Genomic DNA, 144,179 nt, shown 5'->3' with positions numbered 1-144,179 from the left:
GTTTTCATTCCACATGGAATATTAACGTATATATGGATGAATAATGTTCGGCCTATTGGGGCCATATTAAATATTTTTAGATGAGGATTAATATGTTAATATGATTTAAGCTTAATATATATATATATATATATATATATATATATATATATATATATATATATATATATATATATATATATATATATATATATATATATATATATATATATGACGCTGCACTTGTGCTGTGCTCAATGTTTGTGACGTTAAAATTAAAATCATTACTTTAACCCTTGACCTCCCCGTCATGTTATTGTGTTATGAATGCCATAGCTTATAAGAAAAATATACATGGCATGTCGATATTGTTTAATTTAACATTGAGTCAGTATTCATGTTCTCCAGCATTTCTTAAATGATGCTTGAACATCATTGTGGTGCAGAGTCGGCCAGCATAGTTTAATTTAACACGTTATAACTGGATCCTCTTTAACCATATTTTTGGTGGAACAGGTACCTAGAATGAAGGTAGATAGTAGTAGCTAGGACCCGATTTCTGTGAAATTATTTACCTTTTCTGCGTGCTTTTCATCCCAAATCCCACTTTGAAAAAGAATTAGCATCACGCCTGTGGAAACATGGTCTCGCTGAGTGAGCAAGGTTTTCACCTTTTCCAGGCACATCAGCACAAATGAAAGGGTAGCTTCAACAATAAGTCTCATCAAAAAGAAACTAGGTTGTCACATGTCGCTAAAAAAATTTAAGCAAATATTGTAAATTGAATTTAAATTTCGACAATATTGGCATTGCAGAATTAAATTGTGACATTTGGAAAGGAAACTAATGAATATGTCGCGGAAAATGTGTCATATAATACGATTTACCTGTTTTTCGGTTGAATCGAGTTGAAGGTAGCAATACCGTATCCGATTGCCAAATTTACAACAATTGTTGTCATTTTTTTGCCGAATTCTATACTTTTGTATATTTTTTTCATTTATTTCAGCATATTTTGCAAGACATTGTCTTAAATACGTTTTTAAATCAATCATTTCTAACACTATAAAAACAGATTTCCTTGAATAATATCATGACAATTTAATGCCGTGATCAATATTTCGACACCTTCATCACATATTTCAGTGACTTTATAATTTTTTTCATGCTTTATGTCTTAAATGAAGGTATAACAAATAACCAGTAAAACAGCAATGGCAAAAATGTAAAATTTAATACCGTGCATATAGATATTCAGTATATTTGCCTCATTGATAATCGACAGACTTGTTAGTGTGTGCTACATCTATATTTTAATTAATTTTTGACATTCGTTTCCTTGATACCAGTTTTCCGTCCCAAAGAAAAGGATAACAAGTTAAGAAAGATCACTCAGATTTACGAACCGAATATTTAAACATTTTCAATTTTCATATTTACAAATGTATTTCATTACTCATATCAACGCACAGCCATTGCAGTATAATGAATATATGTTCTCAGCAAGATCGCTTTTGATACGTTTCATCATAAAAATATTCATCATTAAGATCTGTGAATTCACCAATTGTTATACTTTATGTGTGAAACCAGTATCTACACGATGATTTTTTTTTACCATAGAAAAGTGGTGGCTTCACCATTTTTTTAATGTCAAGTCTGAAAGAGAAATAAAAATAATCTTCATTTCTGAAACTGTGTTGCTTTTGTTTTTCAATTTGCATTGAAAACGAGGACATGAGTTAAAATTCATTTAAGTTGTAAGAAATCTCTAAATAAGAATTTTATACAATCAGTTGTACTAGAATAAGTATTAACTGCAATTTGAGTTTCAGCACATGATTGTTTGCTTTTTATAACATTTTCTTAAAGCGATACTGATGTTGATAAGATCAATGGCTATTCTTAATTAGACCTACCTAGTTCAAGTCATTTATGTTTATTCAATCACGTGGTAATTTCTGTCGACCTATAACATTACGTGACGAATTCTGACATTCTTTTTACAATATTCTAGTACAACAATGCCATACTGCGAACTCTCTTTATGGAAAAAGTGAAATAGACATTAAAAAAAAAACAGGTTTATAAGGCCAAATGTCTACACTATCCGTAACTAAAATATTAATATTTTAGGTAAAACTGTTTTTGACCATTCATGGGGTTAGTTCCGTGAATCTATACTTCGCGGAAATGCTTCTGTATAAATACATTTTCTGTTCTTGAGAAAACTATTTTTTTTTTATTTTTTCCTTTTTCTTCATATGTGTTACTTTGATCCCTATTATAAAAGCTGTGGCTCGGCTCTACCCTTTAGGATCATGATTGAACAGTCTTGAATCTAAGGAAGCTTCTATTCTAAAAATGACTTTTTTATGATTTGGCTTTTTTTGAGAAGTTTTTAAATAATGTTTCTCAAATTTTGCTATGTATAACTTTGATCCAATGTTGTGTATTCGTCCTACCTACTGAGGATGCTTCTATATTACATGCTATGTGACTAATCATGAATTTCCCATTCTGGGAAAAAGTTTTTTTAGGCATTTTCTACACATTTCCTTGTAAAACTTTGACCCTCTGCTGTGGCCCCACCCTATTCCCAGGATTCTTGATCTGAATAATATTGAATTTACACTATCTGAAGATGCTTCTATATTAATATGACTTAAAATGGCTTTGCTGTTCTTGATAAGAAGACTATTAATGATATTTGACATATTCTTAAATGCATAATTTTGATCTCCAATTGTGGCCCCAACCTACCCCCGGGGATCATGATTTGAAAAATCATTAATTTACACTACCTGAGGATGCTTTTGTATCTGTATGATTTATCATTGATTTGATGTCAACAAAGGAATTGACGCGGTTTACATAATTAATATTTCTAATCACAAAAGAGTTCAGCCTTGTATTCCCCCATAATTCAAGTTGAAGACTACACCTTGTAATTCCTTCAAATATACATCGACTATTGCTTCCAAACTTTTAAATTACAAGAAAATTCTACAGAACCTGGATATCGAATAACTGAAACATAATCCTCCCTCGTGTTCATGTTCTTCACCCTACAACTATGGTCCTTTTGGACACGTTATGAGGACCTTAAATCACGTATTTTAAAAGGGCCAAAATATAGGGAACACCGATCTTTCAACGGACGTCATAATTTCATAAATATTATGAATTTTGTGGAAGATTACGCCAGGCGATGGTACAGATATGAAAAAGAAGACCTTGTCAGTTTGTAAGAATGGACTACTAGTAAATGTATCAGATGTATCTTAATACCTCAAAAAAGAACGATTGAGGGGCAATATGAAAATCTTCTATCTTTCTGTGTTTAATAATTCAGAAGTGAAAAAAGAATTAGAGAGATTTCACGGTTAGTATTTACTGGTCCCTGCTGACAAAGCAGGAAACAACATAGTCTTTGTTTGTAAGGTTCATTATTTTAATTGCATTCTAAAGGAACTTGGATTAAATTCTACAAGTGGTAATCCAACTTATACCCTTAGCTCCCTTTCAAAGGGGGAAATTCTTTAAAATCAAGTCACTTTTTGAATATTTTTAATATTCCCAATAACCAAAATGAATTTGAAAAACGATGTTTATATTAAATTCCGTAACTTTTTAAAAATCCTTACAAACAAAGATACATAGCGGGTTTCAGTAATTTTCTACCAAGCCTCTTTCTTTAATCCTAACTAAAATATTTACAGGAGTGAAGGATAAACTTCCGGAGTACTGTGCCACAATATATTCAAGAAATTGTGTAAATCAGAAGTGAATACTCAAAGAATTCCAAGAAACTTTTGGAAAATTTGAAATCACAAAATTTTAATAACGTCAAGAACATAAAAACTTGCGACTCTTCAACTGTATATGCAATCATTCCCAAGTTAAATTAAAGTCCAGGCTTTTTTACATCATAGACAGCTGCTTCTTCAATAAAAATGGAACTCGTAAATTGACCTCCCTTGTCATTGGTCATAGGCAAAATTATTCTGTTAAAAACCTGATTGTACACATCTGTACTCTGACTCTGAAGTTGATATTGAAAAGATGCTTGAGTTTCTGATTGACAATATCTATGTGGTTTCTGGAATAAATAGATTATGCAATCAGGATAATGTTCTTTATATTAAGAAAACATACATTTAATTATACGTATTGTATTATTCTCGTGTCCCGTTATTAAGTGTGAAAATCGGTACATGCTTGTCGTAGTGATAAAAGTAGTGATAAAACACGTGTTTTAATGATGTGAATCTTTAAGTGTTTTATTTTAGACTAAAAATTAACGGTTCTAATTTTATGTATTTTGATTTTTACATCATGTATTATCAAACGGTAAAATAAATGAAGAGAATGATTGAATAATGACTATATACGTGCATTTAAAGTTATTATTGAAAAATGTATACATTAAGGAATGAAAAATAGGGGGGAAAAACTTCATATAATTTTTATTTCGTTTTGTTTATAATTGTCTGTAATTAAACCTATACCTATCGTTTATCTTCTCAGGATTTGCTTTTATCGTGTTTTGAGGTTACATGTATCAGGTTTTGCATTTATCGGGTTTTGCGTTTATCGTGAAAACCATTTATTCTAATGTTCCGTGCGTGTATTCTGTCGTAATGGTATATCTAAATAAATGTATCTTGTGTCCTTGAAACATAAAAAAAGTCATCGCTTTAAATAGCAGGCCCGAGGAATTTACATATTTTTGAAAATGTCCGTTTCACTTGTTCTCTGTTAAACTCGATTACATTTGTCAATTTATCTCAAGCTTTTATTGCATTAATATGGCAAGTATATACAAATTGCATGCTGCTTTAAATCATCATTTTGACTTCACAGTTCTGAAATATTTTAAAGTTCAATTTGATAATTCTATGTCTCTTCGATGTTAAAAGCAATGCATGCTATCCTATTTTTTTCTCTTCTTTCGTTAAAAAAAGTTCATTATCTGAAATATATGTAGGAGCTCCTAATTTCATGTACATATAAATAATTAATTATACTTAATATTTGGAATAAAATAAACTAAACACCTATAAATACATTCAATAGGGAAAATCCTCCATTTTCACTTTCTCTGCAAAGCTTTTATTCTTTATTAAGTATAAAGTTCGTCTTCGTTATTTTCCAAATCTTCCTATACAATTTTGTTGACACTCTTTCCATAACATGTATTACATAGCTCTTGTAGGTATGTCACGTGATCCAAAGCCTATTAAATACTATAAACTAAAAAATATTTGCCATATTAGGCATTTTTTCTGCATGACTGTTTATTCAGCGTACATGTATTAAGATATCCACAGTGATTGACTTCCTCAATTCATCTAGAATTGTGGAAGCACCTTTGAGATCAGGAAAAATGGATGATGAGGACGTTGCTGCTTTAGTTATATGCAATGGATCTGGAATGCCCCAAGAGCTGTGTTCCCGTCCATTATTGTGCGCCCTCGACATCAGGTACTATTAGGATCATATAATAACAAAAATGATAATTGGGTTCACTGTATATGCTGCCTATGTAACAAGAAAATATATATAATAATTAATCAGTTACATGGTTCATGTTTTATTTTACCTTTTACACTGGGTTTGATAAAAAGATTGTGGCATGCTAGATATATAGTACAAGAAGAAAAAAAAAAAACAAAGATAAAATTTAAATTCCTTGATGATTTGAAAGGAAGAGGTATAATGCACGGGGTGTATGTAGTTCAAAATGTATAAGGTAAATTTCATCGACGATTTAAAGTTGAGTGTTAGTTAAATAGTTTAAGGGTGTAAGGTGAGCCACATGCTCTACATCATTTATCCGAGTCACTTGTGCACTACGCCTGTTTTTTTTTTTTTTTTTTTTTTTTTTTTTTTTCCGAAAAGAAATCACCATTTTATTCGCAATTTTTACAGCAATTGTTGCTCAAAGGGGTTATGACATGAACCTTTGGTGAGCTTAAAATCGTTTTTCCTCAAATATAGCAAAGCCATATGATAAGTCAAATTAAAGTGTAAGCATTCTCAAATAGTGTACATTCAAGTTTATTCAATGACAACGCTCTCACCTTGGAGTCTTGGAGTAAGAGTAAGAGCGGATTCAAAATAAGAGATCAAAATATAATAGATCAGGACAATTCTTTGAAAATCAAAAATATATAGAAAAAATGTTTTAAAAAACTCTTCTCAAAATCAGCAGTGCAGCAACTATTCATGTCAATATGAAAGCATACGAATATCGTGCAGAGTTATAATTGTTAAGATCATGACCTGTACATGTTGGGCTCTTGTTGTGCTGAAATTGACGCATTCAGAGGAATATACAAGAAATTTGAAAAATATAGAGAGTAGTAAGGATTTGCAAACTTTATCAGTTACTAATGTTAGCTCAGATCTATTTCTATTGGTGTTTGTATTGCTTTCTTTCATTTTTGTTTAAGATGATACATGTATATAAATACGAATAAAGAAGGTTTTAAGATCACCTATTTGCTTCTAAAAGTTTATTAACACTAGGGGTGCAGAACATGACCAGTTACAAGATATATCTTCCTCTTTTGTGGCCAGTTATTCTTTATTTCGACGTCTTAATATAGCGTGCTTACAAATATGCTAACGGTATCTCAGATGTTAGCTGAAAATAAAATTTGAGTAATGTAAGGGTGAGGGTTGCTTAAACAGAGTTTAAAATTAATTTTAAGATTGCTTAAAGATTATGCAAAAGTAACTTGAAGGTTGCTGAAAGAAGATTTGAAGATAATATAATTATGATATTTTGGTGATAAAGTACTTATAACCAGCCACATAAGGTAGGCTCGGGCTTTTAAAAAAACAATTTTTCATTTGGATACCTAAAAACTCAAAAACTAACTAAAAAGCCCCTAATAGACATTCCTTTGCACGGTTATTTTCATACATGCGTGTATCAGAGTTCATCCCTCTTAAAACTGGGACGATATGAAAAATATCTGGCATAATACATTTTATAATGAACCATGCATAGCACCAGAGAGGAACATCCAGAATTTTTAGCGTAGTCTCCGCTCAAATCCAAAACCAACAGAGAAAATATGACACAGATTATCTTTAAAATCTTCAATTCTCTCGCCATGTACGTATAGCCATCCAGGCCGTTCTCTCATTGTATTCCTCTGGTCGTACAACTGGAATTGTTCCCGATTCTGGAGACGGTGTCACCCACATAGCACCCATTTATGAGGGATACGCCCTTTCCTTGCGCAATCTTGGGATTAGATTTTGCTGGACGTGATCTGACCGATTACTTTCTGAAAAATCTCACAGAACGTGGATACTCCTTCACACCACAGCCGATAAAGAAAATGTCAAAGACATTAGATAGAAATTATGCTACGTAGCCCTGGATTTTGAATAGAAAATGACCACCTTGCCTCTATATCCACCTTCCAACATATGTGGATCACTAAGCAAGAATATCATGAATCCGGTCCCTCCCTTCTTCATAAAAAGTGCTGCTAAGTACTCATAAATTTCCATCAAAATTATTGGAAAATTCATAAACTCCTCTTATTTAATTTGCTGATGACGATGATTAAAACGTAAATAAAACTTTGTTGGAACTAGAAATGATTTCTTTCTGGTTCTATAGCCCGGAGGACAGAAAGCCACCATTAAGTAATTTGAAAACTCTCCGCGTGGTGACTTTTTTGTGAAACTGAAATTAATATCAGCTGTGAACTTTATTTTCTCTCTTCTTAACTTACACGTGTATTTTTTTATAATATAACTTTTGAATCCAATTTGTGAACTTTCATTTGAATCATGATGAGTTATGTGGATGCATGATAAAGGAAGGATATGAAATTAATATATTATTATATATACATACAATTTAAAGCACGCAAAGGCTTCATACGTTGCACAATGATGTTTATTCAAATACGGTATCTTTGACCTTATCAAAGGACACAGAAACGAGGTAAATGTAAGATAAATTAAACGTGTGAATTTCAGCATAGTCTATATCTTTGTTTAGTATAATTCTAGAAGGATACACTTGACACGAAAGTGAGTTTTGATGTAATACGACCTTGAATCGAGTTATCCTTTTTTAAGAGCCCTCTATACACTGCACACTAGAGAGTTCTGATTTTATGGTATTTTTATGCAGATAGAGTGATCTACCCTTTGACCAAGAATAAAATAAATTGAAATGTACAGTTTATTACTTAATTTGTGATCAAATCAAGCATTCATAATGCTTTAATTGGCCAAGATGAATAGACAGAACACTTCATTTGCAGATATTTTGCCCACTTAAGTAAACAACAGTGATTTATGTTCATCAGTACTTCATTGTCTTTGAACATTTTTCCCGGGGGTAAATGCAAGGCACCCTATGTTGAAAATGTGATAGATAAGCACAATACTTACACCTTTACACACAATAATTTTCTCAATATCCAAAAAATATTTTCCTCTAGTGTATAGAGCGTCCTTAAGTTTTGAATTCTCAAAAATATGTCCAATCTATTTTGTGCAATTTCAAAAGCAGAATATAAAGTTTGGCTCCAAATACCAAAATCAAAAATTTATGCAATGCCATATATTTGACGTTAACAACTTATTCAAACCTTTATTTGAGAGAAATCACATATAAAATTGAAACGGGCTTCTGGTAAAAGAGTCCGTAATTTTGCTGTATTGTGTATTATTGTGTATTATGTACATGCATTTATAAAACTTTAAAACATATGATGATGCTCCTTTTCAAATAATTGCTTTTGAGGAAGAGGGTTGAAGCTATAAAATAGTACCCCTCTCTAGGAAATGTTGCATTTAAGGATATGTATACAATAAGATTGATGTTCGTAAAAATTTTGATAATATGAAGAATTCAAATTGGATTGTGTCAATTATTGGTTTGGAATTTACACAAAATTCACACGTTAAATGTTATTTACATAATCTCGCCTATATATAGACACTATCAGCTCATTCAAGTGACAAATACAGATTTATGACAGAAGCTATTGGTTTTCAAACGTATCAATGTGATGTAGCTGATCATTAAATTTTTCATATAATACTTTATTTCAGCGGCTGTTTTTGCTTATTTTAACGTCTTCGAGAATGGTAAAGAGATATTGTAGAGAAAGTGTTAAAAATTTTGAAATTCTCTTACAACTTTTTCCGGGCCATAGCAATTGTTGGCGTGCAGCACTTCCGGTGAGAATTAAAAAGTTTGTCACATCTGGATATATTGCCCTAATATCGCAGAAAATTTCAAGTTTCTATCTTGAGCCGTTTTTGAGAAAACTCGCGGTCAAACTAACCCTCTAAAATTTAGTAAAATGCGAAATATCGGAACCAGAAGTGACCTCATCAAAACCAAAAAATATATGTCTAGATTTTTTTTTCTAGCCGAACTGAACGTTACATGAAAATAGAGCAAACCGTTTCCGAGAACTCCCGTGCACAAAATCGGTTAGAAAAAAATAATAAAAACTGTGGAAAAGAAACCTAAGAATAACAAGAAGTTCTTCCGCTGAAGACCTTAATAATAATAATAAAAAGAAACGATACCATTACTATAGATCTCCCGTTGTGAAAGGAAGACCTTATAAAGACTATTGGATAAATCACTTTAGGGGGGGGGGGGGGGGGCTGGGGGGTTGATAATGTTAATATCACCATGGTAGTATTAACAATTAACCTTAAAAAAAAATTACATTTGGGTAAAGAATTCACTCAGGATTTAAGCAAAGTGCAAATGTCAGTACCGGTAAACATTTAAGGTTAGTGGGCAGCTGGGCTGCCCTCAGTAGGACCCCTCCTGCTTACCCCCCCCCCCTGTCAACGCGGGGCGTTTCACCCCCAAATGAACTGCCCAAGTTGTTAGAGTTAATACCAAAATCACCTTGCATAGTCTTGAGTGGGCCTTGTGCCTATAATGAAAAAGGCGAAGATAACGAAGGGTGATCGAATACAAAATCTATAAACAGTAACAAATTTGTAAATTGGGCTTAAAACACAGACCCCTGGAAATTCCAGAAGCGTGATCAGGTACCCGCTAAAACTAAGCATACTCTGTTGACCGGTCACACCCACCGTAATCCCTATGTATAGATCAGGTAGACAGAACATTCCGTAATCAAATTCAATATAAAAACAAATGCTTAACAATTGCTATGAAACACGTCAGCCAACATTTGACCCAATGACAGGTTATATTTGCTAACAAGGTCATTATAACGACCATAGAATTTACGAAATGCTGACTTTAAATGAGGTTGTTGAAATCTTTATTACATGTGTAAAATCATTTATCTGTCAGTAGCTTGCCTCGATTTAAAGATTGATCGTATTTAGAACATGCAAGAATATGAAATACATGTACAGTGTATATGAAGATAACGAACAGTTTTCAAACTCAAAAGTCCATTCAAACAACACAGATCAGGAGCAGAGTAAACACTGACCTCTAAAACATCAGAGGTGGTATCAGGTGCCATGGAGGAGTGAGCAACCCCTGCCGACCGGTTACACCTGCCGTGTGCTCCTTGTAAATAATGGCCTAACAATTATAATGAAAAACGCCAGTCAACATTTGACGTAATGATAGATTGTATCAAGATTCGCTGACAAGGTCATAAGATGGGAGATGTAAACACCAAATGAAGATAACAGTGGGATATAACTATATAAATAAAGAGATTTGACGATGAAGAAGGTGAAGTATATGGTTTTCACTTAATTCATCATTTATACGATTCAGATGATTTTCCTTGACCTGGATATAAATACAGTTAAGTGAAGTAAAACAAATGAAGCTGTTTTGATGATTAAGCTATTGGGACAGGGTACCTTAAGAGGGCATTTATTTGTTACTCATCTACTCCCCCCCCCCTTCCTTTTTTAGGCATTAACTGCTATGACAAATCCCATTTTGACAAACATTTGTCATTTGGTCCCATATGTAATATGTCCCATAAGTGATTCAGATTGATCGCCATATCATTTGTTAGAATTGGGTAAAATGACGTTTCTGGATTTTGATATTTATATTTAGTGTGGGGTACCAACAGAAAGTTACTCCATATTGACAAGCAATCGGTCTGCGCGTGCAAAAAGTCAATTCTGCTTAAGTCAAGCTATTGCTTAGAAAAATGGAACTTATTATCCCCTATTTCAAGCAGAATTCCTTATTACTATATCAAATTAAACTGCAGATCCTATTTGGGGCCTCTAGTCATCAAGCATATCCATCATGGACACACAAAGTATTTCAATAATTTCAGCTATTTGTTTAACTTACCGTGAACTTGGCCAGCTTCTTTAAATCAAATAGTCATGTTACAATTTATATAATATAGCAGAGCAGAGTTAAGCCCTTGAAGCTATTATAACTCCTATATCGGTTTCTGTAACATAAACAAGTGTCGTTTTAGATCACACTCATTTCAGCAGCAGGGGCATTCCTGATTAAGTAATCAAACAATTTGGTAGATGAAAGCCATGTCTCATACATGTGTGTGGGATTTGTGTAAATGCAATATTACATCTCAATTTCAATTTTTGAGATTCATCTTTTCATACATCTATGCATATAAAAATTTCAAGTATTCTAGGTTTAAGTAATGTAGTCTGGGTTATGTCATTTATATGATTCTGAGCTACAAATAGTGATACATGTACCACTTGTTCTTGAGGGAAAAGCCCTCACTGATAAAAAGATAGGTAAGGTAAAAAAAATAGATATATACATATTTGGGTGGGGATTCAGGGAATTCGATTGAAGGAGTTTTACTCTTTGTTAAAAATCAAAGTCCAACTTCTAAAATTATCAATTTTAATTTCAATTCAAATGCACTTGGATGGTAAACATAGGTTTCAATGACCTGGGCATCTCGACAGAAACAGTACTGTTTCAAAGTACAAAATATTTATTCTTATGTTGCAAGTTATTGGTCCAAAGTATGTCTATTATTTGGTTTGATATAAGTATAATCCCGGATGGCATGGAATAGTTCTCTCACAAGTGTATACTATATATGTACATTTATAAACTTTTAAATTGACAGAAGGTCAGGTGGGTAACTGGAACGAATTAAAAACTTACAGGTATACACATAACGCGTTTGTGGCGGATGGACTTGTAAAGACAAGTTCATTTGGGGAATTCTCATGTCTGGATCAAAACCCTGGGCAATCCATCCTCAGTACTATGAGGGTTACCTCAGTGGTACCTGAGGGACCAACTTTATCCTTGCAGGTACCAAGGGCAAGCTTTGGGGCCCACCTCTGGGGGTATTTTCTCCATGTAGTTGTTGAATACCAGGGGAGGCAGGATAGAGTTAGGACCCGAGTCAGAACTTTTATTTTCTATCTAACTTGTAACACGAGATTTGATTGGTTAGCAAACCGGGTGTAAATTTCCGTACACACGACTTCAGCCGGGGGTAAAAAACGTGTCGTCACAATGCATAGTTTCACTATGATAAAAAGCAAATAACATGACGTCACGATGCATTGTAGGATGTAGTAAATCTTATCGATAGCTTGAAACACAGTTGATTGGACTTCTTTACAAAGAATTTATTTGGGTACATAGGAAATAAATTCGTTATCCAGGTTCAATCAAGGGTGTACAGGGATTTACCCCCGATTTTATTCCATACACCCTTCGGCCTCAGTTTGGCCAAATGGTGTATAGAATAAAACCCGGGGTAAATCCCCGTACACCCTTGATTGAACCTGAGATTACTGAAATATTTATTCATTTGGTGAGGCGCTCAATCTTGTTGGGGCACCCAGAGGTCTGTTCCCACCACAGCCTGTGGGGGCGCTATCGCGCAAGGTTCTTATGGAAATCATCCCGGTAGGCAGGTAGCGTTTCCCTGGGATCCGTCGGGGTATTTGCATCTATGTATATACATAGATTGTGACAAATACTCGCCTTCTAATGTAATTAATTGTTTTTAAAATTCATTGCATCTGGGATTAAAATGGGATAAAACAGTTATCAAACATTATGCTTTGATATCCCCATTATATGTCTAGATTTATATCCCGATTCGTCCCTGATCGTAATGTCTGTGGCTCTTATAGAATGATAAGTGAATATTGTGGCACGTTTTGCCTTTCTGCTGATTATCTGCATAAATTTCTCAAGTGTATTCTTGCCCACCACCATATTGTCATACCACAAGTCAAGGTTATCAGGGTCGAATGAAGTTGGCAGGAATTTTGGTCTTTGCTACAATGACTTGCATTTTGGATTCACTTCTTGCTTGTATATTTTAAAGCTTGCCACTGGACAGCTGTGGTTTCCTAAAATGGTTTTCAAAAGAAAATAATTTTTATATGGTTTTATTCCAATATTTTTTAAATATTTTTAATTATAACAAGAATAATCTACATGCCGTGTTTGCTCATACATGCAAGCAGCATCATCAGTCTCCACTGTCGTTCTTTGTGAGTCGGGATACATTACTGACAATAAAACCCCTTCCATCCGCATCCACATTAATGACATCATCCTTTCCCATGTTTCTGAGGTTTTCACGCATTTTGTTACAAAAATGTAACATTATTTCGAAAAAACAACCTTCCACTACAAAGTGTTGGGATTATCTACACTAAACACACTACAATCGTACAGTTTTCCATGTCTCCATCACTAATGATATTTTTATGTTTTACTTCTCCACTCCCTTCCCTCTTTATTTAAGCTCGACTAAATTATTCATTGTTTTACACTGTCAGTGTTATTTGATTTCATGAATGACTTTTGAAGACCAAACCTCAAGAATATCATCAAAGACTTTGCGTACATCGATCCATCTTGTAGTAGAATTTCCTCAGTACATCCTCAGTACATTTCGACATTCGATTTTAAGCTTAATTCCGAGAGAGAAGAACCACGTGTACACATTAAAAATTCATTCAAAATGTTTTCAGTTGATCGTATGACGACTTTAGTGTTTTTACTGTCTCTTTCGTTAAGTATATATTCAATTTCACTTTCGTCTATAGTGGGAAACATCTTTCAGTGACGCCATCTTAAATCTTTCAGGCAAATGATAACTCTTGCAGCACTGAACTTCGGTTATTTCCGTGTCGCCGAAATTGAACGACAATTACCTGTGACGTAGGGACATTGCGGTCTAATAATTCTTATGTTAGACTGAAAGACCGATCAACAATGACATTGTTAGACTGATGCAAAAACATATATTTTGTTGAACTTTTTATTGGTAATAAATATAAAGAAAGATATTTATAAGGGTATAACAATAACGTAATATTCTATTCAAATACTGCTTGTTAAATATTGTTTGTAAAATATAACCTCTGAATTTACAATGACAGAAAAAAGCATGCAAGATTCTTTTCTGTTACTCCATAGCACCTTTTCTTGTCAGAATATCCTCAGTTAAGCTAGTGAAATCTTTATGAAATCTTTTGAGTAATGTCTTTCATATCGAATATAGGAAAAAAAGAAAATGGAGAATAAATGAAATGTAAGTTAACTTATAAAGATAAAGATTCAACTCTATTGACTAATGTGACAGGGCACATTTACATGGTTGTTGGTTGTTGCACTTTCCAGCAACTTCATGACTTGATATTTTGATTTTTGTGATATTAAAAAGATGCGCTGTAAAAAGTCAGCTGATTTCATAGAACTGCATTCATACAAAATGTGCATTTCATATATGACACACAAAATCCTTGCGTGTTAGGTTTCATGTTAAAATATACAATATTTTCATTTTGTAACAATTCTTTTGCAATATAAGGCAATTTTATGTGCTGGACTTAAAAATAATCATAAGGACTGGTTTTCTCGGGTTTCCAAGAAATCCTCTTCTTACTCTGACATATGAGCAGTAAATTTTAAACATCTGAAAAATGGGTGACGAAAACGTTCCAGCTTTAGTTATAGATAATGGATCTGGAATGTGTAAGGCTGGATTCGCTGGGGACGATACCCCCGGAGCTGTGTTCCCTTCCATTGTTGGGCGCCCTAGACAGGTAATGAAAAAGCTCAATTTATCAAAAATAAAAATTGTTTTTTTCACATTCAATATCTGATGATAATTTTTTTATGTTGCCGAGTTTAAGATTGCTTTGTACAGCTGCAACATAACATTTACGTCCTTTCACATTGATATATTCATTAAAGTCAAAAGTACAAAAATGGGCGTGGGAAGAGTATCTATATATATATATATATATATATATATATATATATATATATATATATATATATATATATATATATATATATATATATATATATATATATATATATATATATATATATGTATATATAAATATATTTAATGAATTTTTAGTTGTAAATGTATACTCTTGATTTTATCATTTACCTTTAAAATATCTCAAGGTCATATTGTATATATCGAATTCCACGCTGCTTTTCATAAAAGTTAAGAATTAAATGTAAAGGAACTATTACTAGCAACTTGTATAAAATTGAGAAACACTTTCAAATACGAGTCCTCTAAGAACTACGTATGCTACGAAAAACGTAAATACAAAAAAGCACACATCGGGTTTCAAGCAGATCAAGGCACTTCTAAATTGTTTTAAATTCTAAAGTGCAAAAGATTTTGACTACAGTGTTGTTGTTTTTCAATTAAGATGAAGCGATTATCTAGTAAACATTGTTTATCGATGTTTACAAGATCTTTTCTTTTCTCAGACCGCTATAGTTGGCATAGCTCCGAAAGACTGTTATGTTGGGGACGAGGCCCAGAGCAAGAGAGGTATTCTAACTCTTAAATACCCTATTGAACACGGCATCGTAACTAATTGGGACGACATGGAGAAGATCTGGCATCATATTTTCTATAGTGAACTCCGTGTCTCCCCAGAGGAATATTCTGTTTTACTGACAGAGGCCCCACTCAACCCCAAGGCCAACAGAGAAAATATGACACAGATAATGTTTGAAACCTTTAATTCTCCCGCTATGTACGTAGCTATTCAAGCTGTTCTCTCTTTGTATGCCTCTGGTCGTACAACTGGAATCGTACTGGACTCTGGAGACGGTGTCACACACACAGTTCCCATTTATGAGGGTTACGCCCTTCCACATGCCATCTTGAGATTGGATCTTGCTGGACGTGATCTTACCGATTATCTCATGAAAATTCTCACTGAACGTGGTTACTCTTTCACAACCACAGCTGAAAGAGAAATCGTCAGAGATATTAAAGAAAAACTATGCTATGTTGCTCTCGATTTTGAAAAGGAAATGGGAACAGCTGCTTCAACATCATCCCTTGAAAAAAATTACGAGCTTCCTGATGGTCAGGTCATAACTATTGGAAATGAGCGATTCAGATGCCCAGAAACCATATTTCAACCATCCTTTCTTGGAATGGAATTTTCTGGTGTTCATGAAACAATACATTACAGCATTATGAAATGCGATGTTGATATCAGAAATGACTTGTATGCAAATACAATATTGTCTGGCGGTTCATCTATGTACCCAGGTATTGTAGACCGTATGCAAAGAGAAATCGTAGCTTTAGCTCCCCAATCAGTGAAGGTTAAGATAATTGCTCCACCTGAGAGAAAATACTCCGTCTGGATTGGTGGTTCTATCCTTGCCTCCCTCTCCACTTTCCAACAGATGTGGATGAGCAAACAGGAATATGACGAATTCGGCCCTTCTATTGTGCATAGAAAATGCTTTTAGATCTTTGTTACCTTTAATATGATTAATTGATTGTATGTTGTTTTACGTCCCGTTTGAGAATTTCTAACTCATATAGGGACGTCACCATATACCGGCGAAGGGCTCCAAATTTAGACCTTTGCTCGGCACTCAGGATCTCTGAGCAGTGAGGGTTCTTTATCGTGCCAACGCCTACTGTGAAACGGGGCCTCAGTTTTTAAGGTGTCATCCTAAAGACCCGCATGTTTCAATTCAAAGTGCAACGCGCTTGGCGAAGGAACAGTTGCTACCTACTTCTTATCGATTTAGGTCAATCGCGGCTGTGATTCGAACACACGACCTTCCGATCACGGAGCGAACGCTTTACCGACTGAGCTACCGTGACGGCTTGTTACCTTTAATATAATTCCTGGAGTTTTCACAATTAGTATTTTTTACAAATCATGAAGTTCGTATAATTCAGTTTTGAATTCATTTTTGTCTTTGTTTTTTTTTTTATATATATATCATTACATGTATGTTACTGCAACTCAAAGTCAAAAAGGGACGTGTATTATATTAGATCAATTGTGATAAGGAAATGTTGCAAGAACACAATTGATCTTGGTAACCAGAGAACAAATTACCAGTCAAATAAATCTGCCATGTCTTGTGTATTTATTCCAGCTTTTCCGTATGCACAGCAAAGTCAAAGAAGCCCCATGTTTACATTTGCTATGCCTAGAGCGTGAAAAAACTTCAAAAGAAATTATCGAATCAGCGTGTTAGTAGATGTGCAGGTAAAAAGTCAATGCATCATTGGCAATTGTAAAAAAGGAATCGACATAGATCAGTTTTTTCTTCTAGTTGTTTTGCACATCCCTACAATGTCAGTAAAATGACCAAGTAATGCATTTCTTTTTAGATATTATATCCAAATTATTGTTCATACTTTTTCTTTCTTGTGTGTCTGTTGTTACAATTTGTATACGTACACATGTTTATTTCTTGTTATATTGTATCCTTTCTGTTTCCTTTGAATATTCATTGTGACGACGTTTTATTTTTGTACCACATGCACGTGTACACCGACGATAGTGTTAAAAGTGAACAGGAGCTTGAGTGACATAACTTGAAGAACAAAAATATCTAAAGGCTTGAGGTTGTCTGTTGGACTTGTTCAGTAACATTTATTTCATAATACACTGTACTCATTCTCTTGCCATTTGTTATGCCGAGGGTATGTGCTTCCGTAGAATAAACAGAATTTTAACAGAATAGAACGATCAAAGTAAAAAGTAACCTTATATATATATATATATAGAGAGAGAGAGAGAGAGAGATAGAGAGAGAGAGAGAAGATGCACCCGAAGCTGTGCCATCTTCATTGTACATTCTACAACAAACTAGAAATCAGAAAACCGGTTATTTATTTTTAGCATTATTGAATAAACGTAAAAAGTGATTGTGTTCGTTTATTAACAGTTCTTACTGTCTTACCACTATCATTGTGATAGTAATTCTTCAGTGATATATTTTATCATTTTTAATGAGATGAATTTTAAGTCTCACGTTTGGATTAACAGTAAAACGACATTTTATAGATAGCCAAAACAAACAAAACAAGCTTAAAAAACTTTGAAAATGCTGAGAAACATTATATTGTACAAGACAAGCGTATTTAAAATGTTTTGAAACGAATGTATAAGCTAGATTTTATCGATTTTTTTTACAATTTTTTTTTTAAATAGTGAAACATATAAAAAAAAAGCATCAAAGGATCAAGGGAAAAAATGAACATGCTATTGAAATAAGGTTCTTTTCTAAAATTTACTTTGAATTGCTATTCAGTTCTATGCTATTCAGTTGATACATAAAAAACAATTCTTTAGTCTGGATGAGGAGGATGGGATTTACCATGCGAAAAAAAATGTGTACACACTTTCTTACATGTAATGATACAAATGGAAATTTACTTGTATCCATATTGTATTATTTTCTATAGTTCATTATATGTTTATTTATTTTAATTTTATGCGATCATTTTCCACTTTTTATTAATGAGCAACAGATAATATAATACCTTCATTCCATGAAGTAAGAAAATGCAGGCCCGTAGAACAAGCTTGCTTGTCATTTTGTTTTTAGGCTGATCTTCCCCTTTTCCCCTTTTGAAAAAAAGTTACCTTGGGCTTTGATGCCAGTGCACTAGAAAGCATTTGGTGTCAACGAATAAAATAATATGCTCAAGAAACATAAATAATACAAGCGTATCTCTCTCTCCCCTTCTTTGTGTGTGTGTGTACTTTATGTCAGTGCAGTGGAGAGCATTTGGTGTCAACAAATAAAATAATATGCTCAAGAAACATAAATAATACAAGCGTATCTCTCTCTTTCTTTGTGTTTGTTTATGTGTGTGTGTGTGGGTGGGTTGATGCAGATGAAGGGAGGGTGGAGGTGTGTGCGGCTGAGTTTGTGTGTGTATATGTGCGTGTCTGTCAGCCCCTCTCTCTCTCTCTCTCTCTCTCTCTCTTCTAGACTCAATTTACTATATTTCTTCAAAGCAATACATTGGCGACTAAATGTTCACAGTAAATACATCATCGCCGACGACAATATATACCTATGTGTGACTGTGCATTTAGTCGTCCATTATACAGAGGAAAAATGTTTTTTTCGGCTCATTTTCCCGCAGATAACCACAGCATTTGACTTCAAAAGATCAGAAAAAAATATCTAAATCCTTGCAATCGCTTTCGAGATCTGCGAAATGGGTGACGAAGACGTTGCATAAGTTATAAAAAATAGACGATGTGTCACTTTTCATCGTTCGACTAACTAGAAATCAGAAAACCAGTAATTTTTTTAGCATTATTGAAAAAACATTAAAAAAAATTATTGCGTCCGTTTGTTTACAGTTCTTAATGTCCTGACCACTATCATTGTGATCGTAATTCTTCACTGATATGTTTTATCATTTTTAAAGAGATGTTGAACTTTTAAGTTTAACATTTGGTTTAACAGTAAAGCGAGATTTTATAGATAGCCAAAACAAACGAAACAAGCCTAAAGAATAAACGTTAAAAATGTTGAGAAACATGATAATGTACAAGTATATTCAAAATGTTTTGAAACGAATGTATAGGTTAGTTTTTATCGATACGTAACACAAATATTTTTTTTTCCTTTAAATAATTAAATATATTAAAAAAAACATCAAAAGATCAAGAACAAAAATGAACATGCTATTGAAATAATGTTCTTTTTAGTTATTACTTTGAATAGCTATTCAATTCCATGCCTATTCAATTGGTACATTTAAAACAATTCTTTAGTAACGAAGAGGAGGTTGGGATTTACCGTGCGGAAAATGTGTACACAGTTTCCTGCATGTATATAAATGAATACTTATATATATATATATATATATATATATATATATATATATATATATATATATATATATATATATATATATATATATATATATATATATATACATATATATATATACATATATATACATATATATATATATATATATATATATATATATATATATATATATATATATATATATATATATATATATATATATATATATATATATATATATATATATATATATATATATATATATATATATATATATATCCGTATTGTATTATTTTCTATAGCTCATTATATGTTTTTGTTTTTTATTTCATGCAATCATTTTCCACTTTTTATCAATGAGCAATAGATAATAGAGAGGTTGAGATTTCATACGTGTACGGGTACGTCTAGTAGGGGAATTCCCTAAATTTCTTGCGTATTACGTCATCAATTTTGGTGTTGATAAGTTTTCTACACGTTCCTACAACTTGTAAAAAGGCATCTACACGTAGGTGTAAACTTATAGACTTTTCAATATAAACTAGTCAATTTATGTGTGAAACTGTTACTGTTGTTAATCATTGAGGATGTTAAGTTTCATTAAAACTTATTTTAACCATGTTTTGTTTACTAACTAAAGTTAAACTAATGTCACAAAACTGCTAAACAGTTGAAAAAAAGAGATACTGATTACAGTCTACACGTTCATGGTACACGTCATTAAATCTCAACAGACAAATTACAAAAAACGTGTACGTGTACGTCAAAGTTTGTGCACTCGTACACGTACAAGTTTAAAATCTCAACCTATCTAATATTATAATAACTCCATCCCCTGAAGAAAAACAATGCAGGCCCAAAGAACAAGCTTGCCTGTCATTTTGTCTTTAGGGCGCCCCTTCTTTTGAAAAATGTTGCTTTGGGCTTCGACGCCAGTGCAGTGGAGAGAATTTGGTGTCAACGAAGAAAATAAAGAGCTCAAGGAACATAAATAATACAAGCGTATCTCTCTCTCTCTCTCTCTCTCTCTCTCTCTCTCTCTCTCTCTCTTCAAGACCCCATAAACTATGCCAACTTTCTTCAAAGCAATACATTGGCGACTAAATGTTCACAGTAAATACATCATCGCCGACGATACCTATGTGTGACTGTACATTTAGTCGTCCATTATACAGAGGAAAAATGTTCTGATTGGGACCACAGCATTTGCCTTCATAAGATCAGAAAAAAAAAATCATCTTAACACTTGCAATCACTTTCGCGATCAGCAAAATGGGTGACGAAGACGCTGCAGCATAAGTTTGAAACAAGAGACGATGCACCCGAAGCTGTGCCACCTTCCATTGTACGACAAACTAGAAATCAGAAAACCGGTATTTTTTTAGCATTATTGAATAAACAAAAAATGATTGTGTCCGTTTGTTAATATTTCTTACTGTCCTGCCCACTATCATTGTGAAAGTATTTCTTTACTGACATATTTTACCATTTTTAAAGTTTTAAGTCTCACGTTTGTTTTAAAAGTAAAGTTTTATAGATAGCAAAAACAAACAACACAAGCCTAATAATAAATTTTGAAAAAGTGGAGATACATGATAATGTACAAGATAAGTGTATTTAAAATGTTTTGAAACGAATGTATAAGCTAGATTTTATCGACAAATCGTTTTTAAAAGTTTCAATGACCAATTTTATATCCCGTCGACAAATTCTTTATTGTAAGTTTGCTTGAAAAACAGTATTGTACATGTAATTAAAAAAAAAGCAGTTACATGTATATCTGTCTTAAAATATGTAATAAAATTTGCATCCCATTGTAAAAATACATACCTGTACGTTTGCAACATTGTAACCTAAATATTGCAATAGTGCATATACATGTAGAATTCTGATATTAATTTATCTTACGTTTTCCCAGCTTTTATAAGATTGGGTGGTAAAGTTGTTTGAAATTTGTTATTTGTGGATTTATTTCGGCGTAATAATACAATATATTATGAATCATTTGCGCTTTAGAATTTCTTACATTTTAAAAATTTCATAACCATGAAAAATTAAAAAATTCAGCATAAATGGTCTAGTGTATACCTTTACATTTTTTTAGGTTTATCGGGGTTATGATTATCGTTTTAGCGACTTTCTTTACATTCTCTGACGCTATGCAGCTTCATAAGGTCTTTATAAATTAATTATATACACAATTGTTTTTGAGAAATGTTTTGTTTTAGTCTTTATAATTAGATTTAAAAATTTCCGATGATTTTGTAGTTAATAAAGCATTTTTTGTAATTTTTAAACCTCTAGATCACGTGTACTGCGTCTAGTCAAGACAAATGACGTCACGTATGACACAAGAAATGTTTCTAAATACTCGTCAGTATTGTTATTAAATACATGTAGTGAGATTTGGCATTCCTTAATAAATAATAGATATAAGACAAATGTATGCAACCTTTTATTCACGCATCATCCATCGTCGGAAACCGACGGTCGGTCTCGCTAAAAAAGAAAAGAAGCGAGACCGACCGTGGGTTTCCGACGATGCGCATCATCATGCGATATATAAAATATTTTTGTTACATGTTGAATTTTTAACAACGTCACAATGATACACGGTGCCTCACAAATATGAACCCAAACATGTTAAATTTTTAACGACGTCACAATGATACATGGTGCCTCACAAATATGAACTCAAACATTCCTTAACGTAGCTGAGTAAACAAATAAAATCAGGAGGTTCGAATATCATGTATATTGTCTATAAAGAAGACATTATGTATTTGAAAAAAGAAATGAGATAAATAAAACACGGGAATATTATTTCAGGGTGACACCAACATGGACGTCGGAATTTATTTTTTAACTGATACCCAAAATCCACATATAGCCGATAGGAACCATTGGAAGGTTAATAAAGTATGGGGAAAAGGAGTAAAATATATGGTTAATAATCGAATACAATTAAAGCAGAGAAAACATAAAATAAAGAAATGATGTCCGAAGCGAGCGACAAAAAAGCATAAAATCAAAGGTTTTTACAACGCTTAGATCTGTAGCTCTCTGCTTTATCTGTCCGAATTTTCTCACAGCTCTGCAGCTACTTCAATCATAGATCTTTTCTCATGTTAAAATAATCAGGAAGCAGTAACTCGTCTTTCTCTGTCATCACATATTACATTCTAAAAATCAGACTCTCTCTCTCTCTCTCTCTCTCTCTCTCTCTCTCTCTCTCTCTCTCTTTAAACGATTCTTTTGAAAAAAATAATGAGTGTGTTGTTGCTATCTCAATGTAAATTTAATTAGAAGAAATAAAATATTTGTTCAATACTTTCTGATTTTATTTATTTTTGTTGTCTGTCATACGTATATGCCATTTTCATCAAAGGGTGTTTATTAGAAAGAAAAATAAACACAATGTCTCAATAATTCCTTAACAGCCCTCGTATATGGCTTGAATTAGCTTTACAGCTTAATTTTACTATAAAGCGTAATTAACTTAATAAAATAATTCGATTAAGCTATTTTTTTTATATCATACTTTTTAAATGTATTATGTTTCAGCATATTAAAAAAAACTGCATTTTAGAGAAACGGTTAAGATTCTAAACAATGAACTATTCTGAAAACAATGCATGGAAAAATGTGTCACCTCTCGTGCATTTCAATAATTGCAGTAAAGTCGGTAATGTCTTCGTGCTATATAGAACGGTTGATTTGCGACCAAAAAAGCATGCCTATTTGGCTCAACATGAAATATTGATTGTTTATAATTCAGCGCAGTGTGAAATATATTTAATTCTTTCACATCACATAGAGTATATAGACTAAATACCCAAACAATGCTTTAATTATGTGGCTCTGAACTGACGTTGTCTACAATGCAATGTCGACGATGTCGACATGCAGTGTTGAAATAATAACAATGTAGACGATGTAAACGCGATATCCCATCAGCATTGTCTACATTGTCGACGATATCGTCATACAATGTACAAATAATAACAAAGTAGACGATGTAAAGACGATATCGCATCATCATTGTCTACATTGCATTGTTGACGATGTCTTTATAATGAATAAAAGCAATATAGACTATGTAATCTCGATATCGTGTCAACATTGTCGACATTGTGATGCCGACGATGTCAACGATGTAAACAATGAAAAAGAAGGCAATGTTAATACAGTATCCACTTGATATGGAAATAATAACAAGGTAGATGGCGTAAACACGATATCATGTCAACATTGTCTACATTGCGATGTCGAAAATATCGAATTGATAAAGTGAAATGGACATGAATGTCTGAACTGTTTAAAAATGGCGTCATAATAACATATGAGTCATGTTACTGCAAACTTGAGCTAGCATGATGTGGAGAGTGTCATAACTTTTATATTCCTATAACGTGACGTACACATTTTTTACGTTAATGTTAAATTCAGATACCCTGATTGTTGTTTTAAGCTCATTGTACAATCTGATGGTGGATATTTGTAATAATATCGAGGATACTAAAATCCCCAAACCTTATTGCACATCTACATCACATTACTAATCATATTCCAAAAGATGATATGCGTACTACGTTAAAATCTACGAGAAGTTCTGGTAACAAGGTTATTGTGGAAAAACGTCCTTGTTCGACAGACCCCTAGATAGCCTCTAGAATATATCATTATCTGCAAGTATTGCATTAAAAATAACTTGAAGGTATAAGAAAGGTGATTTGACTACTGAATAAAATGAAAGAGAGGTTCTGGGAACAGTTTTATTCCCCAGCATGAAAATAAAAATTGCGAAACCTTATTGCTTCATATCTACTTCATACCACCAAAAGATGATTTGGCTTCTGTGTAAATAGAAGAAGAAATCTGTGAACCAGATTTTTGTAGAAAAAAGTCTTTTTTGACACTTTCCCTCCATTTTTTTAGAAAATGTAGGCATACAAATTAAGGAATGCATGTTTTTATGTTTTTATTTATTTTTTTTTCATTAATTTTAAACTCGGTTAAGTAGCTTAATAATAAACAAAATGTATCGGTGAACGAATAAAGTAAACGTGGATCAAAAAGGTTTTTAGACTTCTAAGACGATGTTATGTTGTTATTATTGCTGTTTTACATGGAAAGTAACATTTTTAGTAATGTCTGGTAAGGTATTGAAGAATATAAGTATGATGTGGTATGATATACATGAACATAGACAATTGCGAACTTACCTCGTGTACAACACCAAAAAATATGTATTAAAGTCTGATGTCCCAAACTTTATTTTCCAACAAATACATCTGATTTGGATTACAATGAGTTATGATCACACCTGGCTTCAAAGGATAAACATTGAAAAATATTCCGGATTCCATAAACTCGAGTTATCTTTCGCTGGACGAGTTAATGTTTTATTAGAACAGCCAGGTATGACCCGTCCAATTTTGCTCTGTAATTTTCAACAATAGTGTATCATTGGCTTTGAGTGAGTGTTTTGATGTTTAGTCGGGGACAACGGGCAAAGTTTCCTATGCAATTAAAGGATGCCCAAATACTATAGGCAGATCGAAAAAACAGTTCCTGAGAAGTGCGTAACTCTGGGCAATAATTGAGTGAAAATAATATTTATGTCTGCTCTGATCATTTTTGGACATGCAAGCATTAAGTCCTAATAGTATTCCTGACAGGAAAGAGGGAAAATGACGACAAACAACGAACGACAAAGAACAGCATAGTAAGTGATAGTGAAGCTCCAAGTCCCTTGAACTTACGCTGCTATCTCGAAGTAGATAGTACCAAAAGTGCACCATTATATAAATATTGCATGCTAGCTAGGGTAACATTGGAAATTGTCACCCCAAGAAAACCATTGTTGACCGAGGCGTCGCCTCGGTCAACAATGGTTTTCTTGGGGTGACAATTTCCAATGTCGCCTCGGTCAACAATGGTTTTCTTGAGGTGACAATTTCCAATGTTACCCTAGCTAGCATGCAATATTTATTACATTATACTGAATGTCATATATAAAATGTTTCACTGTATATGTATCAAAATGAAAAAACTTTACTTTTTTAAAAATGTCTTTCTTTAATCATAAGTCAACTGAATTCAATCAATATCACAGAACACTGTGTTGAAAGAAATAAATATCACATAACACCATGTTTTTAATTAAATAAACATCATATAACATATAACATTAACTGAACAAATGGATATCTCAGAACAAATGGATATCTCAGAACAAATGGATATCACAGTTTGAATGGAACATAATATTAAGGATCAGTTCAAAGAAGTTCACTATTTACTTTGGGGGTACAAAGTTGAAATGAACCACACAGTTATTGAGAGATGGGTATACATTAATTCCCATTGAACTGACATTGGTGGGTACTGAATTTAAGTTTAACAAATTTAGTGGCTGTGGAGATTCCACCGATTTCTCCTGGTTTGTGGGAACTTCTGAAAATGTACTGTCATTAAATATAGCATCGAGTTCCTCCATAGTTATATCTTCTAAAGCAACGTTTTCATTCTCTTTCTGATCATCTCGTGATCCTAGAACTCCACTTAAACAGTCTGACATTTCCCGTTTCTTTGGATCACTGAGTCGACAAGCATAACTTCTAATTGAAGCTTCACTTTTATGGCCTGATGCTCTCATAATATGCCGTGCTTCTATCCCCGCATCATCAAGAGCTGTTACGGCAGTAGCTCTGATGGAATGGTTGGTGTACATGTTGGAAAGATTTCCAAGTTTGGAGATCGCTGACATCATGGTTCCCAGAGTGTTCTTTCCTATAGCTGCACGACAATACCACACCCTGTTTGACTCGAGATATGAATCCAAAGGACGCTGCCATAGAGCATCAAGCTTGAGGTGCAGTTTATCTAAATATTTCTTGAAAGATGCTACAGGACACATCACATTTCCTGGCTGTGCGTACATTCTACCCTCACCAATAGTGTCATCAGGGGTTCCATCAACACTACAATATTTCAAGAAAATATAAATTTATTTTCTAAAGCAAAATTTCAAATGTAATATATATGTATATAAATATAAATATAATTGGTTCATAAGTGTTACCTGTGATTTTTATCAGCCTCGTCAACAGCTTGGAATACAAACTGTCGCCCACAGGAATCTGTGTTGACTCCAAATGTTGATTTTGTCATGTATCTTAAATTTTCTCGCCCCCCACGACACATATAAAACATAACATCAAACCAGACTTTCATCTGCAGGCCACATGGTGTATTTATGTTAAATACTACACTGTCTGAGTTGTAAAGTTTTCTCAGGTCCTCTTGAGTAATCGGAGGTTTGTGGACGATGGAGCCATATCCCTTTTTTTTCATGTCCGTAACTTTTGCCTTGAATACTTTTTTGCAGTCGCTAAATTCTGGATCATTGATATCAATCTTGCAAGTTTCTTTCAAGTATTTGGAAAGTCCATACTTAATACTCTGAAGGGAAGTTACCTTCAAATTATCCCCGGATTTTGATCTGATCGACACGAAAAAAAGTCTCAAATTTTCATTTAGTTGATCCTTCAAGAAACTCTCAAACTCTTGGTTGATGTTTTTCTGGGTCAGGAATGACCGGAATAAATTTACCGACCTTTTTATGGTCCTCTGTGTACTCTTCGAATCTTTTTCTTCGATTAAACATTTAATATGGTCTTCATCAACGCTTGCGAACATTATGATTTTCGATTCAGACGATTTTCGTTTGGTTTACCAATCTATGTTGATTTAATTAGTTGAAGACGCTTTATGACAACGCTCGTTTCAAACGCTTAAATGATACCTGTCGAAAAGTATGGTGAACCGTACGCGCAGAAATTCTGCGCAGTCACTATTTTTTTGGAATATTACCCGTCGTCAAGCAATGTTAACTGTTGCTAAGTTCTGTCACGCAGGAGGGCGTGGTTTTATCATTCAGAGGGTAATAGTATTTTTTAGCAAATGTTTCTCGACCAATCAGATTCAACTAATTTACATGAAAGTATAATATTAACCATTGCTACATGATTATATATAACACATAATAATAAATACAAGAAACAAATATTATTAATGAAAACAATATACAGCATGAATACTTAAACAAAAGTCTTCTTTTTTACTTTTAACTCAAAACTGTTATTTTACATGAAAATATACATCTCATTACAGAGTTGGTTTATCTCCTTTCATCATTTTATCTTCTTTTTTCTTTCAACAACAGTCCCACTGGTGAGTTAAAAATGAAGAACTGAAAGCAATAATCTAAAACGGTCCTAAATAACAGGAGCACGGATCTTTCAATTGGCAACAGAACTTCATTTCTATTATGAATTCTGTCGATGATATTGCAGAAGTTGGGATAAATATGAAGGAAAACCTGAATACTTCGTCAGAGTTATTAAGTGTATTAAGTTTTTTTTAAACCTATATTAAAGAATCATGTTCAAAAATTAAAAGGCAATATGCGCACCATCTATCCTTTCGTTTTTACTTAATCAGAGGTGATCAAACAACAAGAACGACAACATGAACAATGTGTTATGGTTCTAGCAGACAGGGCTCGTAACATATCGTCTTCGTTGTATTCATTGATTGATTGTATGTTGTTTTACGCGTTCGAGAATTTGTTACTCATATAGAGATGTACCATATACCGGTAAAGGGTTTCAAATTCAGATCTTAATTCGGCACTCAGAGCCGTTGATCAGTGAGGGTTTTTTATTGTGCCAACGCCTACAGTGACACGGGGTCTCGGTTTTTAAGGTCTCATCCGAAAGACTCGCAAACATTCACTACAATATGCCGAGCGCTTGGCGAAGGAACAGTTACTATCTATTTATTTTTTTTTCGACTTGGGTCAGTCGAAGCCATGATTCGAACACACGACCTTCCAATCACGGAGCGAGCGCTCTATCGTCTGAGCTATCATGACGGTCTTTTCATTGTAACCTCATTATTTTAACTGTATGTTAGAAGAGCTTGGTTTTAATTTTACATGTAGAAATCCAAATTATACTCACAAATCACTTTCTAACAAAGAAATTCTTCAAAATCACATTTCATTCTTTTATATTTTTAATATTCTAGTCAACAAAGGTGAGTTTGATTATCCATACATATACATGATTCTTATACTTCATGAAAATCCTTACAAAGATACATTACAGTGTCCAGCAAATGCTCTATCAAGCCCCTGTCTTCACTCTTAACAAAAATATCAACTACTGTAATGGAAAAATATCGGACGTACTGCGTGCTACATATTCTGGAAAGTCTTGTAAATCGGATGTGAATTCTCAAAAACTCCAAATAACTCTTTTAAAGAACAAGTCTCAAAAAGGCTTACCTGTGATCCCCGATTACTCCTCAAATTTCGAACATTTATTAAATTTTTCAGAAATTAAATTTTATTATTTACTAATGTCTTTATTATTTGAATCATCATCTAAAAATGTCAAACAATAGATATAGGTAGCAAACGAAGCTGCGTGTTGAAGATAGGGTCCTTTGATTTTCTTAAATATCAAAAGAAATCAGTGACAGGTACACACTTCAAAGCTTTCGTAAACACCGAGCACAGGTTTGTTCAGAGTCGAGTTTGAAATATAATGTGTATATTATACGTGTTAATGTTCAGTGAAAATATCTTTGTTGAACAACCTTGTGCTTTATGTTTTCTAATTAAAAGTATTGTGATGTTGAATCTCTTCGTTGACTTCATTTACATGCGATTAACCTCTTTATGACCTGTTTAGAATCATAACAAGCCACGTGGATTTGCATCGTTACTGCTAAATGCCCCCAGTATACGTGCTAGTTCTCAGTTGAAACGTACTCAGTTTTATATCGGTCACCATGGACTTGTTTGGTTCATCTTGTTATAGCTTTTATTGACAAAGTTTTGTAAATAGAAAATTGTACTTGTAGTTGATTGTGAATCTTGAACATATAATTCGTCTTTGAAAGAAAAATATCATACTAAGATCTTCTTTTTTTATAGTATCTAATCTAAATGTCTCCGCCCATTTCATGTAATAGAGAAACCGTAGTCTGATTGGGGGGGAATGTTCCGGCATTTTTTAGTGCAGTAGGTGTTAAAAAATGGCTTGTATTTTTTATATGTTTATTTATTCATTATATATACACAACGTTTTAATTAGAAATACTTCGTCATACACAATGAAAACAAACAAAATACCCTAGGCTTATATTTAACCGGTAAACCATGGGTGTAAAAAGGGACGACACTATTATACTTAAGTAGAATACTCCTTTAAAATCAACAATTTTTGCAAGAGTCAGTAACATCAAAACTTTCAACCTTTGCTCACTTTAGACAACGTTAACTTCCTCACGATAAATTAAAAAAAAAAACCTAGGCTTTTGACATCATAGACAATATTTCTTCAATAAATATAGATTGGTCATCAACAAAATCACTTTGTTAAAAATCAAGGAATCTGAATCTACACAATGTTACTCTGAAGTTGATATTCAAAAGAAGTGCTGGAATTCCTCATTGACATTATTCATATAGTCTTTGGAGACCAGGTCTTACAGCAAGTTGTTGAAATTAATTGTGCTCCTTTATTACCATCCTTTTTATATTTCTATGAAGCAGAATTTATTCAAAATCTTCTATATTAGGATAAGAAAACATTTGCTGTGACATTCAGATGTATCGACGACATGTTATTGATTAACATTAGTTTCGGCCATTCATATGACGACTCCATATATCCCAAAAAACTCAAAATAAAAGACACCACAGAGTCTGCCATATCTGTTTAATATTTGGATGTTTTACTGACTAATTGATTGATGATTAGGGGCAACTAACGACTAAATTGTATGATAAACGAAATGACTTCAGTTTTTCCATCGTCAACTGTCCTTATTTATTATATAGTAATAGTTAGCAAATTATGTTTACGTCTTCCAACTTTTTCGATTCTCTAGCACATGCTCTGTGTACGTTAATTTTATTTAATGAAGCAAGCTATTGACAGATAAGGTGATGTTACAGGAATTTCAACAACCTCGTTTTAAGTCATAATTTCTTTTTATGTTTCTATATTGTTTAACGTCCCTGTCGAGAATTTTTCACTCATATGGAGACGCCAACACTTGCAGTGGAAAACTGCAAATTTTAACCTCTATTCGGCACTCAGGGCCATTGAGCAGTGACGGATCATTTTCGTGCCAACACCTACTGCAACAGGGGACCTCGGTTTACTAGTATACCTTCTCATTCGAAGGACCGGTCTCCAAATCCCGCATTGGATTCGAACCCGCGACGTAAGCATCAACTCCTTACTCTGCGACTCTAGAACAGACGCTCTAACCATTCCACCACGCGGACGATCAGAATTTCGTAAATTCTATGGTCATTATTATGCATACATGTCCTATCATTGGGTCGTACATGTAAATATGCTGACGCCTTTCATATCAATGAATTCTTTGTTTCATACTAAATTTGACACGGAAAATTCCGTTTACCTGGTACATAGGGCTCAGGGCAGAGTGACTGGTGGATAGAGGAAGCTTTCGTTTTGACACCTGATCCCACCTCTGGAATTTTTTTTTCTGGGGGGGGGGGGGGGAGGGTCCTTAAATTATACCCTGTTCACAGATTTTTATTCTTTGTAGATTTTTTTTTAGATCGACCAATGTTCGTTACCTTTTTTCCTTTATAATACTGAATCCGTAAATGCCTACTCCTTACTCTCCTGATAAACTCCAGACAGACACCAATCGGTTTCCATAAGAGATACAGGGGAATATATTCTTTTGAAGTAAACACTACCATTTGAAACGAAGAAATGATTCTGTTCTTCAAAACGTGCAATTTTTTTTTTTTTTTTCAGATAATATTTCCTGCCCCAAAAATATCTTTATATAATGTTTTCCGCTTCACATATCTTTAAAGACATTCTTGCACATAAGCATGCAAATGGTTTTTTAACATGTTTACAATGTTTTCAAAGAAGGACGAATATTGAAACATGAACTTTGTATCGAAGGTGAGAACCTCGGTTTCTCGGAACACCAAATAAGCACGTATTATCTTAACTTTATACTGACCTCAGCTACTTATATTACGTGTACTTATACACAAAAGTATATTTAGAAAACATTTGTCCCAAATTTTGTCGTTTCTTCGTAGATATGTACAAAAATTAGTTCCCCCAAAATAATAAGAAAATATTCTGCAGAATTGCCAGAATCTAATCAGGCACCCTTTAATCTGATACATGAACTTATTTCTTTAGTAATTTTTTTTTTAATTTTTTTTATCTTTTTTATTATTTTTATTGTCTTATTTTGTAGGCGATATTATGGTGACCAATCATAGGTCGCTTAATTGTATGAAGTTCATCTTTTGATAGTATATTGAAAATTGGAAAGAAACCATAAGGACTTTGCCTTTTGAATTTAAAGGTTGTATGTCTTGAAACTATTATTTGTATGTTGCCAGTAATTTCGATTAATGAAATATGAGGAAAAAAATCTGAAATAACGCAGAAATCACGAAGCTTTCGGATGTGTTTAAAACATTTGATTAAATCAAACGTCGAAATAAGTTTTGATCTGAAGGCCTCGTGCAACAAACTTTCCAATATTAACAATATTAAATGATATAGGTACCAAACCTTTGTTTATATCACTTCAATTAATAAATTAAGTCATATAGTTTTTTATCAATGTTTCACAATATTTTCGTATAAGGTGGCGAAAATTATTTACAGATTTATGAGTACATTTATAAAAATGAGAATTGTGAACACCATTGAAAAACTGCAATCCTAAATATTGTAGAAATCTGGTATATATATATATATATATATATATATATATATATATATATATATATATATATATATATATATATATATATATATATATATATATATATATATATATATATATATATATATATATATATTCAAGGTGTTTAATTAAATAATATATTTTTTGATGAAAATTAAAAGGTAAGCTTTATCCTAGAGCAGCAAAAAATATATCACTTTAACCACTGGCATTGTTGTTTCCATAGTTATACACTACAATGTACATGTAGCAAGTAATCCCAGTTTTTGAATTTGTTTTGAATTTTTGAATTAACACCATTGATATGTTGTTTCTGAATGCAAATGACATTACAGCCTTATGGTATTTGGTAAAAATGACGAAAATATCATTTCCCAATAATGTGCCAGAAATAAATATTTTTTGTCAGGTAGTATATGAGATATTGAAAAGGTTCGCATTTTTCTGGGACAACCGTCGTACATTTGCTCAAGCTCTTGTTTGGGACTGATTTTTTCCCATATTCGAATCCTTAGGAATATTCTTCCAAATATGGACTTAAATCAAGGTTTATTTTTAAAATATAGGAATTATGAAAAATTATTTATTTGTTTATGTACAGTCCATTTCAAAGCTCGTTGGAAGGGGGGGGGGGATGAAAGAAGAAATTATTTGCTAGCTTAATATTGTATTGTAGAATTTAATGTTTTATGTCTGTGGTGTAAACAGTGATAGACATTTGGTTTATCATGATCAGGCTGTGAATGTTACCCATCAAGAGTTCCAATCAATTATCATTAAAGAAATTGAAAACTTAAAAGCATTAATATGACCATACCAAATCTTTCTCAATGTTTTAAAGGAAAAAACTAATTTTCAGAAAGGGCATGTTAATAATTTAAAAAATATTTCCATACTGTATTTTTTTAATATTGCACATAAGAACGTGCTTGAAAATTTACTCGCTATTAATTTTCTTTCAATCAAATATAAATCATATTAAAAATTTTTATATGTAGCAGTTTTTTTGTTTTTGTTTTTTTACCTGTTGCGTTGCCAATACAATGACAAACATATTTTCCATGATGATCTTTACAAGTCCCTCCGTTTTGGCATAGATTACTTCAAATCTTTTTGCTGTTGCGAAAATAACACATACGATTATTAGCTTTTATCTCTTCTTGAGAAAATTACAACAAGTTTATATCATTCATATCAAAGTTTTCTTTTCTTTATCTCTTTTATTAACACAATAAGTTTTATGCATAAGAACTACCATGGCATTTTTTGTTTGAAAGCACGTAGCGAGAGAGAGAGAAAGAGAGAGTTATAGACCGGGTGCTTTTTAACAGCAATATGATGATATACAGCCTTTTTTTTTTGTTTTGTTTAAACACAAACACATGTGACAAAAGTCAATTCAAATAGCATCATACTCAAATTACCTAACCACACCGAACCAAGGTATGCGATGCATTATAATGTTAATAATAGGTTGACGTTAAGTAGGAATGTTTTTAACAAGACCATGTTTCTACCAAAGTATGGAGATATCTGGTTTTAAGGTATTCGAAATCATTTGCGGCATTTTTTTTTTTTTCATTTCAGCACTGTATCGCCTTGCAGCTAATTTAAAAAGCACATGCCTCTTATTAACTGCTCAACGATTCCATTGTTCACACTTACACAAAATACCTGGGCCGTTCAAAAATTATTTCTGACGTAAGCAAGTAATAACAGAAATATTGGGATTCCTCTCAGATGCGATCCCTATGAAAACAACTGCACGTCTCATGATCTGACAGAGCAGCGAACTTTTCTCAAATTGTGTGTAAGCTCGAGAAAAACACCAACATTGACCCAGATATGCTTGTTGAAGAATCCTGAAGTGAAACCAGCGATATTCCCGAAATATGTCTACAAATAGCATAAGATAATTTTAGACGGTTAAGGACCTTAGTAAATGGTTATTCGGGAGGGGACAAAAGAAGATCATCGACGAAAACTTGATCCGGATTGTTAAGAACGAGATTGAGAGTGACCTCACACAAAACTTCAGAAATATCAGCAGTATTGGGGTTTTCTCTTGTCTGATATGTACGTATTCAAACAATAACAAAGAAAAATTAATGTCAAATGTTCCTTCTTGCATGTCCGTACACAGAGGTAGAATTCATAAACCTTGTTTATATAAGACTGGCACAATTTTTCTTGTTACAAGGTCAAAACGATGTATATTTGCAAGTCTTGAATTTTCATGCCTTTTTTTAAGATATGAGCGTTAACCAAAGCTTTGCAACAAATTTTGTGTGGCTACACCGTCACGGTGGTGTAAGAGTTCTAATTTAGAATAACATTGCCAATACCTTTTTACAGAAGGTCAATATTATCATTTTCCTTGTGTTATTGATTGAGTTTGATCAATCAAAACCTATCATCAATGTATTTACTGTTTTTATCATTTTAAATTAAATGTATTCCAAGTTTTCCTTTGGTTACCTCTTACTCAGAGATATATTTTAAATAATTTCTTTATAGCATTAGTGACAACAAGGTGAAATGCTTTTGTGAGAGTAGTTTGTTTGATTTTCATAGTCTTTATGCATGTTATGAAGGCTCAATAAAAATTATTTTTCCGGCCAGGGTTATTAATACATGCTTTAAATAGACTCTCATCCTATCAAGATTGAGGCTTAATTTTCAGACTTTTCCGGCTGTTACCATGGCAACTAAGAAATAGAGTTACTTAATTCCATTTGATATATGTTTCTGGTCCCAAGTTGTAATAAAAGGCAAAGTTCATAAAAATCTGTAACCATGGGTGTCAAAAAAGTTTAAGTGGTTACAGAGAATAGCTCTTGAATGGTCATTGTCCTTTAAGGAGGGATTCTTGTTTGGTTTCTGACTAGATGAAATATTCAAAGCATATGTGTTTATATATCTTATATACATGTTTTTTTTTTTTTTTTCAGATGTAAGGAATCTAAAAGTTAAATTTTTCTTTCCTCATCGTTATTGTACAACTTTAAATAGAAATGGTAAACTGAGTTTGAAATGTAGGAAATTCTGTTCAGCCAGTATCTATTTTAAATAAATTATGTCAATTTGGTACTTTGGTAGTATCGTCTGATAAACCCTTTACGGTAATATCTTTTTATGCAAAAAGAAAAACATTAATTTTTTTGAAGTAGAAGTATGCATCGCATGATTGACAACAGTAATTTTTATTCTTAATGCCAAAGAAAGAGATAATGACCTTGACATATCCTTCCTTCAAAAATAAAACAGTCAATTTTAATCTACTTGATGTCATCACTTAGTGATAATGTCTTCTTGAATCTATAAAATTTCAGTAATTTTTAGATATGAGAAGAATCCCTCCTTAATGATAGTCGAATGTGGAAAAGAAATTAGGTTTTTTTTTTATCAATTGTACAGAAACATATTTAGATATGCTGGGATAATATAAAAGAAAACCAATTGCAAAGTATATAGATCTTGCTTCAGTAAGTGTGTTTCTAGTCTGTTTCAATGACAGGAATCTTAAACTCGCACTGGATAAATTTCAGAAATTCTTTTAAGCTGGTCCATTTTTGCTTTTCTTTTCATAATGTCCCAATTAAGTGCAGGTGTGAATCTTCTTTTGTTGAATCATTTTGATGCGCTATAATACTTTCCATATAAAATTTCGTAAAAATCTGTTCATTTTTTAAAACTTCTTTTGAACAAAGAAATAGAGATATAAACATAAGGGGATAAAGGATTATCCTAATTTTGACTTAGTTTTGGGATGTGATAGAACAATGATTTTTTTTTTTTAAATTTGCTGTTATACATTTGAGTCCTTTCAAGCCAATGCATGGTGTGAGATTAATGTGTCATGTCTTTTAAACAGGTAAGTTAATACATCCTTACCTAACTGCATTCGAGATGGGCACTTCGTACCTCACTTACAGATTTCTTTTGTGAATGATTAAATAATTTCAAGATATTAACAATGATGCTTTTTCCATATAAGGCAATATTTTGTACTTTACTTTATTGGACTGCATTTTTCTAAGAACGCCTTACCTTCCTTTATAAGCAATGCACACTTAAGAAAATCCAAAATGGACAACAAAGACGCAACGGCTTTAGTTATTGACAATGGATCTGGAATGTGCAAAGCTGGATTCGCCGGGGACAATGCCCCTAGAACTGTGTTTCCCTTCATTAGGGAACGCCCAAGACACCAGGTAAAGAAAATTTTGATAGGAATGAAATTTTTTTTCTTATTCACTCGCTATAATTTTCAGACATGATGGCAATTTCTTAAATTACTCGGATAACATTGTCTTGCATTTATACTAGGTCTTCAAATTTATAACAACTAAATACTTTTACATTTATTCGATTAAATTCAGGCCAAAATACGAGAAATATTTAAGTACAAGAATTAGGATGTGTCCTAATGTAGAGAAAAATACAGCCCGAAATAAAATAAATGCAATAAAACCAATGCAAATATCATCCACAATAATAATTATTCGAATTGTACGAATGCACCCTAAGCAATTTAATATGTACTAAAAATTCAAGGATGTACAAGTACCGATCATTTATTGTTCAAGTCATTTGCATGAATTAGATTGGAGGAAATTATGGACCCATTTTATACACATTCTTCTTAATGTTGCTTTTTTCAACTACTGTGTAATAAAATGTTAACTCTATCAGTTTAAAGACACACAACACATTTGAGTAGATAACTCTTGCGAAGTAAATCAAAAGTTTAACATGGCGTCGAATTTGACGTAAATTACGAGGGTTGTCCCAGAAAAACGCGAATTTTGTAGATATTTCATAAACTACCTGACCAAAATTATTCATTTTTTGCATAATGCTGGGAAATGATATTTTTGTCGTTTTGGCTAAATAAAATAAAGGTCCTATGCCATTTGCATTTATAAACAACATTGAAAGGGTGTTCACTATCAATGGTTGGCACACGGCAATTTCTTGACATTCACAAATAGCATTGACAGCAATGTTTTCTTTACGAGGGTCGTTCAATAAATAATGCAATAGGTCATCTAAAAGTAAGAGAAGTACATAATACATATTCTAAACATTTTTCAATCCCTCAAAGCGTTCCCTATTACCCTTTACACATGTCTTAAGTCTTTGTACCTATGACCAGAAAACCTCAGCATACTCATCTAAAGGGATGCCCCAGAGACACTGATGAATATCACTTCCCATGACATATCTAATATTGTACAATCTTCTTTTGAATGTTTTCATGTGTTTTTGGGATAAGAAGATCTCACAATGGCTTAGATCTAGCGAATATAGGGGATGGCAAAGCTCTTCAAAATTTCTTTTCTTCAGAATCTCATTTATTTCTCTGTGCTTTTTTTGCAGCACCATTGCCAGGTGGAAGAAAATTACCGTTGGGGCGGTATTTGGACTTCCTTTGCAGGAAATTTGTTTACCTTTCCTCAGTGCAATTTGAACATTAAAATACCCATTGATGGTCCTTCCCTTGGGTGCATGTACATGTTTTACTGGACCTCTTAAAAAAATGAAAATTAATCAAACATGCTTGGAGCCCTTGCTTCTCTTTACAATAACAAGGACGATGGCCTTTTTTCTTTGATTCCACATTTTATTATTGATCTTCCTTTCTGGCTATACAAAGTGCACCAATGTTTCGTCATCCATCATGCAAATTTAGCAAATCTTCTATTTCGTTAAAATATTTGTTTTTAAATAGACCGTTGGTACATTTAATGCGTGTTTTCTCTTAGGCAATTTTAAGAAATATTAGAAATATTATTATATTCATTTCCGTTGTCAATATTCTATAAAATGTTGTGATGATGAAATGCTTAGTGTCTTGGCAATGTCTTTCGATGTTATTCTGACATTTTCAGATATCATGTTGCACAAAGCATCGATAATTTTTGGTGTCCTTACAAATTTTAATCGACCAATTTGACTGTTATATTTTAACTCTCCTTTTTTAATTTTGAATTTTTGATTCAAAATGAAAACTATACAGCATTAAAGACTATTCTTTCCACATATAAAAACATGTCATTGATATGAGTTCTTTGGCGATTTATGTAAAGAGGCACAGTTTTCACATACTCTCTCATTTTCATCTTCTTGGCTGAGATCATTTTTAACAATTTTCGGCTCAGTGTAGTGACCATTCTTTGCGAGGACAATAGGAAAAATCATGGGGTTTTCTGTGATTAGAAGCACTTTAATTGAACGTTTCAAATGTGAAAAAATAAAATTAGACAGATCTACATTTACTATGATATGTTTTTTGTTGCATTATTTATTGAACGACCCTTGTATTACCAGGCTATACGGAAATATGACGTTACAAATATTATATCCTTAAAAACTTTATAATCTAAAGTACTCGTGTGTAAAAAAAAAAAATCAATACTCTGACATCATAAAGAACAAAAACATGACGTTGTATGCACAAAACTATTAATTATAATTAATAGTTAATAATTAGTTAATTAGTTAATAATTAATAATAATTGATTATTTGCTTGTAAATTGCAATTTTTTTTTTTTAGATTATAGATTATTTCGTCTTAAGAAGAAGCAAATTATAATTAATAGTTAGTGAATAGTTTATTAGTTAGTAATTAATAATAATTGATTATTTGCTTGTAAATTGTTTGTTTTCTTTTTTTTTAGATTATAGATCATTTCGTCTTAAGAAGAAGCAAATATCAAACACATGTTGTCGACAAATGGATCCAAGAATTGATAATTTACAATAGTTTTTAATTTGGAATTTTCAGGGTGTTATGGTTGATAATTATCTGCATAGCTATGTCGGGGACGAGGCCCAACGCAAGAGGGGTATTCTCACTCTTAATTACCCCATTGAACTCGGCGTTGTCACCAATTGGGACGACATGGAGAAGATCTGGCATCATACCTTCTATAATGAACTCCGTGTGGCTCCAGAAGAGCATCCTGTCTTTTTAACCGAGGCACCACTCAACCCCAAAGCCAACAGAGAAAAGATGACACAGATTATGTTCGAAACTTTTAATTTTCCAGCCATGTACATAGCTCTTCAGACTGTTCTCTCTTTGTATGCTTCTGGTCGTACAACTGGAATTGTACTCGACTCTGGAGATGGCGTCACCCACACAGTACCAATTTATGAGGGCTACGCCTTTCCACACGCCATCATGAGATTGGATCTTGCTGGACGAGATCTGACTAATTACCTTATGAAAATCCTCAAAGAACGCGGTTACTATTTTACAACCACAGATGAAAGAGAAATCGTAAGAGACATTAAAGAGAAATTGTGTTACGTTGCTCTGGACTTTGAACAAGAAATGGCAACAGCTGCGACCTCATCATCCCTCGAGAAGAGGTACGAACTTCCTGATGGTCAGGTCATCACAATTGGTAACGAGAGATTTCGATGTCCAGAAGTCGTGTTCCAACCTTCTTTCCTTGGAATGGAATCTTCTGGTATACATGAAGCAGCATATAGCAGTATCATGAAATGCAACGTTGATATTCGTAAGGACTTGTACGCAAATACAGTACTGTCTGGCGGTTCAACCATGTACCCAGGTATTGCTGACCGTATGCAAAAGGAAATCACCGCTTTGGCTCCTTCCACAATGAAGATCAAGATAATCGCTCCAACTGAGAGGAAATACTCCGTCTGGATTGGTGGTTCTATCCTAGCTTCACTTTCTACCTTCCAGCAGAAGTGGATCAGCAAGCAAGAATATGATGAATGCGGTCCTTCCATTGTGCACAGAAAATGCTTCTAAGAGCTAGTGAACTTGAGCTAAAATCATAGCATATCTCATATACTTCGTTCACTTTGATTAATTATGATTGAAAAATCATAAAAAAAAAATTATTATAATTAAAAATTGTATTCTTTTGTTTCTATAAGCAGAACATTAGAGAGAAAAATAATGGCACACTTTGAACATTGAAATAATAAAATGTTGCACTATTCTCTAGAATAAAGAAAAACAGTTGTAATTATTTTGAAATCTCATAATCAGGGAAATCCCTTTTAAAGATGATATAAGTATCTGCTACTTTTTAATTCTTTTCTGTTTTCAAGGTAAACTTCTGCACCTACCTTATGAAATTTGATTGAATTCATTTAGATGTATGTTTTGTTTGATTGATAAACTAATAAATCGAGGTCGAATCAAATCATTCAACACAGTCACAACAATGGAAGCGACAAGTCTGTTTTGAACGTGGATTTTTTTTTTTTTTTTAATTTTAATTTTTTTTTTAATCTTTTTTTTTTTTGGGGGGGGGGGGGGTAAAATTAAGTTTGAGCACATATTTATTGGCTTATCTCCTTGTAATATGGCATTTATTTTGTTGAATGTAAGACAACAGTTTTCACCCTGGTTATGGATATTCAAGCAACCTTCGGGTTCCAAGCCTTCGATATTTCTTTGGTTTTCCTTAAAAAAGAGTATTTTATACTCATTGATGATCAAAAATACACAGTTAAAATATTCTATTAAAACATTCTATTATACGGAAGCGTATTAGTGCCATTTTGACACTCTTTATTTTTTAATTTCTACACTTTAATCTGTAAATTTTATACTTTAATCTGTAAATTTAACACATTAATCCGTAAATTTTACACTCTTAACTGTAAATTTTACACATTAAAGTGTAAAATTTACACTTTAGTCTGAAAAACTTAATATACTGTAATCTGTTATAATCGAACAATCGTTTATTATGGTGTTATACCTATGACATTTGAAAAATAGTATAAATGAAATATATGGAGATAACGAACAGTATTCAAGCTCAAACGTCCATTAATCAATACAAAACAGGAGCAGAGCAAACACGGACCTCCAAACATCAGAGGTGGGATCAGGTACCATGGAGGAGTAAGCATCCCCTGCCGACCGGTCACACCCGCCGTGTGCTCCTTGTCATGATCGGGAAATAACGGAAAAATCCGTCGACAATTCAGTGTGTAAATAATGGCCTAGCAATTAGTGTGAAAAACGTCAGTCAGCATTTGACTCAATGATAAATTGTATTTGCTGACAAGGTCATTGTATCGACCATAGAACTTACGAAATGATGACTTTAAACGAGACAGCTGATATTCTTGTTTCATCAACTTATTTGTCAATAATTTACCTCGTTTTAGAAATTGTACATACGTAGAGCATGCTCTTGCGTATCGATATCGAATCAGCTGAGAGATATATACCCCGTATGCAGGTGATGAAGGTATATTGCTGCATAAGTAAGGGAAGTTGACGATTGAAAAGTTAAAGCCATCACGTTTATCATAAAGCTTGGTTGTTAGATTACCATTAACGTCTTTTTCAAGTAAAATATCCAAATATGAAACAGATGTGTCAGACTCTGTGGTATCTTTTATCTCAAGTTCACAAGGATATATCGTATCGACATAAGAATGGAAATAGCCATTGTTAATTGACAATACGTCGTCGATATATCTAAATGTCGAGTTGAAGGCCACAGAAAGTGTTTTCTTCTTTTCGCGTACAAGATTTTGGACAAATTCTGCTTCATATGAATACAAAAAAGGTCTGCTAATAACGGGGCGCAATTGGTACCCATGGGAATTCCAAAAGATTGTTGGAAGACCTGGTCTCCAAAAACCACATAGATATTGTCAATCAGAAACTCAAGCATCTTTTTAATGTCAACTTCAGAGGACTTGTGTGAACAATCAGAATGTTTTTAACAAAATAATTTTGCAAATGACCAATGACAAGGTAAGTATATTTACGAGTTCCATTTTTATTGAAAAAGCAGCTGTCAATGATATCAAAAAGCCTGGACTTTCATTTATCGTGTGGAATGGTTGTGTACAAAGTTGAAAAGTCGTAAGTTTTTAAGCTGTTGATTTTGGTAAAATCTTGTGATTTCAAATTTTCCAAAAGTTCCTTGGAATTTTTAAGTATCCACATCTGATTTACACCACTTCTCGAATATATTGTTGCACAGTACTCTTGAAGTTTCTCCTTCACCACTGTTAATATCTTAGTGAGGAGTAAAGATAGAGGCTTGGTTGAACATTTACTGGAACCCGCTATGTATCTTTGTTTGTAAGGATTTTTATGAAGTTTCGGAATCCAATATAAATATGGTAATTCAAATTCATTTTGGTTGTTTGGAATATTAAAAATATTCAAAACTGACATATGATTTTGAAGAATTTCTTCCTTAGAAAGGGAACTATGAATATAAGTTGGATTACCACTTGTAGAATTAAATCCAAGTTCCTCTAAAATACATTTAATATAATGAGCCTTACAAACAAAGACAATGTTGTTACCTGCTTTGTCAGCAGGGACCAGTACGTACTGATCATGTAATCTATCTTATTCTTTTTTCACTTCTGGATTATTGAATACAGAAGGATAGATGGTTTTCATATTGCCTCTCAATCTTTTAATGCGCGATTTTAACATACATCTGATACATTTAATCCATTCTGACAAAGTGTCAAGGTCTTCTTTTTCATGTCTGGTCCATCGCCTGGCGTAGTCCTCTACAGAATCCATAATATTTATGAAATTCCGACGCCAGTTGAAGGATCGGGGTTCCCTAAATTTAGGACCTTTTAAAATTAGTGATCTAAAGTTCTCATTATTAACTATATTTACGTCACCAGTAATAACGTGTCCAGCAGGACTGTAGTTAAAGAGCGAAGAAGAACATGAACACGATGGAGGATTATGCTTCAGATATTCGATATCCAGGCCCTATAAAGTTTTCTTGTAATTAAAAAGTTTGGAGGCAATAGTCGATGTATATTTGTAGGAAATACAAGGTGTAGTCTTTAACTTGAAATATGGTGGAATACAAGACTGGACCCTTTTGTGATTAAGAATATTACTTATATTAACCGCGTCAATTCCTTTGTTGGCATATTGAAGTTTAAGGAAAAAACGGATTGTTTTAGCTGCATTTTCTTCAGTAAAACGCGGGGGTTTAAAAAGCCTATGATTGGCAATATCCATAATTACAGATCCGAGCCTATATTCTGGTGTCGAGGAATCAAAAAATGGACTTTCCTTGACCTTTTCAAGAAGACTATTTAAAAGTTTCAAAGGGACAGAGTAAAGTTTGGTGCGAATATGATGTAGACCTAACTGTTGATTTACGTAAGGTAGTAATGAATCAAAAGAGACATCGTGTATTAAAGGTTTATTGTAAGACCGATGCCCATGACTACGCTTACGTCTCTGCGTATGGTTAAAAAGTCCCATCACATTTACATTGTTACACTGTGGACTGGAAAGATTTCCAACACTATCGACATTGTCATTACATCCATAGGGAAAGGCTGTCCTTAGCTTTCTTATCCAAAATTCTTCTCGTTGTCTACGGAAAGGTGTACTCAGTGATGGACTGTTTGTGTGGTGGTAAATCTTTTCCAGAATTCTAACTTTCATTGACAAAATAGAATGATCAGGTAAATTAACATGTTTGTATAAAAGTTGCTGACCCCAATTATTTATCTGAAATCTATGACCTGATGTTCTTTTATTAAGTGATCCCTTGGTTTCACCAACATAAACAAGTCCACAAAGATTACATTCTATTCCGTAGACAACATTAGAAGATTTGCAGTTTAGATTTTCCCAGGTTTTGGTACAGAAGCTCTGTCCAGTAAGATTACTGGTGAAAGAAGTGTTAGTTATCAAAATATCACAGGTTTTACAGTTTTTCGCAGAACATTTTGAAATAGAAGACATGGGATCGGAAAAGGAGTCTTCGAATATATCTCTAATAGAAACTTTACATTCTTTCAATTTTTTGTATGAACTGTTGGTTTTATACCAAAAATGGGAATCTGAAGACTGTACATATGACATATGTTTAATATCCCTCAGGATTATCCGAGGGGCACCGAATGAACTCCTTGAGTCTGTGTCCCTTATAGACTCAAAAGAGTGACGCCTTTTTATACTGGGCGACGCGTCTGCCAGTATCATTTCGTTATTCTGTATACTCATGAATGAATAGGTACCGAACGACAAGTATCCTCTGGGACAGACTGTCCACCAGCAGAGATACATGTTCGGTGGTTAAAATGAAATATATGGAGATAACGAACAGTATTCAAGCTCAAACGTCCATTAATCAATACAAAACAGGAGCAGAGCAAACACGGACCTCCAAACATCAGAGGTGGGATCAGGTACCATGGAGGAGTGAGCATCCCCTGCCGACCGATCACCCGCCGTGTGCTCCTTGTCATGATCGGGAAATAACGGAAAAATCCGTCGACAATTCAGTGTGTAAATAATGGCCTAGCAATTAGTGTGAAAAACGTCAGTCAGCATTTGACTCAATGATAAATTGTATTTGCTGACAAGGTCATTGTATCGACCATAGAACTTACGAAATGATGACTTTAAACGAGACAGCTGATATTCTTGTTTCATCAACTTGTTTGTCAATAATTTACCTCGTTTTAGAATTTGTACATACGTAGAGCATGCTCTTGCGTATCGAATCAACTGAGTAAATCTGAGATGTTCACAAGTGTTTGCATCAAAAGTTTACACATGTATATATGATAAGTAAGGATGGGCGATTCGCTCATTGGCCTCGTAATTGTCTCCAGCAAAATATCGGGAATCTGCTTTCAATCCAGTATATTTCTTTAGTACTATTATAAAGACTGACGAACAGTAAAAAATATATATCTTCAATATTTTTGTCTTCTCATTTGCAGTTCAGATTGCTATTGCAAGTTTATGGGTCTATGATCATGATGTAAAATATACCATTTAAAATTACGGTGATTTTAGAAAGTAACAATAAAGAAACATCATTGAATCAAAGGATATTAATTTCTATGCTATTCAAAATTTATATAAAATCGTATAGTTTAATTATTTACATGCATATACTTGAATAATCAATATATTAATTGGTTATTCAAAAATTTTCAATTCAGTAAGTAATTCAATTGGTGCCTGTAATAAATGTTGAATGTAATTCAATAAATGCTATCAATAATTGAACTGCCGAGCGCATCAAATGAATTTGCGTATAGTGATGTCAGTATCATATTCATTGAGATACGTGTGTTTGCTTTGCCCTTCACTTCCATTGAATTCATAATTCTTTCAAATATTCTATGAAAGACTCACTAACATCAATGATACATGTACTAGATTGCTTATTATTTGTATTATATCAATATATATAACATCTGATAAGTAATTATTTCCCACGTTTATTGTTAAATAAGAAATCAAAATTAAATTTTATCACGCAGGATTCATGGTCTGTTGGCTTTAAGGGGTTTTACTTTAAAAGATGTACGAGGTTGCCAAATTGATTATGTGAATTAAATAAATAAAAGTGTAAATCATACAGATTAAAGTGTAAAATTTACAGATTAAAGTGTAAATTTTACAGTTTAAAGGGTAAAATGTACAGATTAAAGTGTAAACTTTACAGATTAAAGTGTAAAATTTACAGATTAAAGTGTGAAAAATGAAAAATAAAAAAGTGTCCACGTGGCACTAATACGCTTCCGTACTATTAAACTTAAATTAACCGCTTTTTTCACTAATCTGAGGTCCACTTATTCTTTGAGCTAAAACTATAGTTCTGTGAATTTTTCTTTAAAATCACAGGGACTTTTATCAATCGATATCTGTTCCAATCTCCTGTTATTGTATGCTGATTTTTTTTTTTCTAGGAAAAGCTGACGGTACAATTATTTTAAGGTAAGAATATTTTGGTAAAATGACAGTGGAAAAAACACATGTAAAGTACATGTACGTTTCGTATGAACTTAACAAAAACCTTGCTACAGAGTAGAAAGCATAGCGAGAATCCCATTTTCAATATGCTGCAAGAATTGAAAAAATTACCTTTATTTCTTCGTCTATTAATTTTGAATCTGAATTATATATGTAGATTCCTGTTTCTAAATTTCAAGTTTTAAAGAAATAATTATAGAGATTTCAATAAATTAACTCGTATTTGAAGAAACCCTGCAATGATTTAGAGGTTTTTGGAAGCATTTTGGTTCCAGAAACTCCGAAATTATTTTATTTGAGAGAATATTTATTGTATTAGAAAATCCTTTCGAACCAATTTGAAAATGCAAAAGATTGTGGTTGGTCTACTCAAACGCAATGATATACGTTATAGATAGGGCTCGAGTGTTTAGCTCATGGAAAAAATTCTTTCTGCAGAGTTTTAGGGAAACTCAAAAAGTGTACCATATATATTTTAACAATGATTTGAGACAACTGGTAGCAGATGCTTTTGGAAGTGGATCTAAGTTCTTCAGCATTCTTTATGAAATCTTAAATATTTGAACGAAGTGTCGTCAAAACATAAAAGTGTTTGTGAAGGAACTCTTAACCTTTGATTATGAAATATTACTTACGTCAAAGGTTGAGGTCATTGTAAATTTAAAAAAAAAATCGATGAAGGCAAAGAAACAACTATATGAATGTTTAAAAAACAGATATAAACAGATATTCAAAAAAGGGTTGTCCAAGAAAAAAGAGAACATTTACAATATTTTTTGTTTCACTTATGTTATATATGTACAGTTGGAAATTAGTATGCACCATAATCAGCATTTTTTTAATGCCACATATAAATTTAATAAAATATCTCTATGAATAATATTTTTCTTCCAGTTAAACTGACTTTACATAGTGACTGTCGGTGCAACACCGACAACGTCAAAACGTAGTTCCTGCGTTTGTGAAATTGCTCAGAAATTGTACTTCTTTTCTATAGAATTTTAAAATTTCGTTAAGGCAGAAACTGCACAGTACATTTTCAGATTTTCAGTAAGTAACCGAGTGTATCTATCTCACACATTCTAGATTCATCGAAAGAACGCATAATTGATTCTTTGAATAGACTATTTCCCAACTTCCAGAGAAGATAAAACGGTGGTCTCCAGTCTCCACAGATATCGTCCATTTCCTGACTTTTAAGTTTGTCGCCATTTTATTGGTATACCAAGCGACTCCCCCATTGGACAATTAGTCCAGCAATCATTGAATCTTTTTAACAGGTATAAAAAAGTGTCCAAAACACGTGTTTGTATCGTTCAAGTGTTTACATCTCTTTTCTGGTATGGACAGGATTCTTACCCCGCTCAACACAGTAGTGAATAATTATTAGGTGCTCCACATTATCACCCGACATCGTGATTTTTGGCAATATCTACAACAAACCGTTTGTACACATATCGTCATATAATTTTTTTGCCATTTATGAAGTCAAACTAATCCATTTTCACACATTAGTACCAAGGATTATAGAGTGTTTGTCGGTGTTACTTTTATTACATCATATTTTCATTAAATCCTGATACAAATATTGATTGATTGATCGATTATGAATTGTTTACACCGAGTCGGCAATATTTCAGCCATATTTCGACGACTTATAAAAAGAAAACATCGCTAATAATGCTCTTCCTAAAAGGTTAAAAAATTGCGTTGCACCGACTACCTATTTTTTAAATGCCGTTTTCATATTATGTAAATGAAATTACATCCTCATAGTATTGTCAGAACGACAAAAAATATTATTTCCCAACATTGTGAAAAAAATGAATAATTCTGTTGAGGTACCTTATGAGATAATTAAAAGGTTTTTCTGGAACAACCCTCGTACAGTATCTCAAATGATATCATTTGAAGCTTCTATGAATGTTTTTCGAAATGGGAGTCCTTCTTGGCCAAATTTCGTTTTTATGAGCTTTCTGCTACATGTATTAGAAAAACAGCTGGACAGTATCAGTTAAACATTTTGGAAATGTGTGAAAATTGTCAAATGTACAAGTATTTTTTCTATACGTGTATATATATATATATATATATATATACTGTTTTTTTTTTTTAAGAAAAAATGGCATTTTTTTTCTGGCAACTACTGATCTTTGTATGTGTGCAAAGTGTCAATCAAAAGTTGATAAAGGATAATATTTAATATTTTATTTTTCAATAATGCATGTGAGAAGAAATACCCAGAAAATCTTGCTCAAAATTTTCGATTCTCAAAAGGGATCATGAAGCATTAGATAGGTTCTTGATCCTTTGTTCAGTCATATAAAATATGTTTCCAACAGATATGTATGTTAAAGGTAAAAACAAACAAGTTTAGCAAAGTTTGCGGTAGAAAGTTGGATAAGAATGAAATTTCAACTTGAACAAATTTATAAAGGAATAATAGATATTAATACCTTTAAGAGTTATCTATTTTTTTCAGTGAACCATAAGTTTGTTTGCTTTCACCCTTCATTTTATGAAATCCTTATGAAATATTTTAGTAAGATAATATGAATATGAATAGATATTTAATAAATATATTTGAATATATAACATATAATGCATAAATATACATTTGAGCATAACGTGAATGAACCCAATGTGCATAAACTTCCAATAATCTAAATCATTTTTATTTGTGTATATTTTCCCATTAGAACAGCTGTATAACAAATGGGCCGATTACATCGTTAACTTCCACATTGATGTAGTCTTTCGAATTAGTTGATAGTAGAATTTTCTGCATTTGATATATTTGTAAACCTATGCAGGTTTCTAACAAATAAGCTGACGTTGAAGCGCTTTCAAAATTCACGTTGTGTCAGCATTTCGCAAATTCTATGATCGTTATAATGACATTGCAATTGCAACCAAATGATGGGTCGTATTTTAAAGACAAGTTTTTATTTTAAAGGGACGTGATTTTTTAGAATTGTTATACTTAGAAATGACATTCTCTTTTTATATTGCGCACTATCTAGTTACAAGCAAAAAAAAAAGGGGGGGGGGAATAACAGAGTCTAATTATTGAGGGAGTGCATCTATAAAGATTTTTTTCTCAAGTATAGTTTATATATGTTTCCGGTATGTTTGTTCATGAGGTTCATTTTCTAAACTGGCAATTTATATAGAAATTACGATTAATGATTTGAAAATAAATTGCATGCTAAAAGTTCAGAAGAACTCTAACAAAAAAATACTATAGTAAACTATAGTTAACTATAGTTTACTATAGTTAACTATAGTAAATCAAAGTTCCAAAGTTTTTACTATAGTAAATCAAAGTTCCAAAGTTTTTACTATAGTAAATCAAAGTTCCAAAGTTTTCACTATAGTAACTCAAAGTTCCAAAGTTTTTACTACAGAAAATCAAAGTTCCAAAGTTTTCACTATAGTAAATCAAAGTTCCAAAGTTTTTACTATAGTAAATCAAAGTTCCAAAGTTTTCACTATAGTAAATCAAAGTTTCAAAGTTTTTACTATAGTAAATCAAAGTTTCAAAGTTTTTACTATAGTTAATTAAAGTATCAAAGTTCTCCCTATGCTTAATCAAAGTTTCAAAGTTTTTTCATTAGATTAACAACTTATGTATTTTTATTCATTTTTTTATTATTTAGCCGTTTTAGGGGAGGGGATGGATATGAGGTTGGTTGGGGCTGGTTTTTGTTGTACATCTTTATTTAAATATACAAAGTAGTTAATTCAAATGCAATATTTACATTTATAAATTCAAAAAAAAAAAAAAATACATGTTGACTGAAGTTGATGAAGCAAATATTTTGATTCTAAATGATACATTTTTTTTTTTTTTATAATATATTATTTTTTCTCCATAAATAAGACTTGCGTTACATCTGCATAACAATAAAATTAAATACATTGAAATAAATATTGCTTATTTATCGGCGCAAGCGACAACCTTTACATTAAAATTCATATCTTGTACATTATTCTTTTAGGAGAGGGGTCGGGTTTTTAAAATGTTCTCTAAAGCTTTTATGAATCTTATACTTGAAATATCATAAAATGTAAAGAATGGGAATCAAAAACATAATTCCACGGGATTTTTCGTACTTAATCAAAGTTTTTACTATAGTAAATCAAAGTTCCAAAGTTTTCACTGTAATAAATCAAAGTTCCAAAGTTTTTACTATAGTAAATCAAAGTTCCAAAGTTTTCACTATAATAAATCAAAGTTCCAAAGTTTTTACTATAGTAAATCAAAGTTCCAAAGTTTTCACTATAGTAAATCAAAGTTCCAAAGTTTTTACTTTGGAACTATAGTTAACTATAGCAAACTATAGTTAACTATAGTTTACTATAGTATTTTTTTGTTAGGGAATAAAGAGAATTCAAATATCAGTCGGAATAATACGACTATTTTTATACTTATCCTCGGTCAGTATTGATTATTGATCCCAAGAGAGGGAGAGAGAAGTAAAACTTTGCACTGCTTATCGTTTGGACCAGTGATTAAAAAAATTGAACTAAGACAAACATTATAACAAATACGTTTGTTCCAAGTGGTCAAAGAAATATTTATTATATAAACTGACACATCAAATGGAATCCCTTTGATGTATACAAGATATGTGGGGGGGGTTTTATGTAACTCAGGAAAATTCTGTTAATATTTTAAGCGTTAAAAGGTTTTCTTATATGTAATATTTTAAAGCCAAATTAAAAATACGCAGTTGTTTGATATTTAGAAATTTACCACATTATTTTCATTAATCAGTAAGGAAGTTCAATAAGGAACTTGCTTATCATGAATTATTGATACCAGGGGGTGGGTGGGATGGGGGTTGCCACATCATCCACATCAACTTTAACAAACGTCAGACTCCGATTTTTTGACAATTCTCTTTAAATATATGATTATTCCTACCAATTTCATAGGGTCCCCTCGACACCTCCCCCCTCCCTAGATCTGTCTATGGATACTGGCTTCAGGGCCACCAGCATATAAAAATCTCAGCTCAAATCTCAACCTCAAATCTTAGATTTCTGCCTCAGCTGAGATTTTCCTAAAACACCGTGCCACCAACATTTCTGAGATTCGTCTCACGTAAGCTGAGATTTGAGAAAAATCTAAGATTTATTCTCGTTGTTATATGCGACCTTTTTTCTTATAACGCACGAAATTGTTGAATCAATGATAGAATTTACCTTTCAGTTAGTTGTTTATGCCATATTTTGGTGTATATAATCACGAAAATACACATTCTCCACTTTCTTCGTCTTTTATTTGCCATTCACGCAAAGGATTCCATTACGATCTTTTAGACAATAAATATTCACCGAGTCCCCGTAAAAATATCCCTACAGAAGAATAACACAGAAAATATCCAAACTTTATAGTCTTGGCTCGTCTGTCGACATAAACACACAAAAATATACACCGAGGCGTCACTTCCGCCATTGTGACGATTACAGAAAGTAGATAGGCGGATCACACATTTTTCTTTCTTTAATTCTATTTTGTAAAATGTCAGATATGTATCTATTACATTTTATTCTCCATAGCAAAAATATTTTAGGTAAAGGGACTTTTTGTCCCTATTTAGACTTTTTATTTTAAATCATTTTAAGCGATCAAAGGAAATAAATTTTACAGCCGAAATAATAATTTCTAACTGGCAATTCGGCGTTAAGAAATAAACACTGATTTTTTTTCTAGCCGATCAAATGCTCGATATAAAGCTGATTTTCTTACATCGTAATTTTTTTGGGAGTGTTTCGTAAAATTGTGCATATAAGTTGCGAGAGAAAACGTTTCGTGAGGAGGGTAGCATACAAGTATGCTTAGTTTTACATGATCCCAATTTATCAAGAAAATTTCGATACGAGTGTTTAATACTGTAAGATAATTTCAGGTCCACCCCCTTCCCCCAAAGAAAGAAAAAACTGAACTATTCGGACATGTTTATGGACGAGGTTAAATAAAATATCGCATGCATTTTCCACGATCCCTTAAGAAAATGTCTGAGAAAAATATTCTTCTTTTTAGATAAATTACACTAGAAAACAAAATCAATCTCACATACGCTTATCAAGTGATGATTAACTGATTAATTCCTATCGTCATATTGTAAATAAAAAGTCTCATGGCATGTTCATGTAATATTTGAAACAAAGGACTATGCTTTTTTTTTAAATTTCAAACTGAAATTAGTCGGGGTTTTTTGTATTTTGTTTTTATTTTAAAAAAAAAAAAAAAAAAAAAAAAAAAGAAAAAAGAAAAAGAAAAAAAAGAATATATTTGTAGTGATTAATACATGTACTTTCGAATGGTCATAAGTCAGGCTTATTCTTATAAATAATATGAACGGTCAAGGATTTTTGTGTGCGATGTATTGTGAGTATAAAGTAGATTCCAATTAATTCTCAATTAAGAATTTTATAGATTTAAATAAGAACCAAATTAGAAAGACTGTTATCATCAGTGATTAATAAATGGTGATTTATATAAATTATTTCGAAAGCATAGATATATTTGTACATATTTGTACATGAAATTCTTTTAATATTTTCGTATAATTTACTAATAGATATTTTGTACAAATATTACCAAAAAAAAAATGAACAAAGAAGGGGCCGGGGAGGTTTAATATTTTATCCAGTCATATGTCCTTTTCTGATACAGGCCTACATATGAAAATTGTGATTTAGTATTTACCATGCCAAAAATAGCAAATAAATGAATTTTATTAATTGAATAAATTAATTCCTGTATGAATGAAGATATTATACATTTTATGACGTATAATGTGCGACTAGAATATTTCAATTAATCTTTCTTTTTCGTTTTTTCTGATTTTCTTTCTTTTTACTTGTAAGGTTTCCAGTGCATTGTTTCAAGGCATGAACAATATCATAAGATTTTTTACATGTGTGTAAGACCCCCCCCCCCTTTCGTAAATACGGCATATCACAGGATGATCTAGTTTTAGAAGAAATTGACATGTTTTTCGTGCTTGCACGTTAATTTCGTGTATACATCGATTAAAGTGTGCACTGTCACAACATTTGCGACCATTTTTTCATAAAACAATTCTGTGAGATTTTGTTTGAGACTGCCATGTACCAATCTCAAGATTTTCTGAGAGATCTCAATTTTTTTTCTCAGCTGAGTCGGAAAAAACTTTGGTGGCACGCACGTTTGAGAAAAATCTCAGATTTGAGAAAAACTCAAAAGATAAGTCTGAGTTTGAGAAAATATTTATTTGGTGGCACAGTTTGGTGAGAAAAACTCAGATTTTCTGAGAAATCTCAGATTTGAGAAAATCTCAGCGTTGGTGGCCCCGAAGCCAGAAATCATTAACAGCGGTATGAGAGATGAGCAGGGACATGTTAAAATACAATTACTCCTTTTTTTAAATCAAGCCTTGCTATATTTAGAAATGCGTATATTAAGAAAAATTAAGATTAGTTTGCCTTGTTGATAGACGTTCATAAACATATTTTTCTAATCAATGTTAAAAGGAAATGAGGCAAGCTACATGTATACGGATATAGGTACCCATTGTTTTAAAAGAATAAACTAATGATTAATTGTTGAATATATAATTGTGTAATGGTTAAGGGGTATTTATATAAACGCACTGAAGACCTCAGATAATGGAATGACCTGACTTCCCTTGGCATAGACCAGCCCAAGGGTATATAAAGCGAAGCTTTGGGGATCTCATTCAGAAGTTAGCTGAAGAAGACGTCAGCAGAATCAGAAGCCGGCAAAAGAATAGTCGAATAAAGAAGTAGTAAGGGTAAGAATGGAAGCCATAGAATAGAAGCACCAGTGGTAAGTAATCCTAGGGAATTGATGTTAAATTCTGGGTGTAGTAGTTCTGAAGAAGATTGATACACCCAGTTCTTTCCTATGAAGAGGAACCTAGGAGGAGAAACACGGTGCAAGAATCATACCAAGTCCCCGTCTCTAGATAAGAGGAATTTTTTTTTAATACTGTGTGATTTACCCTCAGACAGAGCGGTCTTATTAATCATTGCAATTATAAACTCAGACAGAGTAAGAGGAAAACTTAGTATATATCCCTTGTAAGAACCCAATCATACACGTTACAATTGCTTTAATTAAGATTGAACTTGGAAAGATATAAAGGGCAACGATTCCATACACTCACTTAAACTTGATTCGCAATACTTACCTTGCATGGAATTAGTAGGGAATTATTTTACGAATTTTAATAATAAAATTATTTTATATCTTAGAACTCGTTTTAAAAATAAATACTATTAAGAGTGTCAGCACTTTTATTTAGTTCAATACCGACAGTCAAAGGTCATTTATAATCAAATTATTGCAGTAAAGACGGTACATTTTCAATATTTCTCTCAGTTTGTCAGGGGAAAAAATGGGAATGTTAGTACATATACGCTTCTGGTGTATACGAGTCGATCTTGAACAATATAATCTAGAATGTTTGGCGGAGATTAAGGATTGATAAATTCAAGTTGTTTTCATAATGAATATAAAGAGAAAAATATCGGTGGATGTAATATAAGATAATTAAGTTAATCAGAAATCAAATTAGCTTGCCTTGTTGATAAATGCAAGTTGTTTTCATAATGAATATAAAGAGAAAAATAACGGTGGGTGTACATATTAGATAATCAACGCAAAATGAAAAAAAATCGAATTGGTTTTTAATCAGAAATCTAATTATGATTAATAGCATCGGCCAATGCTTTAATCAGTTTCTCCGTGTACACAAATATGTAGAACTGAAAACATGCAATAAAAAAGTTTAAAACTCTTAAATTGGTTTAAAATGACTGTTCGTTTACTTATCTATCAGATGTTAAAGGCAGAGATTTTCAGTACCGCCTTCAAAAATACCTGGTCTGTGTACCCCTGTCAATCAAGTGCATTAAGGTACATCATTGGGTGCTAGAACTTGATTGACATTTACTTACTAGTCCCTGTGTATACTCTGCTCACCTTGTTTGGCACTTGTAGTGACCTTCAAATTAACTTTTGATCCTTTGATATTTACCACAAATGGTATAAACAATAGAGAAGCTGTATTACTATGGAATTTTTAGCTTGATAATATATATACATACATACCTTTCGTATTTGAAATAATTATAATATTCTTTATGATAATATAACTTTTTAATAAACTGGTAAAACTTTTTTTTCAAAGCACAACAAATACTTTGAATAATAATATTTTTAATCGGTGGGGATGCTTTGACACACATTCTATTTCAAATTAAAACAATTATTGAGATTAAACTTAATTATCAACCTTTTATTTTTAATTTAAACTTATCTCAAAATCTCAACACAGGTAAAGTTTGACTTCTTAGGTAGTCTACTGTGTATTAAATCACTTCCTGTGTATAGGGATTAAGAGAAAACGACCACTGGTTGACTGCTAGCCCTCAATGCATTCACACCTGTACGAAAAAAGGCTCTCCCTCACCTGGACTTTACCACCCGGTAAAAAAATTTCTGCCTTTAAGTGGAAACTTATTAAAAATACTTGCACAAAAATAAACAAACAAAAAAACAAAACAAAACAAAAACACACACAAAGAAAATTTAATACAGCATTTTCAGTTAAATTTAAAATCAAGGTCGTTCTCTATTCATTTTGAAAAATTCATCTTTCATCAGATATATTCAAAAGCAAGCACGAAATAAAATGAGATTTTTTAAATTAGATAAATTTTCTAGGATACAAAGCTTTTTCAGGAAAGGACAGGGTAAAACTGTATCAATGTGTTCAAAAGAGTATATACTGTCGAATGTTCTGATGTACTGCGATGTACAGTATGAGGGTTCAGGAAATAATAGCAATGTATTGTGAAGTACATTAATCTGTACAGCTAAAATCTGTGACGTACAGTGGAAAGCATTGATTGCGTACTGAGAAGTATTGTGGAGTACAGTAATGTACAAAGGAAGCGTATTGTGAAGTTCAGGGAGCTGCTGTGAAATGCTGTGCTTATGTACGGTGATGTACTGTGTTGTACAGAGGCAAGCACAGTAATAAACAGTGAAGTACAAAGGTTGTCAGAGATTTTCAGAAAAAAAATCAGAATGTCAGGGGATCTTAAGTCCAGCAGTGTAAGAAAGATGATTTGACTACTGAATGAAATGTAAGAGAGGTTCTGGGAGTTTTATTCCCCAGGATAAAAACGAAAATTGGGAAACCTTATTGCTTTATATCTACTTCATACCACAAAAAGATGATTTGGCTTCTGTGTAAATATAAGAAGAGTTCTGGGAACCAGGTTTTTGTAGCAAAATATCGGGGGGGGGGGGTTCGTTTTTTTTAACCCCCCATTTTTTTTTTTTTTTTTAGAAAGTGTTGGTATAAAAAATTAAGGAATTCCCATTGAAACTGAGTATATTATAAACCCCAAAACACACAAATTTAGATCATCTGCAAGAATTCCATTTAAAAAATATTTTAAACGCATAAAAAATCCTATTTGCCATGGATTGAAACAATGGAGGTGTTGAAGAATTGTGTATGATGTGACATTATATACAAGAACATAGACAATTGCGAACTTATCTCGTGTACAGAACCAAAAGAAGTATAAAATGTCTTATGTCCCTAACTTTATTTTCCAACAAATACATCTGATCTGGATTACAATCATGTTCTCACCTGGCTTCCGAAGACATTCAAAGATATTCTGAATTCCATAAAATCTACCTATCGTTCGTTGCACTATTAAATCAATTAAATTTTATATTAGAACAGGTAAAGGACGTTCGTTTGCTCTGTAATTTTCAACAATGGTATGATCATTGGTCTTTATGGAAGTGTTTTGATGTTAAATCGGGGACAATGGGCAAAGTTTCCTGTGCGATTAAAAGATGTCATAATACCATAGACAGATGACAGATAGAAAAAAGCAATTCCTGACATGTGCGTAGCTCCGAGCAATAATTAAGTCAAGCTACAAAAGGGAGCATAATACTTATATGTCTGCTCTGACCATTTAACAAAGGGGAATGCTGGAAGTTAAAGCATTACCTCCTAAAAGTATTCCTTACACGAAAGAGGGAAAAGGTCGGCAAACAACGAACGACAAAGAATAGCATAGAAACTGAAAAAAAGCTCCAACTCCCTCGGACTTACGATGCTATTTCGAAATGGGAACATGTGGTACCACAAGAGTATTAACATCATTGTTACATGATTATATATAACAAATAATTATAATACAAGAAATAGATATTGTAATCAGTGTTCCAGCTAGGATCTGAAAATGGAGGGGTGCAAGAGGAGGGCACTTTTTTGCCACGTATATCGTTTATCACGAGCTTTTGTTACATAGGCGTATCTCATTACTTCACCTTTATGATAATGAACTCCTTCAAATATTAATTTTTTTAACCTTATTGATTTGAAAGATATATAAACAAACATTAGGCCTAATCTATAGATAGTATATAAATTAACATATAAAAGGGAATTTAAAAAATCATCCTAGAATAAATATAATTTTTTTCTTCTTTTTTAATCATTTTCTATTCTTATTTCCTATTTTCAAAAACAGAACCATAATTCTTATAAACTAGCTGGTGTCTCACATTATTCAGTGCAGTACATGTGCTACATGTGATTGGGTCTGTTTTTGGCAAATGTATAAAATATGGATACAGTATTTGTAGGTTATAAGTAACATATTAGTACTAGTATTAAACTTACAAATGAAAGCCAATATCTCTTTTGCTTGTTTTATCATATAGTAAATTTTACTAATAAAAATATATAGCTTAAATACTCATATAAAATTATTCATTCTTTTTTACTTTTAACTCAAAACTGCTTATTTTTTTATGAAAATATACATCTCATTACAGAGTTTGTGTATCTCTTTTCGTCCTTTTTTAAACGAATAACCTATGTTGCAGCTCTGTTGAAATATCTCATCAGATCTAGACTTCATGTTTCTGCAATATAACAACTTTTTTAAAAAACTATTTTTCTATTTTTTTTTTCTGCTCGATTGTTTGTTTTATACACCCAAATAAGCAACAGGAATTGATTAACTCAGTTGTTCAGACAAACATCCAGAGAAATTATGGAAAGTGGATAAAGAATACGATGCAGATTACGTTGTAGATGAGTAAGCCCAGATTCGCATATATGCCCACAGAACTGTGTTCCTTACGATTGTGGAACGAACTACCTCATGAAAGAAAACCTTCAATTCAAAAGGATTGTTAAATAGAGTTTATCTATGATTAGAATCTATTATTAGTTGCCATTCCATTTTTTTAAAGAAATAACACGGTATATTATTAGCAACAAACCTGAGTGCATTTGAAGGTCGTCTTTTTAAACTGTTTAATTGAAAATCTATTAGTTGACCCTGCTGAAGATTTTTACTTAATATTGTCATTTTAGGAATATGATTAACCTTTCCTATGAAGAATTTCAAATTTTTATGTGAAACTCTTCAAATCGCTGTATTGTAACATTTAAATATATATGTTTCATTAACCAATAAAAGGTCTTCTTTGTTGATATGGAGATAAACGGTTGCAATGTTTCAGAAAAAATTCTATTCCCCTTTAGCTTGTTGTGTATTTTTTTCTTCAAATTACTGCAACTGCTTATTTTTTATAGGAAAACAGAGTTAGGGATTCGGTATTTATAACTGTATATGAATTGTTCATATAAAATGGGAGAAAATACAGTGTATGTGAAAAATTGCATAATCGACCCAAACGTACATTGATGCAAGTCATGAAACAGTTGACCAGTGTCATTTCTTCAGAAAACTTTCATACTGATGGCTTTTAAAAATCAGATTAACCCTACATTTTCTTAAGATATTCTCAAACCTTACAGTGCCTAGATATTAAACATCTAAATCAAAATCCTCTTTAGTATTCTTGCTCTTCTTTTTCTTTCAACTGCAGTCCCGCCGGTGATGTTAATTTAGTTGAAATTGAAGAACTAAAAGCAATTATCTTAAAAGGTCCTAAATATAGGGAGCACGGATCTTTCAATTGGCGACAGAACTTCATTTCTATTATGAATTCTGTCGAAATTATGCAGAAGAAGGGATAAATGTAAAGGAAGACCTGATTACTTTGTCAAAATGAATTAAGTCTTTTTTAAAAATATATTAAAGAATCGTGTTAGAAAATTAAAAGGCAATATGCGCACCATCTACCCTTCCGTTTTTACTAAATCCGAGATGAAAAAAGAACAAGAAAGACTACATAAACAAGATGAATTTGGTTTTATTTCTACATCTAGAAATCTAAATTGTATTCACAAATCACTTCTAACAAAGATATTCTTCAAAATCACAATTCAATCTTTGATACTTTTAACACTCCAGTCAACAAGGTTGAGTTTGTTTAACCCTACCTATACAGGATTCTTAAAACTTCATAAAAATCCAACAAAGATAAATTACCGTGTCCGGCAAATGCTCTACCAAGCCCCTATCTTTACTACTCACAAAAACATTACCTAATGTAATGGAGAAACAACGGAAGTACTACTTGTTACAGCATATTCTGGAAGTGGTTTTAAATCGGAAGCAGATTCTCAAAAAGTCAAAATAACTCTTTTGAATTTCAATTCACCATATTTTTTTTTAAAGTAAATAACATCAAAACAAGTTTTGTTCAATTTAGATAACTTCATCGAGATTAATTAAAAACTAGGCTTGTGACTTTAATTATTGAAAATAATTGTAATTAATTACGTAATAATTGGTAAAGTAATCCATAAAATTATTAATTTGCTACTATTCTGTATCTCAAAAAATCACAATTAAATGAAGCGAATTATGATTAAGATTGATAAGTAAACATTGATTACATAATATGTGGCGTAAATGATTACATAACATATATAAAAATATTCTTCTTGTGCTCTGAAATCGCAAACTACCTAAAACATTCAAACGAAGAAAAGAAAATACAGACAAAATTGGACTACAACAAAAAAGGCAAAGGTGGAGGAGTGGAGGCGGCTTAAAATAATTTGAAGCTATCCAACACACATGTACTTTTCACGGCGTCCTGAAAGAAACTGAAAAGCGACGCTATCTGAACAACCGTGTCCAGATTTTTCCCGCGCACGATTTCCAATGGGCATTTACCGAATGTTTTCATTTCCAAGAATCACTTGCATTTGCTTCTACTAATTTGGCAACGCCAAAAAACTTCCAAGGATAATGCAAGTGAGATAACTCTTTCTATATACGCAGTGCATTCCAATGTACATAAAATATTTTAAGTAAAATTTAAAATTCATTTGAAACATGCAATTGCTCTTCTTTGTTTTTTTTTTTTTTTTTTTTTTTTTTTTTTTTTTTTTTTTTTTTTTGTTTGTTTGTTTTTTTTTTTCCCAGATATTTCCTGTCCCAAATATATCTTTATATAATGTTTTCCATTTCACAAATATTAAATATTTCTTTTTATTCTTAAAGATATTCTTGCACATGAGCACGCAAACGGTTTTATAATATGTTTACAATGTTTTCAAAGGAGGAATATTAAAACATGAACTTTGTTTCGTAAGTGCGTACTTCGGTTTCTCGGAACGCCGAAAAACACGTTTTATCTTTCCTGTTTACCGACCTCAGTTGCTTATATTACGTGTCGTTATATATAAAGTATATTTGGAAACCATTTGTTCCAGTTTTTGTTGTTTCTTTGTAGATATGTATAATAATTAGTTCCCATAAAATAAGAAGAAGATATGGTCCAGAATTGCCAAAAACCTATTCAAATACCCTTTAATCTAAAACATGAAATAATTTCTTTCATTATTTTTTTTATTGTTATTATAATTTTTGTCTTATTTTGTAGGCGATATTATGTTGACCAGTCATAGGTCGCTTAATTGTATGTCGTTCATATTTTGATAGTATATTTAAAAAAAATGAGAAAAAAAACTTAAGGACATTGCCTTTCAATTTTTAAGTTTGCATTTGTCTTGAAACCATTATTTGTATGTTGCCAGTTGTTTCGATTAATGAACTCTGAAGGGGAAAAAATCAGCTATATAAAATTTCACAGAGCTTTCGAAAGTATTTAAAATATTTGATTAAATTAAACGTCGACTTAAGTTTTTTGAAGGCCTTGTGCAACAAATTTTCTAAAATTAAAATGGAAGAGTTACCAAATCTTTGTTTATATAACTACATTGAATAAGTTTAGTCATATTATATTTTATTATATTATATCATATTTTATACTATATTATATTATAAAAGTCAAAGTATTCTCATTGGTTCACAATAGTTTCATATAAGGTGGAGAAAATGATTTACAAATTTATAAGGACATTTATAAAAATGAGAATTTTGAACACCATTGAAAAACTACAATCCCTATAATGCAGAAATCAGATATTTGCATCATTTACAATATATATATATATATATATATATATATATATATATATATATATATATATATATATATATATATATATATATATATATATATATATATATATATATATATATATATATATACTTTAACCTATTCTCTTCCTACAAACCGCAAAATACTAGTACATGGAATTTTGATGAAGAAAAAAGATAAAACTATAAGGTACTCATATTTCATGACACAAAAGTATTTATGATCTGAGGGCGTAAGAGGATTGACCGAGAAAAATAAAATAAAGACCATAACATTGAAATTTTATATGCTGTGCGTGCTTACCACTGTAGAAAACACGAAAATAATACGGAGAAAAGACCCTTTAATTAATACTTAAGCAGCGAATTTCACACACATCTCTGTGTACATATTAATCCCTGGCTCTTGCAGGAATTTGTGGGACCTCAACCTTCAAAGTTATAAATGGGATGTGTTTCTTTTTATTACTGCTACGGATTCAATTTTTTTAAATACTTTTTTTCTGAAAAGTCTGAAAAAAGAAATCTGAATAGCATTCTCGATAAAGAATAGTCTGAAATAGATTTAGGAGAAAAATATGGGTAAAAAATTTACTCTTATTAAAAAAATATTTTTCATTCAACAAACAACAACTTGACAAAAAAATATACACAAATGTAAAGACAATTGTTGAAAATCTATCTTATTCTATGGTTTAGGCTTTGTTAGTTAAGACAAAATTGATTGAGGGCATGTACATAATGCTGGGCACCCTGAGTTCAGATTAGAATTAACTAGAATTGTCTAGTAGAGTTATCAGCTATTACAGCATAATAAAAAAGTGTTCATTGTTTTGGTTCTGTTCATTTTTTCGTTGCCTAGATCTTAATGACCAATAATTACTCTCCTAGCAATTTTTGCACTGTTTCATTTCGAATTAAACTTAAAACCAGTATTGCATACGGTTTGATACTAAGAAAATGTCATAAAATTATCTAATCCATACCAATATTCTACACATAAATTTGAAGTCCCGTGTGTACATTTAAAAAGAAAATGTAAAGAAAATGTACAATGAATAACATTTATGTAGTAAGACTGTTTCGAAATGAATGTTTACGCTAGATTTTACTAGCAAATAAGTGTCAAGAATTTTAATATTACAATACACTGCTCTTTTACATACAAATCAATCTATTTAGATATTGATTATAAAGAAAATCATTTTGAAGAATAGCACACGGAATAGTAAAAAATTAAAGCATTATAAGTTGATTTCAGAGCAAATACAGACTTCTGAAAGCTTCAGAGATGCAATCAGGTGCAATAAAGTAGTAAGCAGCGCTAGATACTTACTCACATCCACACTGAGCCCATGTCTTCACCTGGTTAATCGATTTATCAATTAACAAGTCATTGTAAAAATAATTATCTAACTAAAATTTTGCAAACCAGTCATTATAAAGACCGTAGAAATTTGCAAAATGTTGCCTTTTTTCTGATACCCTGGTAACTTCATCTTATTTGTCATTTGGCTTAAATCTGTTTAGAAATTGGAAACATAAATACGATATTTAGGTAAAAGGATACATGTATAAGGGTATATATATATTGCTACATAAATCATGAAGGTACCTAATAACGTATCGTCACATGGCTTATATCACATGACGGACTCTTAATGTTTTCCTAAATGGTGCACCAAAATTGCAACGGATCAAGTGATAAACACAATTATTGTGTATTTAATTTTACAAATCAATTAATCTTGTCCTAACGTATCTGGAAAGTGAAACCACTGCATTTCAAATTGCAAAGGTTCAGCATTCAAACAGCGCATTATTCTCAAGACAATAATCCAGACACCTGGGGGTCGTAACATAAAGCTTGCTAAGTTTTTGACTTAAGTAGGGTCATAAGTATGTTTTAGGTGCAATCTTAAGACCTGCCTAAGTACTACTTAAGTATGTCTTAAACCGTAACATAAAACGGACTTAGGTAGGTCTTAGCTAAGTCAAACTTATGTTCAAAATATTTGTTATGAATCATCCTAGTTTCTCAATTCATTTATATATATATTTGTAAAAATGATTTAGTTACGTTTTTAATCACATATATATTAATGCTGACGTCCTTACCTATCGGATTTAGCTAGGTTAGATTAATTTCGTATTTAATTAAAGTTAATTCTGTTTAAATTATTCGAAATACAATGTATTTGAAAACAAACATTGCACGGTCACAAAGTGGCACTACTGGTTCATTGTAAATGCGTGAATATTGTTTATCACTCGAGACTGCGATGTTTTCAGTTTACCGTTTGTTGTTATTCTTTCGTTTGACAAATGTTCACTTGCTTTCAAATTGTCATTCTCGCAGACATGGCACGATAACCGAACGTCTATGTACTTGAAATTGAAACTCTAATAAAAAAAAAAGTGCAAAACAATAGGGACATTTTGATCTTTTTCCCTCCCATATCAGTAAGCAGAAACTGCAGACGTTTTATGAAATACCTATTTACAATTTAATGAAGGATGGAAATTAAAGAATTGTTTTCAGAAAATAATTTTTCGTATATCTCCAACTTATCAACAATCTCTCTCTCTCTCTCTCTGGAACGTTAGTGAACGGTAGTGAACCCTGTCTGAATCCTCGCTTGTTGCGTTCTACATTCAATCTAATTTACAGAAAATCTGTATTTGTTTTCTAGTCATCATCCTTTAATTCACCGACAATTTTTAAAATCATTTCATCTCATTTTTTCACAGTGAACAACCAAATCCATGATTACTGTATACAAATTACTTTTATAACTAAAATTATACAATATACTCATAAAGATTAGTGTTTATAATCTAGGTCCCACTAATATTTCAAACGTATCCCAAAAATAATATTTTGCATTTACATGTATATGTCATTTAGAGAGTGATATTGTAATCTGTGATGAATACCACCTCCCCTCCCCCCTCCCCCGACGAAAAACTAAAATTCTTATACCAGTATATTAAATATAGAAAATTATTTTTTAATGCATAATATAAATAGAGGAATGTTTTAACATAGAAAGTCAACCTTAAATAGTTCTAAATATATGTTTAAGAAAGTTAAGACATACTTAAGTCACCTCTACCGGCCGCCTAAGTTTTGCTAAGATTGTCAAATCTTAGCACGTTTCTAGTTACGGTCTTAAGTTTAAGACTGTACTTAAGTCCTACTTAAGCATGGTCTTAGACTTAAGTACCCTTTATGTTACGACCCCCTAAATCTAACATTAATAACAAATGAACAATGTGAAAGGAATGTAAAAGATATGAGGTTTTCCTTAACATGTTATCTCAACTTTGCAAATTGGTGATGTTATATGTTATATGTTATCATGACGTCATATCTTGGAAGTTCAGAGAAGATACTACAGAGAGTACACTGCGATTATCCATGGGTAGCCTTATCCTGGCCGCGCACAGGTTAAGAACCATTCTCTGTAATGTAACTTATATATTGGAGCTGTGGCATACATAGTCTCAGAATTTCTCCAAACTCTCTATGCAAGTTTTTGATACAGTAGACTCAGATGAAGCAAAAATAGGTGGAAAACTCGTCATGGTTACTAAGCAAACATGCCCTAAAGTCTATAAATGGCATTTATGAACATGTACAGAGTCCCATGGTTAATGTTCGCTGTAATGCAGACAAGTGCCACTGACAGTTTCCAAAAGTAATGCGGTGGGCCGTTTGTGTAATAGTTTTAGTTTTGTAGAACTAAAGGTGAGTCAAATAATATATTTCTTGATTAAAAGGTAACTTAGTGCCTTAAGCAGCAAAGCATTATTACTCTAACCACTGGTATTGTTGTTTCCATGGTTACACTACAATGTACATGTAGGAAATATTTATTCAATTAATCCCAATTTTTTCTTGTTACAAGGTCAAAACGATGTGTGTTTGCAAGTCTTGAATTTTCATGTTTTTTTTTCTGCGAGAAAGCAGCATTAACCAAAGCTTTGCAACAATGTGTATGGCTACACAGTGGTACCATGGTAACGATGAGAGTTCTAATTTAGAGTAACAATACCTTGCCAATACCTTTTTACATAAGGTCAAATATTATTATTATTTTCCTTGTATTGTTGATTGAGTTTGATCATGCGACACCTATCATCAGTGGATTAAACGTTTTCAGCATTTTGAATAAAATATGCTCCATGTTTTCCCCTGGTTACCACTTATAATATATTGTAAAAAAAATTCTTTGTAGCATTAGTGACAACAAGGTATAATGCTTTTGTGAGTGTACTTTGTTTGACTTTCGTAGTCTTTATGAAGGCTCAATAAAAATTATTTTTCCGGGCAGCATCATTAATACACGCTTTAAATAAAATATCGTTCTACCAAGTTTAAGGCTCAATTTTTCAAAGTGTGTCGGATGTTACCATGGCAACTAACACTTATAGCAACCAAATTTTATTTGATATATGTTTCTTGTGTCAAGTTGTAATAAAAGGCAAAGTTCAAAAAATTTGTAACCATGCGTGTCCAAAAAAGTTTAAGTGATTACAGAGAATAGCTCTTGAATGGTCATTGTCTTTTAATGATAAATGAATGTTGAAAAGATATACATGGTTTTTTTTTATTAATTGAAACATATTTTAGATATGATGGGATAATATAGAAGAAAAACAAGTATAAAGCATAGAGATCTTGCATGAATAAGTGCGTTTCTACCCTGTTTTAATGTCAGGAATCTTAAACTCGCACTAGAAAATAAATTTCATAAATTCTTTTAAGCTGGTCCATAGTTTGCCTTTTTCTTTTCATAATGCCCCAAGTGCAGTTGTAAATTAAATTTTCATATTCTTCTTCCTTTGTACGAATCATTTGTCGAATCATTCCGATGCACTTATATACTCTCCATATAAAATTTTGTAAAAATTTGTTCATATTTATTACACTTTTCTAACAAAAAAACAGAAATATCCTAATTTTGACTTAGTTTAAGGATGTTATAGAACAGTGGTTTTTTTAAGTTTGCCGTTGCTCTTTTGAGTCTTTCAAGCCAATGCATTAAGTGAGATTAATATCTTTTAAACAGGTAAGTTACATGTAATACATTCTTTCCGAACTGCATTTGAGACGGGTACTTCGTACTGCACTAAAGTATTTCTTTTGTGAATGGTTAAATAATTTCTAGATACTAACAATGATGCGTTTGCCATATAAGGCAATATTTTGTACTTAACTTTATCAGACTGCAGTTTTCCAAGAACACCTAACCTTGCTATATAAGCTATGAACAGTTAAGTAAATGCAAAATGGACGACGAAGACGTTGCTGCTTTAGTTATTGACAATGGATCTGGAATGTGCAAAGCTGGATTCGCCGGGGACGATGCCCCTAAAACTGTGTTTCCCTCCATTGTGGGACGCCCAAGACACCAGGTAAAGAAAAAAAACGTCATTTTAACAGAAATGAGACTTTTTTCCTTAATCAAACGATATGATTTTCAGGCATGATGAAAATTTCTTAAACTACCGAGGTAATATTGTGTTGCATTTACACTTGCAATTTTTTAACATTTTTATACTTTTACAATTTATTTGATTAAATTCGGGCTCAAATACGGGAAGTACGTAACTATATATAAGAACTAGAGCCGAGCTCGTTGCAATGCAACGAATAGGTCTTCCGTCTGAGCTCCGGACAGGACATAGTGACCTTGAGTCAAGGTCATGCAACATTTTAAGGTTATAAACAATCCTGTAAGGGGCATCAACTTTCAATGTTTCAACAGTAGAAAGACAGTTAAGGAATGTAAAATTCCCCCGTCAGTGAACTTGAACTTGTCCAAATAACCTTGCGTCAAGCCATGACACATTCTGCAGCTGGTTAAGAGCAAACACCATCTGTATGTCACCGACATAAAAAAAATCACAGTCACGTATTCTTTCAGACTATTCATCCAAAACATCATATTCTAAGTGACCTCGAATTTAAGTCAAGGCCATTACACACTCTGGATGATATATTTATCAACTTTTCAGTGAAATGCAAATGCATGCAATTTTTTCTATTACAAAATTATGGACCTTTTTGTTTGTTTGTTTGTATGTTGTTTAACGTCAGCTTCGAGAATTTTTCAATCATATGGAGACGCCACCATTTGCCGATGGAGGTCTCCAAATTTGACCTATACTCGGCACTCATGGCCATTGAGCAGTGAGGGATCTTTTTCGTGTCAGCACCTACTGCCAGACGGGACCTCAGTTTGTACGGTCTCATCCAAAGGATCGGTCTCTGCATCCCACATTGGGATTCGAACCTGCGACGTAAGGATCAACTCCTTAATCCACGACTCTAGAGCAGACACTCTTACCACTGCGCCACGTGCGCGACTAAACCTTTCTGAATTTTACACTTATTATATCAGTGACCTTGATCTTGCCTAAATGACCTATGTTAAGGTCAAAAACAACCTTTGAACAAATTATGAGCTTCCAGTGATACTCAATGACAAAGATATACCTGAAAAAGAATATTGCACTTTTCTGTCAGTGACCTTGAACTTGCCAGAAAGACCTTGGATCAAGGTCAAAACACATTCTTGGATCATAAGCAATCTCTCTATCAAGTAAAAGCTTCCAGTGATTTTATATAACAAAGTTATAACATGGGTGAAAAAATAATATTTATCTGCCAGTGACCTTGAACTTGCCGAAAAAACCTTTGTTCAAGGTCAGGACAAACCCATCTCAAGCAATCTGAGAAAAAGTTTCCTGCGTTCCTCCCACCCCTTATAAATTTATAATCCAGGCACGAATTTTGCCATTTCTTCTGCCAGTCTAGTACTATGTTATCTCAAACCGGTGGATCATAAGCAATCTTTGTTCCAAGTATGAGCTTCCAAAATTATAGCACATACAGTAATCTTACACTTTTCTGTCAGTGACCTTGAACTTACAGGAATGACCTTGGATGAAGGTCGTGTCAAACCATTTAATTTTGTCATAAGCAATTCCTGTATCAAGTATGATACTTGCTATTTTTTTCCAGTGACCTTGATCTTGCCGGAATGACATTGGATCAAAACCTTGACACACCCTCGGATCATTAGTAATCTTTGTACCAAGTTGACCTTCCAGTTTCTTCATAACAAAGTTATAATATCCTTGGCAAACTATCACGTACAGACGGACAGCTAGGCAGACGGACAGTGATTCCAGAAGACTCAAAACACCTCCACCCCAAACCCACACACTTCGTTTGGGGGGATATATAAATTCCTATGTTAAATTATGAACACTCTTTCCGGCCCAAACCTTCTCCCTGGAATCAATATTTGAAAAAAAAAATGAATGTATGCTATGTTGGAAATTTTCTCATTCTAGTCCAGGGGTTCTTGAGAATACTATTTTCAAATGACCCCATGCGCGGATCTAGAGGGTTTGGGGGCAGTTAAATGTATATACTAAGCCAAGTAAAAGTGACCATGTCCCCCCCCTAGAAAACGCGGACCCTTCCTCGAAAACGCGGATCTGTGTTAAAATGGTATGAAAAGTCTTGGGTATGAAGCTTTAAAAGTCAGCGACCCCCCCCCCCCCCCCATACACACACACAAACACACACACGAAATTGGTTTTTCACGTTTGGGAAAAGAGTTTCTTTTTTTGGCTCGTCAAGAAATTTCTGGGTTGAAATTTTTTTTGGGGGGGACCCCCCCCCCCCGCGTGGAAAAAAATTCCTTGATCCACGCCTGGACCCCATCTAACTTTTACTACATGTATCCGTTAAAAGAGGATGGGACCCTTCATTTGAATAAAACTTTACCAAAAATATTCTGTGTTAATTTTCGTTGTTATGGTCCTGTGGTTCTTGATAAAAATGAGAAAAATTTACAAGTAGCTTTAGAACAACAACGACGATAACGCTCATATACACCAAGAAAGCAAACAAAGATGAAGAATTATGAACAGAAAAGCTTCCTTGGGTCTTTGGCTTGGAAGGTGAGATACTTATTAAAAATTGAAATTATTTTGTCATTTTTTTTTACAATCGACGGGCCTGCATTTGAAAGAGAGAGAGAGAGAATTTCTAGCTAGGTCTTTGAATAACAGTGACATCGGTTCAGAAAACAAGGTCCCTAGGAATGTACATGTATATAAAATAGGCAGTGCCTATCTCTCTCGGAATTCATCACCTGCTTCTGTAAAGCTCCATCCTCACTTGTACTGACATGTACCTGGTAAAACCAACCGACTGCGAAAGGAAAACTTTCTATTTATTTCGAGGATGGGGGTATACGTATAGTGATGAGAGGAAATTTATTCACCTATACGTTCATTAAATATGAAAGATTGCTTCTGAGTATTTGTATACGATCGCACGACTTTCGTGTTAATTTATAAAAGTTGGATTATGTAAGCAAAGAACTAAACTAACATTTGTTGTAGATGAATAAAATAATTAATTAGCCGTTTTTATTTTTTTTTTAACATCTGTAAGAACCACTTTATTTTAAAAAACGAATAATCGTCCTATTATGGGCGCCCATGATATATTAGACAAGGTGTTTAATTAAAACATAATTCAGATATCGACATCCAGGAGAACAACACATTCTTTTTCAGTGGCGGATACAGGAGTCTTGAAAAGGGGGCCCGACCAGTTTTGTGTCGGGGTAGGGGCCCAAACCCACATAAAAAATTGATTTATTAAATCTTGTGTATATTTTGGATACAAAAGAGGGCAGGCCCCCTGAACATCCTCTAAATCTGCCAGCGTTTTTTTTTTTTTTTTTTTTTTTTTTTTCATTATCTATCAAATGCGTTGACATGCGTTGACAAAGTCAAAAAGACGGTTTTAGTTTTTTAGGGCATTTTTACAGTGATATGAGAAAAGTCTGATAATTGCTGTTAATTTTAAGAAATAAAGTTCGTCATTTTTCAACCTCGCTCGGTATAATATAATTTACTGATAATTTTTTCCGTTAAGGAGGAACACATGGACGAAGGATAAAAAGCAGTATTCTGCATGTATATGTACACATCATTGCTATAATTGTGTACTCGGGATTAAACCCCAAATCCTTCGTTACATTGTATTTGGGTATAATTTTCACATGTTCTCAGGCGGATAATCATTTATTTTTATCTGTCTAAAGACAATAATTTCAGTTAATAGAGAAATGTTTTTATTTCGTCGTTTTTTCCCATCCTTTTGGTTTACACGTTTGCTTTGTACACAAAAGCGTGTGTTCATGTACCGCTGTTTCTACACGCTATCGATGTGATCAGGGAGAACATGATATCATCCAGCAATTTACTTCTTATGAAAACACTTAATGAAAACATATTAGGTGAAAATATATATACCCGTTAGTATCTTAGTACCTGAGTATCGACCTGTTTAATTGCAGTGTCACCAACCGTAACGATTGCTGGCCAGGACTTGAATATAATTTATTACCGTTATTAAAACAACTCGTCAGCTGAGCGGACCTATGATTTAAACAGTAAAATAGGGAAATTCCAGAGTTCGAAGTGTATTTATTTTGGGCGCTCTTCCACATAAACATTTACGCGTACTTACATGCATGTACCAGTAATTCGTGTCATGGGTAAATTCAGTTTATTAGATGAGATAAAACAAATGCATAAGATTAATCTTCCTAAACAACACGTTTTTAAAACAATCTATCTGATATAAGGGACGGTATAAAATAACAAAGAAAATAACGGGTTTGTGTTTGTATTTAATTTAGAATGAGAACAAATCTTAACCTGTCAAATCATTTATTTTCCAGACACTAATTGCCATGCGTAATCTTCACATGCACTGACCAAGAGGTCACAAGTTCGAAATGTATGGCTTCTCATTGCGTGAATTTTGTCAACACATCTCGGAACAAACTATCTAAGCCAATTGCTTCCCAAAGAAAACTGCATAGGAAGGGTTTTTTGGTACACTTTTTAACGGGTAAAATTCTTTCGACGCTCGATAGAATTTTCAAATACAAGTGAAATATTTAGCTTACTTGCGTCCGACCTAGTATTTTGTATGCAATAATATTGTAAGTTAGGAAGAAAATAATACAAACTCAAAAGTACTTAATTTTATTTTCGATTTTCCTTACAATTAAAAATGTGACCTCTACGTACAATTATCGTGATAATTACATACATGCTGTTTAATGTTAATGAAAGAAATAGCAACTTGTTAAATAATAACATTAGAGAGATAAATAAACTGTTTCTTTAATACACAAACAAAGTGGTCTTTTCGGCATTCAAAATGCATTGAATTTGAAGTGAATAAGTGAAAGGCAGTTAAGACTAGCTGATTAAAACGAGCGAGTGATAAACAGTAAGACGAAATCATATGAAAGATTCGAAATGATTTTAAAGTAATTTTCCACAAAGCGCAATTATCTCAACATCGAGAAATACAATGTTTATAAAAATAAATATGCAACTTCTTCTAATATGTAAATTGAAATGTACTAGCGACTTAATCTAAGATATTACGAAATAGTCTGAAAGATTCAACATATTTATCCACTCATCATTTAGTTAACAAAATGTATTTGGAATGGCCATTCTATGGATTTTTTTGTGTATGACCTTAGGTCGCTGGTTCACACGCCGATTGATCTTCGGTGACCTCCTTTGCCACGCGCTATCGAGGGAGGGGTTACATAATTGTAAACACACAAAGTGAATGTAAAAGGCGTGTACTTAATGGCTGTGAATAGTTTATGTTTAAAGTTTTGTTTTATTTTCTAACTTTATTGTTTGTTTTTATATGATAAGAAGAAAAGGTTATCTTTTTTTCCCTGTTTAGTAGACTGGTTTATCCAAATTTGAAAACAAACGAAATAAAAGGGAAAGTTGTCAGTAAATAATTTGGAAATAAAGCACAAAATACTTCAAGAACCTGATTCTAAAGAATATTAGCATCTAATGTAGCTAGGTTTATTATTTATAGTAAGTTTATTTTAATTACACGCATGAAGAGCTCTTGTTTACTTGCTGAATGAAAACACTTACCTGTATATGTGTTATGCTTCTAGCTCATTTAGAACACAAGACTCAAACAAAATAACGTTTTCTTGAGATCAATAAGATGTTAAATAACAACTTTAATTACGGCAGCTATTTCGAAATTACCGTTTTTGAGTTATAAAGCAAAAACTTTAAAGGGCCCCAGATCCCTAATTTTAGGGGCTAGACCCTTTTTAGTGGTGTCAAATGAAAGGCCTTAAAATTGTGCACAACTTTTATTCTACATGTTATATCAAAATATTTTTAGTTTAGAAGATAAAAAGGAAAATATGTGTAAATTTTCGCTCTTTTAGGCGTTCTAATTTTTGACCCCTCTCTAGCGCCATTTTGAATACAGAAATTGAAAAACAAAAACCGATGTGCACAACTTCAGTGCTTCTATTATTTAAATTCGGTAGAATTTCTACTCCAGCTTTTGTAGTCTCTGAGCCTTTGTCTGGAAATGAAGCCTACTAAATTTTCATTTAAAGGGAGATAACCCAAAAGCGGAAGTGAATTTTTGAAATGTTTGACAGCATTCTTATAGAGTTTTGTAACATCTATAAACCCTGCAAATTTGAGCAAAATCTGTTGAGAAATGAGCAAGATATGAGGTCTCAAAGTTGGCGTCTAGGAAAAAAAAAAGAATAATAAGAACTAGAGCCGAGCTCGTTGCAAAGCAACGAGTAGGTCTTCCGTTGGAGCTGCAGGCAGGAAGAAGTGACCTTGAGTCAAGGTCATGCCATATCATAAGGTTATAAGCAATCTTGTAAGAGGTATCAACTAACAATGTTTCACTCTGTAGTAAAAAGACGATAAAGGAATGTATGTGACCTTGAACTTGTCCAAATGACCTTGCGAAAGCCATGACACACTCTGGTTATGAGCAAACCCCATCTGTGTATTACTGACTTCTCAAATTCACACATGTTCATACAGTCCATACATCCAGTCAAAATATCTTATCCTTAGTGACCTTGAACTTGAGTTTAGGCCATGTCACACTCTGCATGATACCAACAATGTTTCACTAGAAAAAGACGGTAACGAATTTAAAGTTTCTCATCCAAACTCATCCAAATGACCTTTCATCAAGACCATAACACACACTGGTTAAGAAAAATCCCAATCTGTGAGTTATTGACTGGATAAGGTCAGCCATGTTCTTTAAGACCATAGATCGAGTCAAATAATTTATCAGGTTCCACACAATGATTTAAGGATTCATTGTGAATGTTTTTGTCCAGTTTGGATATTGCAGCTTACGGCAAAGGTTTAAGTTTCTCAAATCCGTATCCAACTCCAAGGTCAAAGTCAAGAGATAAGAAATTATGTTACCCAAAGAAAGATCTCGTCTCAGTGAATATAACTGTGAAATATGAAACCACTAAGACTAACTATTGAAAAGCATGGCAAAGGTTAATTTTTTTATACTCAAGTCAAATGTTAAGGCCAAGGATAGATTAACGGTGTCCGAAGGAATGCCTTGTCACAAGAAATACACTAGACAAAATTGCTAACGCACCGCTTATAATTCTTATTTGTGAATTGATCATTTTCCTGATTGGTACTAGTATATAAAATATGCCATCTTTTCCAAAACAGCTGGATTAACAAATGTCTTGGTGTCATGTCAAGACCCTTAAAGGACCTTCTTGTCCCGACGTGCACTGCGCACCGTTTTTGCCAAGATATGAAGTTGGTGATTACTGAAGGTGGTCCGTGAGGTTGCGACGGGAGCAGTCTCCTACTTAAAAATCAAATGCTATACCCTGATTGACTACCATATTACTTAATAGTCACCCAGTGCCTTGGTGTCCTTACCAAATCCACCCAACTTCCGGTTGCCTCAGTTTTGTGAAACAATCTTGAAGTTATTGTGTGGTGCTTACTTAATGCCGTCGATATCTATTGTAAACATTTTTATGATCGTTAATTCATTTTCAACAATTTTTCACCAGAGAAATGCATAATCTTTGAATTGTTTTAATTTTTCACAAATTTCTTCAAAGGAACCCCCTGTAGATACCATACTGGCTGCCTGAGCGGTCTCTTCTAGAGTCAAACGCTGCATACGGTGTAACTTTTTTCTGAGTTTTTAATTAGTATAAACATAAAGAACACAACCACAAAGAAAAAATTAGAAATTTATTCCACCAAAAAAGTATGGATATGATTTCAATTTTTCTATGAAGTGGTTACGCTTCAGTAAACATTTCTGTTATTTATCAGTTAAAACATTTAAATATCCCATTTTTAAATGAAGTAACATAATTATATATCAAAAACATCATAAACAAATTTTGAAAAGAAAAATGTTAATTTATTTAGGTGGTGCGTTAGCAATTTTGTCTAATGTAGACATTGAAATATGAAAGCCCTAGCATTAATTATTCAAAAGTTACGGCAAAGGTCAACGTTTTTTTTTTTCAAAAGTAGGTCAAACCCCAAGGTCAAGGACAAAAGTCAAAACTGTCGTACTCAAGGGAGGGTCTTGTCACAAGAAACACACGTAAAAATACGAAAACCCTAACACCAACCGTTGAAAAGTTATGAATGAGATTAAAATGTTTCAAAGGTAGGTCAAACTCTAAGGTCAAAGGTAAAAAGTCAAAACTTTTAATTTTTTTTTAAAGTACGACAAACTCCAAGGTCAAGGTCAAATAGTAAAAATTGTTGATATCCAATGAACGGCGTTGTCACAAGGAATACACCTGTGAATGTGAAAACACTAGTCCCAACCGTTCAAAAGTCATTGCCAAGGTTAGATTTTTTAAAAAGTGGGTCAAACTCCAAGGTGAACGTCACAAGGTCAAAAATATTTGTTCCAAAGAAAAGGTCTTGTCACAAAGAATTTCGGATGTGAAGTATGAAAGCCCTAACGCCAACTGTTCAAAAGACTAACTTTTGCATAGTTGGTCAAACTAAAAGGCTGTAGAAAGGATAAGAGAGACTCCGAGATATTCAATCAAGTAAACTTATGATATTGCAGATCAAATAAAGCATGAGCTTTAAGAGCAGGCACGTAGCATCAGGCTCCCCCTTTTTTCAGCCCTAACTTTTTACTTTAGTAATGTTCATTGAAAGTCCCGTTGGACCAATTCCAAATTGCTTTTTAATTTCTACAGATATTTATAATCCTTTCAATGTATGTTCATGGATTATTGATGGAATAATTTTAGTTACATGTCAAGTTTAATATTATGGTGTTTGTGCTTTGTAGCAAGGATTTGCTAAATACTTATAATTTTCTATGATTGTACCGAAAAGTAGATACATGTTTTAAAGCAGAGCTGCCGCTCAAGCTTTATTTCTGTCGTGTAGATCTAGAGGTCTTTGTGTATATATCATAGGTAAAAGTACCAATACCGAAGATCACATCCCTTCAAAGTTATATTTATTCTTGTTTATTACGCCCCTTGCAGTGGCGGATCCAGGAATTTCATAACGGGGGGGGGGGGCAAAGTAGAAGGCAGGGGAGGGGTCTGGGGGGCTGCAATGAAGCCCCCAGCGGGTTTATAACAAAGCCCTGGTGGGGATCCAGGGGCGAAGCCCCCAGAAGTTGACAAATTCTTACAGACCCTGAAACGTTCTACTACCCCAAAAAAGCGTGTGACTTTCGTGCGCTTTTCGTTTCGTGCAAACCGTGTAGCGTTTCGTGTAAACCGTGCAGCGTTTCGTGCAAACCGTGTAGCGTTTCGTGTAAACCGTGCAGCGTTTCGTGTAAGCTCCAAAGCGTTTCGTGCAAACCGTGTAGCGAGCGTGCGAGAAGCGTGTGAGAAACGTGCGACTTTCGTGTAAGAACCGTGTGAGAAACGTGCGACTTTCGTGCAAGAATCGTGTGAGAAACGTGTACGATTCATTCGGAAGTCACTTTATTTTAAATATGGCTATAGATGGATCTACATGTCATTCTGTGTTGTTTGTAACTAATATTATTCGGATCTATCATACCGGTGGTATTTTAAAAGAGAAAAAAAATACGGAAACAACAAAATAAAATTACTCGGTAATGTATTACATATTTGTTTGATTTTCTTTTTTTTAATTTAAATAAAGATGGAAAGAAAATATGTTCAAAGTAATTAATTATATGCAAATCAATTCTAAGGTATTTGATTCAATACATTTTTATGGGGAGCTATACTGAACATTTTTTTAAAGGAATTCTTTTCATTCATTAATTTGAATCTCTTCACCATTTTACAATTATTGTATATAGAGATTACAAGAACATATGGATGATTAATACAAAATAATAGATAGATAAGACAGGCGTAAAAAATAAAATACAAAATTTAGTGCTTGCTATAAATGTGAAGTATAGGAATTCTATGCCGGGGAGCACAATTAATTTTTTTTCTTTATAAACGAACATAATTTTCTTACAAATGATTTTGAAACGATGAGTTATTTATAGTCTTTTTATGCATAAAATTGGTTGATTAATAATTGTCATATAATGAATTATAATTCACATGCATCGGCAAATACAGGTTTAAATATTTCCGGGGGGGGGGGTTCAAATGAAAACACACAAACTTTGACTTTTTCGTTTTTATAGATAATTTTCTTTTAAAGAAAATTATTGCTTCATTCGGGGTGCGCCCGATGGACCATTTACCCTTAAAAATATTTTGGAATATTCTTTACACCTTCCAACACTCTTCTTACGACTGTGATCAAGGTCATTTACAACAGCGGTCACGGGCTCCGCGTGCCGGGAACTGAAAACGTGTTCTGCTACATGTATTAGCCCTTGTCAATCATTGCTAAGATGACAACCGACAATAACGATTGATTTTTAATTCGTGAAATTAAATTGTTTTATTAGTACTTAATGGGTTCAAATAAATACCCGTGGATTTTATTTCTTAAATTTATCCGATTATCTGTAAACAGTGAATTAATTTGCCAGTCTATTCGTGAATAAAAAATTATAAAGAAATAAATCCTGAATAATTGTATAGTAGTTGTTTTATTTATCACGCAGTTCTTGAGCATAATTTTTAGCTTTCGTTGGTCATGTAAACATGTAATATTGAATGTATTGTAAAGAGCCGCGACTATTGATTACATTTTTTTTTTTGTCTAGACGGGGTTTTGAAATTAAGGATTTTAGAAGGTGGTGGGTATATTGTTTTTATTTGATAAACACAATGCCTCAAAGAGAACTAAAGAAGTACAATACCTATCCCCCCGACTTCTCTACCATATTAAGTTTAAATGATAAATCAAAGTTTAATTCTGTAATGAAACGATATATTTTCATTCTGAATAAAGTGCATTTAATGAATTACATGTATCTGGTCCCGCTGGAGATATGGATATCTTTTTTTTTCTAAGAACGGGCATTTGTTTCTATAATATTTATTCCCAATGGTATACTTACTGAAACAAGTGCCAGTTATATTTAGCCATGTACAGAAGTAAGATCTCGGTAATCTACCCCCCCCCCCTTTTCCTGCATAATGTTCTTGTGTGATGCAGTGTACATACTACCCTAAAGTTTGCAAATTATAAACAGATCCTAATCTAATCAAATAAAATTATTTATTTACTAAATAAAAACAAAATGAATAAATCAATCAATAATTAAATTAAAAAAAGAAAGGAAAAGAAAATCAACCCTTTACAGAAATCATACGCAATTTAATCATTTTTTTTCCCCACACCAATAACTGAGTTTGTTTGTCAGTAATAAAACGACTTCTTAATATCAAACTATAATTGTAAAATCATTGAATGCTGTAAAAGATTATGAATTACAAATATAATTATTTTTTTTTCAGTGCGTAATTTAGAGTCTAGTGAAAAAGATTTGTACACAGACGATGATAGGTATTTCACCGGGCGAGTCACATATTCAATGACAACTATTAATTAATTACAACTGAATATTGAGTATTTTATCTGTGAATATAGCACTGGCGTAGCGGGTTTTACTCTTAACTTAATCTGAATGATTGCAATTCTTAACTAATTTTTGATTAATCCGTGATAATTTAGATAAAGTCCGAGAGATTCCGAATAGAAAATCCAGATCGAGGCCAAAGCGTGCGAAAATCGTGTACAAAGCGTGTGAGAAACGTGTACAAAGCGTTTCGTGCAGGCTTTCGTGTAAACCGTGCAGCCTTTCGTGCAAAGCGTTTCGTGTAAACCGTGTAGCGTTTCGTGCAAACCGTGTAGCGTTTCGTGTAAACCGTGCAGCGTTTCGTGCAAACCGTGTAGCGAGCGTGTACCGTTCGTGCAGCGTGCGTGTGGGGTAGTAGCACGTTTCAGGGTCTGTACAAATAAGAGATGTTTTTTCCTTGATTTTAGGATAATGGACATAAGTTCTACATACAAAAAATTCAAACGGAAGGGGGGGGGCATGCGCCCGGCGCGCCGGCCCTCGATCCGCCTTTGCTTTTTTTTTTTTTTATACATGTAGTTATGCACCTCACCTTCTTGTGTTCAAGATGCTTCAGTCGTTTGTTTGCATTATAACTTAACAAGAAGTCAGTGATTTTTTGTGCGAAGTTTAGTTTTTAAAAATCCAAAAATGTCAGGCTAAAAGGACATGTATTATTGATGAAAATAATGAAATTGAAATTCAAAGTTCAAAATACACGTGCGGTGGCGATATTAAAAAGTGACAGGAGGTCGTTTGACTTTTTAATACACTTAAAGATGTGGTCAAGAGGAAAGAGTTTGAAAGGTTTGATAAATACACACCATGCATCACAGAGTTGACCAATATGAATGCATTATGATCAGGTCACATGGTAAGTACCTCTATCACAATAATTGACAAGTGGATCACCTGCATTGATTTCTTATAATTAAGTTAAAAATTTATTTTTTAAAAAAATGAAGATATTAGTTAATTAAACTGTAATGGTTTGGGTCGTGGATATCGGCCTGGGTAGCTCAGTCGGTACAGCACCAGACTAGTAATGCAGGGGTCCCGAAGAAAATTAAAGAATATTTGTTAAAGGTACTTGTATAATCAATCAGATTAGAAATACAGCGACTATCAGAATTCCGGGCCGTAAAAAAAGATCTGATTTTGATTAGATTTCAGGTATAGGCGAATGTGTGTGTACTGAAGGGGTTAGTTAATTCATTCAAGATTTATTATATTGTTCGTTTGACATCTTAGTATTTGCCTGTGTAATTACGATGTTACAAACCGTGACAATGACTGGCCAGGAGGACTACCCGTTATAAAAACAACTCATGATCAACTCAGCGGACCTATAATTCATTTTAATATATGCTGTAAATCAATAAAATAATTTCAGTGTAGTCGATATTTTATTGCAAAGACAATGGGAAAAAAAGACGGGATTTAGAATTTTTCTGTATTTCAAACGCTCGATATGCATATATTTGGGGTGCTCTTGCATATGCACTTATAAAACGTGCATGTTCTGTACTTGCATGCGTGTACATTGTATGTGTCGGTAAAACCTTAAGAGAGCTGATAAATGTGTTCTGATTATCAGAAAAAATAATGGGAACCTATAAATAATTACATGTTTATCATTTTGTTCGCATACAATAACAAGTTTAGTAGAAAAAATAATTTGTTCATTGTTAGGTGTGTAATAAATTTGTAATATTCAAATACAGTTTGTCTCATTCTACATATTTTGGAGGCGCGTCTGAATGTGGGATTTTGTATTTCCATGTATACGTATAAAACGCTCGATATGCGTATATTTGGGGCGCTCTTGCAAATGTATATATACAGTTGAACATTTTAAGGGCGTCGACAAAAGAACGTATATTAGATTACATACATGTACATTTAAGTTTCAAAAGTTCCATTACTAGTAGGAATTAATTAAGGCAACATATTTTGAATTTTATTTTAAATAAAACAGACAATTACCTCGATATCGAGAAATAAATTGTTTATAAAAATAACTATGCAACTTCCCTGTAATTCATAGAATAAAATATTAAATAAAATGCACTAGGGATTTAATCAAAGATATTATGAAATAATCTGAAAGATTCAACATATCTATCCACTCATGACTTAGTTTACAAAATGAATTTGGAATGGCCATTCTATGATTTGTTTTGTGTATGACTATGTCGCTGGATCACACGCCGATTGATCCCCGATGACCTCCTTTGCCACGCGCTATCGAGGGAGGTGTTACATAATTGTAAACACACAAGGTGAATGTAAAAGGCGTGCACTTCAAAGTTATGTTTTATTTTCTCACTATATTGTTTGTTTTTATATGATAAGAAGAAAAGGTTATCTTTTTCCCTTTTTTTTTTTAAGTAGACTGGTATATTCGACTTTGAAAAAATGAAATAAAAGGAAAAGTTGTCAAAAAATAACTTGGAAATAAAGCACAAAACACTTCAAGAACCTTATTCTAAAGAATATTAGCATCTAATGTAGCCAGATTTATTATTTTTAGTAAGTTTATTTTAGTTACACGCATGAAGAGCTCTCGTTCACTTGCTGAATGAGAACAGTTACCTGTATATGGGTCAAACTTCTGGCGCATTTAAAACACAAGACTCGAACAGAATTACATTTTCATGTGATCAATAAGATGTTAAAGAACAACTTTTTTTACGACAGCCATTTCGAAATATTTACCGTTTTTGAGTTATAAAGCAAAAACTTTAAAGGGCTCCAGATCCCTTATTTGAGGGGCCAGCCCCATTTTAGTGGTGTCAAATTAAAGGCCTTGAAATTGTGCACAACTTTTATTCTACATGTCTTATCAAAATATTTTTAGTTTTTAAGATACAAAGGAAAATATGTCTAAATTTTCGCTCTTTTAGGCGTTCTAAATTTTGACCCCTATATAGCGCCATTTTGAATACAGAAATCGAAAAACAAAAACCGATGTGCACAACTTCAATCCTTCTATTATTTAAAATCGGTAGAATTTCTGCTCTCGCTTTTGTAGTCTCGGAGCCTTTGTCTGGAATTGAAGCCTCCTAAATTTTCATTTAAAGGGAAATAATTCAAAAGTGGAAGTGACTTTTTGAACTATTTGACAGCATTCTGATAGAGGTTTGTAACGTTTATAAACTCTGCAAATGTGAGCAAAATCCGTTGAGAAATGAGCAAGATATGAGGTCTCAAAGTGGGCGTCTAGGAAAAAGAAGAAAAAAAAAAGAATAATAATCTTAACCATCAGAATCAGTAGAAGGTCTTCCGTTGGAACGAAAGACCTTAATAATCTTAACCATCAGAATCAGTAGAAGGTCTTCCGTTGGAAACGGAAGACCTTAATTAGGACGTGTCATATTGTAAAGTAAAATTCACCCTCAAATAAAATAAATACAATTAAATCAATGCAAATATCATCCACAATAATAATTATTCAAATTGGACGAATGCATTCTAAACAATTTAATATGTACTAAGCAATTTCCGATCATCTATTGTTCAAGCAATTTGCATGAATTTGATTAGAGGAAATTATGAACCAATTATGTATGCATTCTTGCTGATATACTTTTTTTTAGCTAGTGTGCAATTAAATGTAAACTCTCTCAGCTTAAGGATGCACAACACATTTGAGGAGATGTCAATTAAACGTTTAATGTGAAGTTAGATTTGACAGTAAATAATAACGCATGAATATGACGACCGATAGGATCCCGATATATAAAAAAGAAAAATGGGAATGTAGGCTTTGATTTAGGCTTTTTTATGAATACTAAATCATATCCTTGATTATTTGCATAATTGCATTAGACCCCCTCCGTTCCATAAGCAGGGAAAAATTCACAAATACACGGATGCATTTACTGTGATTTCTGATGACTACAAGAACTGAAAACAATTATATAGGCAAAGTAAGTATTGAAAGGGAATAAAAATTGTTTACTGAAATTAACTGAAAACAGTATCTCATTGCAGCAAACTGGTCTGACATTATTTTACTACAAACGGTTTCAGTTCGCATTCTCTTGAATGAAAACAAAACGTTTGATACCTCTGTATATGAATATTCAGGCACATGAATAATTTAAGATTAGATGAAATATTTTCAGTTTGATACAATGAAGTAAATAAGAAAAAACGGGTATTTTCATCTCTATAGAAAAAAATAGAGGGATGCATATAATATCGGGGTGGGGTCGGGGTGGGGATACCACTTGTTTAAAATAAATGAAATTATCGGCTGCTCAGCAAGGACTGATAATTCTTAAATTTACTTTCCAATTAAAAAATTTCAAAATGAAGCGTGAAATTAAAATATATTCATACAACAATTTCATTATCAATTTCATATCAAAATGACTCAGGGTTTTCTGAAGTCTTAGAAAAGGTCTTGTAAAAATTGACTTTTCTTCCTCATAAAATAACAAATTAAAACATATTTAGCGAAATCGGTTTTCCGTTAAGTTAGCTTTAGATACTGATGCTTTATTAGCATAATATGAGATTAGAAGTGATCTGTAAAATCTTGTAATGATGGCACAAGCTTTTAACACCATGTATTATTTAACAATAAAAAACTAAAAAAGTGTATATGTATTTTTAAAATGCAAAAACCATAGGTAAATAAACATTATTTTGTGAATTTATAGACATTTTTGTAAGCAATTTCAATTACTTAACTGCTGATTTTCAGAATCTGAGGATCAGACTACTTTAAGAAAATGTAAATATTTCATTTGAATCAGGAGGTTTCGTACATGCACCTTTTAAAAAGAAATGGTAATTTTCAAATGCAAAGCAAGTCGAATTCATATATAGGTACTGATATGAGTGCAAGTGTATGGACTACAAACTGGACACATGGACATAAAATCCTTTGAAATTGAGGATTACTAAATTAAAAATATACTAGTAGTAAATATTTGACCTTGCACATATGAACAAGGCATGAATAAACCAGTCAGTACTTTAGTGTTTAAATAGACAAGATATCTGCAAATGTAACCGATGTGTCAACAAGCTCGAATAAATTGTGTTTCTAGAGAAGAGAGGAGTCTTAAAATTTCAGAAGTTGCCTATACATATATATTTAAATGCACTTGAGGTTATGAGTTTAACATAAACAATAATGTTGATTGCATATTAAAAGCTCAAGATATTTTCCATTTTTAGAACTTTTTATGCGTATTTGTAGACTCATAGCATTAATTTTCGCCCCTTTGAAGACGTTGTGCTTAGGGACAATTTTCCGCTACAAATTCAACACGGGTTGTTTATAACAGATTACTTCTGTTTGTTTGTTCATTTAACGCCCCTTTGAGAATTGAGTAAAAGATCTTTTTGTGTCAGCACCTACTGTGACACGGGACCACGGTTTAAAAGGTCTCATCCGAAGGACCGATCTCTAAGTCCCGCAGTTGGATTAAATATTCGAACTCGAGATGTAAGAATCACTTCCTTACTCCGAGACTCTAGAGCAAACGATCTAACGACTGCGCCAATCGGGCAAACAGATAAGAAAATATTAAAATTGTTTGGCAAGCTGAGACATAAGGAAAGTATTTTTTTTCAAAATTAAAAGATTTTTTTTTTTCATTAAAAAAATATTAAAATTAAAAAAACCACATATTTTTCAAGGATAAATTGACTCATAGTTTTTCAGTTGAAGTTCTTCAAAATTGTTTTGTCAATGTGCACCTGTACAGTACTATTTTGTGTGTTATATTGCTAAAAGAATGAAACATTGAAATTTGACATTTAACCTGACTTTTTTTGAAAGTCAAGGATAATATAGTTAGTCGGTTGAAAATTTCCTCGTTATCAGCCAATGGGAAGTATCCTTTTTTAACTTTCAGTCCAAGTCAAACGATTTTGTCCAAGATGCACATACACATAGTAGATATAGTCTTGTATAAAATATACAAAAATAACATAAATAACGCGACAGGAATTTTGGGGAGAGAGAGTACATGTGTTGTACAAAAAAATTAAATCTCAAATCCTTAAAATGTAGATTGCTGAATTTTAGACTATTAATTATTACGTCTTAAGAAGAAGCAAATATCTAAAAGAAATACTTTTTCTACAAATGACTTCATTGGACTTGCAGTAGTTTTTAATTTGGACTTTTCAGGGTGTTATGGTTGAGACGCCTCAGGAGACCTTTGTCGGGGACGAGGCCCAAAGCAAGAGAGGTATTCTAACCCTTAAATATCCCATTGAACATGGTATTATAACCAACTGGGACGATATGGAGAAGATCTGGCATCATACTTTCTATAATGAACTCCGCGTAGCACCAGAGGAACATTCTGTTCTTTTGACCGAGCCCCCTCGAAATCCAAAGGCCAACAGAGAAAAGATGACAGAAATCATGTTTGAAACCTTCAATTCTCCCGCCGTGTACATTGCAATACAGGCCGTACTATCCTTGTACTCTTCCGGTCGTACAACTGGAATTGTACTCGACTCTGGAGATGGTGTCACACACACAGTACCCATTTATGGGGGCTACGCCCTTCAACATGCCACCATGAGATTGGATCTTGCTGGACGGGATCTGACCGATTATCTTATGAAAATTCTAACAGAACGAGGTTACTCTTTCACGACCACAGCTGAGAGAGAAATCGTCAGAGACATTAAAGAAAAATTGTGTTACGTTACACTTAACTTTGAACAAGAAATGCAAACAGCTGCGTCAACGTCATCCCTGGAGAAGGCCTACGAGCTCCCTGACGGCCAGGTCATCACTATTGGCAACGAGCGATTCCGGTGTCCGGAAGCCATATTCCAGCCATCTTTCCTTGGAATGGAATCTTTTGGTCTTCCAGAAATCGTAAACAACAGCATCAGTAAATGTGACTCTGATATTATTAACGACTTGTACGCAAATACAGTCTTGTCTGGGGGTTCAACAATGTACCCAGGCATCGCTGACCGTATGAAGAAAGAAATGACAAAATTGGCTCCTCAAGAAACGACAATTAAGATCATTGCTCCACCTGAGAGGAAATACTCCGTCTGGATCGGTGGTTCTATACTTGCTTCCCTCTCCACTTTCCAAACGATGTGGATCAGCAAGCAAGAGTATAAGGAATCTGGTTGTTCTATTGTGCATAGAAAGTGCTTTTAAATCCTACTGAACTAAAAATATTCATTTTATATTTCATAATTACCCGGTATTATATGCCATCAAGATCATATTGCTTGATTTTTGTGATCGGCTTCGGCTGATCACAGTTTATTCCATATGAGGCATCCGGCGGATTCAACTAACTGCGCACACTTTACGTCCTGTACTACTTGCTAACTGTGCAATGACAACTTCATGTAAATTTTTCATAACATGTAAAGTACTAACAAGCATTATTTTGGTGCATTTATATTGAGATACAAACGTTTATTCAGTTATATTGTGAATAAACTTCCATTTTTCTTTACTTGAGTAAGAATTTCTATTTGGAAGTACACTTCCCTTAAGGGTGAAGTTTATTAGTTCACGTCTATGAAATTAAAGCAGATTTTATATCAATGCCAGATGACTTAACGTGTTTGAACACAATGTCCTAGTTAGCAGAAACAGAAAACATGCTACCTTACAAGTCACGTTAGGGAATTTAGTATTCACAAAGTCACCTGAGGTAAGAAATCACGTGGTGAATTATAATATTCAACATGTCACAACCCTTGGTTACAACACAGACAGTGAATGTAAGAAAAAACAGTTTTTTCTCTTTTTAACAATGAGTGCACGTTTGACTATTAATCTCCGTTTGACACAACATTAGTAATGCAAATATACAGCTACTGTTAATAGGAGAACAATAGACAAACATGCGCTGACTATATATGAAGTCAGTAAAAAAGTGGGCGTTCTCATTATCGAACGGAGATTCAAGAAATAGTGATGACCCCTGCCTTTGAAAACAGATTCGAACTTCGTAAATACACACTTTTATCAAAGGTAATTACATAAAGTTGTAGGTTAGATGATGTTGACCATTCTTGCAATGAAAAGAAAATGCTTGTTTTTGCACGTCCTTAAGTGCAGTCATCCTTTCAATGAATTCTATTTAATAGTAAGAGAGATACAACCTTTAAAGTATAAGCCAATCAGAGTTAGCACATGTACATGCATTCAATTTTGATAGTAGCATAATGTAGGAACATATTATACCTATTCATATTCTAAATTTCATTCTGTTTTGTTGAAAACTAAAAAAGTTATAGCTAATCAAATTGCAGAACACATGCATGCGCGTGTTTTCAAGAATTTCTGAATATAACATATTGTAGAACCTTATAATGTTTACCTACATCTTTAATTTCAAAGGATTTTGTCAAAAAACAAGGAAGATATGGAAGATTCTGTTTCAGCCAATCAGAGCGAAACGCATCTACATGCGCGTGAGTTCATGCTAATTTGACCGCGTCATCTTTTCTACACTACTAATATATCTTTATGTTTTCAGTTGAAAAGCATCTCATAAAAAAACCTAGAAAGTCTGCCATAATAATTGGCTTCATTAGAAATGGTCTTAAAGTGTACTGCTTTGGGATTTCGGAAAAGAAACTTAAACACTGGTCCAATTGCTGGGATTGGACTACCGACTCTTGGATTGTGGAGGATTTGTTGTGCGGAGATAATAGTTTTGACAGGCAGGATTGCATGGTGATTGATAAATATTTGGATTTCCTCAAAACCCTCTTCTTGTTTATTTTTGAATGATACAACATGAAATTATCAGAACCCAGATGTTTATGCATGTAACTAAAACTAACACATCAGTGAAAATAAAGCATTACTCAAAACCAACAAAAAAATATTGGAGAAAAACGTCACTTAAAGGTTGAAATTAAAATGAAAAAAAGGCAATGATTGGCAAGCCAATATCTGATAAGCAGAGTTAAATTTTTCTTTCTTTCTTTTCTTTTCTTTTTTTTTTTAATAAATAATTAATTTACAAAAACTGCAAAATTTAAGCTTGTTACATGTACCATATCCAAATGATTTTGAACAAAGGATAAAAGTGACAATCTTGTTTCATTTTCTAGAAAATCTATTTTCTCGCTGAAAATAATGCTCTCAATATACTCCTATATAAATATACATTCCCTTGTTTGTTCAGATGAACTCCGTACAAATTTCCGACTACAATCTCCTTCACGGGGAGAAACAAAATAATTTCCGTGTTCCCAAAACACACAATAACCCAATGATGGCAATGCACCTATCAATATTGCATTCACTCTGTCTGCTACAACATTGTACGCAAAATTAACCTTAAGTCTTGGCAATAATTTGCAAACAATTAATTTCGCAACATTATAGCGGCGATGCATCACCGATACCACAGTTTCAATTTCCGCGGCCAACGATGTAGGATCTGTACTGGGAACGATGTCGTTCTCCCCGATCATTAGAACAACTACCTCGGGACCTAAAGCAAATACACTCTCCATATCCTTAGATATTATACCACGAACCTTCCTTCCACCCACACCCCTGTACAAAACGGAATGCGTTTTTCCCAGACCAAGATTTGCAGAATATCTAATGTCATCACCATGTTTTAAGAGTTCGTGAAAACGACGCACGATTGAATGATCAAGAATGACAACCGAAGTTTTGCCCATTGAAGATATGATAAATAATTTTACTCTCCAAATACTTGATAAAATAAATAACAAATTTGAAAAAAAAAAGTCAGTCCTCCAAGGCTGTAGGTGGGAGAAGAGGCAGAGTGACGCACCGCGTGGCCGGAATTTTAATTGTTTGAATTTGATTGGTCAATCTCTGACTCTTCTAAGACACGAAACAAAATGACCATTATAATACATCACTATACAATATTTCAGACTTGAACATTCAAGGAGGACATTTATTGATAACAATAAAAAAATTTAAGTAAACTTAAATTTATTTTATTAATCGTTTAGAAAGAGAAAACTTAACGCTATACAACCGGATGTTTTTCTATAAACTTCTTGCAATGGCATCTAGAAGGTTTTCTGTTCACTTTACCTCCATCGGAAGGTTTATTTATCACACAAAATACTCCGTGTCAACTCAGTTAACTCACACTAAATCAACAGTTCTGACGAATATAAGTGAAAATAAAAATGAATAATTTGTAGTGTTTAACAGGTTAGAAATAAACAAATAGTCATTTTTTTCATCAAAGAGGTTTATTCTGCACTCATAACAAATATGCAATACCATAGTACAGTTACTGTAACTTGACAACTTCGATATAGATAATAAACATAACGTTATTAACATGGTTTGATAAAAAAAAAAAAAAAAAAAAAAAAAAAAAAAAAAAAAGAAATAATCGTATGTACAACGTTTTCGGACATCCGTACTAAGAACACACAAATATGTGTATTAAATCTGTTGATAACTTATAGCTCTTTAAATCTCACAAAAATATATTCAATGAAATATGTGGAGATAACGAACAGTATTCGAGCTCAAAGGTCCAATAAGCACTACAAAATAGGAGCAAACACGGACCTCTAAAACATCAGAGGTGGGATCAGGTGCCATGGAAGAGTGAGCATCCCCTGCCGACCGGTCACACCCGCCGTGTGCTCCTTGTCTTGATCGGGATATAACAGAAAAATCCGTCGAAATTCAGTGTGTAAATAATAGCCTAACAATAAGTATGAAAAAAGTCAGTCAATATTTGACTAAATGATAGATTGTTTTTGCTGACAAGGTCATTGTATCGACCTTACGAAATGATGACTTTAAACGAGATTGCTGATATTCTTGTTTCATCAACTTGTTTGTCAATAACTTATAATAACACAAATGTCGGAGGAAAACGTACAAAAATGATTTTTTTTCAAAGAAACTTCTGATAGCATACCATGGTCACTTGATCGAGTTTTTTCTTAAATCATTTGTTCCTTACCTGGCATCAGCGACAAACTTTGAAAAAATAAAATATTAGATGCACAACTAGGGTTGGTGATTTTTATTTCTGTAAAGTTTCATGAAGATTGTGAAAGCAATCTACGAGAACACTCGAGTACAAAATAAGGTGAACCAAAATACGACTTCGTTCAGGTGGCTGAACAGATAGACCTACTGCAATGGAATCCATGTTTTTGCGGAAACCACTTTGATACAGTAGAAGGAATAAACCTTTAAAGTTTCCAAAAGATTGCTTGCGTACTTATTGAGAAAAATAGAAATTAAGGAATTTTTTCTTTTTGTCCGTTTCCATTACAACGGTAGGAATTTGCAAAAAATTTGAATATTGACTGCACATCTAGAGTTTCTAATTATATTTTCTGCAAATTTTCATCAAGATTGTCCGAGTCGACTCTGAGAACATATATGAGCATAATACCTTTTTTTCGTTTTGTTTCTATGGTAACTGTGTGCGGCCAAATCCAGGTTACTTTAAACAATATAAATCTAATGCCAGGAATCATCCTTTAAAGTTTCAAAATGATTGCTTGAGCAGCTACTGAGAAAATCGAAGTTAAAGAATTTTCACTTTTCCTCTGTTTCCGAGGCAACGGTTTGCAATTTGAAAATTTTGAATGTGAATCGCACAACTACAATTCCTACAATTACTGATCATCATTTCGGTAAAGTTTCATGATGAATGTTCAAGGGATCAGTGAGTACACTCCCTGACAAAATTCTTCATTTTTCGTACGTTTCCATGGCAACGATAGCCATTTTGAAACTGAAAGTTTTCACTGCACAAGTACAACTAGTAATCACCTTTTGTAGAAAGTTTAAAGAAGATTGTTCCAGCCATCTGCGAAAACATCCTCGGACAAAGTTTTTTGGCGTACAATAGCAATACGCCGCACGACTTCGTTCGGGACGACATAATAAAAGTTATGACTATATCAAGTATATCAGTCATTTCAGTCATTGCACGCGCCCACACGTGCATGCATGTTCGCGCAAAATGACCTTCGTTCAGCACATCTACACAACATGCCTATTAATCTTAAGAAGATTTCATCTCAATTGGATGAGCAGTTTTCAAGAACACTCGTGGCCAAAAAAGTACCGGAGAAGAAATTTTGAAAATAGAAAGTAAAAACAATATGTTCTCAAACTTTGTTTGGAGAACATAATGACGTTTATTTGTGCTAAATTATCTCGCGACTTTTGCAAAGATGGATTACGCATATGAAAGAGCTTATACTCATTCTCGCATTTCTATTAACAATTATGTTTTAGAATTTTTTAAGCAAACTTAAAACAAAAATTATTTTGAAAATATGATCATTTTCTATTGATAGATTCAACAGATTTATCTACACATATGATACAGTATCATGTCATTTAACTTCTGCGTTCAGGCCCGTAGGAAGCATTTTCAGGTTTTTTTCGGGGGGGGGGGGGGGCACAGCAATACATTTTCAGTTTGGGAGAGGTAGGGGTACTATCAACACCAAATATTCGTGAACAGGCAAAAATCTAAAAGAAACGAATGTCTTTTTATATAGTATTTGTTTACATCGGCAAAATTATTAGGGCATGCCCACCTCCGGGTTCCAACGCCCATGGAGTCTAAGAAATGACTGCAACAAAAGGGAAATGCATTAAGTCTTTCTCCTTGAAAATTTTTATTCAATGTTTGTATAATCACTCAAAGATATTTACAGAAGCTTGCTTCTTCATATTTTTATGAGTCAGTTAAATATTACCAAGAAGTATTATTAGGGATGTCAAAATATTTATTTTCCTTAGTCGATTATTCGATTGCATTATTCGAACGATAGTCGAATATTCGGAACATTTTCTGAAAAAAAAATTTCAAACTTCAATGGTACATGACGTATTTATAACTCAAAAACCCTTTTACTTATATATAATTTAAAAGTACTATCAAAAGTAATACAACGTAACGCGTGGATAGCATGATTATATGAAATAAATTTAGAAACCTATTCTCCAAAATGTATGATTTCAGCAGAAATCAGTAATCGGTCTGTACTGTCATACAGTCAGTTTTTATTTTAGTAAGCATTAAAAAAAAATGACAGCCGATATTTTTTAAAGCTTATTTTGAAATAAATGGGGGGGGGGGGGGGGGGTTAACCTCACACTTTTTACACGTCAGGTGCGTATGAAAATTGTTAAACAGTTAGATACTGCTTATTCAATTATTCATTGCTCTGGCTATTAAAATGTCCTTAAACAGTTTAAAATGTAAGCGAATTGTTTTAATAATAATTGTAATAATTATAGAAGTGTCAAAACATGTCACAGCTATGGTTTGTTCCTTGCATTTGAGCAATCTTAAGATAACAAAAGATAATTGGTACATGGTATACGTCCATTTAATATTCTTACAAACAAAGCCCAGTATATTAGTAATTTATTACAAAAACAACACAGACCGTTACTGACAAATAATTCTCGCATCAGTGAAGCACTTATAAGTACATAACAGTATTTCTATACGTACAGGGAAAATCAACCGCTTTTTTTGTTTAGAAAAATTATCTTATCGGTTGTCTCTGAGGAAAGACATTTTCTCAGTTTTGTGATGAGAATTCCATCTTGTTATTACTCATTTATTTAATTATAATAATATTCGAATGTCGTTTCATTATTCGATCGTCGGTCCATTCGACTGATGTTCGAATAGTCGATAATTCGTTGACATCCCTAAGTATTATACATGTATTAGCTTCCTAAATATATTTTAGCAATAGCTTGATAGGTAGGTAGTTTTAACGTATGTTAAACAAACAAAAAATTGGTCCATTTCTGAAATGGTCCCAATTACATTACAATCAAGGCAAGGTAAAACATTTTTTGACCATGATACAAACAAAAATACAATGTATATCCATAATTCGAGAATATTTGATATCCGTTCTACTAATTTTCAAATACTTTGGCGTTCGCTTCTTGATCGGGAGTCCCGGGTTCGATTCTCGTTCGCCGCGCCGCGTCAAGACCTGAGACGTAAACATAGGTAAACATAGGTAGTCACTGTTTCCTTCGCCAAGCGCCCGGCATTAGAAGTGAAAGTCATGGGTCTTTCGGATGAGACCTTAAAAATCGAGACCCCGTATTTCTGTAATGAATCTTAAACAAACAAATCCTCTGATATGAGCATTTGTCGTCCAATAACCAATTTAATTCTCTACAGTGATGTGAGATAAATGTACCATAAAATTTACAATTCTACCTTATTTTGACAGTTCTATGATATTTTATCACAATTCAACAGAGAGCGGCTAAAAATGACGCATAGAAAGTGGTGTTGGGGTCTTTTTGTCGCAATCTATTAGTTCCATTTAAAAAAAACACACATAGAGTTTAGAAATGTTGAAAGGACCGAACGGAGACAAAATTAGTGCAGATTACCTATTTTAAACGGGAAAAAGACTCAAAGAGAGGAGAGACAAATTTTGATATTGATTCGCGGTCTCGGTGTCTAAAGTCGGTGAGGTCGAAAAGTAACGCTCCCCGCGTGCGGTAGAAATAAAACTCAAATGAACGGATTAAGCTGCCAAAGTCTACTGAAGATTTTTATCTTAAGGTCGATAGGCCTATTTATAACATTGTGTTTTGAAATCAGCTGTTCATAAAATTTTAAAATCATATAAACAAAATGGGTTTCAATGAGTATTTAACATAATGGTATTTCGTCAGGAAAAGTGTATTGAAAGGGATCGGCCGAACAATGAGAAGCAATGACGTTCTCAAACGTCATAAAACAAAACGGCGACAGCGCCGGGTGATCATGTAATGTCTTTTGTATTGAACAATAAATTGGCAAATTATCAAGCTAAAACTTGCAACACTACTTGAACTTTTTGGTTTTATATATGTACCTTATAAATTTTGTAAGCACTGCCTATATAGTATCAATTTTATCTCCTCAGTACAGGAACATTTTCAAGTTGATAACCCCTCGTTTGTGTGTATATATATATATATATATATATATATATATATATATATTGGAATAAGAATAATTGCCTTATGTAATAAAGCGTTCACGATAATTCTATTTATCATTTGTGCCGATTTTGTGCAACGTTCTGGAAAAAAATATGTGTCCCTAAAGAGATCATTTGTCATGTGACATCACATATGATTAATTATAATACCTGATAAAACTTTATTTGCAAATTTGCCATACATATATACATAGACAGTTTACAAATTAAAAATCTAAAGCTAGCTCGAAATCAGAGTATGTTTCTACTGGATATTAGGCTTTGGACAGCCTCAACATAGCTGCGTCCTGGGCAATATTGATGTAAGCTTCAACTTCCGATTTTGCTAAAGATAATCAATAAAAATGGAAGACTGTAGTCCCATCGTAAATATTAAAATATAAATTGATAGATTCTTCCCAAAACTAGTTGTGTTTTGTCAACGTTGTCTTGAAAAGTGCGTTATTCATCCCATCCACATAATGTGTAAAATGAATAAACTACCTTTGCAAATTTTAAACTCAATTCATATTCTTAAATATTTTAAGAGAAACATGTGCATATTAAAAAAACGAAACGAGTGTCCAATATAAAGTGTAAAATATATATACATTTTGCGCATTAGAATAACAAACGTCTTTTATTACAATATCAAGAATTTTTATATGGAATATATTCAACATTTTGTTTTTGTCAAACCACTTTCGTAGGAATTGCATAATCTATTATTAAGAAAGACTCTACATGCAGGTGAAGGTTGTAATTTGAAACTCTTTATCAATTACGTAATCTGAGTTTTGACATATTCTTACGATCGTTTATAATTTATTTCAATTTTTTTAATTCAGTATGTGTCAAGTCATCCAAATATTTGTATTTTAAAAATACCTCCAGAAATTTATACTCAAATTATTCTCAAAACAAACCATTGTTTACGTGCTGACATCGATGTAAAACATGAAACTCACCTGTTTTGACGGTCTCCTGAGTATCAAAGAGATTCTTTTCCTGATATTTTCCATCCACTTCTCATCGTATGTCATATTACTTATCTTACAACGCAATTTTCACTCCACTGAAGCCCAGGCAGCTTAATGAGTAAAATCATCCTAGTCCCTCTCTGGGTCTTGAATAGAGAGTTAAGGTAACACTGGAAATGCAAAAAGTCTGAATACAAATTGTCTGACCTTTATTCTGCTGGCTTCTTAAGATAAGTATAATTTTTCAATTCATTATAAAAAAAACAAAATTATGGAAGAAAGCGCACTTAACATTAGATTCGTGTTATTGAATTGTAAACCTACATCAAAAATATATTTTCCTATATTTCATGTTTAAGAAGGTGATGAAACGTGGTTCCAGGCTATTTTAGAGAGTTCAGCTCTGGAAAAAATACAATAGTAGAAGGTTCAATGTAATTAAAGTTTTGCAATCATTTCTCGGCTATAGATTGGAGTGTTACGAATAAAATTAAACTAAAGATTAGATGATTGTAAATGTAAATGAAAGCTGAGCTGGTTCATTAAAAATAATAATAATAATAATAATAATAATAAAAACCTTCACAACACTCTAGGAACGCATTATATTCCCAGTGTGACTATAGAAAAGAATCAAAATCAACTTTGGAAATTATCCATTCCTGTTTTTATTTTTTAAGGATTATAGAAGAAAGGTTTAAAAGAATGCATTAAGTAGTGTCATAAATCTCATTTATCAAGACCCAGATGAAAATGAAACCCTCAAATTAGGGTTCGTGTATTTCTACATTTAGATAAAATGCCAAGGGCTTATAATTATTCTGACTGACTACATGCGAGATGTTGCGAGGGGGAAAAGATTTTTAAAGACTTACTCTTACTTGATGAGTTTGGCCCCAACCTTCATCCCAGAAAGGCAGGGACCTTGATGATTTTTGTTCACCTTATCCCATATTTTTTTCAAATTTGTTCAGTAATTTGTTATGTTCGAAATTTACGCACGACGCACATCGCACAACACAAAACTACAGACGAGATTAGATACGAACAGATCACCTGAGTGAGTCAGATGACCTAAAGAGAGCCGAAACAGATTCGGGAAATTCATCTGACAAATATTTTAACTTTGTTTCTTTAATATATTAAAACTTTATTTAACAAATCTAAACATAATAATATTCAAACGTATTTATGCAATGAAAGAAATTAAATTGTAAATAAAAATGATGGCTCTTACACATCATTCCTAAGAAGTTGAAGTTCTAAGTCACAAAATTTATTTTCTATTTCTCTGAAAAACTTTATGCGTGTAACTTTAACTTTTGACCAAAGTTCAATATTTTATATAAGAATTATTTACATACATAATATAATCTTTACATGTAATCTTTTTTAAATAAAATAAATACAATGCATATGTTTTTTTTTAATGTTTATCCTGTTAATCCTTTCTTACATTGCACAGCTAATTATAAATTTGCCTTACATTTACACAACCTCTTTTGCCTCATATCAATGGGGTATATCATTTGCTCCCTATCTTTAAGATTTCTGTCGTTTAAGGCAATTGTTCTGCTTGAATGATTGTTTTGTGTACCTAGCTAACCACAACAATTGATTCCAAATGTTAAAAAAAAATCAGGAGTGCAATTAAAATGGATGATAAAGATAGCAGCTTTAGTAATGACAATAGATCTGGGATGTATAAGGCTTGATTCGCCGGCATCAACGATGCCTTCAAAGTTGTTTTACCCTCTAATGTGGAACGCCTTCGACTTCAGGTACGAACATCAATTTAGCATAAAATAATTAACATCATAAATATCACCAAATATATGTTGTGTATTATATGGATTGTTCATGCCGTTAAAACTATTAAGACTATGGAAATCATCAAATACCAAGTTTCAGTTATAATGAAATGAAAAAATAAACTCAAAAATTTATTAGACAGTGGTTAAATCACCAGATAGTATCGCCAACAAGATGAAATCTAAACCCCGTGTGATTTAAGGTATTGTGGTAAAATAAACGGCCAAGATCTCTGTAATCTTCTGAAATGAATAAATAGGCTATATTTTATCGGCACATTGAATATATAGGCTATATTTTATCGGCACATTGTTGTTAAAGTTTTCAATCTCAATCTTCCTTCTCTGTTGGCTACAATTTTAAAATATCTAGTTTTTCATTGTTAAAATGAGTGCGAAATATTCCTTAGTATATAGAGGCTTACTTTAATTTTAATTCACTTCACATATTTGAAAATAAAACCCTATTAATTTCAAATGCTAACAATGACCTTTTCAGTGTTTCAAAAATATTAGATTGATTGATTGATTGTATGTAGGTTTACTTCCCATTCAAGAATTTTTCACTCATATAGAGACATCACCAAATACCGGAGAAGGGCTTCAAATTTAGACCTCTACTGGCACTCAGGGCCATTGAGCAGTGAGGGATCTTTATCGTGCCAACGCCTGCCTTGACACGGGGCATCGGTTTTAAGGTCTCATCCGAAGGACCCGCAACTTTCACTTCAAAGTGCCGAACCCTTGGCGAAGGAACAGTTGCTACCTATTTTTTTATCGACTTGGGTCAGTCGCAGAAGGATAAAACGTACGCTCAACTAGGACCTTAGGTCACCGGCTCAGTTCAAAACTATCAAACCTGTTTACTCCGCGACAAAATGTAGTGCATTGTAACCGTAAAGTGAAAATAGAATAAATCGCACTACTGTGAAGCCTTTACAGTGTAAAACAATAAACAGAAAATCTATTTTTGTCAAAGGAATAATCATCTGATATGAGAAAAGATACAGGGGGAGCAACATTGACTGCAATATATTATGAAACATAAGATATACAGCAATGGATTACGTAGGGTGACCTGTGGTCTCCCTAATGATATTATTATTCCATGTAAGGCAACAGTATCTATTTAACACAGTACCTAACCTCTGATCTCCTTATTAATATATCAGGGTAGGCGACCTCCTGTCTCTGCATTCGCAGATCTAACAGGCAGAGGGAGGAGGTACATTGTAGGTCTTGCCCCCCCCCCCCCCACCCACCCCGCTCGGACTCTTCACTGATCCTTAAAGATAATGGAATAATTATTTGGTAATAAATTATATTAGGTGTCCTTTGGTCTCCCTTTTGATGTCATACCTCAATAGGCGACCTTATCAGTTTAACACTCTAGTAAACCTCTGGTTAATATTAATCTTACAGAGTAGATGTATGCCCAGTCTTGCAAGGATGGAGGCTGAAGTTCTCCTCCCCTTTCCCTGGAATTTACACTTATCAAATTCATAAACGAATCAAAAATACTAGTATATTTTCCAAAATAATAAACTTAAAAAACATGGACCCATTGTCAATTGCTTGTGGGATACATATACTGTATATGAAGGAAAAGTTGTCTAATGTCATCCCCCATCCAATTACATAAATTTAGAGAATTAATTTGGAGAAATTGTGAAATTGTTTGCTTGTAAAAAAAATCAGGGTCTCAATTTTTGTTTGGAGTGAATCTGAAAAATAATTCTTCACATGCCACGTTTTTTAAATTGTCTTCTTATAACTTCAAGTGACCTCATGTTTTCCTAATAATGAACAATACAAGATTACCTCTGGTCTTCTGATTCATATACCACTTCGTCTGACCTCTGATATCCTTATTGATGTACAATATAAGACAAACTCATGTTTCCATATTTTTTTATGTGGGGAGCAGAGGAAACATAAAGTTTATATGAATAGGGAGACCATAGGTCCCCTTATATTGTACATCATTAGGAGGACCAAAGATCACATTGTATTGTACATCAAAAGAAAGACAAGAGGTCCCCTTATATCCTACATCTATAGAGAGAACAGAGGTCCCCTCATATCCTACATCTATAGGGAGACCAGAGGACACTTTATATTGTACATAATTAGGGGGACCAGAGGTCACCTTATATCCAATATTAATAGGGAGACCAGAGGTCCCCTCATATCCTACATCTTTAGGGAGACCAGAGGACACCTTGTATTGTACATTAATAGGGAAACCAGGGATCATTTGTACATCAACAGGGAGACCAAAGGTCCCCTTATATCCTACATCTGTAGGGAGACCAGGGGACACTTTATATATTACATCAATAAGGAGACCAGAGGTCCCCTATATCCTACATCAACAGGGAGACCAGAGGTCCCCTTATATCCTACATCCATAGGGAGACCAGAGGACGACACCTTATATTGTACATCAGAAGGGAGACCAGAGATCTCTTATATTGTACATAAATAGGGAGACCAAAGATCCCCTTATATCCTACATCAGTAGGGAGACCAAAGGATACCTTATATTTAACATCAATAGGGAGACCAGAGGTCACCTTATATTGTACATTAATAGAGAGACCAGAAGTCACATTATATTGTACATGAATACGGAGACCTGGGGTCCCCTTATTTTATTAATCGTTGGGGTGACCATATTTCATATAAAATTGTTTATAAATACGGAGACCAGATCGCATCTTATGTTGTACATAATTCAAGAGACCAGAGGTCACATAAAGTTGTGTATGAATATGAAGACCAGAGGACACCCTATCTTGTTCATCATTTGCAGACCACTGGTCACATAAGGCTGTGTATAATATGAATACGGAGACCAGAGGTCCGCATATGGTGTACTTCATTAGGGTGGCCAGGGGTCCCCTTATATTGTACATCAATAGGGAGACCAGAGGTCACCTTATATTGTACATCAATAGGGAGACAAGAGGTCACTTATTTTGTACATCAAAAGGGAGACTAGAGGTCACCTTATATTGTACATAAATACGGAGACCAGAGGACACTTTATATTGTAAAGAATTAGGGAGACCAGAGGTAACTTATTTTGTACATCGATAGGGAGACCAGAGGACACCTTATATTGTACATAATTAGGGGGACCAGAGGTCACCTTATATTGTACATCAATAGGGAGACCAGAGGACACTGTATATTGTACATAATTAGGGAGACCAAAGGTAACTTATTTTGTACATCAATAGGGAGAGCAGAGGTCACCTTATATTGTACATCAATAGGAACACCAAAGGTCCCTTAAGTTTGTATCTTACATCAGTAGGGAGACCAGAGATCCTCTTATATCCTACATCTCTAGGGAAACCAGAGGATACCTTATATTGTACATCATTAGGGAGACCAGAGGTCCCCATTTATCCTACATCAGTAGGGAGACCAGAAGACACCTTATATTGTACATCAATAGGGAAACCAGAGATCACTTATATTGTACATCAATAGGGAGACCAAAGGTCCCCTTATATCATCATTAGTTGGGAGACCAGAGGACACCTTATATTGTACATCAATATGGAAACCAGAGGACATCTTCTATTTTACATCAATAGGGAGACCAGAGGTCACCTTATGTTGTATATCAGTAGGCTTATGTTGTTCTTCATTGTGGAGACCAAAGGTTACCTCATGTTGATCATTAGAGAGACCAGAGGTCACATATAGTTTATATAAATGCCAAGACCAGAGGTCTTCTTATATAAAACATAATTAGGGAGACGATGCAGAGGTCACGTAAAGTTGTATATGAATACGGAGACCAGAGGTCTCCATATATTGTACATTACAGTGTTCTAGGGAGACCAGATATCACAAAAAGTTTATATGGATGCAGAGATCAGGCATCTACGATACTAGACTCTGTTTAACTAAAAGACAACTCAAAAACAAAATAAAGGCAATAATTATGGAAATAAGCTTCTGAAAATTTAATCATGTGAAGAAAAAATTACTTCTTTCACTCCATAATTTCTCATATCTTACATAAACAAAGATTGCAACAGTTCTTTTATATCATAACACAAAAAAAAGATTATGAAATATGTGGAGATAACGAACAGTATTCGAGCTCAAAAGTCCATTAAACATTACAAAATAGGAGCAAACACGGACCTCCTAAATATCAGAGGTGGGATCAGATGCCATGGAGGAGTGAGCATCCCATGCCGACCGGTCACACCCGCCGTGTGCTCCTTATCATGTTCCGGAAAAACCGGAAAAATCCGTGGACAACTCAGTGTGTGAATAATGGGCTAACAATCAGTTTGAAAAAAGTCAGTCAGCATTTGACTTAATTGCCAACAAGGTCATTGTATCGACCATAGAACTTACGAAATGATAACTTTAAACGAGACTACTGATGTTCTTGCTTCATCAACTTCTTTGTCAATAACTTACCTCGTTTTAAAAATTGTTCATACGTAGAACATGCTCTTCCGTATTGCATCAACTGGGAGATATCATTATGGAGACCAGAGATCAACTTATAAAGTACATTAATAGGGAAACAAGATGTTTAATATAAAGTAATCTCTGGTCTCCCTATTCATGTACAATATACAATATTAGGTGATCTCTGGTCTCCCTAATTATGTACAAAATAAGGTGTCCACTGGTCTCCCTATTGATGTACAATATAAGGTGGCCTCTGGTCTCCGTTTTGATGTGCAATAGAAGGTGACCTCTGGTCTCCCTATTGATGTACAATATAAGGTGACCTCTAGTCTCCGTTTTGATTTGAAACATTAGTTTACCACTAGTCTCCACATTGGTGGTATCTGGTGACTGTTTTGCACACTCTTGTCTCCTTATTGATATACAATACCTGATGACTTTCGGTCTCCGCATTGATATGACACATTATTTTATCATTCCATGTGCAAGATATTGCTCAAAGCAGGCTTGTGACAATATATTTGATGTGACCAGGGATGATCCCTCCCATGCATCTGATCCTATCTCAGGAATTAGGAATCTATGTTTTATACTCTGTTTTTAAATTCCTGTGTTAATAGGATTTTTGAGATCAATCTCTGTTTGGTATCTCAACCTTTTTATTTGAATTTGTAGTTGAAAATCAGTTAATTTGAAAACAAATTCAGGATATTAAAACTAAATTTGGACTTAATTTTATTCTCATTTAAAGTTCTCAAAGTCTGTGGATTTTCCTTTTTCCTTTTTCAATAGGAACAGATGTAAGATAGGATAAATTATAGAGTGAAAGAAATATTTTCATTCTTTTTGCCATTATTTTTTTTTCGTTGTCTTTTAGTTAAGCAGAGTTAAGTATCGTAGATGACTGATGATAATACTGAACCATTGACCTAAATTGAACACTTTAGGTCTATGACTGAACGAATGAAGAAAAAGTCTCAATTTCCCTGTGTGTAATTTTTAACACAGTAACAAAGACATTGGTTCTCAAACTGCTGATAATAATACATGTATTGTTTGATAAAGTTAACCAATGAAACATTTGTGAAAGGGGGGGGGGGGGCGTCCGACACCGAGCCTTAATTATGACATCAACTTGTTGTCATGTTTTAATGTTTAAAACCATAACTTCACGTCTCTGTTTATCTATTAGAAAGATCTATATAAAGTTATTAATATAATTGTATTGCAGTAAGACAGAGAAAACTGTTTTTTTAAATAAAGTTCAATCAAAATATAGGGTGACCCGAGGTCACCATATTGATACAGATGAATTTACTTTTGTGCCTTTAATGCCTGAAGAGTTCATATAATGTTTTATTACTACGCAAAATGACGAACTATTTGCGGGTGACCCGAGGTCCTAGTTGAGCGTACGTTTTATCCTCCTGCGGGTCAGTCGCGGCCGAGATGCGAACTCACAACCTTTCGATCACGGAGCGAGTGCTCTAACGACTAAGCTACCATGACGGTTCAAAAATATTAGAAAGTACATATGTACGATTGTACATATAAATATTCATTTAAAATATGTTTTATCATTATTTCACAAGAAGCAACACTTTCTTTCACACTAGCCTTGAATTAAATCTGATGCACAGGTAATTAACAATTTATTAAATATTGTCTGTAAGTCATCTTTAGGAACCCTTTAAGTTACATTCATGTGTGAGAATAAAGTCATTTCTCAGTGCTTAAGGATCTAATTGACAAGACAGTGTCTTAAAGGTGACTTAGAAGATAGCATACTTTGGTTTACAGATCGTCTTCTTTCATCATTGAGCCAGGCTTATTGATATAGTATATATGTTTAAAATTATACACGAAGATAGGATAAATTATAGAGTGAAAGAAATATTTTCATTCTTTTTGCCATTATTTTTTTTTCGTTGTCTTTTAGTTAAGCAGAGTTAAGTATCGTAGATGACTGATGATAATACTGAACCATTGACCTAAATTGAACACTTTAGGTCTATGACTGAACGAATGAAGAAAAAGTCTCAATTTCCCTGTGTGTAATTTTTAACACAGTAACAAAGACATTGGTTCTCAAACTGCTGATAATAATACATGTATTGTTTGATAAAGTTAACCAATGAAACATTTGTGAAAGGGGGGGGGGGGCGTCCGACACCGAGCCTTAATTATGACATCAACTTGTTGTCATGTTTTAATGTTTAAAACCATAACTTCACGTCTCTGTTTATCTATTAGAAAGATCTATATAAAGTTATTAATATAATTGTATTGCAGTAAGACAGAGAAAACTGTTTTTTTAAATAAAGTTCAATCAAAATATAGGGTGACCCGAGGTCACCATATTGATACAGATGAATTTACTTTTGTGCCTTTAATGCCTGAAGAGTTCATATAATGTTTTATTACTACGCAAAATGACGAACTATTTGCGGGTGACCCGAGGTCCTAGTTGAGCGTACGTTTTATCCTCCTGCGGGTCAGTCGCGGCCGAGATGCGAACTCACAACCTTTCGATCACGGAGCGAGTGCTCTAACGACTAAGCTACCATGACGGTTCAAAAATATTAGAAAGTACATATGTACGATTGTACATATAAATATTCATTTAAAATATGTTTTATCATTATTTCACAAGAAGCAACACTTTCTTTCACACTAGCCTTGAATTAAATCTGATGCACAGGTAATTAACAATTTATTAAATATTGTCTGTAAGTCATCTTTAGGAACCCTTTAAGTTACATTCATGTGTGAGAATAAAGTCATTTCTCAGTGCTTAAGGATCTAATTGACAAGACAGTGTCTTAAAGGTGACTTAGAAGATAGCATACTTTGGTTTACAGATCGTCTTCTTTCATCATTGAGCCAGGCTTATTGATATAGTATATATGTTTAAAATTATACACGAAGAACTTCCAAAAAGATTTACCAATACTTCGTCTCCGTGGATCGTCCTCTTTCTATTTTTTTTTGCCAATGGTACAAGTAGCAAAAGTCCTCAGCATTGCAACCTTCGTGTTCTTAGTGCATAGACCAAAGTGTCATTGCCAAACTTGCCTGTATGGCGTATCAAACGTGCAAAAAAAAGAGTGGATATAACAATAAAATGTAATTAATTCAAAAATACACAAAGATTAGTAGTCGTAAACATAATTCATGACTTCTTTTGATCATTGCAAAATAGAATATTACATGGCTTTGTAGCCAAACCAATCCTATGTTCATTATCAACATCTTTTAACTCAAAGTCTTATACCATAGTTAAGGATTTCAAAGAAAACAAAAGTTTTACGTTTGAGAAAAAGCTGCAGGCACAGATTTATACATTCATTTCCAAAATGTGATGTATCTGTATGTTTCTAATACTTGGATTATCTAAAATTTTACCATACTTTGGTAATTGATTTTCAAATAACTTCGAGGGTGCCTCTTACAAACATCCCCGTCTCATATATCCAATTTTCTGTAAAATGGCACGCTGAGATTTTTTTTTCTAGCTGATAAATCAAAATTAATATCAAAATGAAAATTGTATCAACGCTATTAAAAATGCATTAAAGATTTTAGGATCGCTTAAAATTTGTCATAGGGTAGCTTAAATATGCTTGGCTTATACAAGTTTTGGCATTAAGTACCTTTACGCAGACTCTGAAATAAAGGTTTTGAAAATATTTTCTTCACTCTACCTTGAACACATTTTAGCAACCTTCAAGTCTTTGCGCAAATGCTTAAAGGAATTTCGAAGCTATACATGTATTACGGTTGTAATACTGAACTTCATTGTGTAAAATTAAAAAAAAATCCATCCTCAGAAGACATAACAATTCCATTTTAATTTAAAAACCTTTGAACATTTTATGTTATCCTAAAGCATACAATAAAAACCTTCCTTCCTAAAACTTTCAGAAGTTTGAAGTCCAGCCTCCAAGGATTTTCAATCTTTTTATGGTATAATGGTTGGCATGGTCCAGAATGACACCTATGAAGGAGACAAGACTCCAAGAAAGAGAGGTATTCTTACCCTTCAGTATTCCATCACATCAAACATGATATTGGCACCAACTGGGACAATGTCGAAAAGATCTGGCACCATACCTCAGGGTTCGACATTCACGCTCGTCACCTCGTCATTTCCACCCCTGATTGATTTTTGACGACCTAATTTTCAGTCTGGCTCGCCCAAATGACGACCTGGCACGAGTTGGGAATATTCAAGAATAATATTTAATATTTTAAAATAAACTTTATAAGGCCTTGAAAACATTGTTTCCTGTAACCCGACCGACCCATTCAATTAGCAGCCATGTGGATTTTTCTTTCTGCCAAATCTGTGTTTGATCAATCAGCTGATGTAATTTTTACCAAAAGTATTAAATTAAGTTTTATTTGAGATATAAAATATGTAAACCTAGTCAACAATCACCATAAATATAAAGAGTAATGATAATTAGTGTAACATCTAGCATTTCCCCCACAACTTTCTGATGTTCGTTTTCTGCTGCTAGACAGCCATGTTGGGTGTCCACTATAAACCTCACTTCTGGTTAATTCAGTCCAGGGATGTTTGACCCCATTTATTTAGGCCTTTTTGGTGAGTGAAAATGAATGTTTTAAACTAGAAACTTTATTTTGTGTCAATATGTGAGGTGAGATTGTATATATATTAGCAAAAAAAAAAATAATTAAATAAAATCCCATCCTACCAACCCTTGATTTATTGGGAATATTATACATGAAACAAACATATTTTTTTAAAGCCTAATTAGCATTCTGATTCTGCTTATTAATATTTGATGCTTGTTTTCTTTTTTGATAAAATACTGGAAGACAGCTTTTGATATTCCAAAAATGTCTGGTCTACATTTTATAATAGCACAACTTCTGTTATCTTAACAAATTTTAAACAATTGCACATTTTTGTTTTGACTTTTGATATTTTGTTCGGGCGACCTGAAATTCATTCGGGCAACCTGAAATCAGTATCAAGGTTGCCCAAATGGCGAGACCAAATTTTAACAAGTGTCGAACCCTGATATCTTCTACAATGAGCTCCGGATGGCCCCAGTGGAATATCCCGTCCTACAAACCGAGACCCCACTCAACCCAAAGGCCAATAGAGAAAAGATGACACAGATTATGTTCGAAACCTTCAATTCTTCCGCCATGTACCTAGCTATTCATGTTGTTCTCTCTTTGCACGTATCTGTAGTACAACTCTGGAGAGGGTGTCATTCACACAGTATCCAATTTTGAGAGTTACGCCCTTCCTCATGCCATCACGAGATTGGACCTTGCTGGACGTGATCTCACTGATTATCGTATGAAGGTTATTCTTTTACAACAACAGCTGAGACACAGGAAATGGCGACAACTGCATCATCTGCCTTGCTGGAGAAGAGTTACGAGCTACCAGACGGCCAGATCATTGCAATTGGCAGCGAGCAATTTTGGTGCTCGGAAGCCATGTTCCAACCTTTTTTCCTGGGTATGAAACTCTGCAATTCAGTAAACTGAAAGGTAATTGAAAGTCTACTGAATTGTGGTGGATCAACAAGCAAGAATATGATAAATCTGGCCCCTCCATTGTGGATAGAAAATGCTTTAAGTTCTTTAAAGTTTAATTGAATATTATTTCATATTATTCCTAAGGACTGATATGTTAAGAAAGTTTATTGAAATCTAAAGTGATTTTTCTGGATCTATAATTAAAGAAAATATGACTACAAAATGTTGCAATATGAAGCAATAGCAAAATAAAAGACAAAACTCGACTTTAGTTACAGGAGAAAAAACGTGTATAATTCGATAGTAAGCTCAGGTCGAACTGTTTTAACCTACCTATTTTCTCTTCAAAACTTACTTGTTTCAAGCCATTCAGATTTCACCCTCTACCTATTGAATATCCACGCAGGTGTGTTAAGGAAGCACTAAGATAATCTGACTTGACTAAATCGGTGATACAGTATGACGTCATACAAGACGACATGACGTCAAGTTTAGAACACAAGTCTTCTTAATATTGTTATTTAGAGTTATGATTTAACTCCTGAAAATGAATAGAGTCTTGCAAATATTGACAAAAAAATGTTTTTATTTTGTTACGCTGTATCTGTCACTTGAATTAAAATCTCGACCAATGACGTCAGAACTGTTCAATAAGTAACCTGAGAATTGATCATGTTGTACAACGAGAAGGCATGTAAAAAGATACGTAATAGGGGGTTTAGAAGCAAATTCCGTGAATATTGTGTGTGATTCATGTGTAGTTTAAAGTTTGTTACACAGGTATGCTAATTTATTTTCATAGATTATATCTTCTATTGAAGACAGTCAGCTATTTACGTATCCTAGTCGGCCTTTCCTCTGTCATTCGTGACAATAATGATGCAAAAGAACAACACTAAGCTGGATACTTAAAAACATAAGATTTGTACATATCGAAAGCTTGGAAAGTGCTGCTAGAATCGTGAGGTAAACATAGTTTGAATAAATATCTCGTGTTATATGTATATAATGCAAAACATCGGGTAAGGTTTCGTGCGAATATGTGGAATAATTATTTTCCCGATCGGACAGTGGGTTTCTAGCAGCACTTTTTAGGCATGAGAGATGTTTTTCAGCTATATTATTTACTCAAAGAAATTATTAAACCCCGGGGTAGTGTTGTTCTGTTAGATTTTTTATTAAGGAATAGTTTGCTATTAAAACAGTCACGTGATGACGTCGTGGTAGTGCACTACTACTTGGCGTCAGACACTCCGCGTCTTTATGTAATAGTTTATAATAGTTACGTTTTATCGGCGACTTTGATAAATTATCAATCTTAATTTTCTTTAAAAAGTCTAAATTTCCCGGAAAATGATTTGTATGCTTCCTTAACAAACACGCGCATTGAATACTTTTAAAATTATCCAGTAAGTGGTAAGGTAGTGTAGTGATCGGGGGGTCCAGGGTTCGATTCTTGTTCCCGGCTTTGTGTGAAGCCTTAGACTATAAACATAGGTAAAGAATGTCCAGTACAAGAATTTCAAGTAACGGATCTTTCGGATGAAACCCTAAAATCCTGATCAAATGTCATGAGCCGTAATCGCGATGCATAGGTCAAAATTTCCCTGCAAGAAAAAAACGCAGAAGAACAATAAAACAAGTGGTGTTGATTTTTCCCCATCATTTTTTTTTTTTTTTTTTTTTTTTTTTTGTGGCACCACCAAAAGCAGGTGATGTTAGAATAAGAATTTCCGAATAAGATAAACAGAAATATAAATATTCCTGAAAATTCTAAGAAAATTAGACAAAAGTCGGGTTGAGCAATGTCTATTTTTGTTAAAGATTTTATCTTAGTTTGAAAGTGTCACCATTATCATTATATTGTATAAAGAAAGATGAATAAGAAATATTTCTAAATGTAGAGGAAAAACATTATGACCTTGACGTGACCATTCTATTAAAATAAGAATTTTCACTATAATGATACACGTACCACCATTAGTGATATTGTCTTCTTGATTGTGTGAAAATTTATTCAATTTTTATGTACAATTAATATGAGAAGAATCTATTCCTTAGAGACTAATAGAAACAATTTTGTAATGTCAAATAAGAGAAAAATTCAACAGATATACATGTAATTTACAATTTTCTGAGAGACTGTAAGCAACCTCATTTATTTCAACTGTCTGATAGGAAACAAACTTCTATAATAGAGCTTAGCTCTTCAGCTTTCATTGAAAAAGACATGATTAAACAGGTTTTTTTTATTTGTATTTACTTAAAAAATTATGCCCGTATACACATTATTCTAGAGAGCTATATATTTCGAAATTTGAAAAATATCTAGACCCATTTCATTTACCGTATCTCGACCTTAAGAAATAAAAAAAAAATTAGATTAACAAGAAGTCCAAGCGCCATTAACGCTCACTTGAGTTGTTTACCTTTCTGACAAATAGATAGTGATGTGACGAGCGGGTTCGGGTTTCAATTATTAATGGGTTTTATTATTAGAGATATAATGGAAGCCTAGGCTAGTCCGGATGTCGCTAGCTCTTAAAAAGAGCGCATCTGAGGTAGGAAAGTCTTTCTGTGTTTGGCTGTCGTGAGAGTAGGTACGGTGGTTAGAATTAATAACAAGTTGCTGTCCTTTAAAAAGGACTGCAATACGTGGACCATAGGTCTGTGATTCTAACAGAGATTTAAAAGAAGTTCTTGGTTTTAATTAAAAACGTTTTACAAAAAAGATTTCTTCCATCTTGAAACATGTAAATTTTTAATTATAACTTAATTTTATGGTCTAATCGCTAGACTAAAATAGCGAAAGAAAGAAGCACGTACTGATCAAGGTATCTATTGTTTTTACTGTATGTAGCCTTGACCTTTAAATGGGGACATCCTTTTATCACAAATATCCCACATATGTAAACTGTTTTGCTGGTGTTCAGATTTTATAATATTGTCCAGTTTTTACCAGTGTTGTTCTCCTTGAAAGAGAAGACACTTCTTTTAAAGATTATATATGATTTCAGATCTGTAGGACCGGGGAATGGGGTATTCAGTATTCAATCTAAGTTCATTTACGGTCGTACCCTTCTCAAGAAACGCCGGATAACCTTTTTAATATATTCGATCAGTACATACTAACTATTCAAGATATAAATACTAAAGTCAGGAAACCTTAACGCAATTTTTCTGAAAAAATATAGTCCCATTCATGATGAGCAGATACATTACCATAAATGTTTAGAATAATGATGTGTACATGTACATGTGTATGTAATAAGTGAAAGAAAAAAAATTAACGTAAAATGATTTTAAGAAAATCACGTTTTCCCCAGAAATGCAAATAAAAAAGTATTCATATTCCTACACCAGCTGCCTCTTTAGTCTTTTTCACAAAAAATATTTTAAGTCATTCTTCGATTGATAATGATAAATCTTTTCACCAATTATATTGCTTTCATGTCAGATTATTGTTAGTTAATTGTCTTACACTTTCTTCTGAGAAAGAATGTTAATCATTAATTGTGTGTGTTTCCCCCTCTTTTTAAATAAAGGAATCGTAAAACACCTGCAATCGTAACTTCTCGGCAAAACAACGTGTTTACCGAGCTCACCGGAAAGGTATGAGAAGATGCGATTGACAGTTTCATCGCACGTGTGTAGAACTAGGCTATTTTGTCTTGCAAGAACAGGTGTGTGCATTGTTTGCTAGTGACGCTTAGACTGGTGACAGTATTTGCTTTATACATGACAATTATACACCAGTTTCATAACAAGTGCAGTTTTTTCCCCTTAGGGATGAAAATTCGAGTAACTTAAACATTTTAAAAGTTGAATATCTTGGATAATGGGTAACCCATATCTAATCCTTGTTTATGTCAGATCCTCGATTCCCCGTTCAACTGAAAATGCGTCCTCCGAGCGCCAGCTGGATGTAGAAAACTGATGCCGATAAAATTTGTCCTATCTTTCAAAGTGTATAATCATTGAATCAAAATACATGTATATTTTTGTAGATAAAAAAATAACAAGAATGAAGTTTATTCTAAAAATGTCTGTATACTAGTATTAAAATATACTAAGTGTTAAATGTCGAATTCTATTCTATAACGAAGAAAATGTGATGCTCCGCAGCCGCAACAGTTTCTTTACAGAAATTTCGCACTTTTCTTAGGTACGTAAGTTTTACAACGGCCGTCAATGCATCTTTGGAGGAGTTCATTAGTTACTCTGAAGGGTGACACAGGTTAACCCATCGATAACATTTTCTACAATGAGTGATAGTAGTTAAATAGCAAAAATTAATGTTAAATTCTTTCCCTGATAGGTCTGTAGTTTATTTGTAAAAAAAAAAAATAATAATAACAAAATAAAATAAACGGGCTTTCTTTGGTAACCTTTAAGCCTGGGACTTGTTTGGGATTTGTACAGGAGATTCAGTCTATCAATTGAAAGATACACCTGCAGCACAGATCGACTACAGTACCATTCATTTTTGAAAATAGTGCGGTTAACTATATCAATTATAAGTTCTATGTAATATATAATTTTATATTTAAAAGAAATTAAAACTATTTAAGGCATGAGCAACTTTGTAATAAATCCACTACATGCATATTTATGATTATGTATATACATTTTGTTTCCTGGTTTATGTATTTTATTCAACAGAATATGAAACTTAAAAGCCTCGTCTTATATCATTTATGGATAATTATTTATGCAGTTCTTAGTTGACTTTCTACTGTTTGAGTATCTCCGACGTGTACAGATTTTAAAAGAGGTTTGCTAACGATTGATAAGTTCTAACTCGAAGATGGCGAAATGTCCTAAACATATGCTAAAGGCAAGTTGTCTTAGGGGAGAACCGTCAAAAACATTCCGGCGCACACATACCTGACGTAAGCCCATGGCATCCGGTTTAACCCCGCTTATATATTTTCTGCATGGACCTCGGGGTTCACGCAAAAAGAATTATATTGTTTAATACAACTACCCAGTGTTGTGTTGTTTTACTAGCTCCGAGCACAGTGGTGTATTTACTGTATATTTCTACGAGCGGTGTATTTTTCCTAGTATCTGGCTGTGTCAGATCGAGGGACACAGCTGTCTCTTGTCACGGCATAGGACACATCCCTGAGATATATACCCCGGACAGAGCCCTGTCCGAAATCTTGATAAAAGGAAAGATAACTCTTAGGTGTATGTATACATTGACTCGTTGTTTTATATAAACCTTTGTAATAAATTTTGTAAATCATTTGTATACATCCTCCAGACTGATCTTAATCATCGGACCCAGAACACGTTAAAGTACGTAGATAAATAACACCACTTAAAAAAGCATCAACGAAGGAAATACAAAGGTTAACTAACTATTTGAAATGGACCTGTATGAACCTCAAAGATAAACATTTCTCATTTCCTTTTAATTCTAAAATATTTATTGGATTCATGGCGATTACATACTGTAGTATCTATGATCTTGAAAATGTCCTCATCAGTTCATAAAAAAGACCCTTGAATTAAGGTATTCTCCTTACAAATATTTTTTTTCAAAATGGTCAGTATATTAAGCTAGGATTAATTTAAAAAAATGAAAAGGATTCGCCCCTCCATCTTTTTCTTTAAAGAAGGTTATACTTAAACTTTTTTGTTAATGGGTTCATTACACCAGTGTAAAAGTAATTCAAGAATACATCAGTTTCATAAAGCTTACCTTCCAATACAATGGCCCTTAGAAGAATCTTCGATATAGTAAAATAATGAAATACTAACGTCTTCACTTTTAATTTGACATTTGATGAGACTTGATTTATAGCTCTTTAGTCAGGGCCATTTTATCTATATATATAAAAAAACTTTGCCCTGTCGTTATTACACGTACTACAATTATTATAAAGTATACAAAAACATCGAGGATTTAAGGTAAGTTTTGCGACCCTCTCCAAATTCTATTTTTTTTTTAAATTGTGCATATGTCATACATCAATTTTTCTGGGAAGAATAGCTTCATCATTTAATATGATTAAAAAATATATATTGCCCCTCCCGTTTTTTAAGCAAAGGACGCCAAATTCATGCTATTTGACGTTAAACCAATTTCATTATTTTTGATAGAAAAAATGATTTATTTTTTTAAATTATCACAGTAAAATAATTAAAGTTGCATGAATTATAATATTTTATGCTAAATCTTTCTTAAATTCTTATTTCTGTTCTTTGAAATGTAAAAATTATGTATGTCCCCATCACCGTTTCCATGGAAACAGAATCTATATTATGGGTTTTGTACATTATATATATATATATATATATATATATATATATATATATATATATATATATATATATATATATATATATATATATATATATATATATATATATATATATATATATATATACATGAGCTGTTTTAATGTGTCGGCCCAGACGCAGTAAAATTTTTCCCCGACACAGTAATGATTCAAATTTTATGTGTCACAGTAAAAATTTGCGACACAGTAAGATCAGAAAATCAGAACATAAATTCTTTCTAACTAAAACTTTTATAAAACAAATCCATTGTCATTCAATTTATAAGGCAAAGCATTTAATTACCTCTTTATTAGGGCTCATTGTCTTGCTTCACCTTGCATTATCAATTATCTCCTAGACCCTCGCTGGACTTTACGCAAGAAGGAACAAAGACAAATAACTTGTTTTCACTCTTCCATGTAACCGTATAATTGCTAGTTGCATTTCTAAATATTAATTAAACATTAGAAAATTAATTAAATTTAATTTACTTCAGAACCATGTATCTAGAATTATGTTGGCACTGTGAGTCAAATATCATGTACCGTAATCATTTAATTGATGTAAATGTATATATGTACTGTTGAATAATTCAAAGACACCCACATGAAAGTATTTTACTATTCTAAAGTTTCTTTTTTAAATTTAAAAACTTACCGGTTTTATGATCAACTGACAAAAATCACGGCAAATTTACCATAAAAGATGGTAAGTAGTTCGATTGTATTGACCAGAATTTGCTCTGCACTTCAGTGCAAGTGTAAGACATAAAGTTATAAACAAAAATATCAAGGTTTAATATACACATACAACTTGTAGATAGTGATCGAGTAAATTATAGTTTTATTAGTTTAATTAGGTTTTTTTTAATCGAACTTATATTTTCAAATTGTGTGTTGGGGAGGGGTGGAGGGGTTAAAGTTGGTTTGTGTTATAGTTATATACATTATTATATATATTGGAGACATGCATTCTAATATTTTCAATATCCATTAATTTATTTTTTTATTAATATGTACGACCATACCATTTGTGGTAACGAATTAGTGATCAAAAAATGTTTAATGTGTATATATGCTTATGTAATTATATTGAATAATAATTCAGTTGCGAATTTGATAGCGAAAATACCGCCAATATTAGTGCTTCGCTTTAAGTCTGCAACACAGTAAAGTTTCAAATGATGGAGAACCCTGATTATATTATATATTACAATAATATGAAATTGTTTTTTGGCAGAAAATTGACCATAAATATTCAGAATAACACTTTTTCTGTGCTACTACACTGTAAATAATTAAGGATTGATTGATTGTATGTTGTTTAACGTCCCTCTCGAGAATTTTTCACTCATATGGAGACGCCACCACTTGCCGGTGGAGAGCTGCAAATTTTGTCCTATACTCGGTACTTACGGCCATTGAGCAGTGAGGGATCTTTTTCGTGCCAGCACCTACTGCGACACGGGACCTCGGTTTATATGGTCTCATCCGAAGGACCGGTCTCCACGTCCCACAGTGGGATTCGAACCCGCGATGTAAGGATCAACTCCTTACTTCGCGACTCTAAAGCAGACGCTCTAACCACTGCGCCACGGGGCAAATAATTAAGGAAAGACTCTTGGTACACGTATCCATGTTCTACTAAAAGCACCTTTGCAATTGATGAAACAGTCGATGGAATTATGTTTCAAACCTTTCAGAAATACTTCTATAAACATTCTTGATGTGTATACACGTTCATGTATTCATTATGATTTTTTGGTATGCTGCTGTTGGGAAAAAAGTTTAAGTAAACCAAAAAGAAAGCTTTTTGACCTCGTTGATTTAATCATTCCAACAGATTTCAACTACGTGTATTAATTTCTAGGCATCTTTATCAAATGTTTTTACTCGTCTATGACTGATGAGGCTTTACATGCATGCAATCATTTGTCGTGAGTGAAATGCTGCAAGCACTGAATCCAGGTATAAGCTGCTATCTCAAAAGCAGTAACCTATATCTACATAATTATCAATCATTTTATTTGTCTGTTCGTTTGTTTGTTGAACATCCCTTCAAGAATTTTTCACTCATATTGAGACGCCACCACTTGCCGGTGGAGGGCTACAAATTTAGACTTGTACTTGGCACTTATGACCTTTGAGCAGTGAGGGATCTTTTTTGTGTTTGCGCATTCTGCGAAACGGGACTTCGTTTTATACAGTCTCATGTCAGATGGACTGATCTCTAAGTCCCATAGTGGAATTTGAACCCAAGATTCGATGAGCAAACGCTCTAACTGTAGCCATTTTGTTCTATAGAAGATTTATAGTAATAGGATTTATAATGCTTTTTAGAATAGATATGGAATTCCTGGGAAGTAAAAATATGTTCATCTAACAATTTAGTTTTACATGTATTAGATCTAGATATAGAATTGATCAAGTCATTTAGTAAATTTAAATGCAATGTTGGCAGAGGATAAGTAGCAACTCTACGAGAGAGTAGATCGCTAAAAGGGGAAGGGGGTAAGGGGAAACTCTCTTTTATGAAAAGAAGGGTTTTGCAATTGCTAGTGTATGGATTTTTTCATTCGAAGGTTTTTTGCCCCACCCAACCCTGCATCCCCACTTTTTCGTGATTTGTTTTAAAATTTGATCTCACTTTATTGTATCTAAAATATTCTCTTCATTTATTTACGAGGGTTGTCGCAGGAAAACGCGAATTTTTTTTAATATTTCAGAAACTATTCGACCAAACTAATAAATTTTTGCACGTTGTTGGAAAATGATATTTTCGGTATTTTGACAAAATATTTTAGGCTTGTGATGTCATAAGTATATAAAAACAGCATTTAAAGGGGGTTAAATATCGGTGGTTGGCGCACGACAATTTTTTTACCTTTAAAAGTAGAATTGTCGATGAAGTTTTCTTTATTACCAGCCTGTACGGAAATATAATGTCACAAAATTTACCTCCAAAAACAATCATTGATCTGGTGTAGTCGTGTAAAAATATTCTTTAATTTGACATCATTAATGACAAATATATGACGTTATATGCCAATTCTTTTTTATTCATATATTACCAAAAATGGTGATGTTTGGCGATAATGTGGAACACCAAATTATTAAGCAGTACTGTGTTGAGCGGGATATGACTCCTGTTCATACGATAAAAGAGATGTTAACTATGGAAAAACAGAAACATAAATATGAAACACAGGCTAATCCGTAGCTGAAGAGGTTTGAGGACGGCTTGACTGGCTATTCCATAGAAGAGACGTTTTGTAGACCAACAAAATGAAGACAAACTGAAAGTCAGGAGCTGGACATCATCTGCCTAAGTGAAGGCCGCCGTTAAACAATGCGAAATGTTAGGTTTATTATCTGGATTCAGAAATTGTCTATTAAAAGAATTAATTCCACAATCTTTTGGTACCACAGGTACTTGAGATGTATAACTTGGTAAATAAAAGAAAATTAAATACAGTGCCGAATTCATACTTAAACGAAATTTATTAGATGCACATTTCCAGAACAAATTCACAAACGCCACGAGCTACGTTGACGTCTTCAGTGTTGCGCCGCCTACTGATTTGTAAGATACGTTTATCTGAGAGGAAAATGTTAATTGTAGAGATATTTCATTGAAATTTTCAAGCATTATTTAAAAAATGTTGTTCATGATGTATGCCAGTTTTTAACTTTATAGTATAAAGAAACAATAGATATTGAAAATATAAGCGTATTTCTGGGAAAACCCTCGTATTTATCTATTTAGGAAAACCAGAATATAGAATTATTTGTAAAGTGTGAGTTTGTTTTTGCTTTCCGAAAATTTTGCTATCCTTTCTTTCAGTTAAGACACTAAAAAAACATTTCTATGGTTGATTAATAAAACAATTTAATAATGTAAAGTTTCAATGTTTTATATTATTCGCTGTTTTACAAATCATCGGTAAATAAGATTCTCAATTATATCCAAAGCAAGTCAATAAAGAGCATTTGGGTCATAAATAAAGTCAAACTGTCAATATCAGGTGTGAATAGATGCAATATATATATATATATATATAGCTACTTTTTATATATTCTCATGCAAATGAATATTTATCAGTGCTTCAGTGCAGGTATCAAATGATACAACGGCAGAATGTTACGAAAATGTGAGATATCACGCTAGGTATATAATATATAAAAGGAGATAATGAAGAGATCAATTGCATGTTGTACTGGTGCTAATCTAGATACTAAACGTTCTTGAAAACAGGTAAGAACACTAATTCATATAAAAGATAAATAACAATAAAACTTGGTTTGATAAAAATATTTTTTTGTCTCTAAGCATACAATATAATTAATATTCAGAGAAGTTGTGTAATATTCAAAACAATTGACCAAAAAAAAAAAAAAAAAAAAAAAATGATTGCAATTTATTTTGTTAACTTTACGAATAAATTAAAGCAATTAGAATTGTTTTAATTAGTTCGAAAAATTTCATTACGTATGCCTAATAAAATGAAAACTCTATACACAAATGACTCAGTTTTAGCTTTTAGCTATAATTTTGTCCTTATAATTTATCTTTAACTATTTTATCACACGTTGATTTTTTTTAAGAAAACTGCCACGTTTTAATGATCATGTACAATTCATATGACATACGTTGATCAGAAACGATTCAGGAACTTTCATTAATTTAATGTAAAATGCAATATGACGCAAGCATTCAAACTTTGATTTTCATTGTTACTTTTTTTTATAGTATGCATTCACTGGTGCTCTTTGTGGGTTTCGGTTTAATCCTTGGCATCATTGCTACTGAGAAAGTGTCACCCCGGCCCAGTCTTAAATCTTTCAGAGACGACTATGACAGTGTCGCTAAAACATGTGTAGCTGTTGGCTTTGTAAAGGACACCTGCAAAAGCAACAAGGATAGAAGTAAAACACTTCTTGAGTATCATCTTGATAAAGCATCTTGCATGAGCATTGAGAACATGTATAATTAACAAAATTTAGAATATTCCAACATTTTTATCTTAGGAAACATATTAATAGCATTCGACGCCAAAGCCAAAGGAAGCGTTCAGACAGTAAATAGCGGGAACATTGTCATCTTTGGAGATGTCTCTCTTAATTTAGGAGGTGGTTACGATGCCGTTAAAGGGATTTTCATAGCTCCAAAATCGGGGGTGTACGTCTTTGACTGGACAACGGGGACTGATGGTAGCAGAGTGGCCTACACATCTCTGGTCCTGAATGGTAAAAGAAAGGCTTACCTCCATTGTCATAATAACAATCATGGTATCTATATGTCATGCAGTAAAATGGCTGTTATTAGAATGAAGGCAGGGGAAAAGGCTTGGATTGATTGCTTTTCTGCAACAGCATATATTTACAAACTATATTCTTCATTTTCTGGTTTCATGTTGTGAACGTACAACAGAGATGTACATGTACACCGAAAAAAAAAACAATTAAGTGACACATGAGTTTGTTGTTAATCTAATCAAAATAAAGCGTATCTTGACAGCTAAACTTTCTACTAAATGTTTAAAGTTTATGTCAACAAATATTTATATACAATGGCAGATATAAATATATTGATTTTATAGTGATATTTTATATCATATATTTCATATATTCATAAATCAGATGTTAGAATTATGTGTTACAGAAGTCTGGCCACATGATCTTGATTAATAATACATGCTCATGTTTGAGATTATTCATACCAAAGGTTGCCACTTCGCCAACATTTTGAAAAAATACAGGTAAAACACAGGTAAATGTGTGTTGGCTAAGTGGGAATGGGGTAGAGATTGAGAACAAAAGAAATAAATTACAGGTAGGCTATAGTCTGTTTTAAGCTACATGTATAAGCCGAATAAAATAATTTATTTAATTTGTAGCATGTACATATAAGAACACCATGATGAATGTAATATTTTTTTGATGAATTGAGTTTCAGTGCAAGTACAAAAATATCTTTTCTTAAAAATATAATAATAATTGATATATTAATTACAGTGTGATTTAATTATTTTTAATAATTAACAGTTTTATTCTTCTTTATTGCTGTGTTGTATCACAATTTGTTTTTTGTTTCTTCTTTTTAATTTTCTTTGTCACATTTGTAACATCTTTGGCGGGAAACGTTTTTAAATATATTTATTATAAAATAAATATTCAAAAATCGATCATTGAATATATTTAAATTATTAATCATTATATCCTTCTTCTTTTTAGATAAATTATAGCTCAACTTGAATCAAGCCTAAAATTTTAAAGTTTAAATGGAAAACACATAATATACTGCAACATAGAATTAAATATTCAAACTGTATATGAAATTTAAAAAAAAAAATGTACAAACATTAATTCTTCAGTAAATTTATAGTTTTTTTTTTAACATTTTCCATGGTAGAGTAAAAATAAAACAAAATGACAGGAATTCCCCCCCCCCCCCCCCCCGAAAAAAAAAATTCATTTTTATGATATAAAATAATATATAGGCCCTATTAGAATCATATATAGTTAAACAAGACAGGGTTGTGAATATCAAGCATGACATTTTCTAAGTTGATTTTTTAAATCAGATGAATCAGTTTGTATCAAAAGATTCTGTTACTGTTATCATTATCACAGTCGAACACTACATACTCAGATAAATATTTTTCAACTGATAGATATATTTTAGAATATTCAAAATTGTTTCTACAATGTAATATACACTTTTCTTTGGTATCATTTAAAATACTTTATTTCTTAATTAATTTTCAATATTTTCTTTTATCAATATTCAATTTTTAATTTCAAAAAAATGCAGATTTATATTTATTTTTTAACTACATTTATATAAATTAATTCTTTTTTGCTAGAACTTCATTTTTTTTTAAATTTAAATCTTATTTTTATGTTTTGACTGAAGTTTTCATTTGAATTTATTTTTACACTATTTTTTTCAAAGGTAGTAATTCTCAGGTAAAGCACATATACCTGAAAACAGACTATAGCCTGGTGATCACTCAGGTGTAAAAATCAAAATGTTGGCTATGTGGGAATAGGATTTTTCAAAATGTTGGCTAAGTGGGAATAAACCGTTATTGCCTAGAAAGGTACATTTGATATCTTCTGGTTTGCAATGTATTGCACAAGGATTGAATATACATCTTGTATTTTAACATGTCTTGGGCTCTTTTTAGATACATGTAGCTAGGCAATGATAAAAAATTACGTTACAAGAAATTCATGATGATATTATATATCAATCACATATGCTGATGCTGAAAGAAGTTTTTTTATTGCAAGCATCCAGAGTGTACATTTCTAATGTAATGACAAACATAAACAAACATACTTACATCTCTGTGGTCTTAAAGGGAAAAGAAAGGTATACTCCAATTAAAACAATAACGGTCATGGTATCGATATCATGCTGTAAAATAGCTGTTGTAAGAATGGAATTGAAAGAAAAGCATGGATTGATAACGTTAGCTTTTCTAGAACAGCAACACCTGTTTACAACACATATTCTTTTTTACTGTTTAATGTTGTGAATGTTCAATGTACAATACAATTAAAAATGCAAATCAGTTACAAATTTTTTGGTCTATTTTATAATGTAAAATATGATGATAACGAACAGTGATTAATCTTATAAATCAAGTAAATATAATGAATCGTCAACGGGACTAAAACACGGACTCCTGGAAACATCAGAAGTGGAATAAGACGCCTAGAAGAAGTACGCTTCTGATGATGACAGGTCACACCTGCATTAAGCCTATGTATTGATCACGTATACGGAGTACTTCTTTAATTTCAAATTCAATGGGATATATCGATTCGACATATGACTGAAAGTAACTGTTGTTAAATGATAAAGGTCGTCCATATATCTAAATGTCAAACTGAAGGCATCAGCAAGACTTTTCTTCTTCAAATGTAGAAGTTTTTGAATAAATTCTGCTTCATAGGAATACAAAAAACAGGTTGGCTAATAAAGAGAACATGTAATGGCCACCGGAATTCAGATTGTTCGAAGACCTTGTCTGCAAAGACTACATTGATATTGTGAATGAGGAAGTCTAACCTCTTTTTGATATCAATTTTATTGTACTTGTACGTAGATTGAGAATGATTTTTATCCAAGTAATTTTGTAGATGACAAATAACAAGGTAAGATATGAAAATTAGCGAGTTGAATTTTTATTGAGGAAGCAGTTGTCTCTGATGTCAAAAAGCCTTTTCTTTAATTTATCGTGAGAAATGGTTGTATAAAGCGCTGAAAAGTCATGTGTTTTGATGCTTTTGATGTTTGGAAAGTCCTGAGATTTTAAATTTTCCAAACGTTCTTTGGAGTTTTTAGTATTCACATTTGATTTACATCATTTTTTGAGTATGTAGATGCACAATACGCCTCAATTTTCTCCTTCACTGCAGTTAATAATTTGCTGAGGAGTAAGGAAAGGGGCTTGGTTAAACATTTACTGAACCCTACAATACATCGTTGCTAGTCAGGATTTTTATGAAGTTTTGGAATTCAATATACCCCCAGTAGGTAAATCAGACTCACTAGAGAGATTCTAGAATGATACAAGTATATCAATCACTCAGTGGTTTTATAAAAGTATTCAAGGCCACCGGCCAAAAGTAAAATACAATTTAATTAAGTCAAATGTATCTACATAGTCGGGTTCAAGCATAAAACATAATATAACTTTTTTATCCTTACAATCTTGTATTATACAAGTAAGATATATCAATGTTCTCGAGACTTCATAAAAATGTATCTTCTTTTAAAAGCTAGAAAAGCATACTTTGCCAAAGCATTTTCGACATTTGTTCCTCCATATTGATTTTTTTTTTCGTATTTCCAAAAAAGAGAAGATATTTTGATATATGACAGGTTTTTCTAATATCATCATAGAGTTCACAAAATTCAATAAAGTGAACTTCATTTTCAATTAAAAAAATATTTAAAAAAAAAAACAAAATTTACATACTCTGTCAGTTCTCAATATATTTCTATACCAGCTACTACTTAAATTTCCAAATCAAGACTAAATAATCTTCATCCACTTACAAGGCATATCTATAACTTTTACAATTTATAATATTCAGATATCGCTCTGGTCTAAAATGAGACTTAAATGTACAATAAAAATCAAGTTCATTGTAAGTATTCAGCATAGAGTGCCATTTCTGCACACACACACACACACACACACACACACACACACACACACACACATATATATATATATATATATATATATATATATATATATATATATATATATATATATCAAGAAGTCCATTTTTACCTGAATAAAAGAATATTGCAGTTTTACTTTTAGAAGATTTTTACATATAAGAAAGAAAGAAACATGTCTCTTCTGCATATTAACAGTATTAATAATTTGATATTTAATGAGATTTGATCAATCGATGAATTCCTTTTTAGACAGTCAGTTTAAGTGTTAAGACAACATATAGATAGGTAAGAATTTCAACGTTTGTAATTAAGCATACACATGTATTAAAGTAGCATAAATTTGCAGTCTTAAATTTCTTATATACAATTATGTATACCAAATTATAGGCTTACATGTATGCATGATTTGATAAAACAATAGTCTTAACAAATCTAAGCTGCCGTATCTCTACCTGCACACGAATTTGCCGAACGGATGTCTTAGTTCCAAAACAACACCCGGCAGCAAATTGTCCTCTTGAAGCAAACATATCTCAAGGCCAATTGGAAAGCTTAAATATAAGGTTGGCATTTACCGATAATGATCATAAAACCTTTAAATCGATGGTGGGAGGTTGCAACAGGATGAAATCTCTGTCACTCAAACGATATCAGGCAAGATGTTTGACATGTTGCCTAGTAATATATATATACGGCTTCCGGTTTTCCTAATTTTTTTTGGTAAATTTTTCTAATACTCAAATGGTGTGTGATAAATGTTGTGTTTACCCACAGAAGATTTTTTTTCTTTCCTTAATGTAGTCAAAGTTTTCATTGATAACCAATAAGCAGAACAATTTTTAACTGATTTTTAAACAAACATCTTCAAAGGATCATCTTGCAGACAACATGACAACTGCTCTATCAGGCGTTTCTAATAAAACTAAGACGTAAACATAGGTAGTGACTGTTCCTTCGGCAAGCACCCAGCAAAGGGAATGAACGTTACGAATCTTTCGCATGAGTCTTTAAAAACCGCTGAGGCGTCCCGTGTCATGATAGGAGTTGACACGATAAAGATACCGCAATGCTCCATGGCTCTGAGTGCCAAGATAGGTCTAAATTTGAAGCCCCTCACCGGCATACAGTGACATAGCTACAGGAGTAAAGAAACCCCGAATGGGACTTCAAAAACTATGTAATCAATTAATCAATACTGCTTATTGAATAAGATTTACTAGTATAGAAAGTAGAATAACCAGAGGACTCGCTAGTATAATATGTAGATAAGAAGGCAGGAATTACTCCACAGAGATCACAAAATGTGCTATATTATTATAATATAATATATTATACATTATATATTATTAAGAAGACCAAAGATCACCGAATGTATATCAACACAAAGACAATATTTTTACCTGGTTTGTTATTTCAGTACGGAGACTGGGGGTCACTTAAAGTGATTTTCACTATGAAGACTTTAATCATGATACCTTTACTAAGAGTCAGCCACTTTAAGGAGATCAGGGGTCGTCTTAACTTGTTGATCACTAAGGATATGTGTCAACCTAGTATGTTATATATGTATCAATACGGAATTCAGAGGGATCCTAAAGTAGAATTTCATTAAGGAGACTAAACATTTAGAGCAATGTCATTATGGAAAACACCACGATACTCTAAATAGAGGAGAGAAACGACTCTCATTAGATTGGAAGTCCTCGATTATGGAACTTTTATAAACAATATACTTTCATTTCAAATTTCATCTGTTTTAATGCATACTTCAGCTTCTCATATGATTTTGCATTGAATAATTTTAGAATATTAATGCATCATATATACGATGATCAAACTCAAAAAATGTAATGCCAGCATTTCTTTCCTTCAAATACATCTATCTCCAAAATATTTTATATTGACTTGCTCGTGAATAGAGCATTTCTAAGAAATGATTGAAAATTGATTTTTTTTAACATTTTTTTTTATATTTACGAGGGTTACGTAAAAAATTAGTGGACTGATAAAATTAATAAATTTTAGTATTAGTGGACTAATAAAATAGATATTTTGTAGTCTCTTGTTAAAAATTCATAAGGAACATTAAATAATAAATATCTAAAAAAAAAAAAAAATTGCAAAATGTAGCTTCATATTTTGATACATTGCCAAATTTTTATAAACAAAAAGGACATTATATGAACACCTATCGCTGTCGCCGTTTACTTTCATGACGTCCGACAACGTTATTGTTTCTCTGTGTCCGTTCCCTCTACCTCATACACTTATTTTGATAAGATTCCCTGGAGCTAAGTAAGGACACATGCTCGGAACTAGAGGGGGAGGGGGTGTTCGGACTCCACCCTGGAATTTGAATTGTTATTAAACTTAGAACCTTAGAAAACACGGACCCGTGTAAAGTTGGTATAACAAGTCATGTATGAAACTGAAAAAGTGAGCGGCTATTTCAGGAAATATATATGTACCTACAACTACTTTCTATAAATTTTCGTGGAATTTGGTAAACGTTCAGATTAAATATTTTTCGTTGTTGGTATCAAATGATACAATTGCAATGTGTTACCAAATGGTATGACAGCACGCTAGGAATAAAATATATAAAAGTTTATTCTTTAAAGAAAGGTTGTCTCTCAATTGGAATTAAAACTAAAAATCAAGTATTCCTAACAACAGGTAAGAAAACTTTTTTATACTGAAAATAAATTAGGAATTATACGTCTTTTGGATAAAGAAAAAAAACTTGTTACTATGTATAGAGTATATAAATCATTATACTCCATAAATGAAGAACTTTCGTTGTTAACTTATTACTAAAGTATTCAAAAGAACTGAGTAAAACAAACCTCTAACAACATTTTTTGTTACTTTCGAAAAAAATATTTTGAATCAGAAATCCGTTATTTATTTATTTATTATTATTATATTTTTTTTTTTTTAGAAAATAGTGCTTTTTAAGTATACATAATTAAAAGGAATGAATATAAAAACAAATGACCGAGATATAATGGTTAAGCTATTAATAATTTTTAAATAAGAGTTCTTCATATTTTTTTTCTTCCGAAATCTAACCACTCTTTAATCAAATCGTGCAACTCACATAGCGTGGCGTTGATCAAAAACTATTTATAATTATGTAGATTTCAGTAATTCAAAATAATAATCCAATATAAGGAACTCTATCAAAATGATTATCATCAATTTTGTAGAATGCATTCCCTTCTGTTTATTGTGGGATTTGGTTCAGTTTTTGGCATCATTAATGCTGAGAAAGCGTCTCCCCGTCTTGGCCTTAAATCCTTTAGAGACGACTATGACTATCTCGCTAAACATGTGTGGCTGTTGGATATGTAAAGGACCACTGCAAAAGCAACCGGGACAGACGTAAGATAATTATATTGAGCTATATATAATCCTTGATATCCTTGATAATGCACGCGCATTGAGCACGTGTATTGAACTTAATTTATAGCTTTGCATTTTCTGGTATTAGAAAACATGGTTATAGCATTCGACGCTAAAGGCAAAGGAAGCGTCCAGATATTGAAACAGGGGAACAATGTCTTGTTTGGAGATGTCGATCTGAATATAGGAGGAGGTTACAACGTCAATAAAGGGGTTTTCATGGCTCCAAAATCTGGAGTCTATGTCTTTGAGTGGACAACTTTGACGAGCGTTGGGAAATACGCCAATACCTCTCTGGTCGTGAATGGAAAAAGAAAGGCGTACATCCATTGTTATGACAAAGGTCGTGGTTTCCATATGTCATGCAGTAAAATGGCTGTTGTAAGAATGACAGCAGGAGATAAGACTTGCATTGATATTTGGTCTGGAACAGCATGGGTTGAACCTAAATTTTCTTCTTTTTCTGGTTTCATGTTGTAAATGATCACAGTTAAAGAGATGCATGTACAGTACAACTAAAATATAATTCAGCAACAGGTTTGTTGTCCATCTATTCTTATAATAAATACGCAAGCTGCGTAAGTGCAGACTGGATAAGGTTTCAAAAAAAAATAATTATGCAGAACTATGATAGCTTCTTTTATTCATTAGAGTTAGGTCTGTATTAACATCATTAAAGATTAAAACTGCTATTTTTCTTAACTATTTATTGTTCTCTGCATTACATATCCATTAAAAATGACAAAACATTCTAGTTAGTTCCTTGTTATTACGTCATATACTTCTGCAGATCTAGATTTTAAAACACAGCAGTTTTACAAATCCTATATATTCAAGTAAAAGAACCATCAGAAGAACACACACGTCTAGGCTTTTATTGAAAATAAATAACATATATAATTACCTGTAATTGCTAGTAAGAGATCTTTTTCATAAAAAAAATCTAGCTCTTTTTCGAAATTCAGCAATCGTTAATTATCAAGTGTATATATATTATACAATTAATTACCCCTAATGAGGTCGACATGGCGAAAAAAGGACCCGAGTATTGGCCCACGAGGTCTGGTCAGGTCAGCGAGTGGGCCAGGTCGAGGGTCCTTATTTCACCATGCTGAACTCATAAGGGGTAATCAATTGTTTTATTATACCGATATAAGTTAAGACAATTTTTGTAGGCTTGATTACTAGAATTATAATCAATTGTGTATTAGACCTACAAACTATTATTATCAGTGTTTCATCGGGATCGGGATTCGCTAGTGAATTTGTTCGCCTGCAAGTCTTGTAAGTTTTTGTTTACTAAAACACTCTGTGATTGTCAGTAACATGCATTTTTATAAATTCACAAATACCATTCCCAAGTACAATGACAATCTGGTGCAGACTTTTACTGTACAAAAGAGCCAAGTCTGCATTCGTTGAATTTGACATTGTAACGAAAGTTTCAATGAAAACGATAAATTTTATGACGCATCTGAAGGACAATCGTATTCCATATCATAAAAAGACTATGCATATTTTTATAACGGCATTTTTTGCAATGAACAGTCATTACTGTATGCATTAATTTTTGAATTTGAATGGAATTTAGATTAACAGGTCATTTATAGCGGTCATTATTTATAATGACCGGGTCATTATACCCCACGTGCAATGATTCCTAAGTCATTTTTGCTGTAAATGGTACTTTTTGGAGTCATTATTGAGTTTAAAAGCCTTCTAACAAGCCAATCAAATTCGAGTATTCTTAATAGAGGTATAATAAACATATATATGGAAGATATAGATAAAACAGTTTTCTTTCGTTATTTTTGTAAATATACATGCATTATACTTCCGTATTAAAAGCCATATTGTAGTACATGTACCATTTTAGCTCCAGGACCCAAAATTATGCATGATTTAGAGACACTTTAAATTAGATTACAATCTTCACTTTATATGGGGATAACGCTGTATATAAATTGTAACCCAAAAGGCCTTCCTTTCTCCGAAAAAATAATTTCTAAAGATATTAATTTTTTTTCTTTTACTCCTATTTGGAAAAAATATTAACGTGTGGTCCAATCGATAGTCTAGGATGCTGGAGGACTTTTCACATCAATCAGCGTTCGACGTATACTAGTACATATGTACGAGGGGTGATCAAAAAGTTCGCGAACTAATTGAATTACTTCCTTAAGAGAAATAAAATGAGGTTTCAGTGTTTATTATTTTTTAAAGTAGTCCTCTCCGATTTTAATGCACATCTGCCATTGTTCTGCCCATGCGCGAATCACGTGATCCAGGCAGTCACGTGACATGCTCCGTAGCAGTCTGTTCAGAGAAGCTAAAAGATTTTTCTGAGTCTTATATTTCTTACCATGCAAGTTATTTTTTATAACAAGAACAGTCCATCTGTCAGAAATGGCCAAATCTCGGCAATAGAATGGGTGGATAAGGATATGCCTCCCCACAATTAGTATGGTGACCCATCACAACCCGAGTCCTCTGTCTCGGGAGCGTCGTTTTTCCAATGTGGATAAAGTATGGGCGCCTTCTTTTTATCATATCTCGTATGTTTAAAGTCTAAAGTAAACGATATTTTAGGGTTTTAATAATTATATTATTGTTAAGATATTCAACCATTTTTCTAATTGTAAGTTGACAATGTTTCATAACAAATTGCTCAACTAAGGACACATCTTTTCCCCGACTTGCTTTCGCTGGGCAACAGAACAAACATCATTTTTAACCATCTCCCTGCCTTCACTTAAACAATCAATCTAATTAATGATTGAATTTCTGATAAGTCTTTTGTCTTCATAAACCTTGTACAAATTATCATATTCTACTGCAAAGGAATTTCCAAGATATACGTTAAACTTTACAGCCGTTCGTTCCTCGAGTACCACTGAGTCAACCATTTTTTGTCAAAAGTGACCTACATATTGACGTCATTTTCACATTGTGACGTCACAAACACGGAGCAAAACATTATTTAACATCTGTTATTTATAGAACATGTGAATGACTATATGCGTGCCAAATTTCACTTTGATCTGAATTGTGGTTTTGTAAATATGGAGATAATTCGCGAACTTTTTGATCACCCCTCGCACAAGGAATATCAGGGGCGTTTGGACCAGGATTTTGTTTTCCAAGGAAGGCGGATACAAATCAACTGATACAAATGTCAGAACCGAAAATGTTTTGAGACGCAAAAATACAACTTGTCCCAAAACCTATAAAAATTCCATTTCGTGAGAGGGAGGGCTAAGACGTAAATTTCCTTCGTCATTTTTTAAACGATGTCATTGTATGTCTTACTTAAAAAAAATCTGATCCCAGTAACTATTTTCCATATTGCCAGGAAAATTAAATTTATAATTATTTAGTTTGAATATACTGTAATTTACTTTTAACAGGTAATAGTACTGCGGCATAACTAACCTATTGTGCATTTTGTGATAAAAGCGCAATTTTTGGCACAAATATAGACATTCTCAATAGAAAGAAATGTGAATATTGGGCCTTTGCAGAATCAAGTCCTGGCGGCCATGACAGCTATTTTACAAAATGACCTCCAGAAAAAACCCTTATTGTTGGCATTTACTAAATTTCACATACTATCATGATTTAAGATAATTCAAATACTATATGAATTATTTGTAAAAAAAAAAAAAATGTTTAGGGCTTCTTATAAAATATATGCATATGACATCACTTTCTAACATACTATGCCACTGATTCATAAGATGAAACAACGATAAAGTCAAAATCACATTTGCCTCCACCTAAATTAATATTGATTTAATAATTGATCCCTTTTAGATATCATTAAATAGTAAGAGATTATAAACAGCACATCCAGTTATTAACATCATTTGATTTCAATGCAACAGTCTTACCTATCCTACTATAAGCCCTAAGTGATTACAATTACAATATTTACAATGTTTTAATATAATAAATTCCATATTATAAAGTCCATATTGACTTTAAGCAGGACAATAAGCCCGCCACATTCACACATGCTAGAGCACCTGAGTTTGGATTTTTTTTTTTACATGCGCTCTTAGTTTTATGCATTCATTAAGTGACAGTAGAAGTATCTGCACAATTCCGTTTTATTGTCATCTTTAAGGAGGAAATCTCTGCAGCAATCTGCTTTGCTTTGCTCTAGCTATATTTTCCAAGGAAATATAACATACTGAGTACATATATGCATTTTTAAACTAAAACTAATGTGAGACTCTTTGAACTTGCTAGAAATTTGATCGAAGGAAGGTCTGATGACTATTTGGACAATGATATAAACCATCCAAAAAGTAAGTTTGTCACTTGAGCCTCGGACTACATATCCTAATTGAAAATGTTACATGCACAGAAGAAAATCACTTTTGGTTCTAAGATGTAGATTACAGCCTCCAAAGAATGGAGATGAGCTCGATTCTTATGCTGATAGAAATCTTTAAGGTTTCCTTGTTTTATTTGAAATAAAATTTAGTCACCTCTGAATAAAGTAAAACCCTTCTTTCCTGTTACTCATTATGATTTTGTGCTTTAAGGGTTTGACGATGAATAGAAATATGACCGAACCGGATAAAGGTGTTCTATGACAAAATTCTTCAAACTTATCTTTTCAAATTCTCTTTGCACTTTCTGCAGAGTTTAATGCTGAGTGATCTGCAAGCTCCATAATATCCAGAACTAACAGATCATACAAGTAGCTTAATTTTTTAAAGAAATTGCTAGTCATTTATCAAACAAGAGATCAAATACCAAGATCTGTACGCATGGAATTTGATGCTGATGAGATATTTTTTTTCTGTGGGGCCATCATGAAACCCCTGTCCTAATCTCTGGTCCAGCTTCCTTCCATCAGAGAAGAGTGTTTGTTAATAGGTAAGGAAGAAGTTCTTTGTCATCCTTGATATAAGCATTCTTAGGTGTTTGTATCTAATCAATGGGAAAACAGAGAACACCCTCTTGGTATCCCTTTCTTCATGGTTTACTTCAGGGTTTTTGATGTTTCGCTATGATGAACAGACAGCCAACAACACATTGCAAGCTCTGTAAGAGTGGAAATGATGAATTCGAAAGTTATAGACTTAGAATGAAGGTTAATGTACACATCAGTCAAACAGTACTAAAAAAAGGAATAGGGTTGATACATTTTGAACTCTAGATTTTTTCAGTTTCTTTGATTGATTGTATGTTGTTTTACGTCCCATTCAAGAATTTTTCACTCATATAGAGACGTCACCATATACCTTGAAGGGTTTCATATTTTGACCTTTACTCGGCACTCAGGGCCATTGCGCGCAGACGGATCTGTATCGTGCCAACGCCTGCCCGACACGCGGCCTCGGTTTTTAAGGTCTCATACAAAGAACCCGCAACTTTCACTTCAAAGTGCCGAGCGCAAGGCGAAGGAACAGTTGCTACCCATTTTTTATCGACTTAGGTCAGTCGCGGCCTAGATTCGAACTCACTACCTACCGAACACGGAGCGAGCGCTCTACCGACTGAGCAACCGTGACGGTTCAGTTTCTTTGAATATCATTCAACAGCAGTCATTACCACGTTGCTGAAGTATGAAATTTGAAGATTTTGAACAGTAATTAAGCTCAAAAGTCCAATAGAACGTTACAAATTTGGAGGAGTCACCAAACAATGACCCCTACAAACATCAGAGTTGGATCAAGTGCCATGGAGGAGTAAGCACCACATCTCGATCGGTCACATTCGCTGTGTACTTCTTGTCTTGATGGGTAAAAGAAAATATCTCTAGACAATTCGATGTGAAAAAATTGCTTAACAACTTGATATACGCAAGGCAGAGACGGTAACCTTATGTGCTCGTATTGAACAAGAATCATAGGATGCATTTGAGAGAAAGACACCTGTTCCAGTAGTCGAAATATCTATATTTGAAATGTGACTGGATGAATTTGCTGCATGTTCTGGAGAAGCTTCCTTGAAAGATTTATTCCTGTGTAATAAACATGCCTTACGAGGGGTGATCAAAAAGTTCGCGAACTAGCTCTATGTTTAAAAAACCACAATTCAAATCAGAATGAAATGGCACACATATAGCCATACACATGTTCTATAAATAGCAGACATTAAATAATGTTTTGCTCAGTGTTTGTGACGTCACAATGTGAAAATGACGTCAGTATGTAGGTCACTTGTGACGAAAAATGGTTGACTCAGTCGTACTCTAGCAAGAAACGGCTGTAAAGTTTAACGTATATCTCGGAAATTCCTTTGCAGTAGAGTATGATAATTTGTACAAGGTCGATGAAGACAAGAAACTTACCAGAAGTTCAATCATTAATTGGATTAAATGTTTTAGTGAAGGCCGGGAGATGGTTAAAAATGATGTTTGTTCTGTTGACCAGCGAAAGCAAGCCGGTAAAAGGATGTATCCTTACTTGAGCAATTTGTTTTGAAAGATCGCCAAGTTACATTAAGAAAAATAGTTGAATATCTGAGCAATAATATAATTATTAAATCCCTAAAATATCGTTTACTTTAGACTTTAAACATATGAGATATGAAAAAAAGAAGGCACCCATATTTTTTCCACATTGGATAAACGAAGCTCCCGAGACAGAGGACTCGGATTGTGATGGTCAACATGCTAATTCTGGGAAGGTATATCCTTATCCACCCATCCTATTGCCGAGAGTTGGCCATTTCTGACAGATGGTCTTTTCTTGTTATAAAAAAATTCCTTGCATGGTAAAAAATATAAGCTCAAAAACATTTCTTAGCTTCTTTGAACAGACAACTACGAAGCATGTCACGTGACCGCCTGGGTCACGTGATTCGCACATGGGCAGAATAATGGTAGATGTGTATTAGAATCGGAGAGGACTACTTTAAAAAATGAATATGAACATTGAAACCTCATTTCGCTTCTTCTAAGGAAGTTATTGAATTAGTTCGCGAACTTTCTGATCACCCCTCGTATATGAACTTTGATTTCCTATTTTAGTCTCATCTCAGTTCCATGGTCAACAATGTGTTGATCTACACAGTTTGTAGACAATTCCGCAATTTGTTACTTAAAAATTTAAATTCACTCAAGTTGAATTGAATTTGCACTACCTAAGGTTACCAGCATATCTTTTTCATAAACCAAAGCATTGTTGTTCTTGGAAAAAATAATTTTAAAGCTATCAAACACAAAATCGAAAGAACTAGCCACTTGATGACCTGCGAGATGGATTGTATTCAGAAATGTGTTAAAGAAATGCATGGAATGCTGCGCCTTTTCAAAAACTGTAATTTATTTATTAAAGTATTTTACAATGCAGCTTAAAAAACCTTTGTACAAGATAAGATTCAGTTTGGATTGATCAGAAAAAAACCCTCCTTTACTCTTAACTTTGAAATACTTTGCCATTATATTTACAAGCAAATTTTACAACTGATATTCAACTAAAAATATGTGCTGAAGAGTGAAAAGGGTTAAGATACCAAAAAGAGTTCGATCTCCAAAATCTTTTAAAAAAAATAACCAATTTGTGAACAGGGCAAAAAAATACATTCCTAATTCCCAGAGATGAGATCGGTGCACAAGAGTATTGATCTCTTTTCACCAGCCATATTCCTGTAACATCAATTTCATTGTCATTAGCCTCCCTTAGCCTTAAAAATTGATTGTACTCAGAGCATGTTCTTACTTATGGATCGGTCACGGTAGCCTATTGGTAATGCGTTCTCTTCGTGATCGGAAGGCCTGGGTTCGACTTGATATCGGTCGTCACTCCGCGTCAAAACTAAGACGTAAACGTAGGTAGTGACTGTTCTTTCGGCAAGCACCAAGCAAAGGGAATTAACGTTACGGATCTTTTGCATGAGGCTTTAAAGACCGCCGAGGCGTCCCGTGTCATGATAGGAGTTGACATGATAAAGATACCTCACTGCTCAATGTCTCTGAGTGCCAAGATAGGTCTACATTTGAAGCCCATCACCGGCATATAGTCACATCGCTACAGGAGTAAAGAAATCCCGAATGGGACTTTAAATACTATGTAATCAATTAATCAATACTGCTTACTGAATAAGATATACTAGTATAGGAAGTAGAATGACCAGAGGACTCCTAGTATAATATGTAGATAAGAAGGCAGGAATTACTCTACAGAGATCACAAAGTGTGCTATATTATTATAATACCATATATTATACATTATATATTATTGTGAAGACCAGAGATCACCAAATGTATATCAACACAAAGACAATATTTTTTACCTGGTTTGTTATGTCAGTACGGAGATTGGGGGTCACCTAAAGTGATTTTCACTATGAAGACCTCAATTATGATACCTTTACTACGAGTCAGCCACTGTAAGGAGATTAGGGGTCATCTTAACTTGTTAATCAATAGAAATGTACATATAAGTAACAACCTATAGTATGTTATACACGTATCAAAACGGAATTCAGAGGTATTTTAAAGTAGAATTTCATTAAGGCAGTAGACATTTCGAGTAACGTCATTATTGAAGATACCACTATACTCTAAATAGAGGAGAGAAACGATTCTCATCATATTGGAAGTCCTTTATTATGTATATATAATTTTTTTTTAATTATATACTTATCTTTTTTTATGCATTGAATAATTTTAGAATGATATTACTGAATCATATATAAGATGATCAAACTCAAAAAATGTCATCCTTCCTCCAAATACATCTTCCAAAACATTTTATTTCGACCTGCATATGAATAGAGCATTTTCTAAGAAATAATTGAAAATTGGTTGGGTTTTTTTTTTTACATATTTTTTTATATTTACGAGGGGTTATAAAAATTTGTGGACTGATGCGATAAAATTAATAATCTGTAGTCTGTAGTTACAAAATTTATACGGAACATAAAGCAATAAATGTTTAAGAAATGTTGCAAATTGTAGCTTTATACGTTGATAATATGCCAAATTATTATAAATTCTACTACAGTTATAGCCGAGATCAAAGAAATGACGCCGACATTATTCTCCAATAAATCACGAACGTCATCAAAAAATTATTAGATTAGAGACATATGTCAAACCTTTACAGTTGAAATAAATATTTCATTGTAGAATCTAATACTTATTAGGACCATATCGATGTGTCGTCTTATGCAGTCTCTAAAACAGTGTGTATTGCCTGAAACAGCTGATAAATATCCATTTTTATAGCCGAGTGGGACTGTGTGGCAACGCATTTTGAAAAAAAAAATTACGCACTTTGAAAACAATTTTCAAAGTGCCTTAAAATTGGGACAAAATCAACGCACTTTGAATTTTTTTTTCAAAATTCGTTAAGAGTGTACATCAACATTTTTAACCATGGAGACAACGCACTTTGAAAAAAAAAAATGTATATAACAAAATATTTGGACTGAGATTTTAGTAATAGACTGCATTATTTTGTTATATATCTTTAGAAAAAAACTGATGAACTGATCTACCCTCGAGGACAAGACAGGTAGAAGGCCCTCAACAAAACTCTTTATCTTTTCTACCCAAATACATGTATATGTATTTACATAACTGGTATGCCATTGATATACTTTCTCTCAAGAAATTTAAGAATATATATATAAAATAGATGAAAAATTTGAGAGAAACTTTCCTGAAAAAAAAATGCACCCTGTTATATTAAAGAAGAGAGGCCCAAAGACCATATCGGTGATCTAACCAACAATAAGCAACTAACTATATTTTACAATATTTTACTTTACAATATCAAATACAATACAAAACAAAATTGTATAAAATGCATAAATAATCAATTTTTATACCTCTTGATACTAATCAACTAACCGTTGTAAAAAGAGTCATTCTTTTTCATGCTTATCAAATACCTATTAAAAGACCATCATATTATACAGGAAAAATATTTTTAATGAGCTTACAAACTTGGAACCCATATTGTAGCATTTCTCGTATATGTAGCCCTAATGGTCATATTTGAAAAAAAAAGAACTTGAAAATTCTAAATTCAGTAAAAAGTATAAGGAAGTCCTTATTTAGTGCATATTGAATTTTAGTTTTTAGTGCTTTTAAAATTGAAAGTCCAATAATGTTCATTGCCATCATACCTGGATTAGGCGTCGGAACCGGGAGAGGGGGGGGGGGGATAAAAAAATTTCAAAGTGCGTAATTTTTCAAAGTGCGTTGTAACAGGGCTGTTCCACAGACCTCCCGACAAAATTTACACTCTGTGATTTTACAGATAAAGCAATGAAATAGACAACTGATTTTGTTATTTTACATTCATAAATATTAATCAATATATGTTACAAACAAATTTATAAATACTTAAAGGATATTTTTAATCCAAAAAAAAGCTGAAATCGTCCGCATTTTATGCAATGGCTACACAAGTAAACAAAAAATTGACCCTTTGGTGTAAAATGGAGCAGAGAAATCGTGACATTGTGACCTAATAATTAGTTAACTGTGCATCTCTCTTCTCTCTGAATCTCTTCCGGAATTTAAAAGCAAGTATTCTGTATGCATTTTATTTCTCTGCAGCCCCATTAAACATTTTCTATGAAATTCCATAGAACTTATAGAATGAGGTAAAATTGCAAATTTTACGGAAAAATTGTGTCACACTATATGCCTGATTACTGTGATTTTTGGATGACAAATGCTCATGGATATCAAGAGTTTTTCTCAGTTACACCCAAGTAGGAAAAAAAAAACATTATGTTCGAAGTTGTACCAACTGAACATACCATTGCTTACAAAAATATTACGGCGTAGTTTTGCTAACGCCTGGGAATTAGCTCTGGGGATTGCCTTACGCCCAGCAACACCTTTGTCCTTGGCCCTTTGGATGATCCTTATTGACCTTTAAAATACGACAAGGTTGAGGTTATACAATGTTTATTGTCTCGTGTCCCGAGAGTAAGTGTAGTATATTACAACATAATAAAGATCAATTAATTTACAAGATGTTATTGATTGATATTAATGTACAAACATGAAATATTTGTATTGAATTAATTTATCAAGTACCTAAATTTACACTAAAGAAACAATACAGTGGTCCGCCATTAAACATTGGCGGCCATATTGAAAACTTACTTCCGGTTACATTTCCGGTGCTAAAATTATTACAAAAGTTATGGCGTCCGATACAATTTTAAAAGTGACATCATTTTAACAAAGTACAATGGAATAAAATGTTATAGAAGGAAATAGAACACTATACTTAACTTTAATAATAATGTGGCGAAGTACGATATTTATTTCCTGACTTAGTTAACCTTTTAAAGGAATTTATACCTAATAATATGATGACCAATAATTTATCTTTTTACAGTAAATATGTATATCCTAACTCTAATTCACAATTAATAATTCTAACTGTTAATTTAGAATAAAACTGAATTCATTACTAAGAATGCTAAATATTTGTTATAAATATAAATAAGTAAATGTTTCAATACTGACCTTTAAAATACGACAAGGTTGAGGTTATACAATGTTTATTGTCTCGTGTCCCGAGCGTAAGTGACGGGAGGGAGACGGGAGAACAAACTTAAACCTTCAACTTGTCCTTTGAGAGGTCACTCAAGGGGAATAATTATATTTAATTATAATTGTCCTTAAAAGAATTTAATTAATATCCCTAACGGAGCCTCACAGGGATAGCGTCCCTTATTACCTAGAGTTTGATTTAACTTGCCGAAGAGTTTCTCACTTATTCTGGCATCTATTGTTAAGAGTTAATCCCGAAGTGATAGTAATTAACTCAAATACGTATGTTCTGACAGATGAATAGATAGACAGGCAAATGTTTATATTACAAATTAACTTTACCATTGATAATTGCCGATATGTGAGAAAGTATTTCTTAAAATAAATTGTAACATATGTTTGATCAAGAAATAAAGAGAACCTATGCGTGAATGTTGATCCGAACAAATTAAACTAATTTATTTATTTAGCAGGTATACTTAATTCTAAATATTTCCTATTTTCAAAATCATAACTTTTAAATAAAAATTGCTTATAATTTAGCTAGAAGAATAAAATAAATATTGATTATCATTGATTTATATAAAATTACGTCAGAATTCAAAAACATTAACAATTTATGATTCATGTTTTATTCTATATATAGAAAATAGTATGCTAACTGTGTTAAAATTGATTGAGGTACCTTAAGCAGGTTCAATTTTATGGCGCTAGTCCACAGATATTTTGAAAACCTATCGAAAATCTGTAGACCTACAGACATTAAAAATGTTTTCAACCGATTTGTTTTTCTAAAATATTTTTCCTGTTTCTAAATGTTGAGTTTCAAGGAAATGCGTGAATTCTTTTCTTTCAGTTTAGAAAGTCAAAGAAATATTTATATGATCACTAAAATAAATTAATTCTGTAATATATTAAGTTTTACTAATTCACATTATTCGCTGTTTCACAACCCATCGCTAAATTAGAATGTTACAGTAATTATTTCAAAAATTTGTCTCTAAAAAGAACTAGAATCTCAAAAATAAAGCAACAATATGTGACTTAAAGAAGCAAGCTTAACAACTGCGTCTCAAAGATACTTGTACTTTTTTCCAGACTTGTGAAAATAATGACAAACTGGTATCAATAAACAAAAAAAAAAAAGTTCCTTTTTGATACATAATATTATACAATATATACTTAGACACTAAAATTTATAGAATATTTATGTATCTACAGGTACTTTTGATATATTTTAGTCGAATTTGGTAAACGTTCAGATTAAAATATTTTTCGTTGCTGGTATCAAATGATACGATTGCAATATGTTACCAAATGGTATGACAGCACGCTAGGAATAAAATATATAAAAGCTTATACTATAAAGAAAGGTTGCATCTCAACTGGCGTTAAAACAAAATATCAAGTATTCCTAACAACAGGTAAGAAAACTTCTTATACTGAAAATAAATTAAGAATAAAACGTAGTTTGATAAAGGATAAAAAGCAATTTGTAACTATATATATAGCGTATAAATTATTTTAGCTCCATAAATGAAGAACTTTCGTCGTTAAATTACCACTACATTATTCAAAACATCTAAGTAAAAGATACCTATACAATCATTTTTTTTAACTTCCAAAGAAAGTATTTTGAATCAGAAATCCTTCAATTTTTGGAAATATTGCTTTTTAAGTATACTCGATTAACATGAATAAATATATAAAAACGAATGGCGGAAACATTACGTTTAAGCTATTCATAATTTTCTCTGAATACAATTTCTTTATTTTTTTTCCTTCCGAAAGCTAACCACTCTTTCATCATCACAGACAATTCGCATGACGTAACATTGAACAAAAACTTTTATAATAATGAAGATTTCAGTAATTAATACATGTATATAATAATCCAATATGCGGAACTCAATCAAAGTGTTTATCATTAATTTTGTAGAATGCATTCCCTTCTGTTTGTTGTGGGAGTAAGTTCAATTTTTGTCATCACTAACACGGACAAAGTGTCACCCCGGCCCAGCCTGAAATCATTCAGAGACGACTATGACAGTGTCGCCAAAACATGTGTAGCTGTTGGATACGTAAAAGACCACTGCAAAAACAACCGTGACAGAAGTAAGATACTGAGTTGCATCCTTGATATAATGCATATGCATTGAGCACATGTATTTCATTTACACAGGTACTTTATTTGTTTTTAGAAAATATGGTAATAGCATTCGATGCCAAAGCCAAAGGAAGTGTTCAGTCAGTAAGTAAGGGGAACATTGTCATGTTTGGAAATGTTGATTTGAATAAAGGAGGAGGTTACAACGCAGTTAAAGGGATTTTCACGGCCCCGAAATTGGGAGTGTACGTGTTTGACTGGACAACAATGACGTACACCAACAAAGGTGCTTACACCTCTCTTGTCTTGCATGGTAAAAGAAGGGCATACAACCATTGTCACAATAACGGTCATGGTATCCACATGTCATGCAGTAAAATGGCTGTTGTAAGAATGGAAGCAGGAGATAAGGCTTGGATTGATAGCTTTCATGGAACATCATCTGTTTACAACCTATATTCTTCTTTTTCTGGCTACATGTTGTGAATGTTCAACAGATATACAATTAAACAATGTAATCTAGTAACAGACTTGTTGTCTATTTAAGGTTCCACAAGAATATATGTTTTGTGTGAATACTAAATATAGTATCGTAAATATTCCTGTACATACAACAATATATTCTGCCACCATTGCACAAGGTAGGTATGCTCTCATAATTTATAGTATTGTGAAAATATTCATCAAATATGCGAAGTAAGCTTGTAACATTTTGACATGTCCAGGGCTCTTTTAGATTTAGTGTCATGTTGTAAATTTTGAATTTACCGGGTGGCAATAAATATAAAATTTTACTGCCACCCGGTAAATTCAAAATTTACAACATGACAATAGGAAGACATATTACCAAAATGTTTACGTAGCAAGAAATTCATGATGATATTTTACATTATTTTCGCTGAAGCGAGAATTCAAAATCACAAATGCTCTTACATGTAAAATGGGTGCATTACATTACCACTGACTATATTTTCAAAATAACTGTCATTACCGCTGCAAACTCATTACCGCTACAAAATACTATACATTACCGCTACATTAATTTTGTAAGTGTACATACCGCTACATTAATGCCTCTTCAATCCGTTAGCCAGCGCCTTATGCATGGACAGATAATAAAGTACAACATGTATAATATGCATTGTGGCAACGCACTTTGAAAAAAAAATTCAAAGTGCGTTAAATTTGGGACAAAATCAACGCACTTTGAATTTTTTATTTCAAAGTGCGTTAAAAGTGTACATCAACATATTTTACCATGGAGACACTTAACGCGCTTGGAAAAAATATGTATAAAACAAAAATTCTGAACTTCAATTTTAGTAATAGACAGCATTATTTTGTTATATTTCTTTCGAAAAACTGATGAATTGATCTACTCTCAACGAGAACGAGGAGAAAACAGGTAGTAGCTGCAGATCTGTAGCTTGCTGGTCTGAAAAATTGAGATGGACGACCAGAGAACTACAATGCCACCCAATGAAAAAAGTGTATATTTATTGCGCACAAAAAATTGCGCTGTTTTCTTGATTTATTTCTCCGTTTATTTATGCTGCCATCTCAAAATTTTACTAACCGTGTATTTCTAGCATATTCTTGTATTACTTCCACAACAAAACATTTCCCAAACCGTTGTTTATAGCCCTCCTGGACCTGAAATTTAGACCATTAAAAAGTTCGCCTATTTAACTGCCATATTAGGTGGCAAGATAATTCGGTCCAATGGACTTCGTGCATGACTTTTAAATGCAGTTTTGTTGTGGAATTAATAAAAGAATATGGTAGAAATACAGTAAGTAATATTTTAGTAATATTTTGAAATATACGGTGAAAAAAAAATCGAGAAACAGCCCACTTTTTTGTGCGCAATAAATATACACTTTTTTCAATGGGTGGCACTGTAGCTCTCTGCTGGTACATCCCAGTTTTTTTCCAGATCAGGGAGCTACAGATCTGCAGCTAGACAGGTAAAAGATCGCTCACCCCAACTCTTTTTCTTTCCTACCCAAATATATGTATTTACGTAACTGATATGATATATTGATATATTTTTTCTCCTTAAATTTGAGTTAAAGTTAAATAGATGAAAAAAAATTGAGATAAACCTTCCTGGAAAAAATATATATATATTATAGAGGATCAAATAGTGTGGCCCAATTTTATGCGCAAAGCCATGATCTAAATCTTCGCTACCTGCGTTTGAACTTAATAAAACAAACTGTATAGTCCATCTATTCTCGAGATAACTTTTTTTTTGTTTTCGCTCAGTAATTCTTAGGTCGAAAGTTTCTCAACTTAGGCCAGGAGATACGCTTGAATCTACACCAAATATGGACGTTTGAAAACGAGTATGACTTTTTGTTGCCCCTCTTTTCTTTGAGAGTTGATTCCGATTTCCACCTACATATTCCTATGTCAAACTTTTAACACTCTGTTTTGATCGCGACTCCGCACAATTTATATATATTTTCATATATAATATTCATAATTTGAACAAACTTGATGTAACTTATTGTAGCTTTTTTGTACTTTTGAAGATTTGTAATGATTTTGAGAATACTATGGACTTCCAAAGGAAAATGTTTTTGTTTTGTATCACAATGGCGGATCTAGGATTTTTATTTTCCACATCAACTGCCGGTGACAGATGTCAGACTCGCATTTTTTTTAAAGAAAAAAGAACTTAATAACTTGCCCATTAACCTATATAAATCCTGGAAGGGGGGGGGTTCCAGGGTCTTTTTTTTTTCTTTTCTTTTTTTTTCTTTTTTTTTTTTTTTGGTTACTTTTACATAGAAATTTTTATAACTGAAAATTTCAATGGGTGATTTCGATACATAAAGTCCTACCTATATTAATTTTTTAACGCATGATTTCGCTCACCCCCCCCCTCCCCCGGCTGATAGAAACTCCACATCAGTTTCAGTTGCCCTACAATTTGAAAAAAAAAAAAAATGAAAGTAATATGACTAATCACAACCTTTCTGTTGTTGGAGAATAACTATAAAAAGAAAAAAAAAATAGATTAAATCTCAGAACTGATTGAGATTTTCCGCTTTTTGAGTGGGTTATAATTTTTTTTTCTGCAAAGAAATCAAAAATTTGAAATTGAAGTTTTCATTTTATTGTGAGATTATACGAAATGTAATTGAAATGTAATTCCAATTACCTGTCATTTTGCAAGAAATAATTAATCAAATCATAATTACTTGCAAAAAATGTCCAATTACAAATTATACTTTCAGGTATATACTTGAAATTTTGTATACACTCAGTCACAATTAGACGTCCATGCTGCATGGTCTATAATCCTGTGCCCATCTCTGTATGCACTTGCTCCCATGTCCCACTGTGATCATCTTAATTGGTACTGAGTCTGGTGGTTGCTGACCTCCTATCAAGGATGTTTGCTGTGCAGTATACATGTACGCTCATGTAGAGTTAGTATATCTACCTCCGAGTTTCCATAAGATTTTATGCATGATAAAGAGATGCATGAAGAGAACTTCGGATCTTAGTTATTCGTATGTAATGCACGAAAAACATGACAGATATGCCAACGGTGGATATTAGACCGTAGAACATTAACTGGCAAGATTGGAAATACTGATATAGACAGTGGAATGGGCGGGTACTATACACAGACGTCCAAGAAAACATCGGATTGAAATTCTAGTTTGAAATGCATTTTAAATCCACCTCAGCTATTTCATGTACGCAATGTGTTGATATATGATCCAAAAGACAAATAATTTCAATTACCAGATACATGTTGTTTGAAATTCATATATCCATGGGGTTTTTTTACCCAATAATTTTAAGGACACGCAAAAGTAACAGAAAACAGAGACTTTTTTCAGGGACGGATATTTGATTCTAGGGAGAAAAAAAAGGGGGTTGTCGCGTCAGAGCATGCCTTTACCACAGACTATATTATTTTGTAGGAAGACAAGAGCTACTTTTTTTATTTCTGTCTTCACAAATAAATGTTTGACATACAAAAACAGATAGGAGGGTCCATTTAAAAAAAAAAAAAAAAAAAAAAAAAACTTTCCTCTTTTATTTCCAAGATCGTTCACCCCCCCCCCCCCCCCCCCACACACACACACAAACACATTCCAAACAGCTAGGAATCAAATGTTTGTCCCTTTTAATTTCTTTAAAAACATTGGACAGAAAAAATTTCAAACTATTCCGAAATTGAAATTATTTGTCTTCTGGATCAATCAGTCATTGTGTGCTTACAAGCGAAACTGCATGAGGTGGATTGAAAATGCATTTCAAATAAGAATTTCAATCCAATTAAAACAATTAATAGTACCCGCCCATTTCATTGTCTATCATTAAATGTTTTGACTGTAACATATGGAAATGACGTTATATAGATGCATATTTCCAATCTTGCCAGATAATGTTCCGCGGTCTTATTGAAATTGTGGACTTTTTTTAAGCTAAAGGATTTCGAAACAATGAGTTTTTAACATTTGATTCCAGTTTTAATATGCTTTGACAGGCCCCGTAGCAACGGTTTCAAAAGTGGGAACCCCCCCCCCCCCCCGAAAAATCCGAAAATGAATTAAAATAAGGACCACTCCTAAAAATGGTAAGGAGAGTCAATGTATCTGAAGAAAATTGACTCGGGAAACTGACTTAAGTGCCACCCCTCCCCCCACAGCAACCATCTTCGCTAGCCAAGGGTTTCTGATCTGCTATTAAATACAAAGTTTGTGAGGAGCTAGAGTAGCGGATCAGAAACGCTTGGCTAGCGAAGATGCAAAGAAACTTGTTTTCAGTTTTTGTTTTTTGTTTTGTTTTGTTTGTTTGTTTTTGTTTGTTTGTTTGTTTGTTTGTTTGTTTGTTTTTTTTTGTTTGTTTGTTTGTTTGTTGTTTTTTTTGTTTTGTTTTTTGCTTGTTACAATTATAATTTTGAGCCCGCCACTTAAATTGT

The 144,179-nt window shown here is 32.9% G+C and overlaps 5 protein-coding genes and 1 pseudogene across 5 annotated transcripts; 5 read left to right on the top strand and 1 right to left on the bottom strand.

Moving 5' to 3' along the window:
• The first annotated feature begins 14,892 nt into the window (after positions 1-14,892).
• LOC133178554 (actin-5-like) lies at positions 14,893-16,723 on the top strand. Its single transcript, XM_061313260.1, has 2 exons — positions 14,893-15,014; positions 15,703-16,723. The coding sequence occupies exons 1-2, from the start codon at positions 14,893-14,895 to the stop codon at positions 16,709-16,711; spliced, it is 1,131 nt and encodes a 376-aa protein (XP_061169244.1). The 3' UTR covers positions 16,712-16,723.
• Positions 16,724-26,241: 9,518 nt separating this feature from the next.
• Positions 26,242-27,748, bottom strand: LOC133178844 (uncharacterized). Its single transcript, XM_061313519.1, has 2 exons — positions 27,132-27,748; positions 26,242-27,030 (listed from the first exon to the last, which is right to left on the bottom strand). Exons 1-2 carry the CDS (start codon positions 27,746-27,748, stop codon positions 26,346-26,348), a joined length of 1,302 nt encoding a protein of 433 aa, XP_061169503.1. The 3' UTR covers positions 26,242-26,345.
• Positions 27,749-36,975: 9,227 nt separating this feature from the next.
• LOC133178555 (actin-like) lies at positions 36,976-40,682 on the top strand. Its single transcript, XM_061313262.1, has 2 exons — positions 36,976-37,101; positions 39,679-40,682. Exons 1-2 carry the CDS (start codon positions 36,976-36,978, stop codon positions 40,678-40,680), a joined length of 1,128 nt encoding a protein of 375 aa, XP_061169246.1. The 3' UTR covers positions 40,681-40,682.
• A 26,704-nt stretch (positions 40,683-67,386) lies between these two features.
• Positions 67,387-86,171, top strand: LOC133178553 (actin, cytoplasmic-like). The gene is made up of 2 exons (XM_061313259.1): positions 67,387-67,524; positions 85,170-86,171. Exons 1-2 carry the CDS (start codon positions 67,399-67,401, stop codon positions 86,169-86,171), a joined length of 1,128 nt encoding a protein of 375 aa, XP_061169243.1. The 5' UTR covers positions 67,387-67,398.
• A 2,268-nt stretch (positions 86,172-88,439) lies between these two features.
• Positions 88,440-106,748, top strand: LOC133178625 (uncharacterized; annotated as a pseudogene).
• An 18,984-nt stretch (positions 106,749-125,732) lies between these two features.
• Positions 125,733-139,719, top strand: LOC133178624 (uncharacterized). Its single transcript, XM_061313354.1, has 3 exons — positions 125,733-126,115; positions 139,064-139,239; positions 139,326-139,719. The coding sequence occupies exons 1-3, from the start codon at positions 125,733-125,735 to the stop codon at positions 139,715-139,717; spliced, it is 951 nt and encodes a 316-aa protein (XP_061169338.1). The 3' UTR covers positions 139,718-139,719.
• Positions 139,720-144,179: the final 4,460 nt, after the last annotated feature.

This window comes from Saccostrea echinata, unplaced genomic scaffold (genome assembly GCF_033153115.1).
Source record: "Saccostrea echinata isolate AGI-Se365-2 ecotype Australia unplaced genomic scaffold, CSIRO_AGI_Sech_v1 ptg000003l, whole genome shotgun sequence".
Lineage (NCBI taxonomy): Eukaryota > Metazoa > Mollusca > Bivalvia > Ostreida > Ostreidae > Saccostrea > Saccostrea echinata.
Note: the sequence above shows the minus strand (reverse complement) of the source record. Positions and strands in the feature narration are given on the sequence as shown.

Coding starts and splice junctions, on each gene's coding strand:
- LOC133178554 (XM_061313260.1), top strand. CDS start 14,893: ATGGGTGACGAAAACGTTCCAGCTTTAGTTATAGATAATGGATCTGGA. Junction 15,015..15,702: donor ATTGTTGGGCGCCCTAGACA/GGTAATGAAAAA, acceptor TCTTTTCTTTTC/TCAGACCGCTATAGTTGGCA.
- LOC133178844 (XM_061313519.1), bottom strand. CDS start 27,748: ATGTTCGCAAGCGTTGATGAAGACCATATTAAATGTTTAATCGAAGAA. Junction 27,031..27,131: donor GAGGCTGATAAAAATCACAG/GTAACACTTATG, acceptor GAAATATTGTAG/TGTTGATGGAACCCCTGATG.
- LOC133178555 (XM_061313262.1), top strand. CDS start 36,976: ATGGACAACAAAGACGCAACGGCTTTAGTTATTGACAATGGATCTGGA. Junction 37,102..39,678: donor GGGAACGCCCAAGACACCAG/GTAAAGAAAATT, acceptor TGGAATTTTCAG/GGTGTTATGGTTGATAATTA.
- LOC133178553 (XM_061313259.1), top strand. CDS start 67,399: ATGGACGACGAAGACGTTGCTGCTTTAGTTATTGACAATGGATCTGGA. Junction 67,525..85,169: donor TGGGACGCCCAAGACACCAG/GTAAAGAAAAAA, acceptor TGGACTTTTCAG/GGTGTTATGGTTGAGACGCC.
- LOC133178624 (XM_061313354.1), top strand. CDS start 125,733: ATGGTTATAGCATTCGACGCTAAAGGCAAAGGAAGCGTCCAGATATTG. Junction 126,116..139,063: donor TCTTTTTCTGGTTTCATGTT/GTAAATGATCAC, acceptor TTAATTTTGTAG/AATGCATTCCCTTCTGTTTG. Junction 139,240..139,325: donor CAAAAACAACCGTGACAGAA/GTAAGATACTGA, acceptor ATTTGTTTTTAG/AAAATATGGTAATAGCATTC.